The 104,517-nt window shown below is 40.1% G+C and overlaps 1 protein-coding gene across 1 annotated transcript; it reads left to right on the top strand.

Moving 5' to 3' along the window:
* Positions 1 to 878: 878 nt before the first annotated feature.
* On the top strand, positions 879 to 93,734 carry PTPRB (protein tyrosine phosphatase receptor type B). Its single transcript, XM_070755704.1, is given in 33 exon segments — positions 879 to 1,187; positions 1,869 to 2,145; positions 5,804 to 5,953; positions 5,956 to 6,078; positions 7,181 to 7,438; positions 8,464 to 8,727; positions 9,435 to 9,704; positions 12,515 to 12,775; positions 15,106 to 15,372; positions 18,233 to 18,496; positions 21,706 to 21,969; positions 25,528 to 25,791; positions 27,873 to 28,136; positions 28,863 to 29,132; positions 32,563 to 32,826; positions 34,567 to 34,830; positions 37,637 to 37,918; positions 46,418 to 46,696; positions 48,591 to 48,740; positions 48,957 to 49,200; positions 52,113 to 52,219; positions 55,736 to 55,835; positions 56,165 to 56,245; positions 56,349 to 56,366; positions 56,462 to 56,543; positions 56,698 to 56,788; positions 57,163 to 57,239; positions 58,659 to 58,793; positions 67,565 to 67,687; positions 68,346 to 68,509; positions 68,750 to 68,885; positions 71,536 to 71,656; positions 92,381 to 93,734. Coding segments are annotated over 33 exon segments (6,000 nt in total). The 5' UTR covers positions 879 to 1,124; the 3' UTR covers positions 92,404 to 93,734.
* The last annotated feature ends 10,783 nt before the right edge of the window (positions 93,735 to 104,517 follow it).

Raw genomic sequence — 104,517 nt, 5'->3', positions numbered from 1 at the left:
TATAAATACCTCTTAAATATAAAATATAAAAACCCCTATAAAACCATTTAAAATCATCACAAAGCAATTTTAAGCCCACAGTGAACACTCCTAACAGCTAAAAAACCAAGTTATTAAAAGGCAATCGCATATCCTCATTGCAGATTCATTTTCTTCCATCTGATCAACTTCCACTTTCTACTTTACCCTAAATCTCTCCAAAATCTCCACAAAATTGTGAAAGTAGTCCTAATGTTTCTCTATTATTAGTACCAATATCGTGTGTATAAACATTTATATCTTTGTATACTACCAATAGGTACTTGACAAAATAAATAAATAGTTACTGGGTCCGCCCCCCCCCCCCCGATGTGTTCAAAATGAAATGACCACAAGCCTGGGAAAGCGGGAAGGCCAAATGACAGGGCTCAAACCGAGTTGCGTGTGAATGAAACCAAGAGTTTGGAAGTTGAAACCTGGCAACTGAATTTCTTTTTTACTTTTCGGTTTGAGAGGTTTCGCCGCTTCTTCATCCAGCCTGTGAAGCCCAGAGGTTTACATTAGGACATTCCAAAGGGGAGGAGAAACGCCTGAAGGAAATCATCTCCCTTCCATCCAGGGTCAGAAATAGCCCTGGGAAAGAAGTCCCAGACGAGGGAGGGAAGGAGGAAGAAGGAAGGAAAAAGGGAGGGGGTGGAATTGCTTGCGGCGGCGAAGGAGGAGGAGGAGGAAGGGGGGGCGGTGATAGGACGGGTAGGTAAGAGCGAGGGAGAGCGCCACGGGAGCAACAGAGAGCTAGGGTGGGAAGGGGAAGTTGTTTGGGCACGGAGGAAGAGCTTTCCGCCAACGGACGGCGGAGGGAGAGCAGTTAGGCTTTTACAAGCATTGGCGAAGACCGGGGGAGAATGGCAGCTTCCATACCGCGCCTGCAATCCGCCGCGGGGTTCAGTCTTCGCCGGGCCGCCGGGAAACTTCCCTGGAGCCTCCGGAGAGCCTGCAAGAGTCAAGCTGGCCACTAGAGGGCCGCCGCGGGCTGCTGCGACTGTCGACCCCGCGGCCACCGGGGAAGCTAGCAGTCGCCGCCGCCGCCACCGGCGGCGGGGCAAAAGGAAGTTCCTCACCCTCAGCCTTGCAGATCCAAACGGATGGCAAGGCTGAGATGCGGAGCGGGAGGCTCTTGGTGGATTCTCGCGCTGGCCCTTCTCAAGGTGGGTGACTGACAGGTACTCGCGAGGGGCCGGGTCAGGGGCTCGCCAGGTAGGGCGCGCATCCCCCTCGCCTCCTCCCACTCCGGCTCTTCCCATCAGTTCTCGCTAACTCTTCCCACGACTTTGCCCTGCGCGTCAGCACACTTTCAGAGACGAATTGAAGTTTTCCGCTTGGAAACTCCTAGCACCGGAGAGCACCTTTCAAAATCTAGTGGCTGAGTAATAGCTTCAGTCATTATTGGACGAAGACCGCCGCTCCCGCAGAGTCTGAAGGGACCTTGGAAGTCTTCTATTCCACCCTCCCTCCCTGCCCACCTTCCCTTCGTCCGGAGCATCGGGTACCCTTAAAGTGATATTTTTCTTCGGGCGCCAAAATCCAGGCGGTTTAGGAAGATACAAAAGTCTTAGGTCCGGTTATATTTTACAGCTTCGGTGTTACAAGTTACTCACACCTGCCAGCATAACACCAGGAAGAAGGGACAGTTCTGTTCCATGAATTTTAGTGGTGGTGGTTTTTTCTGGATTAATTAAGGTGCAACTTCCCTCAAAAATATTTCAGAATGATTGTGTTTGAAAATACAACCACTTTAGAATTTGCCCAGTTCTCATAAGTAAGGGTAAATAAGAAACAAAGCATTTATTTCTACATGGCCTATGTTGCTTTTTTTTATTGTTCTCCAGAGTGGTCTAGCTGCTCCAGTCAAATGCACCATCAACCAGACCGAATGGAAGGTCTCCAGCCAGTCGGTTTATCTCAGATGGAACAGTTTGGAAAACCCCTGTAATTTCAGCGTAATCTGCAGTTCCAGCAAAGTTTTATCCAGGGATTGCCAGGCCGTCCAGAAGGACAATGGCTCCTATGAATGCAACTTCAATGGCTTGGAAGCTGGGACTTTGTACTCACTCAGGATTGTTTCTCTCTCTGATGGAGAAACTAGCAATATCACTCTGCAAACAGGTACAGCTTGACTGATCATTTGGGAAATACTTAGAAGATGAGGAAGGATTTCTCCTATTCTATTTTCAACCTAATGCTAATCCTGAATTTGTAGACATTATTATTTAACTTGAAATTAATGAGAAAGGTTCCTTAAACAGCATCTCTTCCTTATCTTACTCACTGATTTCAAGAGATAAAGGACATGAAACAATATGATTTGAAATCTCTAAACACAAATATCTTGTAAACTAGATGACACTTTAACTGTGTAGCCTTTATCTCTATTCTTATTTACAAATCAGCCGTTCCTAATTTCTATAGCTGTTAAATTTTAACTCTAAGCATATTTCCTTTCATTGGGGTCTCCTTTGAGAATCTTTACAATTACATTACTTTACAATTACAATTACATTTATCAGCTTTTTCGAAATTACCAGTATTGCCCCATAGATATATTTAGCTATAATTACCAGCATCTCCAACAAAAATGGTCATCCTGGAGAGGGATTATCAGATTGGGGAATGGCTGTCTAGTTATGGATTTGCACAGGAAAGGTTGATTATTACTTATTTTTACATAAGTATATCTGATTTCATCCTAACCATATGAAAATAACTTTGAAAAAATATTGCCTCCTTGCCTAAAATGCTTAATCCAAATCACTTATAAAGCTCACATAGCCATGTAAAGTAGCAAAAATGGACAAGTGATCCTGAATCTATTTTTTAAAAAATCTGCAATTATTATTTCTATTAATTTTAATATGGGCATCCAGAATTGTACAGTATTTTTATAAGAGGATTTCATATATTCCAGTATATCTATATATTATATAATCCAGTATACTGGATTAAACTCACAATGTAAGCATTAACATTGTGTATATCTATAAATGGACTGGTAACATAAATATTACACATACATCTGCACTTCTTCTTATTCTAAATTGCCAACAAGATCAATAGATCTGTCTCTATCCATAAAGAACGTAAATTCTTTATCTAATATTAGAAATTCTTTGTTCCTTTTCTGATAAAGAGAGAGGGGGGGGCAACTAGGGATAGGATGAAGAAGTAGATCATCAGCAGAAAAAAAAGTACAGTAGTAAAATATAGAAACTTTCACTATCTGAACTGTGTGTGTGTGTGTGTGTGTGTGTGTGTGTGTATGTGTGTGTGTGTGTGTAGCAAAGTTTTCATTTCCTGACTTTCCTGAAAATACTTTTATAACATGATTTATGCCTAAATTAATATTTCAATTTGCCTTTTTCAATCTAATAGTAATATTAGAAATTGTTTTAATACACCTGTATTTATAATTATGCCCCAGGACAAGAATAAAATAAAATCGTATATGAAGATTTCATATAAGCTTTATATAATAGACAATGTAACTGTGTAAATACAGTAGCATTTAGTCAACATATTTTTAATTCAAGTCAATTATCTGGAAAGATAAAGATTCTATACTAAATAACGTCTATATTATTAAAGTTTAAATGAACAAATACCAAATGCAAAATAAAAATTGAATTAAGTGTAATGTCATGAAAGCATAGGGAATTTCTTTAAAATCATTACACAAAAGTGAAAAATAAAAGTTAACATCTTATTCTTGATAGAATATGTGCAACAAATTGTAAAATGTCTTTATAGAAATATTTGATATCCATGATATATCGCTTTTGGGCGCTTGCCAGTCAAGAAGTTTGCAACAATGCAAATGGTTTTTAAGTGTTTGCTTCCAGACCAGAGTTTTAGGCCAGGCACTTCCCAAACTCATTGTTCCTTTGTTCTAGCGGATGTCCAAAGGACTGAGTGTTTTGTGTTCTGAGCTAGATAGATTAGATAAAGACTGAATTTCTGAACTTCGCCTTCTACGCACGCAATCTTTTAATTTGCTTTAGGAGTTGTATCCCACCTCTAATTTGTCACTTGCAGATCTGTTTATATTAAGAGCTAGAAGATTATTATAGTATTTTTCTTCATCTATAGCTTCCAAAATTCAAAATATTTTATTTCCTCATTCCCTTAAAGTGGTTAGTCTGCTACTTATTCGGTAACGCTCACTCCTCTTCAAAGCTGAGGATAGGTTTGGAAGAAGGTTGTTTCTTTTGATCCAACTTCTACCAAAACTGAAAAACACATCTTCCAAAAAAATGTGTATGCTCTCTATTTCCTTAATGGCTCTAGGCAATTTATAAGATACAGTCACAGCACAATAAAAAGTACAGTACAATTTATAGTGATGATGATGATGTAGTAATTGGTGTGGGAGGGTTGTATGTTTGCATATATATTTTTTCTTTGCCAGAACAATTAATCTCACCAGCCCAATTAATCTCGGAATTATGTATATATGTATGTATGTATTTGGTTTGTATCCTTCTACTTTTCCCTTACCAACAACCTTGTGAGATAGATTAAGTTGAGAGACAATGACAGGCCCAAAGTCACCCAATGAGTCCCAAGACTGAGGGTGTTCCTAATTTTCAATCTCTTGTGCTGGCTGTGGAAACAGATACCATCAAAGACAGTCTGTGGCTTGCTGTCTTGCATTACAGCAGTTCCACCATCAGCTTTAGCTACCAAGTTATGGAACAATGTATTGTTTTAGTTAAGTATAAATCTAGGAGAATTATATCCAGAAAGAGTACATAATGGAGAGAATACAGTACAAAGATGAGATCAGATTGGCAGACTAGAGAGCAAACTTGCTTTTTTATGAATTTTGCTAGCCTTTTCCAGTGAGGAGCATACACGTTTCTCCTGAAGGGTTTTAATCTGGACTGTGATGTTTCCTGAGTTCATAAGAGTTGTAAGAGATAGCTGGTGGGATTTCATATTGGAAACACTCACTCTGAATTTTGTCATTATATATTCTTAATTTGTATAGTGAGGAAGGAAGTGAATTTGAAAGAAAACACCTATTGTAGCTGTCTTTAGGTCATACTTTTTCAACTAAGGTATTTCAGAAAGCATTTAAATAAGTTTGATAAGGGTTGGTTACTAACCAAAGCAGCACCTGTACAATAGCACAGAATGTTAATTAGGCTAAGATTGTCTTGTTGCCTTTATATTATAGTCACCTCCAAAGCAACGTCTTTTTCCTCCTTTCCCCACACTGTGGTTCTTCCTTTTACTGTGCAACCTAGCTGAAGAACATGCTCAGGCATAATCCCATCCTTGTATATTATATAGATGATCCTTGATGTTGAATAATTATTGTATTGTTTGTGGCATCCTTTATTCCTATCCGTTGAAAAAGAAAGGCAGGAACAAAATTATCTTTATTTAACTTTTTAACTTAGTTTTTAGTTAAAGTATTAAATTGATTGTAAGCATTTAGATTTATATATATATAAGCAAAAAGAAATGTGTATTATAGATAAGATTTTGCAGCTTTTAAATGTTCTTAGATCGGATAATTTAGCCTTTGTCACATCTTCCTTCTTCTAGTTCCCAAACATCTCATACCTGCTAGTCTACTTTCTTTATTTGATATGTGGTTGACAACAGTTTGGATCTTGAATAACAGCTATTCATACATTTATCTTTTATATAAAAATTATTCAGAGAGTTGCTGTCCTTTGCTTTGCTAATTTGCTAATTATGGGCTTTGCTAATTTGATTTCCACCTTGTTTGCCTTGTTTTTGCTTTTTGGGAAACTCATAGATCCATTGCCCCCTGCAAGATTTGAAATTAAGAAGGACAAAGTTACAACCACCACATTACAGGTTTGGTGGAGCCCATCGTTAGGGAAAGTGGATTGGTATGAGCTACAATTACTTAATGGCATCAAAAAAGTGGAGGAGATACAAGTTCCTGGAGCATTTCTAGAAGTGATCAGATGTTTGCCAATCTCATCCCCGGCAATAAATACACCTTAACCATCAGAGCAGTTGCTGGAAATAAAAAAAGCTCATCAGTTGACATCAACGGGTCTACTGGTAAGAATGCTGGTGATAATATTATATTCAACAATATTATTTCCCTTATGTTCATAATTTCTATTCCCACAACAAAAAGAGAACAAATAACAATTTCTTACACATAAAAGAATGTTGAAATGGTTTGTGAACAGCCACAGGCATTTGTGGGGTCCATGGGATGGCAAATGAGAAGACATGTATGCTGACATCATTTTGTAAATAAGGTGACTTACTTATGTACTTGCTTCATACATCAGGATGCAAGCATATGATTTGATTTAATTTAATTTAATTTAATTTATATATTAACTTATTATAATGAAATTTATTTATAATTTATATGTTCAGGCCACTCTGTTTTGCTGAGGACATTGCAGATAATTAAAATCTACCTTTTAGCAAAAAAAAAAAAAAAAGGCATCTAGTTATTTTAGAAATAGTAGTAAAGTGAGTTTTCTCACATTATTTATAGTAATAAATATACTGTACATTCAAATGCTATTTTCTATAATTATATATAAACTGTGACCCACACTATAGCATTGGAGGTGGGATGAAACTTGTCACTTCCATCGAATTACCAGAATTTCCTGCAATTACCAGAATCCATAGTCAAATGTTGACAAGATGGCTGGAAATGAAGGGCCTCATGGTTTGAGTTTTGGTTTGGAATGCTAAATTAGAGAAATTCTATGGCAGCAATTTCTCTTCTGTCACAAACCTGCCTGAATACATATCGATGGCAAATGCAATTACAATATAAAAAGAAAGAAACTGAACTGATATTGGACAGAATAATTCAAACAATGTCCTAACTGATGTTCCTTTCCCAAATAGTATGAAATCAAGTGATGCAAAAAGTTCAAAAAGTTTAGAAAATCATAGTTAATACTACAAATGTAATTTGATTGGAACAAAAGTAAGGTTTCATTAATGAAGTTAGTATATTTCTTGATGCATATGCTTTAATCTAAAAATTTTGAATATCTCTTCAGAACATAAATGTTTCACTGAAATCTAGTTAACTTTATTAAATAAAATGTAGATTTAAAGGAATATACTTAAGGCAGATTCTTGTAATATTCTATATATAAGCTGCTCCCTTTCCTTCTTTTAACAGTTCCTTCACCAGTCAAAAATATCAAGATCTTGAGTAAGATGCAGTCATTCTATATTTCGTGGTTGCCAGGAGCTGGTCATGTGGATCAATACAGACTGGTTTTGCTGGATAAAGATATTCTAATTCAACAGATGAATCTAGAGAAAGATAATTTGTCATACAATTTTACAGGATTAATACCGGGATATCTATATAATTTGACAATTATTTCCAAGGCTCAGGGGATGGAGAACTATAATGTAAGACTAGTAAGAACTGGTAAGATTTTATAAATCTTTTCCTGAATAAAATACTTAGTTAAAGGGTAAAACAAAGCCACTTTTTTCAAAATAAAACACAGGTTTATTCATATCTGTCCTTAAAATTAACAGCAATAGAATGTGGTATTCAAGAAATGCCCAGGATTTTAATAGAAAAAAGTGGTTTATGCCTTGAACTTTTCCAAAATAAGATTTTATTCTAATTTAGAATAATATATGCTTTCACTAAGGATTGTCCCATCCATCTCAGTTAAAGAGCTCTTAGTTCTCAACAAGTATTTGTCAGTTTCATGAGACAGAGACCAGATGAGGGTAAAGAAATATAATATAGTCAGCACTTGCCATTTTTAAATGTAAAAGTAGATATCCAAGAGTATCTTGTCATTTTTCATCAATGTTACCATTTCCGGTTTAGAAACTAAACTACTCAAAAAAATCCAGATAATTTTGAGAATACTGTAGTTAAATATTTAACACTTGTATTTTGTTCAAAATTCAATTCTATATGCAATATAAATACAAAGTTTACAATATTCAAAAGTGATAATTGTAATTGGACTGTGTAAGATATTTTATGAATTGTTACATGATTCACAATGCTTTGATCAATATATATAAATCTACGTCTAATCTTAAAAACTAAACTGATGTTAAACCAATGGAGCCTATAGACTATATATTCTTTATTACTATTTAAGTATTAATAATAAAATTATTTCCAGCTCAAAATATTTTTAATATAGAACTGTAAGGATTTGTAAAGCTTACTGATTTGTAAATAGATCAATTCAAAGAAATCCACAATAGTCCATCCTCACTATGATCATGCTATTGTAAGATGGTTCAGTGGGATCCAGAAGGAAATCCTACAATTTGCAAGCAGGAACTGAAGCTACACAGGAAATCACTGAACCACCACAGAATATTATGTTGAGAAGTGAGTTTTGTGCATGCCTACAATCTGTTGCAAGTATTTGGTCTACTGTGCTTTGCAACTAATTTTTTAAACTCTTTTTTTAATAGCTCCAGCCAAAGTCTTAGGTGTGATGGTTGCTAATGATGATACTCTGGATAAACTGAAAGTGTCATGGAAGAGACCTTTAGGGAACCTTGATTTCTACAATGTCACCTTATTTCAACATGGGTCTCTTAAGGAAAGTAAAATTTTACAAGCACAAGTCACACAGATTTATTTTGACAAGCTAATTTCTGGAAGTCTGTATGAAGTGAATGTCAATGCAATCAGTGGTGAATTATCCACCAAAGTGACAGCTCATGGAAGGACAAGTATGTTTCTAATTTTTCTAAACACCTTCTAATCCAATCAGTGTTTTGATTTTGGTGTGTGTGTGCCAATTGGTCTATGGGAAGTAAATACTATGGGTTGGGTTAAGATTACAGTTATACCAGTCCTACTTACCAGTATTTCAAAAGGAAACATTAATTAGTAAACCTTGAACTAAATGTGTGTAAAAGATTGCAATATTCCTGAGATACAATATTCTTATTTGTTATCAAAACTATTGTATGTCATCTTACAGTCTTATCTCTATAATAATTTATTTACCCTTCACCATAAAAATATAATGATATTATAAGTGGGATAGAGTTAAAGGGAAAGATTGCTAAAATTAAACAATGCTTAAAAATTTTCACTATAAATCCTATGCCCAGCTATTCTTCCCTAACTACGTCCCCAGTCTAAATGGAGAACCAGAATATGGCAGGAACCAAAATATATGGCAGGAAGAATATGTATTGTAGATAGAAAAAAGGGTTACTAACTCCTTCTCAAATGGTGATTCTATATTGCCAATGTGTTGCAAATCTTGCATTATATATGCAGAGGATTTTAAGTCAAAACTTTTGTCTTTGTAAAAATTTTCAAAAGCAATTAAATGTTTAGCAGTAAGACGCTACTGAATTACTGAATGCTAATAGAATAACAAACCAATTCCCTTTTATCTGTTATCATTTTGCATTCTGCATTTCAGTTCCCCAAGAAGTTTCAGAATTGAAAGTAGAGAGCACGGGTTGGTTGAGATGTCTGAAAGTAAGTTGGCTTCCCCCCATGGGAGACTGGGATAAATACCGTATTTTACTGTTTGACCGCACTACATTACTGCTAAATACTACTCTGGAGAAAGATAAAAGAGAATACATCATCAAGGATTTAGCACTTGTTCCTGGGAGACAATATGAGGTGGTTGTTGTTGTAGAAAGTGGAGGCTTAGAGAATAAAGCCCACTGCAAAGGCAGAACAGGTGAGAAATTTGTTTGTTTGGGTTGGGTTTTTTCCTATTATAAAAGAGAAATGTTGAAAATTTAAAAAGATTTTTTTTCCTGAAATGAGATTATGGAATACAAATACTAGTTGTATTTGAAGTGACTGTGAGGTACATAAAATATTTGAGACCTATTACTTTAAGCCAATTAAAGGAAGGCAGTTGACACTAAAATAAGCAATTGCTGTCAGTAGAAAGTTAAGAACTCCAATTTTACAAAAGGAAGGGAGTAGTCTGGAAAACAAAAGATAGGAGGGTGTATAAGAAGACCAGGGTCAGAAACCCTGCCTTATCTTACACCTCGTGTTGATTGTTTTTCCTGCTACGCCCTCACTTTTAATCCTTTAGACTTTATACACATTTTGACTTTTTGACTTTTTGTAATTATAAAGTGCACATTAATATGAGCTATAGAAATGTACCATTCCTGAACAAAAGAGAATTGTTGCAGTGAAAACAGACATACAGTGATACCTCATCTTACAAACCCCTCATCATACAAACTTTTCAAGATACAAACCCGGAGTTTAAGATTTTTTTGCCTCTTCTTCCAAATTATTTTCACCTTACAAACCCAAGCCGCCGCCACTGGGATGCCATGCCTCCGGACTTCTGTTGCTAGCGAAGCGCCCATTTTTGCGCTGCTGGGATTCTCCTGAGGCTCCCCTCCATGGGAAACACCACCTCCAGACTTCCGTGTTTTTGCGATGCTGCAGGGGAATCCCAGCAGCGCAATAATGGGCACTTTGCTGGCCATGGAAGTTTGGAGGTGGGGTTTCCCAGTGAGGGGAGCTTCAGCAAAATCCCAGCATCACAAAAACAAGAAAGTCTGGAGGTGGGGTTTTGAGGACTTCAGTGTTTTTGCGATGCTGCAATTTCGCTGAGGCTCCCCTCTCTGGGAAACCCCACCTCTGGACTTCTGTTGCCAGCAAAGCACCCATTTTTGCGCTGCTAGGATTCACCTGCTGGGATTCCCCTGCAGCATCACAAAAACACGGAAGTCCGGAGGTGGTGTTTCCCATGGAGGAGAGCCTCATGGGAATCCCAGCAGTGCAAAAATGGGTGCTTTGGTTGGCAAAAGGGGTGAGTTTTGGGCTTGCACACATTATTGATTTGATTGGATTGGATTGGATTGGATTGGATTGGATTGGATTTGTATGCCGCCCCTCTCCATAGACTCGCTTTTCCATTGATTCCTGTGGGAAACATTGTTTTGTCTTACAAACTTTTCACCTTACAAACCTCGTCCCAGAACCAATTAAGTTTATAAGACGAGGTATTACTGTATTTTTATTATACCTTTTCTTTACATCTGACCACACGAAAGCTTAATTCATCATACATCTAATTGAGTCAGTCACTAATATAGATGTATCTACTTATCACTGTTTTTAATTATACTGCCACACTAAATATACTTTTTGCAGTGGGAGTACTTGAAGATTCTATGATATCCTAACTATCTTTGTATTCTTTAAGAGAGGTTCCATAACCATGTGTAAAAATATGGGAAAGACCTTGAAAGAATGGTCAGATGAGAGACAGCATAGTTTGCAAGTGGATAGGGGGTGAGGCAAGAGGTTCAGGAGACATTGCTTCCTAGTTTCTCACACTTTTAAGAGGAAAATGCAGAAGATTGTATTTTGAGGCTTGCATGATCAATGTTGGCTTCATGGCCTGAACTAGACAAAAATCACTACAGTAAAGCCAGACACACAGAATCTTGCAAGTTTGAAAATATAATCTTCTCTTCTGTCTGCTTTTCATTGCCCAAAAGGGGGGATACCATGATCCAGTTGCTGGCTATGCTCTTTCTTACTGACCTTTCTCTTGGCAGCTTATCTTTAGCCAATCTCCCAAGGTCTTTCCCACATGCTATTTCACCATGAGATCAAAGCCCTTCTCTGTGTGCATTATCTCTTTTCTATATGAATGAAAATATTCATGTTTTTGATCAAATAGTCATACCTGATTTTTTAATTGACTCTGTGGATACTCCCAGTTATAATGGCTTGGCTACTGCAACTGTATTGTTAAATCATGAATGCTGGCATTTTTCTTTTCTTTTTTTCTTTTTTCTTTTGGTTTTTTGTTTTGTTTTAAAATGGATTACTTGGTTATACATCTCCACAGCATAGCTGACTAGGTAGAGTTGCTGTAGTCATAACTGAGTCTTTTAAGAGCTAATTTACCTTCCCTTCTCTAGTATTAGTTGAATGGGGTCATTTACTTTTATTGGTGTTTCCACAACATCCTAATTATCCTTTCCCATTGATTTAGCTTTTTGTAGGATCAAAGCCACTGTGGTTTCAAGAATAAATGCTCAATTTGTTCAATAGCCTCATCAGAATAAAGACAACTCCCACAAGCTTTTTCCTCAGTTTGAAGTCTCTCATTAAATGTCAAATTCTAAATAATATAGCTCCCTGGCAGATGGAATGGAACTGTGCTCAGCACTTAAAGCATACCTCTTCTAACACTAACTCAGTAGCTTACAGACATAAACAGAGGGGGGGGGAATTAAAATAACACATTGGCCTGAAAAACTAGCGCTACAATCTGTGAAACCAGGCTCACTTAGGAAAGAAATTATTTTTACTTATGAGTAACGTCATAGCTCAGTTGGTAGACAACACACATAAATTCTTTTTCAACCATAGCATTACAACTAACTGTATCTGTAATGTGTTTCTTCACAACTTTGTCAAAGCAGCATCCCTAACTCTTTTTCAAAATGCAGCTCCTCATAAAACCTCAGTATTGTAAGGGTATTTATTTTTCTCCCACAGCTCCGCAGCCAGTTCTTCAGCTTCGTGTGAAGCATGCTAATGAATCATCTCTAACAATCATGTGGGCGACCCCTCAGTCTGACTGGGATCACTATGTAGTTTCACTGGGACACCGGTCCCTCACAATTGTTAACAGGGCTCTGGCTAAGGAAGCCAAAGAGTTCACTTACACTGATCTGTCTCCTGGACGAAAGTACACTGCTAATGTCACCACCATAAGTGGGGATTTAAGTAACTGGACTTCAATTGTGGGTCATACAGGTACCATACTATTGACATATTATTGGTTCTGGGGGGTTTTCAACCAAAAAACATTGTATGGTTTTCTTAGTCATTGCTTTTCAAACTTCATCTCTTCTATAAAACAGAAATTATGTCTACTCAGAATATAAAATGATGAAGAGCTATATTTGATCCAAAGCCATATATGGCTCATAGACCAGAACTGGGACTGGCAACTTGATGGTTAAATGAAATTGTGTTTATGCTCTTACCTCTCTGAGACCGCCTTCTGCTGCACGAATCCCAGTGGCCGATTAGAGTTGGCCTTCTCCGGGTCCCGTCGACTAAACAATGTCGTCTGGCAGGACCCAGGGGAAGAGCCTTCTCTGTGGCGGCCCTGGCCCTCTGGAATCAACTCTCTCCAGAGATTTGAACAGCCCCCACCCTCCTCGCCTTTTGTAAAATGCTGAAGACCTATCTTTGTCGCCAGGCGTGGGGATAATTATCACCTTCCCCCCCCCCTTTTTTTATTATGTTTTCGGCCTTACTATATGATGGATTAGGTTGAATGTGTATGATTGTATAGTTAGGGATTTTACTATGTTATTAATGTTTTTTTAATTGATTTAATTTCTCTACTATTGGATTTGTAATATAGTGTATTACTGTTATGTTGTGAACCATTCCGAGTCTTCGGAAAGGGGCAGCATACAAATCTAATAAACTATAACTACCGTAACTATAAATAAGGACTACCTTTATCTACCATTCTAGATGTTTGAAGGATCTCAGAAGCAGAGCAGGAGCCAAAGCACTTTCAATTTCATTCATCAGCCTAATAATAATCCACCTGGAGATAAATGTCTAGCCATCACAAGAATCAGCCCCTGATAGGTTGATGCTTTACGAATTTGTCACTTTAAGGCAATTCAGTTGGCAGTTCTCAGTACATTTTGTGGTAGTGAATCAAATATAAAATCTTACTCACTTTTTTGCCTCTAAAGGCATACCAATATGGCAACATTTCCCTAGAGAGGAATTACTTTAGAACTAGTCATTTTCTTTACCTTTTTCTGCAAATTTTCTAGCTGTTCAATATTTAGTTTCTATATCTAGTATTTCAGGGATTATAATACCTGGGATCTATACAATATTACCAGCTTGGGTTTGCACATGCAATATGTTTTTATAGCATTTGTTTGATATGTTGATATTGTCCTTGAATTTTGGCAACTGCAATATCTCTGTCCTGGACAATTTTTGCCAATAAGATATAAACACATATACGCAACATTTTGTAGTTTTGCCCAGTGCCCATCATGGTTTACACTGAACTCCAATCACTTGCCTTTACATGTTCCTCCAATGTGAAGAGGTCCTTTTGCAAATTTTCATCAACTCTTTTTTAAAAAAAAGAAAACCCCACCCTTTAATTGCTGGTTTTGTATGCAAATACAATCACCTCACTCCTCACCCATGACTTCACATTCCTTAATTATTAAATTATAAAGTTCAGTTTATTGCAACCCACAATATTTACATATTAAATTGTAATAACTATATACATATTCTTACAACTGCTTCTTTAATTAGTTTCTGCCCGTAAGCAGAACTGTCCTCTCATGCTGTGACTTTTATTTAAGAATTCTCAGTGAAAAACTTCATTAAAAGGCTTTTGAAGTAAACTGCAAGCAAACTATATTCATTGGATCATGGTATCCATGTGATTTTTTTGAAATTTTACAGGTTGGCTCGCATCAAGATGGCATTTTTATTAACATATGTAGACTCCTATAAGGAATAAAAGTGTTGTGACCAGTGCCCTTTTTAATAAATCAGTATTATTAATAAACTAAAGAGATCTGCCTATACTTGTTTTTACTTGTTGTTTGGAGTCTGGAAGGAGTTGAACGGCTTATAAATCTAATAAATTAAATTAGATTAAATTAAATTACCTGGCAAAAGTATATATATGTTCCACTCTCCAGTACTAAAATTGATTCTAAGAGCTTGGTGTTCCCAAGAGACCAGTAATTTTCAAATTTCAGAAACATTTCAACCATTTGAACATATGACCATGTACAGGTAATCCTCAACTTACAGCAGTTTGTTTGGTGATCATTCAAAGTTATAACAGCATTGAAAAAAGGTATTTTTCACACCCGTTGTAGCATTCCCCATGGTCATGTGATCAAATTAAACTTGGGTTTAATTGTGGTGGCAGGTTGAGGGCTACCTCTAATTTATTAATTTATTGATACTAACCATACTTTTAAGAACCTCTTTATGGATTTTACTTGTATAATATTGAACTTTTATGTAAACATAAACCATAATACTATTCATTAACCATAATGCTAATCTTCCAGTTCCAGCACAAGTGATGAGCTTAAATGTTGCAAACCAAGGAACAACCAACAGTCTATTCACCAACTGGATAAGGCCAAAAGGAGATGTAGATTCATACCAAGTGTTGGTCATTCATGAAAATGTTGTCATAAAAAATGACACGGTTCCCAGTGATACCCTTAAGTACCACTTCCAATCCTTAAAACCTGGAGGACTCTATTCAGTAGTTGTTACCACTGTTAGTGGAGGAATATCTTCCAGACAAGTAATTGCTGAAGGAAGAACAGGTAAGTAGGGAATGTATATATTTATTCATGAGTGACTATATTAAGATGATTAATCATGTCTGTACTTCAGAGAGAAAACTAAATCAGCAATACTTTAAAATTGTGGGTTCTGTTTAGTCAGGTGGCTTCTGACTAAATTGTCTGGGTAGAAGCTGCTTGGAAGGACTTGAGTAGGAGGCTAGCAAGTCAAACAATGTCTGGAAAAGTCTAGTGACTGGACCAGCAAATAAAAATTAACTCTGGAAAAAAGGCAATGTAAATCGATTCCATATTGCTCCATATTCGAATCCATTAAATCATCAGGAATAAATCTCAACTGGGATAGCAATAGCAATCGCATTTAGACTTATACACCGCTTCGCAGTGCTTTACAGCCCTCTCTAAGCGGTTTACAGAGTCAGCATATATTGGCCTCAACAATCTGAGTCTTTTATTTTATCCACCTCGGAAAGATGGAAGGCTGAATCAACCTTGAGCCTGGTGACATTTGATCTGCCAAACTGCTGGCAACTACCCTGCAGTACTGCACTCTAACCACTGCGCCACCGTAATAATAGTTATTAATAATAGGTCCAATAGTGGTTGTGGAGGCAGTGATGATGATAACTGAAAATGTCTTCATGTTAAAGAAAAATATTCCTCGATATATAACTTGGTGCTCAATAATCATGCTGGCTGGGGTATAGAACTGGCTAACATGTCTGGTGATGGTTGAATAATATTTGAGAGGTTGTGGTTTGCTTTAAAGGCTAAGGACTCTGAAGCATTCTTCAACTGGAGCATAGAGTGAGGTAAGAAAAAGAAATCTTTACTTTTTTCTTGGAAGATAACATGCGAGTATAATTACAGATCACTAGCCAGTTCAATGTAGCAGTTAAGGCATTGGAGTAATAACTGATATACTCTGAGTTCTCGTTCTGCTTAGGCATGAAGCCAGCTGGGCGACCTTCAGCTAGTCAATTCTCAACCCTAAGAAATGGGCGGTAGCAAATGTCTTCTGAAATTGTGTCTTAACACTTGCAAGGATTTGTCCTACCAGTCACCAGAAGTCAACACTGATTTGAAGGCAATCTCTCTCCCCCCCTGACCCCCCCCACCCCCCCTAAAAAAAATTTCAGGTCTTCTGAAAATTCACCCAACCCCACAAATTGAAACTGTTTTCTTCAAATTGACATTTTTCAGTATTTTCAAATGAAAATAATGAAATATTTGTTCATTGAACTTTATTCACATTTGTATCAGGGATCTTCAACTTAGGTGAAAAGGCACCATCATGTACACACTCTTTCCTTTTAAGAATAATGTTGCTTTGATTTTTTAAATGGAGGTTTCAGAAGAACATATAATGAACACTCACAAACATTTGACTTTTAAGAAAACTGGACAGTAGTCTGGTGAATTTCTTAAGTGATAGGTAGAATGCTTGAATTAATGCTTTTCAATTACAGAATTTATATATTATAAAAGCCTAAATTTTAGTAGAGTCAGGCATTTTGAGGATATATACTTTTATTATATGATTCAGGTAATTATTGAAAGAAACTTGAAAAACAAATGTGAAAAGAATTAAACTTCATTCTCAGATAAAACGTTCATACGTCTTTCCACTAGAGGGCAGGCAACTTCACAATTTATAAATGATGTATGTATTAATGTTTATTTCTGCAACATTTTGTGAAAGTGAGGTATTATGTTTCAGCACCTCTAAAGGTTTGGGTGATCATTTTGCTTTTTTATAGATGAACAACTGTAAATAAGATTCCTTTTATTTATTTGTGTGTGCATGTTTTAAATGAATGTTTAGTGCCTAAGCTCTTCTGAGTGTCCAAAACATTTAATTAAGTTCGTAGAATAGAGAGCTTTGTGAATGCCACAATCAACATTAAGATCATAGGGCTATTTTAGCCCCCATTCCAAGATTGTTTTAAGCTAAACTAATTTCCCCCTAATCAACTGTGTCACATATAGGGACAATGGAGGCTTAACCGTTCATTTCTACTGTATACAGTATTAGAAACAATATTTAGAGTAGAGTAAGTTATCTCTGCTTTTTTCCTCTGTTTTGTTTTTCATTTCCTTGTGGCCATATAGCAACATATAGTGGGGCAGGAGGAATAAGCAGCTCCTTTCTCTTCTCCTGGAGTAACAATGATCCCAATCAGTTCATTACATCTTTAGTTCATTTTTTTCTCCATGACATTACTTGGAGGGACAACTCTGTGGTGGACGGAGGCTATTTGACTAGAGAGAAGGGTCACCACTTTCAAAACACTTTTTGTAATTGTAATTCTGCAATCCTAATGTCCCTCCATGCAACAGATTATCCCTAAGGGAACTGATTCTCAGTAGAAAAAGAGAAAATCCCCCTGCCCAGTGACTTTGTCAGAAACCAGATGAGAAGGTTAGATAGAAATGGTGATCACGTGACTCTGGGATACTGCAACAGTCATAAATACATGCCAGTTGCCAGCTCTCAAATTTTGATCATGTGACTGTGAAGATGTTACAACACTTGTAAGTGTGAGGACTAGTTGTAGGTCACTATTTTCAATGACATTACAACTTCTAACAGTCACTAATTGAATGATTATAATTCATTATAATTATAATACCAGTAGCCTTCTATAGAAAAGGAAAGAAGAATCTCATGGAAACCTAAAAACTATCAACTAGCTTTGCATAAACATTCTCGGATCAGAGTTCCACTTCAGGACTGGGATCTAAAAATGCTTATGCAATAACACATTTTTGTCATTTTTAGGTGTCACAAAATTCTCTGTTGTTATAAATGTGGACCTTATCAGGAAACTTTCTCTGAACACCTGGTAAACTGAGAACTTTCTGTTGCTTTGATGTGCAGTTCCTTCCAGTGTAAGTGGAGTCACGGTCAACAATTCAGGGCGGAGTGATTATTTGAGTGTTTCCTGGCTGCCAGCTGCAGGGGATGTGGATAGCTACATGGTGACCCTCTCTCACGGAGGTCAGACTGTTCATGTCATCACCATTGCAAAATCCACCAGCGAGTGCTCCTTCAACACTCTCATACCGGGTCGTCTCTATGATGTGACGATAACAACCAAGAGTGGGAAATATGAAAATCAGTCTTTCTGTCAAGAGAGAACAGGTAAACAACAGCTGAGGGAAGACACTTGAATGTATTCAGCTGGATCTAACATAGATCTATTGCAAAAGCTTGTAGGTATGTTTGAGATAAACATGCATGCTCCCACACACACCCATGTAGCATCTCTCCTTGAGCTGTGTGCTATATCAGTGTTTCCCAACCTTGGCAACTTGAAGATATTTGGACTTCAACTCCCAGAATTCCCCAGCCAGCAAATGCTGGCTGGCTGGGGAATTCTGGGAGTCGAAGTCCAGATATCTTCAAGTTGCCAAGGTTGGGAAAGACTGTGCTATATAATGTCAAGAAAGGAACAAGCAACAAGCTTTGCTCTTAAGTGACTGGCAAAATATCAGTTTGAACTGTCTGCTTGGTAAATTGTTGCATTATAAGAATTTTTTGTGAAAAAAATTGTTGTTGTTTTAGAAAATTTTATTTATACATATATACAAAACACAAAAGACAAAATATGTTTAAAAACATTGGATGTTTGTGTAGTAAATCTATTTTCCATTTCTTATTGTGCTCACAACCTATTACATAGCTATTTTTAATGTATTGTTATTAACAGTTTTTATACATCGGTCTTACTTCTGTATCTATTTTTTCTTAACCCTTTATCACTATGAAATATCTTTTATTTTCCTCTTTTTTTTTTACTATATATGTATTTTCTATTACTAACTATACACTGGTTACATTTTTCCTTTTTTCCAACAGTCATAATATTCCGACTTTTCCTTGTTTTTTAATTCCCATGTTAGTTTATCCATTTCTGTGCACATTATTATTTTCTCTATTACTTCTTCCTCAGTCGGTACATTTTCATTTTTCCAATATTGTACGGATATAATTCTTGCCGCAGTTGCTATGTGTAAGATTAGATATATCTGACTTTTTTCAAATTTTTCACACATAATTCCCAGTAAAAAGAGCTCCATTTAAAAAATTATTTTCCTTTCTAAGATTTTTTCTAACCAATTTTTATTTTTTCCCCAGTAGCTGTTTGCCTTTTCGCAACGGCACCATAACTGGTAGTAAGAACCAAATTCTGTTTTGCTGTTTTGCTATTGTTAAAGACCATTAGGAATTAACAATAAATATATATTTTCATTCAGAATATACTAGGGTATATTGGATATTGGATATTGGATACTAGGGTAGATGAAAACAAAAGTGTTGTTTTTGAGTATTGCATACTATGTTATCATATTATATACACTTCAGAATACATTTAATATTTTTCTAATAAAACAATATAAAAACAGTGAATTGCACTATAGAATCAAAAGGTTTGCTGTTATAAGAGGGAATACTAGTTTCTAACAGAATAAATTCAAAAAGGCCAAAAATATAGAACCACTTATTCTCCCATTTAGATCAGTGTGATATTATGAAAGAAATGTTTGTAATTATATATTATTGTATGTTCTAATGAAAAACTAGGCTCCAATCAACAGTTTACAGAAACAGGTTCTAACCCTTAGTAAATAGAGTAAACCAGAATATCTCCGAGACCGCCTCCTGCCTCCCAGCGACCGATTAGGTCCCACAGAGTGGGCCTTCTCCGGGTCCCGTCAACTAAACAATGTCGGTTGGCGGGCCCCAGGGGAAGAGCCTTCTCTGTGGCGGCACCGGCCCTCTGGAACCAACTCCCCCCGGAGATTAGAACTGCCCCTACTCTTCCTGCCTTCCGTAAACTCCTTAAAACCCACCTTTGCCGTCAGGCATGGGGGAATTGAAACATCTCCCCCTGGGCATGTTTAATTTATATATGGTATGCTTGTGTGTATGTCTGTTAGTATATGGGGTCTTTTTAAAATCTTTAAATATTTTAAATTTGTCAGATTATTTATGATTTGTTTCCACGTGTTGTGAGCCGCCCCGAGTCTTCGGAGAGGGGCGGCATACAAATCTAAGTAATAAATAAAATAAATAAATAATAAATATTTAAGAAACCTGTAGTGTTTAAAATGTACTCCAAAACTAACTATGCATTTACTATTTGAATCAGAAGTAGTGAGTAGCTGTGTTCTGGCCAGCTAATTAGTGGTGAATTGTGTGGGTGAGGGGGAGATAAATGGGACTCAGGTGGCAAGCACTTTTGTCCTGGCCAATTGGCTGGCAGTGTTGAGGTTGTGAATAATCTCTGACCAATTGACTGGCTGTCAATTTGGAGAAAAGTGGGACTCAGCCAGCATGAACATTATGACTGCTAAACATAGGGAGCTGCAGTTAACCACCTGGTAGACATCCATGGACCATTGGTGATTCAGAGATCAGAATTTGAAAATACTGTCTCAGCAGCTGCATGAATGATTATATTAAGCAGACAAATATAGCTGGGAATCAGAAAGAGTGAAATAAAATTAAAATGCAATAATTGCTGGTTGCAATAATTTAACGAAAGCATATACAAACACACACACACAGAGGGGTGGGTTCTAACTTACCTCACCACCGGTTCGCTTTCTCCCAGGCTGCATGGGTGCACACATGTGCCAAATCCCCAGCTTCTGCATATGTGCAGAAGCAAAAAACAGCTTCTGTTCATGCCCAGAAGTCAAAACCAAGATGGCCAGCTGGTGATTGCTTCCAGTTCGGTGAGCAGGGGGAAATTCCCACTACTGGTTCTATAGTACCAGTCCGAATCAGAAGATAGTTAGTTAGTTAGTTAGTTAGTTAGTTAGTTAGTTAGTTAGTTAGTTAGTTAGTTAGTTAGTTAGTTAGTTAGTTAGCTAGCTAGCTAGCTAGTTAGATAGATGAGAGAGAGAGAGAGAGAGAGAGAGAGAGAGAGATAATTAGGCAACAACTTATTATACAACTTTTGAAACTTGACAACTTATTTTATTCATTCATACTACAGCCCTGAGAAATCAGTCATTCATATTGACAATGATAAAAGTAGGATTTTGCTCAGTTTTTACATATCCAAACAAATAATTTTGGCCTAGATAAGAAGACTCATTTGTAATGTTAGCACTCAAAATTGCTGGCCTAGAACCAGATTCTCATCATCTACTATCTACCCAGCATGAGATTGTCTATCAGATAAATTTTACCATATACTGTACAACTATAGGAAGGCCAGGATGATGGTCCTTTTCTTAGAGTTGACCTATACACATTTCTTTCTCAAATTATTTTGAGTGTGTATTGACATTTACTGTATCAGATGTAATAGCACACTGAAGTACATTTTATCTTTTCAGTTCCCTCAAAAGTCCAGGGACTCACAGTGAGCAATTCTGCAAGAAGTGACTATTTAAAGGTATCTTGGCTACATGCCACTGGAGACTATGACAGTTATGAAGTGATAATCAAGCACAACAATGATTTCATTCAAACGAAAACTATCCCCAAGGATGTCAATGAATGTGTATTCACTAACCTGATTCCAGGAAGGCTTTACAGTGTAACTGTTTGCACAAGGAGTGGAAAATATGAAACCAGTGAAAGGGCCAATGGAAGGACAGGTAAGTGAATGTTCAAAGGCGATGCAAATAAGCTATAATTTTAAATTAAAAATTTAAATATTACACACCTGAACTGAGGATCTTATCAATTGAACTATTTTCCTAGGTAAAGAAAGATCAACACCATACTGTATTTCAAGCGCCTGTCTTATCATTTGATAAGTAAACTCATGCAGTTGTACTTATATACTGGGTTGCCATCTGTTTCAAATGGTGTAGCAACTTTTGCTTGAGCAGGCTGTTGGACTAGATGACCAACAAGGTCTATTCCAACTCTCACTATGTAACACAAATCTTGTTCCCAGCTTTTAAATGTTATATTTCAATTGCTTATGTCTAAAACAAATTAAAAATTGCTTACATTCATCATAAACTTTGCTTTTGTGACCACGGCAATGAAAATTATGCATTTTTACTATAGAAACAGATGATTTTGCATCTTCTCATTTATACAGTCAGACTAAGAACACTATATGCACTGCAAATTTATACAGATTACCAAAAACTGTTCAGAAGTGTGCAGTTTTCCGAGATTTACAACTATACAGCAAATCAGTTTCATGAATCAATCCCCAAATATAGTCACCCATCATGTTTTTGTTTCCTTGATCTGTGACTTGGACGCTGTCATCTAATAAGTTCCATTGCTGGAGCTTTGATGTCAGAAGCTCAGTGTTGGACTTGGTGAGACCAAGGTCTCTGATCAGATCATTGAGGTCTTTTTGGTTAGGGTAGTATGGCTTCCGCTCCTCATCTGCATATGAAGAGAAATCGTGATCTTCAATGTCTTCCACGGTGTCTGACCTGCTGCTTTCTTTTGAAGGTGGTGTAGCTTTATCTGGAGGTGTTGGTACAGGAAGTTCAGGGCAGTGTGGTACTGGGGCAATAGATGAAGGAATGTCAGGATACGTTACAGGCGGTGCATTTTTGCCAGTGCGACGTTTGGAAGGGTCCACCATGCAGAAGTAGCAATTTGTTGAGTGATCAGTCGGTTCATGTCAAATTCTTGGGATAGCAAAATGCATGGCTCTCTTCTCTCCCCTGTACCAACCTATAAACAAACAAAATTAAATTTGGATTGAGAATTTGATTTAGGCCTATTTCACACTAATGGCTAGTGATATTTACAATATTAACACAGTTAATGTGCTATTTAAGAGAGTACCATTTATCTACTTACCTTCAAGAGTTTTCTTGCACTGCTCATGTGTGAAATGAGGAGCCCATGGTTCGTCTTGGTCACCAACAGGCATGCCGAAGTATGCTTTGTAGGCCTCACACATCTTAGCAGATGCTTACACAGAGTACTTTTTCAGTCTTGTCTTTATAAACTGGCCACATACATAGCAAAATGCGTCTGCTGGATGTATGCAACCTCTTGATGCCATCTAAATTGACTACATTGCTGTGTACTGTAAGGAAAAAGGATGTCTCTTCAAACTTGATAAAAATGGTCTTTATTCCATGCAGTATTAAAGTACAAGAGTGTACTGTACTGAGGATTCAGCAGAGCAAGATTGATCACCCGGTACCAGAGTAACACACAATATATACATTTACATTCCTAAGCTCCTCCTGTAATGGGTGTGGGGTGAAGTGTGAATACTGTCGTTATCAGAATCTGAATAGATATTGAATTCACACCTGTCTGTCTAGGTCAATTCCCCTTTGTCTGTGATGGCCATTGCCCACTTACTATACAATCCCAATCAATTAGATCCTGTCTCTCCGTCTCTCAGGAAGTGCTAGAGTGACCCTATATAACTGTAGTTATACAGCTACCTACAATTCTGTACAGTCCCAGAAAGTTCTAGATAATTCTGGACAGTTCTAGAAACTTCTTGATAGTTCTCACAATTCCAGAAGCTTCTTAACTATCTTGAAATATTGCGAATATCCTTAAAAATAGATCAATTTCAAAATATCATTGTGCTGACCACAAAAGCAAAGTTTACAGGAAATAATAACTTTTTTCTATCCATTTAAGGTACAATCAGGAAAACACACTTAACCACTGGAAACAATTTTTTTAAAAAAATTGTTACATGGTATAATAAACCTAAGTAAAGAATCTAAATAAAAACTGCTTGTCCTTTGCAATGTCTTCACTTCCAAGATAAACAGTTGTATGACATTAGCAACTAGGAGAATAGGTATTAAATTTCAGTCTCCTGAAGAAACACTATTTTGTCCAGTGAGTAATGTTCTTCATTTCAAGAATGTCAGGCTTTCCCAAGCTGCTGTATCTATCAATTCAAGGTGGCCAATAAGAGGTGGCACCATGTTTGGAAAGATTGTTCCAAATAGTTATAGAACTCTTGCTCTGGATTTAGTATGCCCAAATTAAGCATAAGATGTGTGTGCATGCATGCCTATGTACATTTATGATAAATAAGTTTGGAAAGGAAGAGGTAATATCATCTCCCGTCATACAGTATTTCCTGTAAAAATATCTCTACACATTCTTCAGAAACAAATCAAATTGTAGCATGCTAGCTATCACCAGAATAGTGCTTAACCTCATTCTCAGAAAGAATATATAGAACTTTTTAAAGGTCTTAAAAGATATGTTAAACATTTCCCCTAAATAAAGGAATCTAGGTTATATCATCTCATGTATGAATGGCATGTCAAAAAACACTATCGTGTTATAAAAGATGTATCAATTGGTTTAAGTTAGAAATATATTTCTATTATTTATTTATTACTTAGATTTGTATGCCGCCCCTCTCCGAAGACTCGGGGCGGCATACAATTAAGGTACAATGCAAGTAATTACAATTCATGCTCACTCAAAAGTGTATTTCAAATGATTGAAATTGTATGCATAGGTAGTCCTCAACTTATGATCACAATTGAGGCCTCAATTTCACTTGCTAAGTGAGAAGTTGTTAAATGTTGAGTTTTGCCTGATTTTACAACCTTTCTTGCCCCAGTTGTTAAGTGAATCACTGCAGTTAGTAACACAATTGTTAAGTGAATCTGGGTTCCCCATTGATTTAGCTTATCAGAAGGTTGCAAAAGGTGATCACATGACCCTGGGATACTGCAATCATCATAAATATGAGTCATTGCCAAATGGCAGAATTTTGATCATGTAATGGTCGCAAGTGTGAAAATTGTGATTTGTCACTTTTGTAGTGTCCTTATAACTTTAAGTGGTCACTAAACGAAGTCTAGGACTACCTGTATTGGCCCAGTTATAGGGAACAAGAATGTGTGTAGCTCTCCATAGATAAATGAATAGATTGGTGAAGAATGTCCTATGGGCTCTTTTCTGTAGCAATCACATTAATCAAAAATGGCAGTCCTCTCTTTTGCAAGAGATTTCTTCCTCTTTCAGTTTAATGCTTTTAGTTCTGTTCAGTAAAAATATTCTTAATTATCACCCAGTTGGCTAATGATAGTTGGGGGTTTTTTAGTTATAACTTCTTGGCTAATGATATTTGTGGTCTTATTCAAAAGCTAATTGAAATGAGTGAACTGCTCTTCAACACTGGTTGTTTTTGTGTCTATGGATATGTGTTACCTGACACTATCGTCTCCCTCATTCTTCAGTTCCAGAATCAGTAAAAGAGTTGACTCTTAGTGACAGAAGCACTGAAGATTTATATATTACTTGGTCCAAAGCTGATGGAGATGTTGATCAGTATGAGATCCAGCTTCTGTTCAATGACATGAAAGTTTTTCCATCTCATCACCTTGAAAATACTGTCGAATCATTCAAGTTTACATCCCTCACTCCAGGACGCCTTTACAAAATTGTTGTCATGACAATAAGTGGTGAAGCACAGCGTTCTACTTTCATAGAAGGATTGACAGGTTAGGGGGGGGGATATCAAAAGACTTCTGAACTTCCCTCTGTTGTATGGTGAATGCATGCAGTATGATCCAGTATGGATGTCAGCCAGGGATGAAATCCAGCAGGTTCTGACAGGTTCTAGAGAACTGGTAGCAGAAATTTTGAGCAGTTCGGAGAACCAGTAGTGGAAATTTTGAGTAATTCAGAGAACTGGCAAATACCACCTCTGGCTGGTCCCAGAGTTGGATAGGAATGGAGATTTTGCAGGATACTTCCCCTGCCACACCCACCAAGCTAGGCCCACAGAACTGGTAGTAAAAATCATTGGATTTCACCACTTGCCCTCCCATCCCAGTCACTCCTCACCTGGCCTAAGAAGGTAAGGGTGAAGTGGGGGATGGAGAAGCACTGATTCTCAGATGCCTCATTCTTGCTGGAGTTTCTTCTAGCCCATGTTAGTGCTGGGCATGCCTCAATCGCTTGAAGAGATTCTCCACTCTGAGACACTGGCTCAACCTGGCCACAACCGACACCGCCCATGCTAACATGAGGTTTGGTGGGCTGGGAATGAAATCCAGGAGTGAATGACAGAATGGGGGACAGGTCTGCAGCAGTGAATGACAGAACGGGGGACAGGTCTGCAGCATCCAGCCACAGCTTTAAAATTTGCACAGGGGACTTTTGCCACCTGGAGGATGCTTTTCAATGAAAGCCACTGGCAACATCAATCCACTGGAGGAGTAAAGAAGCTCAGGGCAGAGGGAAAAGGGGGCTGGCCCTGCCGAACCTCACACACGCGCCCCAGGGGTCATGCTTGGAGAAAGCTGGAGTGCCCTCTCCCTCTCTCTGTATCTCTATCTCACTCTGTGTGTGTGTGTGTGTGTGTGTGTGTTTGTATGTGTGTGTCTATGTTTCTCTCTGTATGTGTGTGTGTGTCTGTATCTCTCACTCTCACTCTGTCTATGTCTCTTCTCTCTCACTCAGAAAGCTGAAGCTGGGCCAACCCGGAGAGTTCTCCTTTGGGCACTTTGTTACTTCTTTTCTTTCTTCTTGACAACTCTTTGGAAATCCAGTCTGGCTGAGAAACAAGTGTGAGCCACGGGCGGAGGCTTCCCTTTAGGTGACCTCCCTCCTCCTTTCATCACCCTTTGGCTGCCTATGGCAGAGCCAGGTGGGGGCGCCCGAGTGATGAGACCCTCAAGTGAGCAGCTGCCTGCCCCATGGGTGCCTGTGTTGCGCTTTGGCTGAGCCCAGCCGCTGACTCTCATATCTGTAACTTTTAACTAGGCAACACTGTATCTCACAGGGCAAAACATTTTCAACTAAATTACTTCAAAGGGACTAATGTACAGAATGCGTCAAAAATCTACTCTATGACTCCCATGGAATAGAAATTTGCCAACTTTTATAAAACATTTTACGACATAAACATTATCATAAAATATTTCATGATAAAATACAAAATGTCATAAAACATTTCCTGTGGTCAATTGCTGATGTTTTACAGTGCTGTACAGTTCAACATGGGCTACTTTCAAAACAAATATATTACTGATATCTGTCCCTGAATTTTTAAGAACTTTTCTAGTACTCTAAAAGCTCTGCTTTTGTAAAAAGCATTGAGGAATCTGGCAAGGAATTATCTCAGAAACAATGATCCAACAGGTCACAGGTTTTCTAATAGAACCTAAAAATGAACGTACATTCTTATCACAGAATTGTATTTGAGGTGGCAGGATTTAAAGTTCACAGCATTGAACACAGCATCCTTCCCATCCCATTTCCATCACAACTACAAGTTTAATTTTCCAACCTATTCAGAATCCAGGTTTTGAGTTATTTATTCTTGCCATTTGTTCATAAATTTAGTTTCTGAAAATTCACATTCAAGCATCTGCAACTTTTCTCCAAGCTCTTTTGGGTTCCTGCCTACCTTTATTATAACCTCTCTTAATGTTTGTTTACAAAATTATAAAACAGACAATTATATTGTCTGGTCCAATGACTTTCCTTTCATGTTTTCTGCGATTTTGAAAATATATGCTATATTAAGGAATCATAAAGTAATTTTCTTTCCCATGTTGCCTTTTTGTCTCTTTAGTTCCAAGTGCAGTTAAAAATATTCATATTTTACCTGCCAGAATGATGAACAGCTTGAAAGTGAATTGGACCCCTGGAGGAGGAGATGTTGATTCTTATACTGTCACAATACTTCATCAGAACCGTCCCCTTGGTATCCAGACAGTTTCCAAACATGTATATGAGCACACTTTTAACAAACTAGAAGCAGGGGAGCAGTACATGGTTGTCGTACAGACCAAGAGTGGCTTTCTGCATAACAATTCAACTGCTGTTGGACGAACAAGTAAGTTCCTTCCTGAAACCATTGGGGCAAACAATTGCTAAATCTTCACAATCCCATCTTTGTCTCTCCAGTCCAGTTCTGTACATGTCTGCCCTTCTTTGACAGGCATTTTTTTCGTTCCATCCATTCAGTGACCTATGTGGTTGCTTAATGATTGTAACTGGCAGTGCCAAGATTGCAGTCATTTAGCAAGGCGGTCTTGAAGGCATTTGGCATAACAACCATTTGCTCAACGATCAAAATTCATGTCTCAACTGTGGCAGTAAGTCAAGGATTGCCTGTAACAATTGAAAATTGAGTAAAATGGACAAGATAATTAAAGAGCATTGCTTGGTCACAATAATCAACATCATAAGTGGCTTTTTAAAAATCTACATAAAGAGAATCTCATTTATATTTGAAGCTAGAAAAGAATAGGCAGAGGGAAGGTATAAATATATAAAACAGCTGTCATAAAAGTAGTTGAAATTTTAATTAATATGTCTGCTGCAGGGAGATGTTGTTTTTCTTGGTAGAGTTTTACCAGATATGACTTATCCAATTCTCTTCATTTTACATTCCATTGTTTTGTTTTCACCTCCCCTGAATAGCCATTTTGTAGCCACTCAATGGCAAACATCAATGATTGTAAATATGGTCGAATATTACCAAAAATTGAACTTGGAATTTTCAACTATATGGAAAAACTACTCATTTGTAATATTACCATTTAACAATTATTTATAGTTCCTGCTCCTGTTCAGCAATTGCATGCAGACAATGAATACAGCAGTTATTCATTGATGGTGACATGGAATGGTGCTCCTGGGGTATCCGAACATTATGACATCCTCCTGTTGACTGAGCATGGTGTCCTTCTATACAACAAATCAGAACCCGCCACTGCTAAACTACATAAATTTGAAAATTTAACACCAGGCAAAAAATATAAAATACAGATGTTCACTGTCAGCGGTGGTCTCTTCAGCAGCCGGGCAGAAACTGAAGGCCAAACAGGTACCTCAACACTTCTCCTAGGAAATAACAACTATCTACTGTTCTGTATATAGTTTTTAATTTTAAATTTCATCAGGAATAGCTGTATTGTTCTTATTGAATTGAATTATTATTATTTTAGCTAATTTCTTAGATATGGAAGCAATACATAAATAAAATATGCCCTCAAATCTGCCAGTATTTCAACTGTCCAAATAATTTCTTATATGAGAGTTCAGTTAATTTTGAGTCGTCTATAAATGCTGGTAAATATCCATAACAGGTTTATCCCTGTTTATTTTTCTTGATTATGAGAAACTTTCATATAAACTAAAGATGTGGGAATATTTAAATTAGAAGTATTTTGAATTCAAAATGTTAAATATATTCCACTACAAATGGGATTTGAATTTTTCCCAGGACATTAAACATTTATATATCAAATCCCTGGAAATTTTTCTTTAATTTGGAACATAGGTCTTTTTTCTTTTCTTTGCTTGCTTTCTTATTAATTGGGTACAGTATACTCCTTATATAGTATACTCCTTATATATCAGTCTCAATATTTAGCCCTTCCAGGAGAAAAAGTCCAGCATCATTAACGTAGCAAATAACAGTTAAATGTCCCAACTTAATTCATTTCTTATCGTATTTCTTTCTCTTTTACACACACATGCATATGCATTGGTTTGGCTTGGCTTGGTTGGTTTTTTTAAAAAAAAATAGCAGCCATTGTCTTTGCTTTATTCTTTCCTGAAGTTGGGTCTCCTATCCTTTTGCCAACTAATACAGTAATTTGAGTGTAGGTATGATAGTTATATTTTTAATTTAGTTGGAAATATGTATTAGACAACTACAGCCAACATTTCTCTTAGGGACCAATCACTTTTGTAGATGTGATATCTGTCATTGGAATGGACCCTTTTCTTCTTTACTGACAGACATTTTAACTATGACCGTATAACCATCATGTGTCAAACTTTCAATGACAAAACAAAAAAGAACTTAATTTCCCCTTAAAAAGAAAGGGTTTCAATAGTTTTAAAATTCCTGTTTCTAAATTGCCATATCAAAGCCAACCTAAAAGAGTCCTCACCACTTTAATGTTTTAACTTCACATCCATCACAATAAATGATGGAATATGCAAAATTAGGTCCATCTTATATACTGTATAAAGACTTATTATTATTATTATTTATTAGATTTGTATGCCTCTCCTCTCCAAAGACTTACACATCCACATATAAAAGACTGTAGTAGACAGACCCTGTACTCACTTTGAACACTTTTTTTAATGTTAAAGAATTTTTGAGTTCGTTATATAAAAAAATGATGTAAGCATGTATGTGTTGAAATTGTTGATATAAACCCCATTTATTTTTAATTGTGAGGTCCTTTGTGCTCTCTGACCTTGATTATTTTCTTGCAGATGTTTCATTACCCAAACTAGGTAACCTTATCAGTGCAAATATTATCTAGTTTTGGTAACCAAGCACAGAGAGCACCAAGGACTCCTCATTTCAACCATGAACCACAAATATTATCCTCTAACAGTATTTTTGATTATGCTAAGGTAGTACACTATACCAACTGTTCTTTTTAGGTTTTACAAACCACCTTGATTATGGCTCAAGAATTACCGTATTTCTCGGTGTATAAGATGCACCTTTTTCCTCCCTAAAATAGGCTGATAATTAGGGTGTGTCTTATACACTGAATGTAGCTTTTTTCCCCAGCCCTAACTAGCTGCTAACGATCTTCCCAGCTCTTACCTTGCAGGCTCTTTCATTGTGTCTCTCTGTGAAGATTGTTTTCCAAGCCCTAAGTCTTTGCAGGGTTTGTTTCATTACTTTAACTTGCTCTGAGTAAGCTTCTTTCTAGCCCTAACCAGGTGCTAACAATGTTCCCAGCTTTTACTGGCTTGCAAGCTCTTTCATTGTTAATCTCTGCCAAGAATTGATTCCAAATCCTGTCTTTGCAGGGGGAGGGGTGTTCATTGCTTTACTTGCTCCAGATATTTCTTTCCAGCCCTAACCAGGTGCTATTAATGTACCCAAGCTCTTTCATTGTTACTTTCATTGTTAAGTCTTTGCAGGGTTTGTTTCATTACTCTAACTTGCTCTGAGTAAGTTGCTTTTAGTCCTAACCAGGTGTTAACAATGTTCCAGCTTTTACCTACTTGCAAGCTCTTTCACTGTTGCTCTCTGCAAAGAAGAATGTTTTCCAAGCCTTAAGTCTTTGCATGTTTTTTTTCCCATTGCTCTACTTGCAATGTAAGGAAGATCTGAGGAAGGCTAGGCACCTGGGATCGGCTGGGGTGTGAGTTCATATGGGGGTGGCTAGCTTTCCACCTGGTTATTTTCTTTTAAAGAGAGAGAGAAAAAGAGGGGGGCAAATAACAAGTTTCTCTAGAGAAAGAAATGTGCATCTCCCATCAATTGCAGTGTAAAGGCAGAAAGACAGAATTACACTGCACTTGATGGGAGATACACATTTCTTTCTCTAGTGAAGCTGGTTATTCACCCGCCCTCTTCTCTCTCTCTCTCTCTCTCTCTCTCTCTCTCTCTCTCTCTCTCTCTCTCTCTTTCTCTCTCAAAGAAAAGAACCAAGTGGAAAGCTAGCCACCCCAGTCGAACTCACACTCCAGTCGATCCCAGGTGCGTAGCCTTCCTCAGATCTTCCTCAGCTGGGCTTGGCTTCACACTCGCAGCTGCTATGTCTTCAGAGCCTGGAGCTGTCATGCAGTTGCAGAGTGATGCCAGCTCTAAGTCCAGCTAGAGCAAAAGGGGGTGTGAATCTGAACCGTGGTGTGGGTGGGTATGGGGGGAGGAGAGAGAACCAGGAGGAGAGCTGAGTCTGGCATGACTGGTGGAAGAATTCTGGGAGTTGAAGTCCACAAGTCTTAAAGCTGCAAGTTGAAAGACCCCTAAGTTAGAGGTTAGGAGTGCAAGGGTCTTCAAATCTGGCAGGTTTAAGGCTTGTGGACTCCAACTCACATTTCTGAGCTAGCATGACTGGTGGAGGAATTCTGGGAGTTGAAGTCCAGGTGTACATGATTTTAAAAAGTATACATGGTTGTAAAAAGTATTCTTCTACACTGGTATTTTATTAAACAATATAATACTACACCATTTGGTTCAGAATGCTTTTTTCTTTGTTTTCCTCCTCTAAAATCTAGGTGCGTCTTATAAACCGGTGCGTCTTATACACCGAAAAATACGGTACTATGATGAATAGTATATAAATAAATGCACCTGGGAACTGTTTTCTAGTTTATGCATGATTATGTAAATTTTATGATTACATTTTGTTAGCTTGCAATATCGAGGAGTTGATCAGATTATAATGGCATTTATTTCCGGTTAATTTTATAAAAGGCAATACGTGGATATTTAATGTGTCGATACAGTTTTTTAAATTATTCAGAGATTGCTCTCTTCTCTATTTCAGCTCCTGCAGCTGTCACAAATCTGAAAGTTACAGAACGTACCACTGGACGCTTGTCATTCAACTGGACTACTTCTCTGGGAGAATTTGATAAATACGATATTTTTTTGTATAATCCAGACACATCTCTTCAGGACAGAAATTCAGGAAACCAGAATCTCCAAAAGTATTCCTTCCAGAATTTGGTGCAAGGAAGACTTTACAAAATTGTAATTGTTACTCACAGTGGCAAGCTTACTAAAGAAGCCTTCATTTTTGCGAGAACAGGTGAACTTTTCATGAGTTAATCTATCTACAGAAATATGGACTTTAATAGTGGGTTAGAACTGGGGAAAGCTATTTTTATATACCTGCTAGTAAAGAATATTACAGTTACTGTAGTTCTTCCTGCCTGCTTTACAACTTTACAGAGAAAGGGAAAGTTCCAATATCATAGTTAAGCTATGGTTTAGTGAGGTATAAACAAACCTAGTCTGTACTTAAGCTCCCATATTTCTTGTTTATATCTCACTATAACCTTTCTCATATTTCTTTTTACTGCCCATCTAGAACTTGTTTAGAAATTTTACACTTTATTTTTGATTAATCAAAGTTTTCTTTATCATGTATAATTAAATTGTGGTTAATTTAAACTAGCATGATCTATAAAACACCACTGAACATTAGCTTGTTGCAATAAAACATAACTTACCTTTGTCAGTCAAAATCTACAATCCAAAATTAATTAAAACAGGAACAAAACTTATGGAGACTTCTTTGTCATTAGATCATTAAAATGAGCAAAAGTCCCCAATCTTAGATTAAAATGCCTTCCTATATCACCAATTTGTGTGACAATTTATTTATTTATTTATTTATTTATTTATTTATTTATTTATTTATTACTTAGATTTGTATGCCGCCCCTCTCCGAAGACTCGGGGCGGCTCACAACATGTAAAAACAAATCATAAGCAATCAGACAAATTTAAAATATTTAAATATTTAAAAACCCCATATGCTAACAGACAATCCAGTAGGATAGTACGATTCGACTTGATGTTAAATTTTGAGCCCCTTTTAAAGCAGCCAATCAGAAGTAATAATTCTAAGGACATTGTGAATTCAAAACATGTTTATATTTAGACTTAGATTTAAAATAACTGTATTGTCGCTTTGAATGTATACTAATCAGCATACACTAAAATGAAATTTTGTTGCATACAGCTCTCAAAGGTTCACCACCCCCATATATAGTATACAAACATGACACAATAAATAAATAAAAAAAATACAAAATTATGCATATACCCACATATATTATATGACACAGAAATAACACAGTCTAGTCCAGATATATACATGTACATGACAAGAAAAACAAATCTTGCAAGTGGACTAGACAAATGGCATAGAGAAGAAAGCTGTTACAAAATCTGGTAGTCATGCTAGAAATACTTTGAAACCTTCTTCCAGAGGAGAGCAACAGAAAGAGACCATAAAGTGGGTATGTGGGATCTCTTAACAATGCTTTGAGCTCTAAGCACATAGTACTTATAAGCAGCATCCTGAATAAAGGGAAGTGAGTGTCCTATAATCTTCCTTACCACTCTCTAAATGGACCTTATCTGAGATACTGCTGCCACCAAACCAAAGAGTGATGCAGTTTGTTAAAATGCTCTCAATTGTATGTCTGTAAAAGTAGACAGGACAAAAGGAGAAGGATGTGCTTTCCTCATCCAATACATGAAATGCATGTGCTGGTTTGCATGCTTCACTAAGGATAACATATAGAGAAACCAGTTCAGATTGTTAGTTATCTGCAACCCCAGATATTTAATACTGTTGACCATTTCTACAGCTGTATCCTTGAGTGCAGTATGACTATGCCAGCTATTTCTAAAATCTAGAGTGATGTCCTTTGTTTTATTAACATTTAGAACCAGATTACTTTTATTTATTTGATATACAGAAGTACAAATTAGTGGCTGGTATAAATGTTGAACATTCTCTATTGTCTTCTGTTTAGACCCAGCTCCAGTTGGCAATCTCAAAGGATGCAATAGGAATATGACTAGCAGCCTATGGTTTACTTGGAATCCAGCACCAGGAGATGTTGATTATTATGAATTACATCTTTATAACACAAATGGCACACAGAAGGAAGCACAGCGTGGAAAAGATCTGACAGAATGGCATTTCCAGGATTTAGTTCCTGGTAGAAAATATACTCTTGTCGTGGTTACCTATAGTGGTGAGCTTTTTAATTCAGCTAATACAGAGGGACGAACAGGTAAATAACAACCCTGTCTTTCTTTTATGTTATTGGAGACATATAATTAAATTTGGCATGTAGTCTTTGTTCCTTAATGTCTGTACCATGAAAATGTTTTGTAAATGCTTTATAATTCAATTTGTAAGTGCTTTATAATCCATCTTTTTCCTCAGAAGAATTTTTATTGCATTCAGTGGACTTTCCTCCAAATAAATAATGCATGGATTGCCAGATCATAGGTACAGCTTTGAACAAGCATATATGATTTTAAAACAAATTAATACAAGTTTCATTGATGCTTTCACAGTGATCCGTGTCTGATTCAAATGGATAAGAAACTAAAAGATAGCTCTAATAAAATGCATATAATTCCTTTCATCAGTATAATCAAAGATTTGTATAATATGCAATTCCACACAAAAGTTAAAAGAATTGGAAATCGGCATACTAAGAATCCTGTTTGTTTGTTTGTTTGTTTGTTTGTTTGTTTGTTTGTGTCAAGTACGTATTGGTAATATACATAACATTGTTTATATCTATAAGATGGAATCTATGTATAAGTTTGTTTTTAGTCGTCTTTTGAGTTCCACATGGAATTTACTGGAGCGTATGCATTGTAATAGAGATAGATTCGTCTAAAACTAAGTTTTCTGTGATTGGCATTCTTCTGGCAATGGAGTTTACAGTGTAGATAAATTTCCATTTGCTGGTACTGGTACTGATAAAAGGGAACATTAGAACAGGGACAGTAGGCATGCTAGTGCACTTATGCGTGCCCCTTACTGACCTCTTAGGAATTGGGTGAGCTCAACAGTGGACAGTCTAAAGGTAAAGTTTGGTGATGAAACCACAGAGTCAGGTAGTAAGTTCCAGGCATTAACCACTCTGTTGCTAAAGTCGTATTTTCTGTAGTAAAATTTGGGGCGGTTCACTTTGAGTTTGCATCTGTTGTGTGCTCGTATATTGTTATGGTTGAAGCTGAAGTAGTTGTTGACAGGAAGGACATTGTAGCAGATAATTTTATGAGCTATGCTTAGGTCATGCCAAAAGTGATGTAGTTCTAAGCTTTCTAAGTCTTGACATAGTTCTAAGCTTTCTAAGGATTTCAAGTCTGGTTGTGTAAGGTATTCTGTTGTAAATAGAGGAGTGGAGGGCTCTTCTCATAAAGTATCTCTGGACACTTTCTAACTTATATATGTCCAATATGTGGTGTGGGTTCCAGATAGATGAGCTGTATTCAAGGATTGGTCTGGCAAATGTTTTGTATGCTCTGGTTAGTAGTGAGATATTGCCAGAGAAAAAGCTACATAAGATTAGGCTAACAACTCTTGATGTCTTTTTGGTCATGTTGTTGCAGTGGCCTCTGGCACTTAGGTCATTTGATATGAGTATTCCAAGTTCTTTGACAGAGTGAGGGTCGTCTGCAAGGTCTTGTCTATTCAGCTTGTTTATTCAGCTTGTATCGAGGGGCCATCAAGCCATCGTTATTCTTATGCTCAGTGCCATCTCTGGAAACTTTGATGATTTCTTTGGGGGTAATGGTTTGTGTATGAGGCTGCTGATAATATTGCATACTATGTTGATTCATCATTTTCTTCTAGTCTAAATAGGATTGCATTATGACGTTTTTGCTTGTGCTTGATGGTGTCTTTGACTATAATGGAGATGTCGATGGTTGAGTTGGTAGGTATTTGTGATAGTTGTTGAGGTAGTATTTGTAGTGGTGGTTGTTGAGTGGTGCTAGGTATTTGGTTTGTTACATTTGTATTTTTCGGTCCTTGGATTTTTGTTCCCCCAAAGATGTAAAACATGGTCCTAAGTATGTCAATAGTTGTGGTTCTAGGCATGCCAGTAGTCATGATTCTAATTTTGTTTCAATGGTTTTCTATGATTGTTTGTTGAGTCTTTGTGGTTGCTTCAAAGGTATGGATCCTCTCAGACATAGCAATGAAGTTGTCTAGTTTTGGTGAGCAGAATAGGTATATATAGAAAAATGAAGGAGTTTCTTGGAGAAAGTTGGCTACCTGCTTGGTCATTTTTTGGCAGGAATGGTGGGCAGATTTGGTACATATGTGGCATTTCTTGGAAGCATCATATTTGTTGATGGCAACATGGCATTTATAGTATGTGCTGAGATCCTATGGGTTGCTGCTGCTTTCCATGTCTTTTGTCTGTGGGGTTTTGGAGTTTTTGCCTGGAATGGTCGCTGATTAGTTTAGATTAGATATTCAACACAGTAAGTTCAGTCCAATAGGTATGTAACAATAATTACAATGAGACAGTTTTAAGAAGGTTTAAAATGGTCAGTGTGTGGCTCTGGCTGCTAATTAATTAATAATTTATCAATTAATTAATTCAAATTATTTAATAATTAGTAAACAACAAACTAATTAATGGACTAGCTGGTGATTTAAGACTTTTCCGGGTTAGTAATTGAGATTAAAAAACAAAATACTAATATTTAGGTAAAATTGAAAGTGAAATAGATAAAATTTGATCACATGTTTCAACTTTGAGCCAAACTATACCTCAATAACTGTTGGAAGCATATTTTGTAAAGAGGTTCAGGATACTATCAGCCTATTTTTCCCTGATAACTATAAAGAATCATGTCAAATTTGATGTGCGAGGAAGAAAAGGGAGTTGAAGTCCGCAAGTCTTAAAGTAGCCAAGTTTGGAGACCCCTGTTCTAGAATTATATCCTTAAGTGTACTACCTACTCAAGTGAAATATGAGCCACTCTGAGGCTTCGGAGTGGGGTGGCATACAAATCTAATAAGTAATAATAAAAATGATTGTGTTTTTCTGTTTTTTTTATCTTAAGTGCCAATTCCTCCCAGTACTGTGTCATTTGCTGATGTGACCAACACCTCTTTATCTATCGCATGGCTGGGCCCTCCTGATTGGACAGACTATGATGATTTTGAGTTGCAGTGGATCCCAAAAGATGCCCTCACAGTCTTCAATCCTTACATTAGCAGCAAATCAAAAGACCGCATCTTGAATGGCCTCCACCCAGGAAGACTCTATCAGTTCAGTATCAAGACAGTTAGTGGTCCAGTTCGGAAGACCTACAGTAAACCCCTTCTTGGAACTGTGAGGACAAGTAAGAAGTGGCAAGATCTTTTTTTGAATTGAATCATGACACTGTTAAGACAGCTTGATAGATTCAATGATTACTTTATATAAAAAAGCAACATAAACCATTGTTGCAGATTCAAAACTTTTTGGTAATGGCATCTCCATGTTGCTGATTTGCGTTGGATGGGGAATAATAGTCGAACACAAGAACTGGATAAAAAACGGGTCACTTTATTGACTTACAGAAAGAGACCTGCAGAGGAAACTAAATGGGGCGGAAGACCTGACACAATATACCTGGGTAACTAATGGGCGTAACTCCTTGCTTGGTAAGGGTGAAGCATGACACGCCTTTACCCAAACATAAAACCATGCACCATGTGTGGGAGGCCCCACCCCCATGACCCAGAAGCGGAAATGACGTGGATGAGCCCCAAGCATTCCTCCCTCCCACCGCTCCGTCCGATGTGGAAGCATGAGTTGTGTGACGAAGGAACCCATCATCTTTCAAAAGATGCCCAAGGAAGAACACACAGTTGTTACTGACATCCTTTTCCACCCCGTTTCTGCCAAATAGTGACCAATACTAAAATAAATTCAAATCAACCTATTTACAAAGGGATACCCCTAACCCCTTAAAACCTCACACACAACCAGGGTGGAGAAGGGGAAAAAACAATCTGACATGAGCTTCCAAGATTGAAAAAAATTCCTTCTCAGCTCCCATGGGCAACCTCTCGAAAGACATCCTGGATATAGTGGAAGGTGGGTGGGTGATCGATTGGGAGGTGAGCAGGGACCAAAAAGGAGGGAGGGTGAGAAGAGAAGGTCCTGAAATAGGCCTGCTGACCATGCCCCCCTCCAATGACATCCCCTGCAAACCAATTGCACTCGGGGAATTCCCTTGCCTCCCGAGGAGCAATCAGCTGGGAGGCAGCAGAGACTCCCCTCCCAATCAGGTGGGAATGTCGGGCTGGCAGCGTTTTCTCTGCCAGCCCTCACCTGACATTTGGTGTGCTGCCAACAGCATGTAGGAGTGTTCGCGCTGTGCACAAGCACGCCCAACTGGGAGGCGGTGTCCTTGCCCCTCCCCGCCATCGCAAATGTCCACTGGGCGATGAATTCGCCCGGCCTCTCAATTCCTGGATTTAAATTTTTCTTCTTGCATCATTACCCACAGCTAGAAGGACTAATGAAAAAATTACCTGTGATATTTACCTTCTTTCCCAAGATCTTGTTCTTTCTTGTAAATATTTCACTTCTCTTCTGGCCAGTCTCATTTCCTCTTATCCTTTACAGTAATTTTCTCCTCCTGAATCAATTTTCCAGTGATCATTTTTCCAGCTGGCCAAAGGAAGACGACAGCATCCAGCTCCTGTTCTTGTTCTCCCCTTGTTGTATTTGTTTTTAATGGCAAAGGAAAAAGCGTCTGAAAAAAAAACAATCCTGGGAACTGGGCAAGGTGGGAGTTCCCACCAGTGGGAAACTTCCCCTTCTCTTAGTAGCAGTAACTCTTCAGAACTCAGGTTCCCAACCCCCACACAAGGCATCCATCAATGTGTTAAATCACCAAGACCCTTTGGAGTAAAGATTTAAAATACATCAATATGGCATATAAGGCATTGTAAATCTCAACTGAGTGCAAACTAAGTCTTAGGATGTTTAATGTACATTTCCTATAAACTTCTAATGTTTAAGGTTATCATAACCTATAAATACTGCAATTTAAAGAATTTATTTAAATTATGGTTACATCTGGAAAATTTAGCAACAATTAGTTAATAATTTAGAATTTGCTATTCCTCCAGTGTTAAAATTGCGGCAACTCCATTTTCTCTAATAGCACGATTGAAATTTTTTTCCCGTCCCCTAGGCTTATAGAATAGCACCGGCAGACTTACCCGCCGGTGCCTTTTGCAGGAGGGTCGGGACGACACCGGACACATGGCCGCCGCCATCTTGGATCTCGGCTGAAGTCTCGCGAGATCGCGAGGCTTCGGCCGAGAGTCAGGCCAGGGTGGCCTGATTGCTGACGTGGCCGGGCGGGGCTTGCCAGCCCTATAAAAGGACGTGCAGGCCCGGGTTTGGCCTGTTCGCCCGGACCACGTCAGCAGAGCAGACACATGGCTGTCTGCTCTTGGAGCCTCTTTCGGCGGCCGCGTGGGCGGCCGCCGCTTTTGGAAGCCTCGTCGGAGGCTTCAGGAGGCTGCAGCTCGTTGGAGCAGCTGGGCGAAAGCCCCATCCGCCTATTATCCCGTTCAGTAAGAGGCGGCCGCGGGTTGCGGCCGCCATTTTGGAAGCCTCACCGGAGGCTCGTGGAGCGGTCTGGGGGGCTTCGGGTCCGGCGGGAAGGCCGGGTTTCGTTTCGGCCCTCTATTTTGTCCGGGGGGTGATCCTTCTGGTCACCCCCTCGGGAACGTGGGGGATCGGGCGGTGGGATCGCGTGGCGCCCCCCCCCCCCGGGTTCGTGACCCCGGTACAGGGGGCAGTTAGGCCCTTGGCGGAAGCTCCCTGCTGCTGCGCTGCCTGTGTGGGCAGAGGCCATTTGCTGCCCTCTTGTCATTACTGTGTAAAAAATAAGAACGAAATAACACATAAATAATAATAATAATAAAACTGATAATATTGGTAGTTATGGTTAACGCGATTAATATATTTGTATATATATATTATGAGCAGACAATTATTTAAATATTTTGGTAGCCCAGCTGGTAGCGGTACCTAGGGGGGTGATGCGGCCCTCTGCCAGGGCTAACTAGGAAGGGGCCCCCGGGAGGGGTCCTGCTGGGGAAGGGGGTTGGTGCCACCCGGTCCCAGTGTCTTGGAGTTTTTCGGGGGGGGCACCTGTAACCAGGTTTGGCCCCCCGCCGGCTCCTACTGCGGGGGCACAGGCCCCTGGGGCAGCTTTTCTGCTAGGGCCTGGTGTGTCGGGGGCGGGGGGTTGGACCCTGCCAACACAGGCTGTAGTGCCTCCGCCCCTTTTGACGGCTTACCCATCGGGGCCTGGGGTATTGGGTATGGGGGCCACCACAGTGTGGGACCCGTTCCCCGCATGTCATGGGTTTGCTGCAAAGGGGATGGTTTTCGCCCCTTTTGTACATACAGCCATGCGTGTGGGGAGGCGGGGGTTCCCATGCCGCTTCGGTGAGACCCTGCCCCTAAATGGGGATGGTTAGGATGGGAAAGGGTACAGGGAACAACCCCCACCTACTGGGGGAAAAGGGGCCCAGCCCATCTAATTTAAAAACACTTGAGGGTTGGTTGAGGGACTACCACCCTCGCTCGAGAGCGACTGCTCTCTTGCTAGGTTTCTTGAAGGGATTCAGGATCCCTTACATGGGGGTTAGGCAAGCCTTCATGTCCAACAACCTCAGGTCGGTTGTGGGACATGAAGACATTGTTCGGTCCAAGTAGCGAAGGCGGTGGCCGAGGGGAGGGTCCTGGGGCCCTTCCCAGAGCTGCCCTTCCCGAATTTGGGGTGTCCCCGTTGGGGGTGGTCCCCGAAAGACGGGTGGTGAATTAGGTTGATTCACCACCTGTCTTTTCCTAAAGGGGAGTCAGTGCATGATTTCGTTCCTGGCGAACTTTGTTCAGTCCGGCATGCATCCTGGATGCGACCGTGGCCATGGTAAGGGAGTGTGGGATTGGAGCCCTTGCGGATAAATGCGACATTAAGTCAGCATCCCGGCTCCTCTCCATACACCCAGATGGCTTCGAGCTGTTGGGCTTCCATTTCGAAGGTGGTTTTTATGGGACAGGGTTTTACCCATGGGTTGCTCTGTCTCCTGCTCTCTTTTGGAGAGCTTTAGCACCTTCCTGGAGTGGGCGCTCAGGAGGCGCAGTGGTCTGGGCTCAGTCGTTCACTGCCTTGATGATTTCTTGATGGCGGGGCCTGCGCGTTCGGAGCAATGCTTTGCTCTAATGCGGGACTTCGAAGCCCTTTGTGCTCAGTCAGGGGTGCCTTTCGCCTCTGAGGAGACCAAAGGCCCCGCCACCAAGATTACCTTCCTTGGTATTGAATTGGACTCAGAGGAGCAATCTTTTAGACTGCCCCTGGACAGGTTGATTAAAATCAGGGGTAAGCTCGATGCGGTTCTGGGCTGCATGATGGTCACTCTTCGGCAGCTCCAGGAACCAGCTGGGATACTTAATTTTGCCTGCCGGGTTATTGTGCCAGGCAGGGCCTTTTCTAGGAGGTTATACGCTGCGATGAACGGCCTCCGTTGCCCCATTATCGTACCCGCTTATGCGCAAGGGTCAGGGCTGACCTCTGCGTGTGGCGGGAGTTTTTAGACCAATTTACTGGGCTGTCTTTTTGGAGGCACGAGCTTCTTTTGGAAGCTGTGTTGCAGCTCTGCTCCGATGCCGCGGGGACTTGTGGTTTTGGGGGTAGTGTTCAGTGACCAGTGGTGCTGGTCGGTTCGGCCTCCGGAATGGAGTGCCTCTTCATTGGTTAAGGATTTGACTTTTTGGAGTTCTTCCCCTTGATGGTGGCCCTAGCGCCTTGGGGTGAGAAGTTTAGGGACAAGCCTGTGCATTTTTTGGTGTGACAACCTAGCGGTTGTCCATGTTGTGAACGCCCTGTCCTCTAAGAGTGACAGTGTCATGCGGCTTGTCCGCCATTTTGTGCACAGGTCCTTGTCCCTAAACACATTGTTTTTTGGCTAGGCATGTCCCCGGGTTGGATAACGGGGTCACTGACGCCTTGTCCCGGGGTCAGTTGTCCTGGTTTCGGACCCTGGCCCGTGGGCACGTGCGTCACCAGAGGCTTTTCCCGACCACCTTTGGAGCCTGTGTGGGCTCCTGGGCAGTGGAGAGTAGTGGCCTGCTGGCTACGGCCCTCTCAGTGGTGCCTGGCACTCTGGGGGGCTTAGCAGCAGGCAGGTGAAGAGTTCGGGGATTTCAGGCAGGATATGGGTTACCCCTATAACTGGCCTGCCCCAGTTGTGTACCCGGCCATCTTTGTGTCCTGTTTAGGCAGTGCGGCCTTTCAGTTAGGACTTTGAGGTCCAGGTTGGCCGGCCTCGCCTTTTGTCTAAAGCGGGGGTGGGTTTATTGATTTGTGGTGACTTCTGCATTGTGATGATACGGGAAGGCTGGGCCAGGGCCTTATCGCAGGCTGCCAGGTCATTCCGTGCCTTCCTTTTCATTGCCTTCATTAGGTGGGTTCTAGTGTATAGGGTTTGGCCAGGCCAAGTATGGATCCCGCCGATTAGGGAACCTCGTTCCGTAGCGGCACTGCCACTAGTGCGGTAACGGCGTTCTCGATACGGAGGATTCGTGGACGTCGACCGCTGGTGGTCAGCGGCCTGTTTTAGGGTATGAACGGCCGGTTGAGGGTCCGGGGTAAGATCTTAGGCCAGGCTCCCCTTTGGTCCCCTTCTATTCAACCCCGCCAGGACGCGACCGGCGGTGTTGCTTTGGGTCATGGAGCGCCCGCTGACCACTCAGCAACCAGGTACCGCCGGGGGGGACCCTGCCGTCGTGGCGGCTGGGTCATTGTTGTCTGGCTGGGGAGAAGGGGTGTGCGGTGGAACGGGTGTTTATACCACTATGGCTGGGAGGGCGGCATCCCATTGCTGCGCCCAGGTGGTCCTAGGAGGGCAGCATACCAGTGCTGCGCCCAGGTGGTCCTGGGAAGGCGGCATCCCATTGCTGCGCCCAGGTGGTCCTGGGAGGGCGGCATCCCATTGCTGCGCCCAGTTGGTCCTGGGAGGGCGGCATCCCATTGCTGCGCCCAGTTGGTCCTGGGAGGGCGGCATCCCATTGCGGCTCCCAGATGGTCCTGGGAGGGCGGCATCCCATTGCTGCGCCCAGGTGGTGCTGGTAGGGCGGCATCCCATTGCTGCGCCCAGTTGGTCCTGGGAGGGCGGCATCCCATTGCTGTGCCCAGGTGGTCCTGGGAGGGTGGCATCCCATTGCTGCGCCCAGTTGGTCCTGGGAGGGCGGCATCCCATTGCTGTGCCCAGGTGGTCCTGGGAGGGTGGCATCCCATTGCTGCGCCCAGTTGGTGCTGGGAGGGCGGCATCCCGTTGCTGCGCCCAGAGGTGTGCTGGGAGGGCGGCATCCCATTGCTGCGTCCAGTTGGTGCTGGGAGGGCGGCATCCCATTGCTGCGCCCAGTTGGTGCTGGGAGGGCGGCATCCCATTGCTGCGCCCAGATGTGTGCTGGGAGGGCGGCATCCCATTGCTGCGCCCAGTTGGTGCTGGGGGCGGCATCCTATTGCTGCGCCCAGATGTGTGCTGGGAGGGCGGCATCCCATTGCTGCGCCCAGTGGGTGCTGGGAGGGCGGCATTCCATTGCTGCGCCCAGGTGGTACTGGGAGGGCGGCATCCCATTTGCTGCGCCCAGGTGAGGGTCTTGCACCTCGGTGGCAAGGACCGGTGTTGGCCTGGGGTTATACTTTAGATCTGCCAGGCTCGCGAAGCCTGCGGTGGCTTCGCACGGTGGGGCCCACCGCGCAAGTGGTGTGGTCTAGATCCTCCTGAGGATCACTTGGTGGGACGCCATTTCCCTTAGGGCCCTTCACCGGGTTAGACATGGAGTTATTAAGGCCCTGGGTATGGTAGTCGGAGAGTTAGGTAGGGTGGTAGTGGCCCATCCCCTCATCACCATAGTTCAGCCGTGGCTTTACCTGGCTGCTGGTCTTCCTCTGTCAGAATAGAGGAACGCCATTTTTCTTACAGGACCTGCAGTGGTCTCTGCGTGAGCTGGCACAGTTAGAGGGGGGAGTCGGGGGGCCAAGATAGAGATCTGACCCCTGCTCCGTGGCAGGTTAGGAGCGGAAAACTGGGTGGTGGTTTAGCAACTGCGTGTTCTCCATTGGGCATCTTTGGGGATGATTGACAGGTTCTCTCCAAGCTTGTGGTGGAAGCGACCTGAGCAGTTGGGGGGAACCTGTCTTTGGGTCCCGCACCTTTAAGTCCCCTGTTAGGGGTTAGCCGGCGGGACCCCCCTCATGCAAGTGCATGGCAGGGTCTCAGGTGAGGGCATGGCCCTTCACCTGGATCAGCATGGAGCTACGCCCATAAGTTGCCCCGGAAGTTTTTCTGACGTCATTTTCCGCCCCAGAAGCAATTGTTTGACCCTGCGGGTCCTTGTTAGGGTTATAGTTAATTTATGCTAATTTATTGAATAAATTATGCAAATTTAATTAATAAAAATGACCCAGGGTCTCAGGTGAGGGAGGGACCCCTCACCTGGACTAGCATGGAGCTACGCCGATATGTTGCCCAGGAAGTTTATGTGACGTCATTTTCCGCCCCGGAAGCAATTGTTTGACCCTGCAGGTCCATTGTTTGGGTCATATTTAGATATTTTAATTTATGCTAATTTAGCTGAATAAATTATGCTAATTTTGTTTTTAATAAAAATGACCCAGTTTAAATCCAGCTCTTGTGTCCGTGTCATTACTCCATCTCTTCTGCAATAGCACCGGCAGACTTACCCGCCGGTGCCTTTTGCAGGAGGGTCGGGACGACACCGGACACATGGCCGCCGCCATCTTGGATCTCGGCTGAAGTCTCGCGAGATCGCGAGGCTTCAGCCGAGAGTCAGGCCAGGGTGGCCTGATTGCTGACGTGGCCGGGCGGGGCTTGCCAGCCCTATAAAAGGGCGTGCAGGCCCGGGTTTGGCCTGTTCGCCCGGACCACGTCAGCAGAGCAGACACCCGCCCGCCCTTCCTATTTTGCAGTGTGCTATTATGTGTCGCCCTAGGGGGCCGAATGGGAATTTTTTGCGGCCCGGCCTTTTAGCCGGGCCGTTTTTTCGCCCATTCCACACTGGGGAGAAGGATAAGCGGTTAGGGGGTGCTTGCACCTTTTTAGTCTAATTGGCTTACCTTTGGTCATTTGGGTAGGCAGGTTAGGGGCGGAAAACTGGGTGGTGGTTTAGCAACTGCGTGTTCTCCGTTGGGCATCTTTGGGGATGATTGACAGGTTCTCTCCAAGCTTGTGGTGGAATCGACCTGAGCAGTTGGGGGGAACCTGTCTTTGGGTCCCGCACCTTTAAGTCCCCTGTTAGGGGCCCCTCACCTGGACTAGCATGGAGCTACGCCCATATGTTGCCCAGGAAGTTTATGTGACGTCATTTTCCGCCCCAGAAGCAATTGTTTGACCCTGCAGGTCCATTGTTTGGGTCATATTTAGATATGTTAATTTATGCTAATTTAGCTGAATAAATTATGCTAATTTTGTTTTTAATAAAAATGACCCAGTTTAAATCCAGCTCTTGTGTCCATGTCATTACTCCGTCTCTTCTGCAATTTATACATGGTATGCTTGTTTGTATGATTGGTCTCTTAAATTGGGGGTTTTTAGATTATTTTTAATATTAGATTTGTTTATATTGTCTTCTTTATTGTTGTTAGCCGCCCCGAGTCTTCGGAGAGGGGTGGCATACAAATCTAATAAATAAATAAATAAATGATACCCTAATACAATAAATCTCTTTGATAAAACCAGTACTTGATGTAAGTACAAATATAAATGCATAATCTTAATTTTGTTTCTTCTTCTTTTCAAAGGGCCAGAGAAAATACAAAATTTACATTGTCGGCCACAGAACTCGACTGCCATTGCATGCTCCTGGATCCCTCCAGACTCTGACTTTGATGGATACAGCATTGAGTGCAAGAAAATGGACACAGAGGAGATAGAATTCTCTAGGATCATAGAGAAAGAAAGATCTGTATACAACATCATGACCCTTGTTCCCCACACAAAATACTCAGTGTCTATCAAAGTGCAATCAGCTGACATGACCAGTGAGATGGTAACAGACAACAGCATCACTATGATAGATCGTAAGTCACTTCTGAAGGCACACACAAAACTTAATGAAGGAGAAAATATAACAGGGGTGGGGCAGGAAGACTCCAATGTGTGATAAACAACTTGAAATGAATGCCCAAATGTATTATTTTGCTGTCTTAGATCCATTTTTCTGATTTTTCTGATTTTTAAAGGAAATATTTAAGAAATTTTCTAGATAAGAACCGGGTCATCAAGATGTTTTGGCCTCTACTTAAGAACCATTTTCTACTTAAGAACCCGAGCCTGGAAAAATTTCTCAGGAAATTTGAGAGCGTCCCGAAGGCCCGGCCATCTCTGGCTTTTCTGGGCTGCCAGAGGAGCCTTTTAGTGGCACTTAAGGAGGCTTTGTCAGCCCAGAACGAACGGATCATTTTCCTTTCTCTGGGCACATGGAGAGGGAATAAACCACTTCACTGTGGTGACTCCCTCGCACTGCTTCCCATACACCCAGCACAAGATTGCCTCCCGGGTCGTCTGGGCACGGAAAGGTAAAAGGGGCACTCACCTCATCTTCTTCCTTTGGCAGCGACTGTCCTCTTCCTCTTCTTCCTCCCACCCAAATTCTGAGTTTTTATTTCTTTCCTAATGGGTTTGCATGCATTATTTGCTGTTACATTGATTCCTATGGGAAAAATTGCTTCTACTGTATTTCCTATTGTTACTTTTAAAACAACTAATCTCATATGTTTTGGAGCAAATAAGTATCATAATGGCCAAGTATAAGCCATTACCTTATTTTTCAGAATATAAGATGCTCCGAAGTATAAATGCAGCTAGCTTTTGGTGACGAAAACAAGAAAAAAAAATCCCTCTGCCAGCAATTTGCCTCCTTGCAGCAAACAGTTAACAGCCTGTTTCAGTTTCAGCACATCCTGATTAGCACAAGCAGCTGATTGTCGGTTGGGTCATCCTCCCGATGATCAGCTGTTTTAGGCTGCAGAAATTGCCATAGCCTATTGCCATGTCCACACACCCCATTTTCAGCCTCTTTTAGGGGGGAAGTGCATCTTATATTTTGAAAAATATGGTACAGTAGTCCCTCACCTATCGCTGGTGTTACGTTCCAGACCTGGCCACGATAGGTGAAATCCACGATGGGGAATTTATCGACTGATAGTACTTATTTAAGTATTTATATTGTAATTGTTTGGTAAGTTTTCATTGTTTTAAGTGTTTATAAACCCTTCCCACACAGTATTTATTTTAGATACAGTATTTAAATACAGTATTTACAATTTTAGATTTTTATTTTTTTTTAAAAACCTGCCGATCGAGTTCCTCAGAAACCCGCAATGAAGTGAAGCCGCAGTAGGTGAAGCGCGGTATAGCGAGGGACTACTGTACATTTATTTTAGAGGGAGAACTTGTGAGATGGAAGATACTGCCACAATTAATTGACTTTTTGTAGGTCAAGTCTGTATTTGAGCTAGGAATATTAAAGATTTCATTTGGTTCTCATTTTGAAGTGTGCTGGTTCTTCATCCCTTCAGCTAATATACAAACTGGACTGCAATTATCCTAACTATACTTCCTCCAGTTTGCAATGAAGTTCTCAACTTGAAATATGTATGGTATATTTTGCTAAATATATTTCATTATAATGAAAAGCTTTTCTAAACATAAATGATTCATAGATACATTTTTTTTAGGATAAAAGGTATTTAGCAATAGTTATTTTTATGAAAAATTGCATTCAAGACACATATATATATATACTGTATATACAGATGCAATTTAACATAAAAACAAACGAATGGGGGTAATAGGCTAAACACATTAGTTTATGAAATGGAAACTTAGAAAATTCATTTGGTTAATTTCCATTTATAATTTTGTCACAATACAGTTGATGGCATTTGTAACACCACTCTCATTCTCATTAAGGCCCTCCTCAACCAGCTGCATATATTCGAGTGAATAAAAAGGATGCAATTATTACCAAATCCACTATCCACTTCACCTTCAATTGCAGCTGGTTCAGTGATACCAATGGAGCTGTGAAGTACTTTACAGTAGTTGTGAGAGAGACTGATGGTATGTTTTCATAGAAAATAGCCTGCATTAATATGCTTCCTTTGACACCGTTTTCTACCACTGATTGGCAAAATATTATTATGACTACATGAGTGACTAAAATCTAAGCTATTATTTAAATTCCAAAGCAAAATCCCAGAGTTATTCTTTAGAAGTCATAATACATAATATTTAGCCTCTTTCATTCTGTCTCTCCCAACCCCCATTCTTTTCTAGGCAATGAAAGAATGAAGCCAGAAGAGCTTCACCCTTTACCCTCTTACTTGGAATATAAACACAACAATTCCATCCAGATCTATCAAACAGATTACTTTTTAAGTAAATGTTCTGAAAGCCCAGAGACCATTTCAAAGAGCTTTGATATTAAGCTTGGAGCAGAAATGGAAAATCTGGGAGGAAAGTGTGATGCAAATCAGCAGAAATATTGTGATGGACCATTAAAGCCCAGGACTGCCTATAGGTGAGAATCCTTGTAGGAATTAGGTCACAAAATTCAGTGTTGCTTTATCTGCATTACGCTTTCTAGACATAATTTCAACACTGTAAATAAACAGAATCGCTTGCACCACATGATATTATTTTTATAATAGCTTTTCCTAGGTCTGTCACATGTATAATGCTAAATCAATGCTATATCATGTCGGAGAATTTTGCAGTTATTAAACAAAGAAATAGTGTGAACTAGGAAAGTAATTAAACACCATCAACAAAATAATAGTGTTCAGAATAACTAAATGTCATATTAATTCATTAGTAATCCCCCATATGTTCAGTGAAGTTAAGAAAACCTTTTAGTAATTGAGAATAGATTTATATATGCAAGGTCTTCAGGAGTTCAGACTTAGTTCTGCACAAGAGCAGTGTACTAAAAATAACTGAGTGCTTAATTAAATGTGTACAGTATATGAAAGCCTTGGGTGATAATATTTTGCACTTGGCCTTAGAGATGATCAATCTGGATCAATATAAAGCCACTCTTAGAATTCTAATTATATAATTTATAACTAAAAAATAGAAATGGTTAGTGTTTTTATCCACCTAAACCCCTATCCTAGACTCAGGCATAAAGGCATTGTACAGTACATTAAGTGGTGTTGGTCATTTTAATTTAAGATGTAAGTATGTTTTATTAAGAAACACAATGATGTTTTATGTCCTAATGCTTGACTGACTGTGGGTATCAAATAAAAGGCTATTAACTCGGGTCTGTTTAACATTATGATGCTTTGTAAAATCTGATACACTTTGCTGTGCCAACAAACAAGAAATTAGGGCAAGTGTGCCAGTTCCTTTGCCAATATAATATTAATCCATATTGAGTATTTTAGAAACAGAAGGCAGCAAGAATTATTCTCTCATTCCCCCTTGCTCTCTCTCTCTCTGTGCGTGTTTGTGTGGGTGTGTACATATGTATGTATCTGTGTTTATACAGTATATGTATTTATGTATGTATGCATGTATGTGTTTGTGTGTGTATTATATTTTCACTAATAGTGAAAATAATTATAAAAAATAAGAAAACTGTTGAATAAAATATTTAATTAAATGCTATTTTGTTATATGTTAATTACTCTCATAATTGTAAATTGATGAATATATTTCCATTCTACAGATCTTTATATAACAGAATAAATGTTTCTGTTATATAAAGAAATTCAAAAGTCTTTTGACCTTCCATTCTGCATATCCTGCAAAATGCGATGTACCGGTGCCTCGAGGCTGTTGGGGTCTGGATGGGTGTCAACAGAATCAAACTCAATCCTGATAAGATGGAGTGGCTGTGGCTTTTGCCTCCCTGGGACAATTCCATCTGTCCATCCATCACCCTGGGGGAGGGAATCATTGACCCCCCTCAGAGAAGGTCCGCAACTTGGGCGTCCTCCTCGATCCACAGCTCACAATAGAGAAATATCTTTCAGCTGTGGTGAGGGTGGCGTTTGCCCAGGTTCGCCTGGTGCACCAGTTGCGGCCCTATTTGGACCGGGAGTCACTGCTTACAGTCACTCATGCCCTCATCACCTTGAGGCTCAACTACTGTAACGCTCTCTACATGGGGCTACCTTTGAAAAGTGTTAGGAAACTTCAGATCGTGCAGAATGCAGCTGCGAGAGCAATCATGGGCTTCCCTAAGTATGCCCATGTTACACCAACCCTCCGCAGTCTGCATTGGTTGCCGATCAGTTTCCAGTCACAATTCAAAGTGTTGGTTATGACCTATAAAGCCCTTCATGGCATCGGACCAGAATATCTCCGGGACTGCCTTCTGCCGCATGAATCCCAGTGACCGTCGACTAAACAGTGTCGTCTGGCGGGGAAGAGCCTTCTCTGTGGTGGCCCCAACCCTCTGGAACCAACTCCCCGCTGAGATCAGAATTGCCCCCATCCTACTCACCTTTTGTAAGCTCCTTAAATCCCACCTCTGTCGTCAGGCATGGGGGAATTGAGATATTCCTTCCCCCCAGGCCTATACAATTTATGCATGGTATGTTTGTGTGTATGTTTGGTTTTTAATAAGGGTTTTTAGCTATTTTAAATATTCGATTTGCCATACGCTGTTTTATTATTGTTGTTAGCCGCCCCGAGTTTACGGAGAGGGGCAGCATACAAATCTAATAAATAAACAAACAAACAAAAAACACACAAACAAATAAATAAATAAATATAAACAAATAAACAAACAAATAAACAAACAAACAAGGAATATTCTTGGAACTGTACAAAGAAACAGCAAAAGATTCTAATTATGAATAATTTTTTTTTTTAAATGCACTAACTGAAATTGAAAGCAACCTAAAGTCTTCTTTATAAATGAACAAATGCTGAGTTTGGGTGCTACAATAAGCAAAACACTTGATAAAAAACTTGAAGTAGAGACAGAAAGCAATATGGGTTGAGTTGATTTCCATATCCATATCCTTAAAAGTTAGGGATGGAAATGAGTTAGAGATAGATGGATGGATGGATGGATGGATGGATGGATGGATGGATGGATAGGTAGATAGGTAGATAGGTAGAATAGATAGATAGATAGATAGATAGATAGATAGATAGATAGATAGATAGATAGATAGATAGATAGATAGATAGATAGATGGGGAGAGAGAGAGAGAGAGAGAGACTCTTAAAATTCCTGTAATTTTCAGTACATGCTAGGGTAGGAAAACTATGGGCCTCCAAATGTTGTTCACTACAACTTCTAGTAATGGCTATTCTAAATAGGAGATGTGGCCAACACTAATAACCTTCCTTCTTCTATTCTAATACAGTCATATTTTCTATGATATCATTTGCACCTCTATCAATTAGTGCTGTGATTGTAAAGTATAACTACCTGGGAGTTTCAGTACTAAAACTTTTTATTTTTCTTTCCAGAATCAGCATCCGGGCTTTTACCCAACTTTTTAGAGAAGATCTTAAGGAAGTCCAAAAGCCCTTGTTCACAGATACATATTTTTCTTTGCCAATTGTGACTGAGTCAGGTTGGTTTTCTCCCTATCTTTCAATTTCTGACTATCAATGAAAATGATATAATAAATTTAGTAATCTTATCACTATATTTTGTAATTATTATTGTCTAGAAGAGCAATGGTGGATTGTACTTACTTTGGCTGCTGGTTTGGGAATGGAAGTCTCTGGGCATTCGCACATGTTTTGCGCATGCACAACATTTCTGTACATATGCAGAGCATTTTTATGATGTCTGGTGGGTGGGCGGAGCCTCCCGCCATCACTGCTAAAGGTTCGCCTGTAACCAGTAGCAACCCACAACTGTAGAGGAAGTAGTGGTTAGATCCTCCTTAAGGACCACTTTTGATTCCTTGAGGGATGATTATAGGCTTCATTTGGTTGAGAAAATTAGACCGAAGACAGTGGATTTTGAGATGAGATTAGCTATTCCAAAGCATTAGTAGTTTGATATTGACTTTCCTGAATCATTTTTAGAGACAGCATTCCATAAAGTCACCTTCTGACCATTGGATATATTCTGTTTGCCAGAAGAAGCAATTGAACTTATGTTTAATGGTTGACAAGCATTGTAAGATGTGGAGTTGAAAGTTCAGATAGAGTTTTAACATCTATAGCCTTTACAGAATAGAATATATTTGAGATTCAGTTCCGCTCCCAACTGAGATGCATTTGTCATTTAGAATGAATCTCAATATTTTAATCTATATTCAGTCCATAAGTTCAAAATTTCCTACTTATTGTCATTAGAAAAAAGGAGGGATAGTTTGGTATATGTGTCCAGCTCCAATTAGATAATTTTTCCAAAATTTGTACATAGGTTATTGAAATTATATGAGCAATTGGATAGAGCTTTTAAAGACCTGTAAGGCCAACTAAAAATCCTGTGCATATACACATTACTATCTGACAGATGTCTTACAAGAATACAATGATTGAAGATATCAAAAGTCACTGTAACATCAACAGAACTAACACATGAAGTAATGAGGAAGGAAAATGCTTCTGAATGTGCCTTACCAATTTAAGAATTGTAATTTTTAATCTAAAAGATAGCAAAAATAGTGTTGTATAGAAAATACTGTTGAGAATATGATAATTTTGTACATTTACCGGTAATTGAACATTTCAGAACAAAATAATACAATAAAATATTGCTTTGTTAATTGTTCTTATGTACATGTATAATGGGAAATTGATAAAATAGTTATTTTATTATTTATATATAGGTATGTGAACTATTGTGCCTTAGAAAAATGGTAAACAAAACCTTGTTCAAAAAATAAAAGTAATAACACTTAGGCTTATATATCACTACTCAGTGCTTTTACAGCCCTCTCTAAGCGATTTATAGAATCAGCATAATGCCCCAAACAATCTAGATCCTCATTTTAATGATCTTGAAAGTAGGGGCGGGTTCTACTTATCTTCTCTGCCAGTTCGCATGGCAACAGAAGTGCACATTTTGCATGCATATGCATCCCTTCCAAAAAATGACCCTCTGTGCAGGGCTGCAGAAGGGTTTTTTGGCAATCCACGGTGACCGGAGGACCAGTTTGGGAGCGTGGAATTGCCAGTCATCACTGTAGGTTTGGCGAGTGGCAGGAAATTTCCACTACCGGTTCTATAGAACCATTCCGAACTGGCAGCTTGGAAGGATGTAAGGATGAGTCAACCTTGAGCCTGGTGAGATTTGATCTGCCAGACTGCAGGTAGTCAACAGCTGGAAGTATGCTGCAGTACTACATCTCCGGGACCGCCTTCTGCCGCACGAATCCCAGCAACTGGTTAGGTTGTCTGGCGGGACCCAGGGGAGGAGCCTTCCCTGTAGCATCCCCGACCCTCTGGAATCAGCTCCACCTGGAGTTTAGGATTGCCCCCACCCTCCTTGCCTTTCTCAAACTCTTTAAAACCCACCTCTGCCGTCCGTTTCCGCTTTATGTATGATTTGTCTGGGATGTATGACTGTATCACTGGTTTTTTAATCATTGGATGTGTACTGTGTTTTGTTGTTGTGAGCCGCTCCGAGTCTTCAGAGAGGGGCAGCATACAAATCTAATAAATAGTAATAATAATAATTCTAACCCCTGCACCATTGTGACTCTTTTAATGTTCTTTAAAAACTTGTATTTAGTAGATTGTATAAATTAAGTGAAATGAAATTACTCTTACAGATAGTCTTGCTTAACGATCATTCAAACTTACAATAGACTTCAAAAAATCCATTTATAACTTATCCTCAGAGTTACAAGACTGCATCACCAGAGTCACATGAGTGCATTTAAACCACTTAGCAACCAGTTTGCATTTACAATTGATTATAAACACATGGCCATAACTTACAATTTTTTGTCATTTTCTGGCAGGGAAAAAAACCCCTGCCCATTGATTATGATTGATTTGCTTAATGGCCATATGACTCATGTAACAACCATAGGACTTGCTGAACAGCCACAGCCATTCACTTAATGGCCATCATAAAACATAGAAGTAACATAGAAACATAGAAGTCTGACGGCAGAAAAAGACCTCATGGTCCATCTAGTCTGCCCTTATACTATTTTCTGTATTTTATCTTAGGATGGATATATGTTTATCCCAGGCATGTTTAAATTCAGTTACTGTGGATTTATCTACCACGTCTGCTGGAAGTTTGTTCCAAGGATCTACTACTCTTTCAGTAAAATAATATTTTCTCATGTTGCAACTAACTTCAGATTGTGTCCCCTTGTTCTTGTGTTCACTTTCCTATTAAAAACACTTCCCTCCTGGACCTTATTTAACCCTTTAATATATTTAAATGTTTCGATCATGTCCCCCCTTTTCCTTCTGTCCTCCAGACTATACAGATTGAGTTCATCAAGTCTTTCCTGATATGTTTTATGTTTAAGACCTTCCACCATTCTTGTAGCCCATCTTTGGACCCGTTCAATTTTGTCAATATCTTTTTGTAGGTGAGGTCTCCAGAACTGAACACAGTATTCCAAATGTGGTCTCACCAGCATTCTATATAGCGGGATCATAATCTCCCTCTTCCTGCTTGTTATACCTCTAGCTATGCAGCCACGCATCCTACTTGCTTTCCCTACCGCCTGACTGCACTGTTCACCCATTTTGAGACTGTCAGAAATCACTACCCCTAAATCCTTTTCTTTTGAAGTATTTGCTAACACAGAACTGCCAATACAATACTCAGATTGAGGATTCCTTTTCCCCAAGTGCATTATTTTACATTTGGAAACATTAAACTGCAGTTTCCATTGCTTTGACCATTTATCTAGTAAAGCTAAATAATTTACCATATTACAGACGCCTCCAGGAATATCAACCCTATTGCACAGTAAAAATATTTGAAAAATGGAATGATGACCCATTTAACAATGGTAACAATTTATCATCCAAATTCCATGCTCACAAGTCAAATGTAAATGCATGTAGACCGATTGTTGTTGTTCATTACATCATATGACAAAGGATTACGAACAGATTCTATACCTTATTTCCCTTTTTATCTCATACAATTATTTCAGAGTCTTCATTTGGAGTTGTAGAAGGCATGAGCACTGGTTTATTCTTAATAATTATGGTTATGGCTATCACTGGATTGCTTGTTTGCAGACGAAAAATAAAGTGAGTTGAGATTTATATTTCATTCTTTCCCATGTCAAAGGGAGTTTTACTTTCCCAATTGTTGTGCAATAATTCCCAAATGCGACATGTTTTTAAATCAGGATAGATGAATAGATATTCACTTAATGATTTGGTGGCATAAGTCAGAGCTGGTTCTATGGTGTGAAAATGAGATGAATCATTTGCAAGGCTGCAATGAAACAGAGGGTTGCAATTTTGGAAAGTTCCATTTGTTTTCATTGTTTTTGCAACATATATTATGAAAGAATATCCTGGTCAAACAAAATAATATTGTTTCTTCTAATCCTGATCAAATTTTTGTATTGCAGAAGTGGCCATGAAAGAGCAACAGCAAAACTAAGCATTCGTAAGGATAGGCCTTCAGTTCATTTGAACTTGGGACAAAAAGGGTAAGGTTTATTACTTTGCAATTTTGCCTACCATATGGATGGTATCTTTACTTAAGCACCAGCTGACCTGTTGCTGTTGTTTTCTTTCCTAAACATCTTAAAGGAACCGGAAAATGTCCAGGTAAGAACCAATATCAAATCACTTAAGGTAAGACTGTCATTGATTATTTGTTTCATAGTTTGCTAACAGATTTTTCTTCTCTTTGAATACTTTAGCCTAATAAAAGTAAATCAGTTTGAAATGCACTTCACCAAACTTCAGGCAGATTCAAATTACCTTCTATCTAAAGAATATGAGGTAAGGATCATGGGGAGTGAAAAAAATATTCGCAACCATGTTTATTCCCATTTAGCCTTGGCTAGCAAATATTGTATTATAAAAGGGACTTATGAATGCACATCATTTATTTATTCAATTTATATATAATCTCCTTTATTTTGGCTTTCTATAGGATCTAAAGGATGTGGGTCGCAACCAATCATGTGACATAGCACTTTTACCAGAGAACCGAGGGAAGAATCGATATAATAATATATTACCTTGTAAGTTATAAGGTTGAATGTCAGCCTTTTTTTTTCTATTTGTGTATTTTTTCAGCAAGAACAAGTGACATCTTACCATTCAAATTCAGTTAAAAATAATATTTTATTTTTTATATTTAAAAAAATTATGTAGATCATTTAAAATCTCACGTAGAAGGTATGATTTCACTTTTACTTAATATAATCTAGACATGGTTTTTAATGTGTCTAGATAAAGGGCATTAATGTTGATTGGAAAAATAATAAATATTTATTTCTATTTATGTGACTCATGTAAGTAAAGTAAATACGGTAACTATATATAATGGTTCATATTTTTATTATATGAACCATTATATATAGTTTATTTTTATTATAATATATCCTTCTTATAGATGACACAACAAGAGTGAAACTTTCAAATGTAGATGATGACCCATGTTCTGACTATATCAATGCAAGCTACATCCCAGTAAGTGATCCATATTTCCTTTATATGAACTATTTAAAAATATATACTTTTTTCATCCAAAGAGAAGTTCTTATAACCCTCAACTCTTCCTGCCCATGTCTCCTAATCAATCAAATTCTTAATACTGTGTCAAACTAATTTCCATAAAACTGAAATTCTATTATCACTAAAGGGCACATACTGAACATGTTTTTAAACAGCATTAGAATCAGCAAATGATAATTTTTCAGATGTAGCTACTTTTAATCTTTAGAAGTAGATACAGCAGATTATTACAGATAGCACCAATGTTTGAAGATATATTTCATTCAGAAAACATATAGATGCTATTAAATAAAAGAAAATGGCAATGCCATGGTGTTTTTTGCTGTAAAGAAAAACAAATCATCATATGAGTAATATTATATAGATTCTATAATCTGTAATTAGCTTAGTGTTGAATACCATATTTTTCAGAATATAAGACGTACCGGAGTATACTTTTGGGGGAGGAAAATGGGGGGGGGGGAATCTACCTACCAGGAATTCATCTGGCTAGTGTCCTTAGTCTGTTCAGCTTCAGCACATTATTTTATCCCCTGGTTAGGACTGAATAAGCCTTTTTCAGAGGGAGTAGGAATGAAAACAAGCCTGCAAAGACTTAGGGCTGGAAAAATTGCTTCGGAGGGAGTAGGGATTTTTTAAAAATGCAGCAAGCCAGGAGGGATTATTAACACCACGTTAGGGCTGAAAAAGCTTTTTTCAGAGGGAATAGGAATGAAAACAAGCCTGCAAAGACTTAGGGCTGGAAAAAACTTTCAGAGGGAATAGGAAGCCAGGAAAATCATAAGCATCTAGTTAGGGCTGGGGGGGGGGAGCTTTGAAAAAGCCACATTCGAAGTATAAGATGCACCCAAATTTTCAGCCTCTTTTAGGGAGGAAAAAGGTGTGTCTTATACTCCAAAAAGTACATTACGTGTTGGAAGTAATGGTGGGAATTAGAGTATGTAAATGTACTCTAATTGTATCAGAAGGTACCACCTTTAAAATGATATATACAAAACAGAAGCAATTTAGGAATCCATGAAATTGGAAGGAGAGAAATGTAATCTAGCTGAAAGAAACATGTTCCTCTGGAAAATAGAATCGTCTTTGTTCATAATTTTCGTCAGGTTTTGACAGGTCAGGTTATTTTGGTTTTTGTGTGTTATTTTTATGATTGATCCTGATTAGTAATAAGATAAAGTTGCTTCTTTGAGACAAAGTAATCTTGATAGTTCTTTTAACTGCATGGATATTCCTCTTCTTATGTGATGACTACATGGATCTTCCCTCTTCTTATGTGAAGTATGAACACTGTGCTTTTAAACCAAGAATAGAGAAAGTTATCTCTGGTTACTATGGCACTATCTGAACTAATCATAGCCTTTTAATCAACAGGGCAATAATTTCCGTAGGGAATACATTGCAACTCAAGGACCTTTGCCTGGCACAAAGGATGATTTCTGGAAAATGGCATGGGAACAGAATGTTCATAATGTTGTTATGGTAACGCAGTGTGTTGAGAAGGGGCGGGTGAGTGGTTTTTTTACTTGTTAATTACTTCACAAAAAGATTATATCAGCTAGCACTGATAAAATGCCAATGATAGCATCCATGACAGAACTTGTTGCATATTACAGAGGCTTTACAATTTATGCAAAAAAAGACACAGATAAGAAATCCAGTTAGCTGTTTGCTTGGGATCATTATTTATAGCCTTTTCACAAGCTTTTAGACTATCAGCCAAAAGTGATGAAGGCATGCTCCATGTGAGAAGAAGGGAAAGCTTGATAGAGGGGTCCTAGTATTCAGTGGTATCAAATATTCATATGCCACTAATGCACAGAATCCTTATTTCCATAAAATTCTACATATACACAATGGATAACATATATTGCATGAGTGAATTTTCTCACAGAAACATCCATCTATGGATGAGTCAAAGAAATGGTTTGCATTTTGCATTTTTTTAACCCAGATGTATTGGTGTTGGAGTGTTTGGAAGATCCAATAAAAACCAGGCAGCTGTGGACAGTTAATTGTGCTCACTTCTCCTTTTTTGTAGACAATTCTAGTCTTTACAAATAAAAGGAGCAAATCTGAATCTAAGCTATAATTATGCAGAGTTGTTACCTACTCACAAAAATATTGACAAAAAATGAAGCTTTGTGAAGATTTGTCTATTTATTTACTTCAGTTTTTAAATGGCTTTTCACTCATATAGTTATTAGGTGGTATTCAAGAATATGTTCATTTTTATTAGGCAAATTCCATGTTGACATAAAGAATTAATTCAATTAAAATGTGCAGTTTTATCTTTATTAGAAGAAGTTGTAGAACAGATTATATTCTCAAATGATAAACATAAGCAAGCAAAAGGATCTTTTAAATTTAAGTTATTTAAAATGATATAGATAAACTCTAGTACTTTCTATTGATTTCAGAAAAGACCAGGGAAGAATGATGTTTCTTGCTGTATCAATTTTACTTATGGCTAATATATTTTATCCTAACTGATGCTTTTTGGTATTGTCAAAGCCAGCCTACATGAATCATATATGATAGCAATAAAAAAATAATAGAACATGAACTGTCCTAGGTACAGAAATTATTACATTTTTAACTATAGTAGTCAGAGCTGATAAAGGACATAATGATCCAGAAGCTTCCAAACATCAAAAAACAAGAGCTGATTAAAACACTTCCAGGCTATACATCCACTCTTTCATTTAGAACGAGCTGTACAGATACAGAACCAGGGGTGGGCTGCTGCCCAGATGGGGGGGAACACAGTGGGGTAGCGAAAATGGACCTCCACCCCAGAGCACCCAATTTATACTGGAAGATGTTGAAAGAAAATGCAGAGTGTCCTGCATAAGCCACACCCACAAAATGTTGGTAGCCATTCACTGTACTGAACCTACCTATCATAAGATCCCCACCTGACTAGAATGATGGTTTCTTGACCTAATTCAACATCTGCACCACTTCCTCTTACCCAAATAAGGATAAATACAGCTGAGTGTTACTAATATATTAATGTTCTTGGTTTATCACATTGCCTCTTTTTATTTTATTTTTTTTTATTTTTTTATTTTTTTTTAAAATTTTTTTTATTAATTTTCATAAAAACAAACAAATACATACAAACAATAAACATAAAGTGGGGGTGTATTTCCCCCGCTTCTTATGAAAGTATACATTCAAATGTAGAAAAAGAATACATAATTTCGATGTAGATGTAGTATAACATAATTACCAAAAAATACCTTTAGTATAATCCTAATTACTATAATAAAATAATGTCAAACCATCAATCCAAACAATTAAGCTAATTTCAGCTATTATACATCAAAGATCTTAGTATGTTGCTTATACTTGTACATACACTACTATATCATAATCATCAAAAAATACTTTTGAACTAGTATTAATATTGTTATCACCTAGGTAAAAACAAACACAAAAAAAACCAACTAAAAATCAATCTATATGTCTTATTTTTTCTTATCTATCCATTTATAAACATTGTTCCATGTTTCATAAAATTTAGTATCCTCTTGATCGTTTAATCTTCTTGTCATCATATCCATTTCAGCGCAATCTAATATTTTGGCTATAACCTCTTCTTCCTTGGGGATTTCCTCCCCTTTCCAATTTTGCGCATATATTATTCTAGCCGCGGTTAATATGTGTATAATTAAATAAAGAATTTCTTTCTTATAGGTCTGATTTGTAACACCTAGTAAGTAAAATTCCGGGGTATTATCTATATCTTGCTTTATTATTTCTTTTAATATTTTTTCAATCATCTTCCAATATGTTTTTGCTTTACCACATGTCCACCATTGATGATAATAAGTTCCTATATCCTTCTTACATTTCCAGCATATTGGGGATGTTTTGGGAAACATTTTTGCTATCCTATTTGGTGGGAGATGCCATCTATAAAACATTTTAATTTGATTTTCTTTTAATGAAACTGATTTAGTCATTTTCCAATTATTAATCCACACTTTCTCCCATGTATCTATATCTATTTCCTTACCAATATTTCTACACCATCTTATCATAGTATCTTTTAAAGTCAACTCTATATTTTTATAAGCGATAAGTAATTTATATATTTTCCCTATCGTTTTTGTTGAATTAGTGGTTATTAAAGTAGTTAAAGGATTCTTGCTTTTATTAAAAATGTAAAGAGTTTTATCCTTCTGATATCTAGATCGGATCTGGGCGTAGTGCCACCAGTCTATTATTATCCCTTCTTCTTGTAATTCAATTCTAGATTTAAGCTTCATCTGATCATTTAATAATTCTTTATATCTATGAGTTATTTTCTTGTCCTTTATAGACTTTGGATGTGTTATTGCTTCTAAAGGAGCTAGCCATTCTGGGATACTTAAAAAATGATTTTTCTTTATGTCTTTCCATACTTCTAATAAGTATTTCCTTAATGTATGCCTTTTAAAATATGAATGGTTTTTGTCCTTATCATACCATAAAAATGCATGCCATCCAAGCATTAAATCGTGTCCTTCTAGGTTAAGTGTTCTTTTGTTATCTAAGATTATCCAATCTCTGAGCCATGTTAATGCGGCGGCCTGATAGTATAGTTTCCAATTTGGAAGGCCAAATCCTCCTCTTTCTTTAATATCTTCTAAGCAATTCATTTTTATCCTTGCTTTTTTCCCTTGCCATATAAATTTTTTAACTAGGTTTGTTAAAGTTTTTTAAAAAATTCCCCCTGGGTTTATTGGTATTACCTGAAAAAGGAATAAAACCTTGGGTAAAATATTCATCTTAATTGTTGCAATTCTTCCTAAAAAAGATATTTTCAAATTATTCCACATTGCTAAATCTTTTTTAATTTCTGCTAGTAATTTTATATAATTATCATTTTTTAATGTTATTGTTTTCGCTGTTAAATTTATTCCTAAGTATTTTACTTTTTTTACAGTCTTTATTCCAGAAATACTTTCTAATTTAGTTTCTTGTGTTTTATTCATATTTTTGGTCAAGAAATGTGTTTTGCTTTTATTTATCTTTAAACCTGCTACGTTTCCGTATTGTTCAATGGTTTGTAGTAAAGTAGGAACTGTTGTTTTCGGTTCTTCAATTATGAACATTAGATCATCTGCAAAGGCCTGGAGTTTATAGGTTTCATTTCCTACGGTTAAACCTTTTATTTTAGGGTCCGCTCTTATTTTAATTAATAAAGTTTCAAGAGTCATAATAAATAACAATGGTGATATAGGACATCCTTGGCGAACTCCCTTGTTTATATCAAGTGTTGGTAATTGACTGTTATTCAATATTATATTCGTTGTTTGCTTTGAATATATGGTATCTATTAGGTTAACAAATTTTGGGCCAAATCTCATTTTATTTAATTGCATTTTTATAAATATCCAATTAACGTTGTCGAAGGCCTTTTGAGCATCTAGAAACATTAAAGATGCCATCTTGTCTGAGTGTTGTTCATAGTACTCTAATATATTTATTACAGTTCTAAGATTATTTTTAATTTGTCTCCCTGGAAGAAACCCATTTTGGTCTTGGTGTATTATTCCATTTATAACTCTTTTGAGTCTCTCTGCATAAATGGCAATAAAAATCTTATAGTCTACATTTAATAATGATATAGGCCTATAGTTTTTAATTTTTTCTGGTTCTGTACCCTGTTTATGTATTAAAGTTGTCAGTGATTCTGACCAAGATTTGGGGATTTTTCCCTCAAGTCTACATGAATTAAAGGTTTCTAACATGTGATTTCTTATTGTTTCATTGTCTATCTTGTACCATTCTGCAGGTATGGCATCTGGGCCTGTGGCCTTATTACTTTTCTGTTTTTTAATTGTTGTTAGAAGTTCCTCCATTGTTAATGGTCCATCCATGGTGGCCTGTTGGTCTTCTGTTATTTGTGGTAAATTTGAAGCTTTTAAATAGTTAAAAACTTCATCTTCAATAACATGATCTTTAGCATATAACTCTTTATAAAAATTATATACAATGTCTGCCTTACCTTCTGTATCATATTTTATTATACCGTCTTTGTCTTCTAATTTTTGGATTAATTTTGATTGACTCTGTTTTCTAAGTTTATACGCTAACCATCTGCCGGGTTTATTTGCATGTTCAAAATATTGTTGCTTTGCTCTTTTGATCTTTTCAGTTAGTTGGTTTTGTTCTATAACTCTAATTTTATGTTTAATTACATTTATTTCTGTCTTTAAATCTCTGTTCTTTATCACATTGCCTCTTATAGATCCTTTCAAAAAATAAAAAAAGTTTGTTTGGTGACTGAAATTACAATGGCACTGAAAAAAGAGAGTTATGGCCAGGGGTGAAATGCTTCCGGTTCGCTCATGCCTGTAAGTGCCAAAGGAACACATCATAAATCCAGTGAGCTGTTTGGCTTGGGATAATCATGCCTGTCAGTGATTGGAGAGCTGGTCGCAAAGGGAGTCTGAGGCTCCGCCCACCCACCTGGACACTGCCATTTGGATTATTTTACTCTCTGCACATGCCCAGAACGCTTTGCACAAGCAAACCCTCACGCTGCCTTTGCAACCAGCTCTCTAATGACTGACAGGCATGAGCGAACCAGAAGCATTTCACAGGCATGAGCGAACCAGAAGCATTTTTCACACTTACAAATATCACAGCAATTTCATGGTCATCTGATTACATTTCAAATGCTTAGCAACTGACTCATATTGCAGTGTCCTGGCGTCATGTGATTCACTTTTCTGACCTTTATGGCAAGCAAAGTCAATGGGGAAGCCAGATTCCAAAGTCATTCATTTGATAACTGGCAAGAAAGGTTGTAAAATGGGACAAACATGGTCTTGCTTAGCAATTTTGGGCTCAATTGTAGTCGTTCGCCAAGGGCTACCTGTAAACTGATAGTTGTACATAGCATATAGGATCAAATCATTGTGCAAAAGCCATTGCAAAGAGCAAAGCAGACCATTCTGAAACAAAGAGAGCCTGTCTTGCTTCTTACTGATTGTATTTAAATACAGAAAAATATTGATTTAGATTTCCCCCCACCTTTATAGTATTATTTTCATAAATAATTTAAATTGGTGAACATACCCAATATTCCTTCTTCCTATTTTCCCCACAACAACCCTGCAAAGTGATTTGGGCTGAGATGTGTAAAGTCATTCAGCAAAGTCACTCAAAGTTTCCTGGTTTCTAGTCTGGTACACACACACACATATGTTTTTGCTGTATTGGAAAATTAAGGGAGACTAGGATAGATCTATTTCAGCCTTGTTCTGGCCTCATCAGCTAGCCATATGTATATACCATCCAATATTACAGAAATCATATACAGTGGTCCCTCGACTTGCGCGTTCTCGATTAGCGCGAAACGCTGCAACGCGGTTTTTCAAAAAATATTATTTAAAAAATAAAATATTAAAATATTATTTAAAAAAAAAATTTTTTTTTAAAAAAAATTTTTTTTAAAAAAAATTTTTTTTTTATTCTGTTCCCTGAATGGAGACCGCCGGCCGCTCAATCGGGCCGGCAGGGAACAGAATGGAGCCTTCCGCGGCGGGGCTGGTAAGGGGGGGAGCCGAGGGGGGAGCCGAGCCCAGCCCCGTGGCATTCGCTTTCCTCCCTGCCCCGGAAGCTCTCCGAGGTTGCGAAGGAGCCCACAATCAGTCTCGGCTGCGGGTGGGAGGAAGGCGAATCCCCCGTGGGCTCCGTTACATTTTCCGCTGCCAGCCAGGCCATGCTGGCGGCAGCGGAACAATCGCTGGGTGGAAGGCGTGCTCGGCTCTGCCGCTCCAGCCGCTTTCGGCCGAGCCTCCCCGGCCAAGCAGCCAGGGAAGTCGAGCCAGGCGTGGCGGCGGCCTGCGCCGATGTTCCCCGCTGCGACGGAAGGCAGTCGCTTGGCTAGGGAGGCTCGGCCGAAAGCGTCTGGAGCGGCAGAGCCGAGCATGCCTTCCACCCAGGGAGTCCTGCCCTTTCATTCCCGCCGACCACAGGGGCGAGGGGTGGGGATGAAGGGGCAGGACTTCCCGGGCGGAAGGCGTGCTCGGCTCTGCCGCTCCAGCCGCTTTTGGCCGAGCCTCCCTAGCCAAGCGACTGCCTTCCGTCGCAGCGGGGAACATCGGCGCAGGCCGCCGCCACGCCTGGCTCGACTTCCCTGGCTGCTCGGCCGAAAGGGGCTGGAGCGGCAGAGCCGAGCATGCCTTCCGCCCGGGAAGTCCTGCCCCTTCATCCCCACCCCTCGCCCCTGTGGCCGGCTCATCCAGGGGGGCGTGTGTGGACTGGCAAGCGGCAAGCGGGAAGACCAAGGGACATTCAGTTCCTTCAGCCGCCCAACACCTGATCCGCTCCGCAGCGCGGCAGCAGCGAGGAGCCGAAGATGGGGTTTCCCCTTTGCCTTTACCCCATCTTCGGCTCCTCGCTGCTTCCGCGCTGCAGAGCAGATCAGCTGTTGGGTGGCTGAAGGAACCTCCCCTTGGTCTTCCCCGCCGCCCACACGCAAACTCCACCATCTGCGCATGTGCGGCCATGAAAAAAATGGCGCACATGCGCAGATGGTGGTTTTACTTCCGCATCCAATATAACGCGGAAATCGGTTAGCGCGGGAGGTCTTGGAACGTAACCCCCGCGCTAACCGAGAGATCACTGTATACAAAACACATTTCTTGTCATTTAATTAAAAGTTCCCTTCTTTTTACCGCCCCAGTCTATTTTTTCCATCATTCTCTCTCAAACTCCCCTCTATCTTTCATCAACTCCTCCATCTATATACTTGCACCTTCACTTCTCCTCTACCTCTCTCTCCTTCTCTTCCTCCCTTTCTACTTCCACTTTCACCTTCTTAAACCTTTCCCTTCTCAAATTTGCAGACTGGTATTGTATAATTCCCTTAACTGTTCCCCCAAAAGAAAAAAGAAAAGAGACTTTTTTTTACTGTTATTATTATTTATGACTTTTTAAATCTTCAGTAATCTTTTAAACTACAGACGGTATATAAACGCTAAGAAAAAAAAGAACACCATCTCCAATACAAAAGTTCTAATTTTGTCATCTGGCTTCACACCCGAATTAGTCCAACCACTGAGTTCTCTTAATTAATTATTATAACTTATTTTTCCATTATTATTGGCTATCTCTAATAATATCCTTTTTAGGCCTATTGGTCTGGCGAAGGTTTTGTATGCTCTGGTTAGTAGTGTATGATTACCAGAGCAGAAACTATGTATGATTAGGTTAACAACTCTTGGAGCCTTTTTGGTGATGTTGTTCAGTGAGCTTTGTTTATTTTTTATTTATTTTATTTTTTATTTATTCATTTGTCTAATACACAAATACATATCGAAGAGAATAGACATGAAGTAATATATATAAAGATAATATGTAAAAATAGAGGAGAAGATATATGAAAGGAAGAAAATATATAAGATATATGAGATAAAGGAAAGACAATTGGACAGGGGACGAAAGGCACACTAGTGCACTTATGTACGCCCCTTACTTTGGCTTTGGCACTTAGGTCATTTGATATGAGTATTCCAAGGTCTTTCATGGAGTCAGGGTTGTCTGTAAGGTCTTGTTTATTCAGCTTGTATTTGGTGTTCTGATTTTTTTGCCAATGTGTAGGACAGAGCATTTTTGGTTGAGATTTGGAGTTGGCAGATGTTTGACCATTCAGACACAGAGTCAAGGTCTTTTTTGAGAGTAGCTGTATTATCAGTTGTTGAAAAGTTGAAGAGTTGAAAATTTTAAATCATCGGTGAAGAGAATGCAGTTGTTTGTAATGTGATCGGAAAGGTCATTTATATAGAGTTTGAAGAGTGTTAGTCCAAGTACGCTGCCTTGGGGTACACCACTCTTAACTGGAATAGGATTAGATATGGCACACCCTATTTTGACAACTTGTTGTCTGTTTGATAGGAATGCAGTTATACATCTATGGAGGGACCCTAAGATGCCGTAGGATTTGAGTTTTAGAAGAAGTTTGTCATGAACCCCTGAGTCGAAGGTTTTACGGAAGTCAATGTAAATTGCATCTATTGATTTGCTCTGATCGAGATGTATAGTCCATAAGTTTTTGCAGTGAAAGAGTTGCAGGTTGCAAGACAATTTTTTTCTGAAATCAAATTGATTGAGAGTTGTTATTAAAAATGAGAAGGACATACAATTGCTTTGAGAGGATGTTTTGCTCTAACCTCCTACAAAGTGGAGCATCCCTTTGAAGAATGGCACAGCTATTCAGCTATATAATGATAAATTTAGCTTTGTAATTTTAAAAACATTTTTTTCCAAATTTCTAGGTAAAATGTGATCATTATTGGCCATTTGACCAGGACTCTTTATATTATGGTGATTTAATAGTCCAAATGCTATCTGAATCAGTCCTCCCAGAATGGACAATAAGAGAGTTCAAGATTTCCAGTGTAAGTATTTCCAACTATTTAATGAAATATTTCAAAGAAGATACACTATTTCATTTTATTGTTAAATATGAAGGAGATACTATATTAAGGATGCAGCTCCATGTCTATTTAAGATAACACTTTTAACTCCCAATATGTAGTCTACATAGATTTATGAAGCAATATGGTATGAAGTGGTCCATTTTTCCACAGTTTTTTCTTCCAACTCTGACTAGTTTCCTAAAGATGTCCACTTAATCAAACCACCTGGTCTAAACTTGCTTAACCAGCCAGACAGCTATATCCATTAATCTAAAAAATAGATCTCCAATAAATCCATCTGAGTTTCCTTTTAAGAAGAATACTGAATGTTGCTCTGCTGATCTTTTCTTACATACAATTCAATGATGTAAATTGATATTTGTGAATTGAAAAATTATTACAGTATCTTATATTGGAGTGATAACATGGATATTTCAAGAAATCAACCTGTCACTTATTTCTCAGCCTGTCAGCTTTATTATGCAGTAGAAATAATTGAACATTTTCATTTCATTTTATGCCAGTAAAGCAGCCATCTATACCAGTAAAGTTTTCTCCAAAACTTAGCACATATTCATCTCTTCTGTAGTGTCTGTTTCCCAGGCTAATTATTATATTTATTTTATTGACTTAATAGGAAGAACAGCTGGATTCCTCTAGACTTGTTCGTCAATTCCACTACACTGTATGGCCAGACCATGGTGTACCAGAAACCACCCAGTCGCTCATTCAGTTTGTGAGAACTGTAAGAGATTATATCAATCGGACCCCTCAGGCTGGGCCAACAGTAGTTCACTGCAGGTATGAGCTGCACAACAGTATTTTCAAAAATACACAGATACCTTCATTTTAAAAAGTGATTTTACTTCCTTCCAAAGGGGAACAGTAAACCTTGACTAATTAAATTTCATTCCTGAAATTGAAAAAATAAAAAGGAATATCAATCCCAGTTTAGCTTGAACTAATTACCCATAAGACATTGGCAAAAAAAGACAATGGAGACATAATCTGAAGTGGCATTGTTCTTGTTTTCTCTTTCAGTGCCGGTGTTGGTCGAACAGGAACTTTCATTGCACTCGATCGACTTCTTCAACAGTTGGACTCAAAGGATTCTGTGGATATTTATGGGGCAGTGTATGATCTTAGGCTTCACAGGGTTCACATGGTTCAAACAGAGGTAAGCTTTAAATCAGTGGTGAAATCCAATTTTGTTTGCCACAGTTGTAGTGGGCATGGTATGACTTAGTGGGAGTGGTTTAGTGGGCATGGCAGGGGAAGGATACTGCAAAATCTCCATTCCCACCCCACTCCTGGGGGAACATATTTAAAAATCTCATTCTCACCCTACTCTGGGGCCAAAATACTCAAAATTTCCACTACTGGTTTTTCAGAACCTGTCAGAACCTGCTAGATTTCATCCATGCTTTAAATATATAATGATAATGTAGTACTGTATTATCAAAATAGTTAAAGATCTCCAGCTAACTATAACATTGAAATCTATAGAAGAAAACCAGTGTCTTCCTCTCGATCCTTAAGTCTCCACTTCTTTCCTACCATCATCTCACTATCTATCTTGTCCTAAATGTTTTGACCTAAGTTCTCCCCAGTCTTCTATTTCATGACTCCTCTTGTTCTGTTATCTTAGGCTTCTGGTTCTGTCATACTTTCTTTACCCTTCTATCATCAGCTCTGCTCCCAGGCGTTTGTCCACTCAACCTCTTCACAGCTAATCATAATGCTTCTTGATTTCCCATCAACAGTATACTTTTATTAATGCATATATTTATTGCATTTAAATTCTATCTTTCTGGACCACTACCTACCAAGAACAACTTACAGTATAATGTGCACAATTTTAGATACTCTAGTATGGGACTTTCCAACCTTCACCTTCTCCCATTCTTCCTCGAATCTACATTGCCTCTGCTCTTTTTAAAAAAAATTTACCTGGTGCCTCTTTCACCTGTTAGCCTTACAAATTTCTTGTTTTTTCCTAACAGAGGCAACACATACTTGCCTTGTCAAATATATTTCCTCCATTCTCTTTGGGATCCTGCCTCTCTCCCAGTTTTCATGCATCAACAAATGCTTTTTACAATTTTGTGCTGCTAACTTTGAAGTTGTAATTGCCAAAAACTGGCCATACAATTTCCCACAATTCTGAGGGTTAATATATGGCTTTACAAAAAATAGGCAGTGATATAGGGGCAAAACAATCGAGGAGTAGAAAAAAATAAATCGGATCCCATCTCTAATGGAAAATTCTGCCCTTTATTTTCACCATCAGCTTAGAAAATATTATTGTGAATGCCTGGATTTCAAACCTACACAACTTGGAACTTTATAATCAACCATGATATTGATGAGATGAGAGTTTATATAATGATGGCAATAATTTTCATGTTCTTCTATGCCACCAGCCTCACTTAGACCTATGATTTACAATTGCCTCTATCTTCACTTTCTTACAGATATGAATGTTTAATTATTTAACTTTTCAACTCTGAGAAGAAACTAATTGCCTAATTAACTATTAAGGAACATGGTACCAATCTCATGCAAAATGCAGCACTTTATAATAGGTGGAAGGATGCTAAAACCATTTTCACCAATTCTGACATAAAACCAAATTCACTATGATAATAATTTATAGACCTTCTAGAAATAAGCTGGATTCTTTTTCCACTGGACGAAATAGGGTTATTGTTTCGGGGTGTTGGTCTTAGAAAAAGAGAGAGAATGTTTTCAAAGATGACATTCACGATGCTTTGAATATGAATGTTCAAAAAAAATCAGATAAATGTGTTCAAGTAGGATATCAAATAGGTAAGAAGCTCATAGATGTGAGCTTATTTCTTTAAAGATGGGAGATCAAAATTCCACTTTAATGTGCTTGCTTGCTTGCTTGCTTATTTATTTATTTATTTATTCATTCATCCATCCATCCATCCATCCATCCATCCATCCATTCATTCATTCATTTATGAAGTCTTGCCATAACTCATATTTACATTTAAAAGATGAGATCAGTATACTTGGCAAGTTATGCATGATTGGAAAACAAACAAGAAGGGCAGATTGTTGTTTTTATGTGAGAAAAGTGCAGAAAACCTATTCATATGATGGTACATTATTAGTTGGATTCTAAAATAAATTATTCTGTTGTGTCACCCTGGAACCCTAGAATAGAATCTTCTATTAGTATAACTTATTCTTAATTAGTATATTAATGGACAGGGAATAGTAATAATTTAGGTTTTGATTAACTGGTTAAACTACATTGAGAATTAAGCATTAAATGTGTTGGGACTAGAAAAATAATGTATTACTATCAAAGTGGAATAAGGAAATACAACTAGGGCTTTCTACATTTCTGAAGCAAGCAGCCAGATTGTGTTTTCTCCAATTTACTATGTTTTAAGGGGGAGCACAATGGCTCTGCAGTTAAAGATGCTAAACTTGTCAGCTAGATAGCTGACAGCCTGGATTCAAGACTTGAGCGCCTGTGCAATAGGATGAGCTCCCATTACTTGGGCCAGCTCCTGCCCAATTAGCAGTAAGCATGCAAATGCAAGTAGATTAATAGGAAGCACTTTGGTGGAAAGGTAACAGTGTTCCTTGTGCCTTTAACATAAAGCTCTGCTGATCACATGACTATGGAAATTGTCTTCAGACAATGCTGGCTCCCTCAGCCAAGAAATGGAGAGGAGTGCTGTGCCCTAGACTCATACATGTTTTATATGTGTTGGAGATGAACCTGCTAACAGATAAAAGCTTTATAAGGGGAAAGGTCTATTTTTAATATGTATTTGTCTTCATTGTAGTGTCAATATGTATATTTACATCAATGTGTGAGAGATGTCTTAAGAGCAAGAAAGCTACGCAGTGAGCAAGAAAATCCCTTGTTCCCAATATATGAAAATGTGAATCCAGAGTATCCCAGAGGTAAGAATGAATTTAATGACCTTTACAAATAGCCACAGTATTATGCTTAATAAATAATTTCCATCAATATTTTGTTTTAGTTATTCCATTCCTTTGTCTCTTTTCTTCCTGGTATCACTACTATATTATTGAACAGATAACACCACATTTATGTTTGTATAAAAGTTTAACAACAATTTTCACTGCAACAGTAAAATCAATTAAAACCAGTAACAGTGAAGAGGTTGGTTAAAATATGTGTTGATACTATTTTCTTAAATACTGACTAAGTAGATCCATAAGCCTGGATAGATCTGAGAGTTTGCTCACTGTAAATTACTGGCATGTTCATTTGTCATGGACACGTTCAATTGCCATAGACTGAGGAAGAAAGCAGGATGGTCATGTCCATTGGTCCTCACTCTGTCACCTCTTTCTTCATTTGGTTCTTTGGATCTACTGCTTTAAGAAAATATTTGCTCTGCTCAAGTTGTCCTTCAATACAGTGTCATTGAAACTGGTGTATATTTATGATCCATTTTTTTCACTGAATTGGGTATCAATATAATTTAGTGGATGAATTTTATATAACTCTAGTGCTAGGCTTCTTAGGTACTGTTTTTAATGCAGTGATATTCCACATCTTACAAGTCCTCCTTTTGCAGCAGAGGCGGAGTAACGACGCAGACACAAAGAGCTGGATTTAAAAATGGGTCATTTTTATTAATTAAATTTGCATAATTTATTCAATAAATTAGCATAAATTAACTATAACCCTAACAAGGACCCGCAGGGTCAAACAATTGCTTCTGGGGTGGAAAATGACGTCAGAAAAACTTTCGGGGCAACTTATGGGCGTAGCTCCATGCTGATCCAGGTGAAGGGCCATGCCCTCACCTGAATCTCTGCCATGCACCTGCATGTGGGAGGTCCCACCATCTAACCCCTACAAGGGGAAGGAAATGGGCGGGACCCAAAGACAGGTTCCCCCCAATTGCTCAGGTCATTAACACCATGAGCCTTTGGAGAGAACCTGTCAATCATCCCCAAAGATGCCCAACGGAGAACACACCACCCAGTTTTCCGCCCCTAACCTGCCACGGAGAGGGGGTCAGATCTCTATCTTGGCCCCCCGACTCCCCCCTCTAACTGCACCAGCTCGCGCAGTGACCGCTGCAGGTCCTGTAAAAAGATGGTGTTCCCCCGATCTGACAGGTGAACACCGTCAGCCCGGTAAAGCCACGGCTGATCTATGGTGATGTGGGGATGGGCAACCACTACCCCACCCAACTCTCTGACCAGCCTACCCATAGCCTTATTCACTCTCCTCCTGACTTTGTGAATGGCCCTAGGGGAAATGGCATCCCTCCAAACGATCCTCGGGAGGATCTCAGACCAGACCACTTGCGTGGTTGGCCAAACAGTGCAAAGAATACGCAAGTCTTTGTGAGCCTGGCAAATCAGAGCCAGACCCCCAAGCATACACAGGTCATTGCCACCGAGGTGCAAGACCAACCACCTGGGTGCGGCCATGCCGTGCCGCCCACCCAGGAGTAGTGGAAGCAGCCCCTCCCACCGCAGGCCTCTTCTCCCCATCCAGATGATGTTGACCCATCGGCCCAAGGACAGCTGGGTCCCCACGGCGGTTCTTTCTGCAGAGCGGCCAGCCCAAAAGACCATACTGTGGCCGCACAGACAACGCCGTCGGTCTCGCCCTGGCAGGACTATCTAGAAGAGTGCAGAGAAAGGTTACCTAGCGTGAAATCCTGCCCTACTACCTCAGCTGGCCGTACATAACCCAAATAGGCCGCTGACCGCCAGCAGCCAATCTCCCGGATCCTATGACCCGGAAAACCAGACACTGCTGCGCTAGTTGCAGCGCCGATACGGAATGAATGCATTCCATAGCCGGCGGGGTCGATGCCAATCCAGATTAGAGCCCTAGTCACTAAAGCCCAAAATTGAGAGCGGGTCAGCGGGGTCCCATCCTGGTATTTAAAAAGGTACCCTTGCCCCGTCCCCCTGAGACTGCAGAAATTAGAAAGGGCTGCCACCGGGCACACAGACTGATCGGTGGCGGCCGTCAACTCTATCCTGACACCCCTACGTAACTGGTCAGTCTTAGATTGTCTCACCAATAGGGAGACACCCCTTTCACTAAACTGCAGTTTGGAAAACTGAAAAGCCCGGAGAGACCTGTCAGCCTGAGAGGAGGCTAAAGCCTCACTGACTCGAAGGGCCCCAAAAAACATGACACTGGCCGCCGCCTGAAAGAGGCGGGCCTCGTACAGAGAGGCACACAGGCTGTTCCAAGCTTGATTAATAAGGGACAGCTGCTGTACAGTTAACGCCTGTCTACTGTCCGATGGGGGCGCAGAACGCTCCCTAACCCAACCTTCTAGCATCTTCCGAATGCGGAAGTCACATGAAAAATCAGGAAAGCCACTGGCCTTGGACAGAAAGGCCAGGCCTGCTAACCTGGACCTAATGGTTCTAATTGCAAAGCCGCGCTGCCGAAGCAGCACGCAGAACTCCATGATGTGATCTATTGGGAAGGGCCAAATGTGAGGGTAACCCCTGGCTTGCCTGAAGTCCCAAAACTCCTTACCTGAGTTCTGATATGCCCTCAAGGTGCTTGGTGCCACTGAGAGGGCCATGGCCCTGTCTGCTTCCATCCTCCACTGTTCGTGAGCCCACCCAGGCTCCACAGGTGGTCGGGGAAGACTTCCGGTGACGCATGAGCCCAGGGAGCCAGCGTCCGAAACCTGGACAACTGATCATGGGACAAGGCATCAGCGAGCCCGTTATATAGCCCGGGGACATGCCGAGCCAGAAACAGGGCATTTAGAGACAACGACCTGTGCACAAAATGGCGGACAAGCCGCATGACCCTGTCGCTTTTAGATGACAGGGCATTCACAACGTGGACCACTGCCAAGTTGTCACACCAGAAGTACACAGTTTTTATTTTTTTATTTATTATTTGGATTTGTATGCCGCCCCTCTCCGAAGACTAGGGGCGGCTCACAGCAAGTAGTACAAATCATAAATAATCCAATCACTTAAAATATTTAAAGCTTTAAAAAAACCCATATACTAACAGACACACACACAAGCATACCATGTATAAATTAAACATGCCTAGGGGAAGATGATTCAATTCCCCCATGCCTGACGGCAAAGGTGGGTTTTGAGGAGCTTACGGAAGGCAGGAAGAGTAGGGGCAGTTCTAATCTCCGGGGGGAGTTGGTTCCAGAGAGCTGGTGCCGCCACAGAGAAGGCTCTTCCCCTGGGGCCCGCCAACCAACATTGTTTAGTTGACGGGACCCGGAGAAGGCCCACTCTGTGGGACCTAATCGGTCGCTGGGATTCGTGCGGCAGGAGGCAGTCTCGGAGATATTCTGGCCCAATGCCATGAAGGGCTTTATAGGTCATAACCAACACTTTGAATTGTGACCGGAAATTGATCGGCAGCCAATGCAGACTGCGGAGTGATGGTGAAACATGGGCATACCTAGGTAAGCCCATGACTGCTCTCGCAGCTGTGTTCTGCACGATCTGAAGTTTCCGAACACTTTTCAAAGGTAGCCCCATGTAGAGAGCATTACAGTAGTTGAACCTCGAGGTGATGAGGGCATGAGTGACCGTGAGCAATGAGCCCCGGTCCAGATAGGGCCGCAACTGGTGCACCAGGCAAACCTGGGCAAACGCCCCCCTCGCCACAGCTGAGAGATGGTTTTCTAATGTGAGCTGTGGATCAAGGAGGACGCCCAAGTTGCGAACCCTCTCTGAGGGGGTCAATAATTCCCCCCCCAGGTTAATGGACGGACAGATGGGATTGTCCTTGGGAGGCAAAACCCACAGCCACTCCGTCTTATCCGGGTTGAGTTTGAGTCTGTTGACACCCGTCCAGGCCCCAACAGCCTCCAGGCACTGGCACATCACTTCCACCGCTTCGTTGACTGGGCATGGGGTGGAGATGTAAAGTTGGGTATCATCAGCATATTGATGATATCTCACCCCATGTCCTTGGATGATCTCACCCAGCGGTTTCATGTAGATGTTAAATAGCAGGGGGGGAGGACCGACCCCTGAGGCATCCCACAAGGGAGAGACTTCGGAGCCAACCTCTGACCCCCCACTAACACCGACTGCGACCGGCCAGAGAGGTAGGAGGAGAACCACTGGAGAACAGTGCCTCCCACTCCCAACCCACCCAGCCGGTGCAGAAGGATACCATGGTCGATGGTATCGAAAGCCGCTGAGAGGTCGAGGAGCACCAGGACAGAGGATAAACCCCTGTCAGGGGCCCGCCAGAGATCATCCATCAACGCGACCAAAGCGGTTTCCGTGCTGTAGCCGGGCCTGAAACCCGACTGCTGGGGACCTAGATAATCGGGTTCTTCCAAGGACCTCTGGAGCTGGAGTGCCACCACCTTCTCAACAACCTTCCCCATAAAGGGAAGGTTGGAGACTGGACGATAGTTATTAAGTACGGCTGGGTCCAGGGAAGGCTTCTTGAGGAGGGGGCGCATGAGCGCTTCTTTATAAAGTGTTGGAAAAACTCCCCTCCCCAAGGAAGCATTGGTAATCTCCTGGGCCCAGCTCCGTGTCACCTCCCTGCTGGCCGAAACCAACCAGGAGGGACACGGATCCAGTAAGCAGGTGGCGGAACTCACAGCTCCAATGGCCTTGTCCACTTCATCAGGTGTCAACAGATCAAACTCTTCCCAGACAGGTGGACAAGTACGTGCCCCAGTCACCTCGACTGACTCGTTGTCAGCCGACTCTGTTTTACAATTGGAGTCGAGGTCGGCCCGGATCTGAGCGACTTTATCAGCGAAAAACGTGTTAAAGTCCTCGGCACTACTCTGCAAGGGCTCCCCAACTCCCCCCCTGGTTAAGAAGGGAGCGGGTTACCCTAAACAGAGCGGCCGGGCGGGATTCCGTTGATGCAATCAAGGCGGCATGGTACGTGCATCTTGCCGCCTTGAGCGCCACTTTGTAGGTCTTAATAAAAGCTCTTACAAGTGTTCGATCAGACCTACTCTTCCTCCATCGCTTCTCTAGACGTCTCTTTTGGCATTTCAACTCCCGGAGCTCCTCGTTGAACCATGGGGCTCTACGGGGTCTAGTGCCACGGAGAGGTCGCAAAGGCGCAATCTGGTCAAGAGCCTCCGCAGCAGCCCTGTTCCAGGCCTCCGCAAGAGACTCCGCCGAACTGTGGATGAGTGCCTCTGGAATAACCCCAAGCGCCGTCTGAAAGCCCTCTGGGTCCATCAGGCGTCTGGGGCGGAACATCTTCATTGGTTCCGCCTCCCTGCAGGGAAGGATTGGAGCCAGGAAGTCAAGCCGTAGTAGAAAATGGTCTGACCATGACAAAGGCAATGCTTCTAAGCCCCTTAGTCTCAGACCATTTCTCAATTGCTCGGAAAGGAATACCATGTCAAGTGCATGCCCTCCCTCGTGAGTCGGACCCTGTACTACTTGAGTCAGGTCCATGGCTGTCATGGTGGCCATGAACTCCTGTGCCAACCCAGAGGTTTCACCGAGTGACGGCAGGTTGAAGTCCCCCAGGACAATGAGTCCGGGGAACTCCACCGCCAACCCGGCTACCTCCTCGAGTAGCACAGGCAGGGCTTTTGACACGCAGCTGGGAGGCAGGTACGTGAGAAATAAGCCCACCTGAACCCCTAAGTCCAACTTCAACAAGAGAGACTCGCAACCCGCAATTTCCGGAGCAATGAGTCTACACAGGCAAAGGCTCTCCCAGGCTATAATAGCCACTCGTCCCCCCCCTTCCCTGGGGTCGAGGTTGATGCCATATCTGAAACCCAGCTGGGCAGATTTCAGAGAGAGGAACACCTCCAGCCAGGTTTCAGTAATACATGCCAGGTCGGCCTCCTCATCCAGGATCAGATCCCGGATGAGGAGAGTTTTATTTACCACCGACCTGGCATTAAGCAGCAGCAACCTGAGCCCAGGGCCAGAGTTACACTCATTACCAGTGCCCAAGATTGGGCTCACAGAGCCAGAACAAGGGACCGTTATTAAGCAACGATCCCTCGTTCCCCTGGAACGGCTAACTCTGTGGTCCCCTGGAACGGCTAACTCTGTGCCTCTCCCCAGCAACACAGGGATATTCCGACCCTCTGCCACCCCAGAGATCGGTGCCCCTTCCTATCCTGTCTCCCAAGCATCAGGTGGGCCAAATCTATCATTCACACTACTATCAATCAACTCATCCATACCATAACCCCACCCACCCCCACCAAACCAATCATACCAATCATTCCATTCATATCCACAAGTATATTTACCCCAGTCATCCATTACTTAGAACCCCAATTATATTAAAAAGCAATTAAATTAGTAGCAGTATAAAAATAGCAATTAATAGCGATATTAATATTAAAAACACCATTAAAACTGAATAAAAATAACAATAACAATACAGAAAATACAAATATAGGTAATAGTGAATAATTCAATTCATTTAGGAAATCCGGTCAGCAGCAACTAATAAAAGTGCTAAAGTTCTCAAAGTGCCAAGTTTCCCAAAGTGCCAAGTTTTTCAAAGTGCCAAGTTTTTCAAAGTGGCACGTTTCTCAAAAGTGCCAAGTTTCTCAAAGTGCCAAGTTCTCAGGGGCAGAGGTTATTCAAAAGTCAAGGATCATTCAGCATCTCTCTCCCCCCCCCAGACTAGGGAGGGGGGCGTCCATGTCTGTAAAACTCTCCCACCACCAGACCTTGATCTACCAGTCTCCTCCCTTGGTCTCCTTTCAGTCTCCTCTCTCCTATCGCAATGGTCGGTCCTCCGTCCGCCAGGTCTTCTCCAGCGCCGAGCGCACCCACCGCACAGCTGCTCGGCGTCCCGGTCTGCCTGGCTGGTCGCATTGCCCTCAAGAGCGTCCTCCTCCAACACAGTCCAACTCGTTCGGCTCACCCGACTCACCGGCTTGTTCATTCGCAAAACTCACCCCAAACTCCTTCACTCGTCCCCCCAGCCTCAATCTCGGCGTGGGAACATTCCCGGAGCGAGAGAGAAACTCAGGAAGAGAACTCGGAGGCGGGGCAGTTCGCTCGCTCCACAGCGGCCGCCATCTTCCGAGCCCCAGCTGATCGGGGCTCTCAGCTCTCAGCTCTCCCATGGCAAAACCAAGGAGAGGACGCTGCACAGGAACCGGACACCGAGACAAGGGACTTTCGGCTCACTGAACATGCACACTGGCCTTCAAACTAATTCAAAATTACCTATATTATTGATGTTATCACCGTAGTCCAGCGGAGCAGCGGCATCCCTCCTTCCTTCCCGCTGCTCTGCCGGAACCGGAAAAGAAAAACCGCCAGTAGCCCCCTCCGGTCCTCAGCTGGGCTGGACTCCTCGGGTGATGCCCAGGTCACGGCGGCTCTCACCCGCCCCCACGCTGAGCGTCTCAGATGTTCCTCGGCATTTCTGGCGTCTTAGGGGATCTTAAGTAGCCGCCAGCAGCCCCCTCCGGTCCTCAGCTGGGCTGGACTCCTCGGGTGATGCCCAGGTCGCAGCGGCTCTCACCCGCCCCCACGCTGAGCGTCTCAGATGTTCCTCAGATGGTTTTGTCTCTAAATTGCTCTCCCCACAGCTCTACGGCTACTATCAGTGGGAAGAGCTCCAGAAAGGTCAAATCCTTGACCAGGGGAGAGGCTCTCCATTCCAGAGGCCACATGGAATGGCACCACTGGTCGCCTAAGATAACCCCGAACCCGCAGGTCCCTGCAGCGTCTGAACATAACTGCAACTCAGCTTCCAAAAGAAGCTCGTGCCTCCAGAAGGAATGACCATTAAAGTGGGCCAAAAAGACCCGCCATAAGCGCAGGTCATTCTTGACCCCAGCGCTCAAGCAGGTATGATGATGAAGCAAATGTAGCCCCTTCATCGCAGTGTAAACCCTCCTGGAAAAGGCCCTGCTGGGAGCCACCACCCAGCAGGCAAAGTTAAGAAGCCCGGCGAGTTCCTGAAGCTGATGAAGGGTCACCTTCCGGCTATCTAACACTACGTCAAGCTTGCTCTGAAACTTGAGCAGCTTGTCCAGGGGCAATCTACAAGATTGCTCTTCCGAGTCCAATTCAATAACCAGAAAAGTAATCCTGGTGGTGGGACCCTTGGTCTTCTCGGGCCAAAGGGACCCCCAAATGAGCACAAAGGGCTTCAAAGGCTGACATCAGAGCAAAACATTGCTCTGAATGTGCGGGCCCCACCAACAGGAAGTCATCGAGGTAATGAATGACCGAACCCAGACCAGAGCGCCTCCTGAGCGCCCACTCCAAGAAGGTGCTGAAGGTCTCAAACAGGGAGCAAGATATGGAGCAGCCCATTGGCAACGCTCTGTCCACGTAAAAGCCACCTTCGAAGTGAAAGCCCAGGAGCTCAAAATCGTCTGGGTGTATGGGGAGGAGCCGGAATGCCGACTTAATGTCGCATTTACCCATAAGGGCTCCCACCCCACACTTCCTAACCATGGCCACCGCCGCGTCAAAGGACGCATAGCTTACTGAGCAAAGCTCATCAGGAATCCTGATCCTGGATGAGGAGGCCGACCTGGCATGTGCTACTGAAACCTGGCTGGGCCCAGAGGGAGGAGTTCCTCTCTCTGAAATTTGCCCAGCCAGGTTTCAGATATGGCATCAGCCTCGACCCCAGGGAAGGGGGGGAGGAGTGGCTATTATAGCCAGGGACAGCCTTGGCTTGCGTAGACATGTTGCTCCAGAGATTGCGGGTTGCGAGTCCCTCCTGGTGAAGTTGGACTTAGGGGTTCAGGTGGGCTTGTTTCTCATGAACCTGCCTCCCAGCTGCATGTCACAAGCCCTGCCTGTGCTACTTGAGGAGGTAGCCGGGTTGGCGGTGGGGTTCCCCAGACTTATTGTCTTGCGGGACTTTAACCTGCCATCGCTCGGCGAAACCTCTGGACTGGCACAGGAGTTCATGGCCACCATGACAGCCATGGACCTGACCCAAGTAGTACAGGGTCCAATTCATGAGGGGGGGCACGCACCCGACATGGTATTCCTCTCTGAGCAACTGAGTAATGGTCTGAGACTAAGGGGCTTAGAAGTGTTGCCTTTGTCATGGTCGGACCATTTTCTACTGCGGCTTGACTTCCTGGCTCCAATCCTTCCCCGCAGGGAGGCAGAACCGATTAAGCTGTTCCGCCCCAGACGCCTGATGGACCCAGAGGGCTTTCAGAAGGCGCTTGGGGTTATTCCAGATACACTCGTACACAGTTCGGCAGAGTCTCTGGCTGAGGCCTGGAACAAGGCTGCAGCGGAGGCTCTTGACTGGATTGCGCCGTTGCGACCTCTCCGCGGCACTAGACCCCTTAGAGCTCCATGGTTCAACGAGGAGCTCCGGGAGTTGAAACACCAGAAGAGACGTCTAGAGAAGCGATGGAGGAGGAGTAAGTCCGAATCCGATCGAACACTTGTAAGAGCACATGTTAAGACTTACAAAGTGGCGCTCAAGGCGGCAAGATGCACGTATCATGCCGCCTTGATTGCATCAGCAGAATCCCGCCCGGCCGCTCTGTTTAGGGTGACCCACTCCCTTCTTAATCAGGGTGGCGTTGGGGAGCCCTTGCAGAGTAGTGCCAAGGATTTTAACATGTTTTTCGCTGATAAAATCGCTCGGATACGAGCGGACCTCGATTCCAATTGGAATACAGAGTCGACTGACAACGAGTCAGTCGAAGTGACTGGGGCACGTACTTGTCCACCTGTCTGGGAAGAGTTTGATCTGGTGACACCTGATGAAGTGGACAAGGCCATTGGAGCTGTGAGTTCCGCCACCTGTTTACTGGATCCGTGTCCCTCCTGGCTGGTTTCGGCCAGCAGGGAGGTGACACGGAGCTGGGTCCAGGAGATTGTCAACGCTTCTTTGGGGAGGGGGTCATTCCTGGATCCCTACAAGGAGGTACTTGTGCGCCCCCTCCTCAAGAAGCCTTCCCTGGACCCAGCCATTCTCAACAACTATCGACCAGTCTCCAACCTTCCCTTTATGGGGAAGGTTGTTGAGAAGGTGGTGGTGCTCCAGCTCCAGCGGTCCTTGGAAGAAGCCGATTATCTAGGTCCTCAACAGTCAGGATTCAGGCCCGGCTACAGCACGAAAACTGCTTTGGTCACGATGATGGATGATCTCTGGCGGGCCCGGGACAGGGGTTTATCCTCTGTCCTGGTGCTTCTTGACCTCTCAGCGGCTTTCGATACCATCGACCATGGTATCCTTCTGCGCTGGATTGAGGGGTTGGGAGTGGGAGGCACTGTTCTTCAGTGGTTTTCCTCCTACCTCTCTGGTCGGTCGCAGTCGGTGTTAGTGGGGGGTCAGAGGTCGACATCTAGGTTACTCTCTTGTGGTGTGCCTCAGGGGTCAGTCCTCTCCCCCCCACTATTTAATATCTACATGAAACCACTGGGTGAGATCATCCAAGAGCATGGGGTGAGGTATCATCAATATGCAGATGATACCCAGCTTTACATCTCCACCCCTTGTCCAGTCAGTGAAGCAGTGGAAGTGATGTGCCGGTGCCTGGAGGCTATTGGAGTCTGGATGGGTGTCAACAGACTCAAACTCAACCCAGATATGACAGAGTGGCTGTGGGTTTTGCCTCCCAAGGACAATTCCATCTGTCCGTCCATCACCCTGGGGGGGGATCACTAACCCCCTCAGAGAGGGTTCGCAACTTGGGGCGTCCTCCTCGATCCACAGCTCACATTAGAGAAACATCTTTCAGCTGTGGCGAGGTGGGCGTTTGCCCAGGTTCGCCTGGTGCCCCAGTTGCGGCCCTATTTGGACCGGGAGTCACTGCTCACAGTCACTCATGCCCTCATCACCTCGAGGCTCGACTACTGTAATGCTCTCTACATGGGGCTACCTTTCAAAAGTGTTCAGAAACTTCAGATCATGCAGAATGCAGCTGCGAGAGCAATCATGGGCTTTCCTAAATATGCCCATTTCACACCAACACTCCGCAGTCTGCATTGGTTGCCGATCAGTTTCCGGTCACAATTCAAAGTGTTGGTTATGACCTATAAAGCTCTTCATGGCACCGGACCAGAATATCTCCGGGACCGCCTTCTGCCGCACGAATCCCAGCGACCAGTTAGGTCCCACAGAGTTGGCCTTCTCCGGGCCCCATCAACTAAACAATGTCGTTTGGCGGGACCCAGGGGAAGAGCCTTCTCTGTGGCGGCCCCAACCCTTTGGAACCAACTCCCCCCAGATATCAGAGTTGCCCCCACCCTCCTAGCCTTTTGTAAGCTCCTTAAAACCCACCTCTGTCATCAGGCATGGGGGAATTGACATTTTCCCTCCCCCTAGGCTTATAAAAATTATGTATGGTATGCTAGTATGTATGGTTGGTTTCTAAATTGGGGTTTTTTAAATTAACTTAAATATTAGATTTGTTTACATTGTATTATTATTGCTGTGAGCCGCCTCGAGTCTGCAGAGAGGGGCGGCATACAAATCTGATTAATTAAAAAATAATAATAATAAGTCATTCACTGATTCTCACTTCAGGAAGGACAAGTGGTGAATCAACCTAAATTCACCACTGGCCTTCTTGGGAACCACCCCCAAAGGGGAGACCCAAAGAGCTGGCAAGGGCGGTACCCTAGTACCCTGCCCTCGGCCACCTCTTTCTGAATTTTAGCCCTAACAATGTCTTCATGCCCCACAACCGATCTAAGGTTGTCGGACATGAAGGCTTTCCTAAGCCCAACATATGGGATCCTGAAAGCCTCGGTAAAACCCTGTAAGAGAGCAGCCGCCCTCCTACGAGGGTGATACTCCCTCAACAACTCTTCCAGCACTCCCAGCTTAACTGGGCTGGGCCCCTTTTCCCCCAGCAGGCGGGGGCCATTTAGCCGGCCCTGCCCTATCCTTCCTATCCTTGCCCCCTTTGGGCTTGGTGCAAGCACTGGTGGCGTGGGAGCCCCCACAATTCCCACACGCGTTTCTGAATCTGCATAAGGGATGAAAACACGCCCCTTTGGCTGCAAATTCATGGCACGGAGGGGCAGCTCTAGATGCACCTCCCCCAACTGCCCGGGCCGCAGGCGACAACACCAGCTCGTCCTCCATATAGTGACCGCTGTCTGTGCGGTTGCCACCCCCGGCCCGGGACATGTGGGTTGCATTAAACCACAAGTCAGGGACCACCACATCCCAAGGGAGTGTGCATTCAAATGCCACTCGCATCCTAAAGGCTTCATTGTATTGGCACCACACCGTGCCCTTGTACTCAAAATGAGCATGGGCAATCAAGTCAATGTACTTAAGCATAGAGGCAGCCCGAACGGGCTCCCTCTGAATCATCACTGAAGCATAGGTCAGGTATGCATACAGCCATGAGCTGAAGCACCTGCTAACCCTGACCTTCTTGGGCTTATCTACCTTAGCCTCATCCTCTTTCTCCTTCTTAGGAACTTCTCTATTGAGGAGAGAGAAAAGGTCTACATACTCCCCCTTCCAAATACGTTCCCTAACAGTGGGATGAAGGTGAAAACCCAAAGGCATGGAGGGTAACCCCCACGGAATGGCAGCTGCTCTAACAGCAGCCAAAGGGTCTAAGACAATGGGAACCCCTACAGTCGCCTCCCCCGACCCTGTCGAGGGCACTGAAGCCGTTAAAGGGGCTTGGGCCACCGCAGTAGCCATGGGGGAAGCCCAAATCTGACTACAGGTGATGGCTGAATTACCCCCTGAGTTGACCCCACTCCCAAAACCCGGTGGCATAAAGGCCTGTCCGGTCAGAGGGAGGGGCAGTGGAAGTGTTGGGTGTGGTGCAATCTCACCTGCCCCCAAAGGGGTAGAAGCCATCCAAGAGGACCCAGCTCCTAATGAGCTGGGTGTCGCTGTCATCTGCCCGGTCTGGGCCGCTGGTTCACCTGGTGGCCTGCCAAGCGCTGCTGGAGCTGAGGCCTGTATACTGATCTCCAGCGTGCATCTAAATCATCCAGCCTCTCTTTTTTTTTAAATATATTTTTAAATTGATTTTTAACAATTTAAAATCACACAACATAAAACAGTGCGTAGTGAATTGTGAGTTGTGCCCACCACCCCGACATACACACATTCCCCACCACCAAATTGGGGGTATTTCTTGTATAATCCACTTAACCCAAGAGCAATATATCTGTTTACATATTATAGAGTGATTCCAGTTTATTTCTTGTAGCTTGGTCTCGGATTCTGCTCGTCATATATCGTCTTACCTTGTCCCACCGTCCCATCAGCTGTCCCAACTCAGTTTCATTATCCAAATTTATCCTTTTTTCCATAATTTCAAATTGAATATGGTCCACCATGTACCTATACCAATTTTGCATTGTCCATTTTGTCGCATCCTTCCAACCCAAAACTATTACTGCCTGAGCGCTTTCTATTGCTGCTTTTTTTATTTCTCTAAATTCTCCCATCGCATTACTTTTTACTAGTACTGCCATTTCCTTAGTGATTGTCCATTGTATATTTAACATTCTATTGATATCCTCTTTCACTTTTTGCCAAAATTCCTGCACTATCGGGCATTCCCAAAACATATGCATAAACACTCCTTTATCTTGACAACCATGCCAACAATCCCCCCTGACATTCTGCTGAAAATGTGCAAATTGAACGGGAGTGAAATACCACTTATGTAATATTTTCCTTCTTATTTCCCTAATTCTTGTATTTTTAATTTTCCTTATATCTTCTACTATATTTTCCATTTCTTGTACCTCTACTAATATCTCATTTTGCCACCATTTTGTCAATCCATCAATCGTATCCCCATCTGACTGCACTAGCAGTTAGTTGCTTGCGCCTTTATCCCCTCACTTTTTTCTCTTATTATTTTCTCTAACCCTGTCTCCTCCCGCCATAATACTTCTTTATTCTCCCTTTCATTTAGATATTTACATATTGCATTTATTTGTAGCCACCTTCCCTTACCTAACTACCATTCTATACGATTTCTACTTGGCCTGCCATCCTTCTCGTATAACTGTTCTATCTTAGTTATCCCTCTTCCCTTCAACTCTCCTATAACCCTATTTAAGTTAATTTCGTTTTCTCTATTTATTACATAAAGCGATGACAGTTTAGATTTATATAATCCTATTTTCCCTTGCCATTTTTTCCAAATTTCCATAGTCCCTTTCATTGGGCCTATTAATTTACCTATATCACTCCTATTCCACTTCCTAAAAATTAATTCTCTATTGTTCATCCCGTTTATCTGTTTTTTCCAATTTCGCCCATTATTTTCACTTAATTGCAACTCCATTAACCTTTCCATTTGAAAAGCTTCCTATACAGCTCCAAACATGGAACTCCCCATCCCCCCTCTTTTTCATTCGCAATTAACCACTTTTTTCTTATTCTTGGTCTCTTATCTTCTTCAATCCAATAATTTAATTTTTTGTCCCACTCTTTAACCTTACATACCGATAGGCCCCCCCGACAGCACCTGAAATAGGTACATCATCTTGGGAGCTTTCATCATTTTTAAAGCTCTTATTTTAGAGAGTCTCCTTAGCTTTTTATCTTTCCAGCTCCTCATCTGTTTCAACATTTTCCTCCATATTAATCTATAATTAATCTCTTTCATTTCACTGGGTTTTTCAATAACCAAATTCCCCAAATATTTTATTTTTTTTAAGTCCTAATTTCAACCCTGATTCTTTCCTAATTTCTATCTGTTCTCTCGGATCTATATTTAAACACATAATCTCTGATTTTTCCATATTAACCGACAGTCCCAATTCCTGCTTAAACTCTTGTAAATATTTATTATACCTTTAATCATCTCCATCGGGGTCTGGGTCAATATAATTGCATCATCTGCAAATAAATTTATTTTCATTTCTAATTCCCCTATTCTATATCCTGCCCAAGTGTTATCTTGTCTTATCTTATTAGCTAAGGTCTCTATTGCTATTACGAATAATTTTGGAGACAAAGGGCATCCCTGCTTGGTGCCGTTTAATATTTTAATACTCTGCGTTCTTTGTCCATTCACTCTTATATATGCTTCATTTCCTTTATAAATCTCTTTTATAGTTTCACAAAATTTTTCCCCCCATATTTAATTTGTTACATAATTTATATAAATAACTATGGTTAACTTTATCGAACGCTTTATAAACATCTAATTTCAAAATTCCCAATTTCCTTTTAGTAGCGGTAGCATGGTGCATCACATTCATTACATTTCTAATTGGTTCACTTATTTTCCTTCCCTTCACGAATCCATATTGATCCTCTTCAATTATTTTTGGTAAAATATTTTCTAATCTATTTGCCAGTATTTTCATAAATATTTTATAATCCTGATTTTGCCAAACTGATCGGACGGTAAGACCCAGGCTCTCTTAAATCTCGACCCATCTTCGGAATGGTAACAATTTCTGAAAGCTTCCATGTCTGCGGGATATCACGATTTGACAATATATTATTAAACAATTTCCCCAAATGCGGCAACAAAACATTCACATAAGTTTTATAGAATTCCCCTGTAAACCCATCTGGGCCCGGTGCTTTGACTTGTTTTAACCCTTTAATCACTCTAGCAATTTCATCTTGTGTAATTTCTGCATTCAAAATTTGTTTATCTTCTTCACTTACTATTTTCCCAACCTTGAGGACTCCTATCTTCACTTGCTCCTCTTTATACAAATCTTCATAATATTTCCTCATTATCTCCTCTAACTGGTCATTACCATATCTAACCACTCCACTGGTGTCCCTCAATGCTAAAATACATGATTTTTCTTTCCTCTTGTTCAGATATCTCGCCATTTGCTGCATTGATCTTGTCCCCCAGCTCTGTATTTTTTGTCGCATCGCCATTCTCATCTTATTCCATTTAATCTCATCATACACCATCAACTGTTTCTTTTTCAATTTCAACAAACTATTCCAATCTCTACTTTTCGTTAATCTTAACTGCTCTTGTATCAAATCTATTTCCCTTATCTTCCTTTCCCTCTCTCTACCCCACCTCTTCCTAATATCTGCTTCCATACATATACATTGTCCCCTCATGAAGGCCTTACATGCATCCCATACAATTGATTGTTTAATACCACCCACATCATTAATTCTAAAATATTCTGATAACTCTGTTTGCAATTTCTCTTTATCTTGTTCCCTAGCAGTTACAACTGCATTATATCTCCAAATTTTTTGATTTTGTTCCTGACCTATTTCCAATTCTGCCATTAGTGGGGCATGATCTGATATCCATATACTTTTAATGTCTACTTTTTTAACTTGTATATTGCCTCCCCTATTCATTAATATGTAGTCTATGCAGCTAAATGTGTGATGTCTTGCTGAATAATATGTAGCTCTGTTTAAAATATCTGCATGTAGATCCACCATATTAAGTCTATTTAAATGTAACATCCTGCTATTTGCAGTCCCATTTGTTAATTGCATATTAAAATCTCCTGCCAAAAAAGTTGAGCCCTCCTTAAAGTTGTCTAACTTCTTCTTAGTATTTATTATAAATTGTTTTGTTTTCACATTCGGGGCATAAATTGCTGCTAATGTCAGCTTCTTTTGATTTATTTTCCCTTTAACAAATATCCACCTTCCTTCTCTATCTTTCTGAATTCCCACCTCTTCAAAATTAACCCTCTGATGAATCAGAATTGCTGTGCCTCGACTATTTTGTGTTCCTCTCGACTCAAACACCCATTTCCAATTTCTATCATTAATCAAGTTATCCCTTCCTCCCCTTCTTTTATGTGTTTCTGTCAAAATCATAATATCCACCTTGTATTGCTTAGCCATCCTTAATATCCTAAAACGTTTCAAATCCGATCCCAAACCATTCACATTTAAAACGATTATCTTACACTCTGTCATAATATACCAAAATCACCCTTTTCCCTTCTTGTTTTGCCCTTGGTTTACATTTTTCCCCTTTCCTTACCCCTATTACCCCCCCCCCACGTGCCTCCCCCTGTGCTCCCCCCACTGAGAGGGGAGAAGACAAGAAAAAACCTTGCCCATACATGAGGCACATTATCTGGATTGCGTTCCCACTCAACTAGCTCCTCTTTCAGCCCTTTTTAATTTTATTAAAGAGAAAAATTTCTCCCCCCCTCCTTTCTCCTTTAAATAATTCCTTCTTTAATTTCTTCTTTAATTTTAAATTCTTAAACCACCTTTTTCTCCCCCTTAGACTTCCCCCACTGAATGGCAGATATACAGGAATCCCAAGGCATCTCCAAGAAAATAATAATAATAACAACAATAATAGTAATAGTAATAGTAATAATTCTTTTCCTTTTCCTTCCCCCCCCCCCCCACAACAAGACAAGGGACCAAACACCATCACTTTCTGGCTCTCTTCTCACGCAGAGCCCGTGTTCTTCTCTGCTCCTTTCTGATGGCCTCCACCTGCCCGCTTAATTCCTTCAGCTGCTCTTCCCTTCGTCTTTCCTCCTCATCTGGGGTACTCCGACCGTCAAAAGCCTCTTCTCCTTCATATGCTAGTGCTCCAGTTTCATCAAACTTAATCCCCAGTTGATCCAATAAAGCCTTTCCCTCCTCCAATGAACGTGCTCTGTACATTTGTCCTGGAACACCAAGATGGCCACTGGGTAGCCCCAGCTAAATCTGGTTCCACTTTGATATAGCCGGCTTGCAATTGGTTTCAACACAGCTCTCGCTCTCAGGGTTTCCCAGGAAAGATCCCTCAGAACCCTTATCTCATTTCCGTCTTGTTTAAGGCTCGTAGAAGTCTTCAAAGTTTTATAAATCATCTCTGCTTTTTTTTCACTGAGGAAAGCGATGATCACATCTCTCTGTCTGCCGTCTCTTCTGGGGGCTGCCCAGTGAACACGCAACAGCTCCTCCACGCTGACATGCACGCCTGTCTGTTTATTTAACCAAGCACAGACAGCTTCTGTTAACTTAAAATCAGAGGCCGAATCCATTCTGAACCCTCATAAACGCAAATTCCTCCTTCTCTGTCTGTCCTCCAAATTTGCGATTCTATCATTTATTTGTCTTATTTTTCCATCGTAATCCATCACTTGTTTCTCAACTTCCAGTATCTTTCCAGCAGAAGAATCTCCCTCCTTTTTAATTTGTTTAACTTCTAAGTCCAGCTGTTCCATTTTTGTCTCAACTTTATTAAATCTCTGTTCAAATCCACTACAAATATCCAGCAGTTTATCCAGTTTTTTTTCAATGTTAGCCAGGCTGGAGACGTCTTCTTTTTTCCCTCCCTCCGCCATTTTAAGATTTATTGTACTCACTTATCACTTCCTTGTTATAGCGAAAGCACCTCCGTCTTTGCTTGAAATCGTAAATCTTCAAATTCTCTTTGATGCCGGCAGATTCCTGTTTCTCCTATTTTTTTCTAACGAAGATTTATAGTCTTTTTAAGGGGGAGAAAACTCTTTACATTTTATATTTATTCGGAGCCAGAGGTGAAATGCCTAGAAACCCATCGGCGCGTGCGCAATCAATCATCCAGCCTCTCGATGATCCTGGACCAGGAATGAGCAGGTATATTAGAATCAGGTGTAGGAGGACCCCTCATCCTGCCCGCTCTACTGACCCCAGATTGAGCATCTGCTTGAATCAGCCGGGCCCTAGCAGAGGGTCTCAAGGCCCTCCTAGGCCGACCCCGTCTCTGTAGGTGATGGTAGAGGCTTCTGCCTTTTGGGAGTCATTGAGACAGGATGGCTCAGAAAGGGAGCAAATAAAAAAACCCTTGCTGCTTGGGAATTGCTCAAAGGAAATCCTTCCTGGAGATCTAATAAGGCCAAGCAGCCTTCTCCCAAAAAGGGGAAGCCCACCCCTCGAGCCCGGGGCCTGTGAATAACAGGCCCTAACCAGGCCTACTAGGCCTCAACACACACACCCCCAATGACAGTCAAAAACAGCCAAAATGAGGAGAAAAGGAGGAGAAAAGACCCCCCAAGGGAAAGGCTCCCGTCCGGGAAGAAGACCCCCTTTAAACTAAAGGGATCCATGGCTTTCCACCCACACGACACCAAACCGGGCCTCCAAACATTGCAGCCTAAAATGGCTGATGCCACGAGGCAGATCGTAAGATGGCTGCCGCAGGAAAGCAAACCCCGGCTGGGTGTTCGCTTCATCATCACGGGGCGAAAAGGAGGCCCTGAAGCCTGTCTAGCCCTTTTATAGGACTGACAGGCTCCGCCCCCGACGACGTCATCGGCTAGGCCGAAGCTTCCGGAAGCTGGCTGAGATCTCGCGAAATCTCGCGAGATCTCGGCCTTCCCAAGATGGCGGCTACGCCGAAGGGCCGTGTCTCTCTGGCCCTGCAGCAAATCCGGGCCGGGGAGTGAAGCACCGGCCAGGCATTCTGGAATTTATGTTGTACAAGCAAAATCTGACACATTTACTTATACAAACAAATCATCTTAACAAAAAACAGTGATTTGCTATTCTCTCTTTTCACACTTAAAATTTTGCTCCTGTGGGAAGGCATACACAAAAGAATTAAAATTCTTTCATTTTACACATTACAGGAAGGACCTAAATAATAATCAGCCCTGTTGAGTATTCACAATCTGTTTGATTAACAACCTGTACATCATCCAGGAACTTCTATTATGTTAGCCTTGTTAAATTATACTGAGTTGGATCGAAGAGATTAATGAACTTTACAGAGAAAGAAACACCTGTAAATTTTGTAATACTTTGTGTTACAAAGTATTTTGTAATACTTTGTATTTATGTATAATATACATTATACATAAATACACAGACATGTTTAACTTCTATAATTTTTCATTCTTTTTGTGATTTAATTTAAAGCTGTTGAAAATTCTCTGTTACAATTACAAATCTCTATATTGTAATACAATTCCTAGCAAATCTGGAAAAAAAAATCCCTTTTGCTGAATTCCTGCTTTTCTTATAGTTGGGGGGGGTTAAGTTTTGGCTATTATTCTAAGATAAAGTTACATTTTATAGTTCTATATTGTTTATGGTCTCTACCAATTTTTTCGGAGTATAAGACGCACCTAGATTTTAGAGGAGGAAAACAAGGGAAAAAATATTCTGAAAAATATTCTGAAATTGTGTAGTAATTAAGTTTTATTATTTAATAAAATACCAGTGTAGCAGAATTGTTTTTACAACCATGTACTGTTTACTTTTTACAACCATGTACTTCAGACTTGACAGCTTTAAGACTCCCAGAATTCCTCCTCCAGTCATGCTAGATGGGGTAATTGGAAGGCAAAAGCACCCCTGTTTTGGGGGGAAATGGCCCATTTTTGCCACCACCCCCCCTTTTTTTTTTTTTGCAAAAACAGGGCATGCAGAGGGTTTGGGCAGCCTTCAGAGGGCTCCTAGGGAGTGGGTCAAGGCAAAAATGCCCTTGTTTTTGAAAAAAATGTCCCTCTTTTTGCAAAAAACAGGGATGTTTTTGCCTTTCATCACCAAAATGGAATGCAGAGGTGGGACTTTAAGAGACCAAAAATGGTTTTATTTGGTATATAAGATGCACCAACATTTCCACCTTCATTTGGGGGCCAAAAAAAGTATGTCTTATACGCCGAAAAATATGTGTGTCCTATACTCCAAAAAATACGGTATATTATTTATGGTGTCATATTATTTATATTTTACTCCATACAATCACTAATGTACTTTCATAAGAATGTATTCACTGGGTTACATTGAAAATCATTACCTGTACTTTTCTAATTACAGTTTTCTTTTGGTTTCAGATGCTGTTTATTCAAGGCACTAAAGCTCAAACAGATTCCTGCTTTTTTGCAGTTCTATCTGTTAGGTTTTTTTAAATTAAGTTTTTTAAATATTTTATGCACTATAAGTGCCAGACGTATTTGAAGCTGTGTATAATTTATTAGTCTGGTGATATTTTAAAATACATAATTTAAATATAATAGATATTGTTGTAGATAAATATTTTTTGATATGTAAATACGTTTTATCTATATTGTTTATATTATTCTTCAGATAATACTATTTTTCTATGTTAAAGTTATTTTAATGAAATATTCCTTATAAACTATCTTATGCTGAAAATGTATAAAGACATGTGATCCCCCCCCAAAAAATGATCCTTGAAATCTAACATATGGTTTGTATCTTATTCTAGCCATCTTTGTACACATGTAAAATACAGACTGCATATCCCAAGCTCTCCAACAAAGTCGGGTTTCCTAGACTTTTGAAAAAAATGGGTTTTGCCTTAATAAACCTATTGAGAGCCCACAGAGTTACAGAAATAAGTATACTATTTTCTTCATGGCACAATGTAAGGTAGCTATCTCAAACCACAGAAGTCAAGGGGAGTAGAATCAATATAGCTGTTTCTGCAATTCGAGTATCCCTCTACTTTCAAAACTGTTGTGCATGTCACAGAATCGCCTTTGAAGAGCTTGGCAGAGAACGAAGGAGGGTGGGAGGGAGAAAGTAAGGAAACAAGGAAGGCCTAAACTCAGACTGAAAAGCAACATTGCCCCTGATACAGCCAGAGTCATTGCCCATCTAGCTGAATTTTGGAAATGGAGAAAAGAGTGAAATCGGCTATATGTCTTATGTTGTTGCAAATGTCAGATTAAAACATAACCAAAAGCTTTCAGTTAACTTTCAATTTAAGTGCTATGGTAGAACAAACTTTTTTTCAAGCATAAAGCATAAAATACATTTTGCATAAAATCTTACAAACTCTCTGTGAAAAATTTTTTGGGACAATTTGGTCATTATACAAAATCAAATCCTAATCTGATGAAAGACTCTCTAATATTGAAAGAGAGGGTTTCTTCAGCTTAAGGAAAATGTAAGTAATATTATTCATCACCTCTAAATATTTTGACAGCACTTTTGTAGGTAGAAAAAAATTAACAATAGCCATTTTATGATTTTAAAAACAAACCCTGGGTTTACTTGCATGAATGGTTTATTCACATTTTTCTTCTATGATCTGACATTTCTGAACAATATTCAAAATTTCTGATTAATTTTATTTCTTTGCTTGACTCATTTGTATGCCATTTTTCCAGTAAGATGTCTGAGCTTCACATTTATAGTAAAAAAAAACAACAAGAGAAAAAACAGATTTAAATAACAACACTATAGCAATAGAAAAAGTACCTCTACCTAAAAACACCTCTACTTAAGAACTTTTCTAGATAAGAACCGGGTGTTCAAGATTTTTTTGCCTCTTCTTAAGAATCATTTAAGAACCCGAGCCCAGAAAAATTTTCCAGGAAATTTGAGAGCAGCATGAAGGCCTGGCCAGTTTCCTGCCATTTTCCCTTTAATCCCAGCAATCTCGGGCTTTTCTGGGCTGCCAGAGGAGCCTTTTGGTGGTGCTTAAGGAGGCTTTGGCAGTCCAAAGCGAACAAAGCATTTTCCTTTCTCTGGGTGATTGGACAGGGAATAAACCTCTGCCAGCACCCAGAGAAAAGAAATGCTCCCTTCACTCTAAGCTACTCAGAGCGAATGAAGCATTTTCCTTTCCCTGGGCACTTGGAGAGGGAATAAACCACTTCACTTCCCTCGCGCTGCCTCTCATACACCTGGTGCAAGGTTTCCTCCTGGAGCGTCTGGACGCAGAAAGGCAAAAACCTTAAAGTTTTGGATTTTTTTGATTCCCCTCACCTCACCTTCTTCCTTCAGCAGCGACTGTCCTCCTCCTCTTCTTCTTCCTCCTCCTCCCAGTCAAATTCCAAGCTTTTATTTCTTTCTTAATGGGTTTGCACACAATATTTGCTTTTACATTGATTCCTATGGGAAAAATTGCTTCTACTTACAAACGTTTCTACTTAAGAACCAGGTCACAGAACGAATTAAGTTCTTAAGTAGAGGTACCATTGTATAAATAAATATAACTAAGATAAGCAGGAAATAAAAAGTGATGTCACTGTAAATGCAATGTAGACTAAACTTTTATGTATTTATGTAGAAAATAGTCTCACCAAGTTACTTTCTGATAGGTAAATAAATAAATGATTGGTGAACAAAACCTTCAGATCAAATAATAGAAGGAAAGTTGCAAAGTTACCTTAAGGATATTTTATAACAAATTAGATAAAGTGATTAAAGATGCTGAGCTTGACAGCCCAGGTTCGTGACCCAAGTGCCACACAGCAGGGTGAACTACTTCCAATCTACAGTAGCAGTTCAAAAGCAAGCAAGTGGAACTAAATTTATAGGTACCTCTTTGGTGGGAAGTTAACAGCATTCTATATCCTTCAGCTATAGTCATGTTGGCTACATGTCCACAGAAGTATCTTCAGACAAAATTGGCTCCCTGAGCTAAGAAATGGAGATGAGTATTGCTCCATAGAATCAGATACAACTGGAGAGGGGAAATCTTTATCTTTATTACAACAAAAATATATATTTCCTTGATGATTACTATCTTATCTGACTGTCTTACAATCTAGGTAATTTAAGGAAAATGAGAATATTATGTATCTCCACCATACAATGAAATTTAATTATTTTCATGAAATTCCAAATATGTTAGAGTTGATTACTGAAGTGTTCTTCTGATGCTTTCATAATAAATTCTGTTTCAAGAGGAAAACATTTCCCCATAACAATACATATTGTATGAAAAAATTGATTAGGTGAAAGATTACAATTATCAACCTCAAGCAGTTATTATACTTCACAGGTTTTCAAACAGTTTTTCTAGTGTTCTACTTAGTATTCCAAATAATAGTAAAATTGCATAATGATGTCCTCAAATTATTTAGCTGGAATATGGAACAGTTGAATAGAAGAACTGAATGGGTCTTTGAATGGAAAATGCTAAAAACTGAATAGGTTTCTGTTAGGGCCAAAATATATATTTTATATCAGCTGGGCGATATAAAAAATATATCAATTTATATTATCTACTAATAAGCAAAAAATCCTACCAAAAGTTAAATTTAGAATAAGTGTCTATCATGGGAGAAGAAGGAATTCAGAAGCAGCACGATCCCTTGTCGCCAAGGAGACAGATGGAGCAGACGCGGTTTCATTTTTAGTATTTTGCAGACCAGGTGCATTGTCATAACAAAATGCAGTGAGTAGCTGAAAGAAAACTCCCACAATACATCTGTAAAATGTGAACCAAATTTAAGTGAATTTACACTACAGAATTTACTCTTCAGAACTCTACATAGTGAATGCTTCCACCATGTTCTAATAGTTCTCAAATGCTTCAGTCCCTGTATGAACCTGCTTTTAATTCATAGCTTACTTGAATAAGAGTATTTATTCTTTCATCATTTATTACACTCGGACATCCTTGATATAGGATGTGTGTATTATAATTGTGAATGATGGGCTGTATAATATAATTCCTCCTCTCAGTCTGCAAGTAATATGCCTACGAGATCATTTAGCCAGAGTGTGGCATTTAGTAGAGGAAAGTGAAGCCTGGAGAATGTGTTCTCTAGAATATGTAGTCTCAGTATGACTTTCAAAATGTAAAATTCTACATGGTAGAGTACATTTATGCACATTTTATATGACTGCATATTCAACATAGATGAAAAATATGAGTGCTTGAGAGCAGAAAAAAACTTGCATAGCTGTCTCTTCCCTTCCCAAAATAACAAAGACTTTAACCTCAAGAGGAGAGATAAAATTTACAACAATGATAGCTGGACAGCAAAACAAAAAGAGAAAAAGCCTGACAATATTTACCAATAATACAATGGCAGATTACCATAATTTTCGATGTATAAGGCGCACCGTCTTCCCCCCTAAAAGAGGTGATAATTAGGGTGCATCTTATACTCTGAATGTAGCTTCCCTATCCCCCTAGCCCAACTAGCTGCTAACGATCTTCCCAGCTCTTACCTTGCAGGCTCTTTCATTGTTTCTCTCTGTGAAGAATGTTTTCCAAACCCTAAGTCTTTGCAGGGGTTTTTTCACTTGCTCCGAGTAAATTTCTTTCCAGCTCTATCCGGGTGCTAAAAATGTTCCCAGCTCTTACAGCTTGTAAGCTCTTTCATTGTTACTCTCTACCAATAATTTTTTTCCAAACCCTGTCTTTGATTTTTTTTCCATTCTCTATTTTCTCCAGATGTTTCTTTCCAACCCTAACCAGGTGCTAACAATGTTCCCAGCTCTTATAGCCTGCAAGCTCTTTCATTGTTACTCTCTGAAAATAAGTATGTTTTCAAAACCCTAAATCTTTGCAGGGTTTTTTCCATTGCTCTACTTGCTCCATTTGTTTCTTTCCAGGTCCTAATAATGTTCCCAGCTCTTACTTGCAAGCTCTTTCATTGTTACTCTTTCTAAATAAGTTTTTGTAAAGCTCTAACCAGGGGATAAAATAATGTGCTGAAGCTGACCAGACTAAGGATGCTAAGCAGATTATTTTCCCTATTTTCCTCCCTCAAAACTTTGGTGCATTTTATACTCCGAAAAATATGGTAGTACATGTGGCTTTGAAAAAAATATAAATAGTACTGTATAAATTATATCCTATACTTTTATGTTATCTACTGTAATAATATAATTATTTCTGTTAGCCAGCAATATACAATATGATGTGAGGGCAAGCATTCTGTATTGTACATTCATGTTACAAACTCTATCAGAGATTACAAAAGGCAATCATCATTTCTAATTTCTCTCCTTTGTATATGCAGTCCACAAATAAGACTACATCAGCCTCTGGCTTCCAACATTTCAGCATTATGTCCTTTTGATTTCATTAAAACAGAATACCTAGCTCACGGTTGAACTGTGGAGTGTTTGGTACTCTCTGGTTTTAGTTGTTTGCTTGAAGATGTTTCATTATCCAACTAATATCATCTATGCTGGTAAGTGTGCAGCTTGTCCCTGTATATATAAAGATATTTGTGATTGCATAAATCACAACTATATCACTGATGTAGTAAATCACAGTTATATTTGTGATTGCATAAATATGAACATCTTCAAGTATGAGAGTTGCTGCTAGACAAGATGGACAGCACATAAATCTAATAAATAAGCAACATTCCACTTAATACAATACAGATGAATGAAAAGATTTGGAATGCTTTTGTATGTAAAAAATATCATTAGAAGTAAATGTAGGTAGAGTGCAGTACTGCAGGCCACTAAAGCTGACTGTAGATCTGCAGGTCAGCGGTTCAAATCTCATTACCGGCTCAAGGTTGACTCAGTCTTCCATCCTTCCGAGGTGGGTAAAATGAGGACCCGGATTTTGGGGGCAATATTGCTGGCTCTGTTAAAAAGTGCTATTGCTAAGATGTTGTAAGCCACCCTAAGTCTAAGGAGAAGGGCAGCATTAAAAAAATGAATAAAATAATTCCATACATCAGCAGCATTCCAGGAGTAATAGGTAAAAGAATAAGAGAGTAAAATTATGTAAATGTTACATAAAAATCCAGCATCCTATTATGCTGTGCAAATATCCAACTGAGTATGTAGAACACTATGCAAAGATTAGTGAACATTGCTTTACAACTACTAAAATAGGATTTTTATAATCGTTTAATAACGCATTTCACAAAAAATAGACATTTAACAAGTCCACAGCTTTGTGAGGGAAAATAATTTAGTCCAACAGCTTCTCCAATTTTAAAAAAAATATAGATACAGTCTGAAGAAACTACTGCCACACACCAAGCTATGCATATGTCCCAAAATATAAAACTAATTTGGCAAGCTTTATTTAGCAATCCAAAACTTCGTTAAGCTATACTTAATCAGTAAATACCATATTGCTATTTATAAAGAAAATTGGTACAGGATTAAAAACTACAAAATGAATAATCAGTATGATTTAGGATGCCTAATCCAATATTTATTAGCCTTTCATTCAGAGAAAGGAAACTCTTTACAAGAATCACTTCTGTTATACAGAAAATATAAAGAGAGAAAATAATCTTTTACAAGTAACACAACAAAAACAGCAATGACATATTTGAATATAACCCAGTCCTGCAAAAAAATAAAATAATGGCTAATAAATACATTCTGTCTATAAAGGATTTTTTAAAAAAATATTGAGTATTTTTAAATATATTATTAACATCTTCCACTAATCAGTGAGTTTTAATAATAGTTGTTACTGTGATTGACATGTATAAAAATGTTAAATACATGTGTATGCTTGTGAGACAGCGTGTTTGCGTGTGCGTTTCTGAGTCTGCAACTATAAACTTTTAATTGTGTGAGGTTTTTAAATTTTGTTCAATGCAACTATAAAGTCCATTATAGCTTTAAAGAATCAATTCAATTTTAATTTGCTATGCAAATCCATAAAGGTTCCATAAATTACAACTGGTATAAAAGCAAAATTTGAAACTCTCAGACAGCAAGAAATTATACAGGACAATTTGAACTGTTTGTAAATCTATTTATTGTAGTCACTTTTGTGCTGATTAAAAGATTTTTGGGGCAGCCCTGATTAAGGTATTTCATTGTTTTATCATTAAAAAAATAGTTATGGAAGCAATTAGAGATAATACTGCACTATTATTTGCTCTGAAGACAATTCTACAGCGTATAAATCATGGTTTCCAAGGAGATAATGCCCACAGTGGCCACTCATTTCAATATCTGAGATATTAAGAATGCCTTTACATAGCATGGGTTTAACCAAGTAAGAACCACTTAATGCTGTCAAAAAATAATTTAGCACTTTAGTAACAGTGTATAGATTTTCCTTGAAAAGCAGCACCTCAGGTATTAAAAAATGGTATGTATTGTATTAAGATACTAAAACAGAAACAATAACACATTAGGCTATGGGTTTTGTGCAATTCTATCAACTTTACATTCCTTGAGATCAAACCCATTAAGAGTAATACGATTTGTTAAGAGGAACTTCATTATCAGTATATGTACTGTATAGGATATTCCTTTCAGGCCTACAATAGGAAGAGAGTTTTTTTCTATTGTGGTGTTTGCTCTTTGGAACTTAACCCCCTAGAGATTGGATTACACCCAAGGCTGGTAGCCCTTAAAACAACTTTGAGAATCTGGTTATTTCATCAGACATGAGATTCAGAATACAGTGGGTACCTCTACTTAAGAATTTAATTCATTCCATGACCAGGTTCTTAAGTAGAAACATTCTTAAATAGAAGCAATTTCTCCCATAGGAATCAATGTAAAAGCAAATAATGTGTGCAAACCCATTAGGAAAAAGTTAAAGCTTGGAATTTGGGTAGGAGGAGGAGGAGGAGGAAGAGGAGGAGGACAGTCGCTGCCAAAGGAAGAAAGTGAGGTGAGGGGAATCCAAAAAATCCAAAACTTTAAGGCTTAAAAAAAAAAAAAGAGGGACTCTGAGGTGGCGAGGAGGAGCACACGCCTCCCATACACCTGGGGCAAGGCTGCCTCCCATATACTGGCTGCTGCTACTGCTGCTACCTGCTGCCTCTTCCTTCCCATGATGAAGGGCTCCCTTCTCTTCTCACTCGCTCACTTTGTAGCCAGCACCTTTCCTTCGCTGTGGTGACTCCTCAGCTGCCCAGAGCGAAGGGAACATTTCTTTTCTCTGAGTGCTGGCAGAGGTTTATTCCCTGTCCAACCACCCAGAGAAAGGAAAATGCTTTGTTCGCTCTAGACAGCCAAAGCCTCCTTAAGCACCACCAAAAGGCTCCTCTGGCAGCCTGAGATGACCAGGATTAAAGGGGGAATGGCAGGAAACTGGCCGGACCTTCATGCCGCTTTCAAATATCCTGGGATTTTTTTCCGGACTCGGGTTCTTAAGTAGAAAATGGTTCTTAAGAAGAGGCAAAAAAATCTTGAACACCCGGTTCTTATCTAGAAAAGTTCTTAAGTAGAGGCATTCTTAAGTAGAGGTACTACTGTATATGGGATGTATATAGGATAGTTGTGTTGATAGTTTTTATGTTATGTTACTATGCTGATTTATTTTATTTTATTTTAGTATATATATATATATATATATATATATATATATATATATATATATATTTCCTCTACACCTTACAGAAATACAAATTCACATACCTTCAAATTAGAATACAATACAATATAGTATCAATTACCAAATTCTTAATCAAAATTCTTAATTATATATCTGTTTTGGTTTGGTATACATCATTTATCTTGTGCTACCTCCTTTTCTAATTTTGTCAGCCGGATTTCAAAGATTGTTTTCTCTTCTCATTTGGGTTCAAAATGTTATTAACTATCAAAATTTCTCTTGGCTATTTGCTTTTTTCTACTAAAACAATAGCAATACAGGGGGGTGGGAGGTTATTATTAAGAATTTAAATTATATTATCTTCTTTCTGTCCTTAAACATTATATCATTCATTTTACAAATATATCATTTCTAATTTAGCAAATCATAATTATATTGTAACATATTTTTCTATTTATTTTTCACTGAAAGTATCTTCCATTATCAATCCCAGTACAATAATAATTTTCCCTAATCTATGTTTTTCATTGTCGTTCCCAGTGTAATAATCTTCCCTAATCTATAATTTCCACTGTCAAACCCAATGTAATAATCTTCCCTAGTGTATATATCACTGTAATTCCCAGTGTAATAATCTTCTCTAATCTATTTGATTTCACTGCCATTCACAGTGTGATAATCTTCCCTAATCTATATATTTCCCCTAATCTATGTATCTTCCCTATTCCATATATCTTCCACTGTTGAACTCAGTGTGATAATCTTCCTTAATCTAATTTCACTGTCATTCCCAATAATACTCTTCCTTACTCTATATAACTTTCACTACCATGCCCAATATAATAATAATCCCTAATCTGATTTTCACAAATCATCTCAGTGTAATAATCTTTCATCTATTTGTTTTCACGATATTTCTGAAAATAATAATCTTCCCTAATCGATTCAGTTGAAATCCCAGATACTTCCATATATATATATATTAATCATAATCAGTACTATTTATTTTTCCCATATGAATCTTCCTTTAATAATCATAGCCTTATTATATCCCTTTTCCCTTTCCCCCTGTTTTTCTTTACCACTATAATTATAATAATCTTATAGTTCAGATAATCAATAAGTTCAAAATTCTCTCTACAAATCTGTTTAAGTTATAAATTTATAGTTATAACTTAATTATAACTATAATTATAATAATAATAATAATTATTATTATTAATTAGATTTGTATGCCACCCCTCTCCGCAGACTCGGGCGGAGTCTGTGGTGTCGGCTCGTCTTTGTCGGGTTAGGTACAGCAGCCTAGCTGATTTTCCATTGCTGTCAATGCGACACAAACTGGTTCAACTGGTGGGGTATGCCGACCCCAAACCACACCTCCAGCAGCATCCCCAGCATCATCTCCCTTCAGGGAGGTTCTGTCTTGGTTCCATGGGAACCAAAGCCCCCCAGGCCATGGGGATTCAGAGTTTTCCCCATGGACAAGGGGAAACTCCATGCCACCAGCACCATTGACTCTGCCCCTCTCCTGATTTTTTTATTTTTATTTATTTGTTTTGTCAAGTACATATTGGTGGTAGACAAAGATATAATATTTATATGCATGATACTAGTAAAAGAGAAACATTAGGACAGGGGTCGGAAGGCACTCTGGTGCACTTATGCATGCCCCTTAGAAATTGGGAGAGGTCAACAGTGAATAGTCTGAGGAAAAAGTTTTGGGGGTTAGGTGATGATACTACAGAGTCTGGTAGTGAGTTCCATGCATCAACTACTTGGTTACTAAAGTCATATTTCCTGCAGTCGAGTTTAGAGTGGTTTACTTTAAGTTTGCATCTACTGTGTGTTCATGTGTTGTTGTGGTTGAAGCTGAAGCAGTCATTGACAGGAAGGACATTGTAGGACCCTTCTATAGTATCTACTTTCATTAATAGCCATAGTAATGAAATAAAGTCTAAAATGCGATGACGGCATAAGAAAATATGTTTTACCTAGGCAGGGGTGGTGCATGATGATTCAGATGAAATTCACAAAGATTATATTGCCACATTCTCTCAGAGAATCAGAATGATAAAGAAGGCTAATATTCAAATTCAAATCTGAACTATTCATCTAATATAAGCCCATATTGACCTCTTAAAATAATGTTTCAGATGTTCTTTTCCTTATTTTGGATCAAGCTGAATATAGGATGATACATATATTGGAACAAAACTAAAATCCTTAAAAGACCACATTTTTGCAAACATTTTTAATTTCATAACAAGAATTAATATATGTGGTTTTGATACTCCGACCATTCATATTCAGCACAAAGCGTGAAGGAGCACTGGTAAATAAATTGTCTTTAAGAGCTATTATTTCTCAGGGGCTGGTATGGAAGCAGTTCTTGCTTAATATTTTGCAAATAACCAGAATCACTGCAGAAAATGAACATTTAAATGCTGTCCCCTCCGAAGAAGAAAGAAAAAAACAAGCTAATTTGCTAGATGTGGTCTTTTAACAGCAATTGCTCACGAATAACAAAAGCAATAACTTTTTAATATCTAAAAACAAGTAAAAGAAAATAAATTGTGAGGATGGTGACTATGGATATCCTGAATTGTTTCCAGCTGTAATAGTTTACATGTGAATCTTTTCACAGTGGAATTTATTTTTAAAACAACCTTTTCATTTTCAGTTCTATTCATCCCAGTCTGGAAAATACTTTGCCAACCAGACATTATAAATATAGCAGGAAGTGTGATGCGGATTGTGAACAATATATTTTCACATGTCTGGTTTACTTTTTATTGAAATAAAAATGGCTAATTGAAGTTCTATTGGAAATTAAAATGATGATGATGATAATGCTGGTTGGCTTCTGGACGCAATTCAAAGTGTTGGCAGTAACCTTACATGGCATCAGGCCAGATTAATTGCAGGACCAACTTCTGCCATATGAGTCCCAATGACTGGTTAGGTCCCACAAAGTCGCCCTTCTCCCAGTCCCGTCAACTAGACAATGTCGCTTGGTTGGGCCTAGGGGAAGAGCCTTCTCTGGGGGGGAGGGCAGCCCTCTGGAATCAGTTCTCCCCTGGAGATTCATACCCCACCCTCCTCGCCTTCCGCAAAAGTCTTAAGACTCACCTGTGTCACCAGGTTTGAAGTGATTAGACTCTAGCCCCCTGCCCCGTGAATGTCACATATAGTTGCTGTCTGAGGGAGACTGTTTTTTTAATAAAATTGGGGATTTTAGATTAGTATATTTCATTTTAAATTAATTGGGTTTAGGTTTCTGTATTGTATTGTTTTCTTTTATATTTTGTAAGCTGCCCCGAGGACTTGGAGAGGGGCAGCATATAAATCCAATTATTCTTTCTCAGGTTTTGTACTGAGTCAGGAGAGGCTAGCCTTTAGACTCTGGGGTAGGCAAAATGAACTATCCACAATGAAGGGCTGTTTGCTCTCAGGACATATAGTTGTTATTCCTTCCACTTTATGAAACCACATCCTGTCTACCTGGGTATAATGAGAATGAAACCTCTCGCCTGGAGCTTTGTATGGTGCCCAAACCTAGATTGGGACATTATTGAATGGGTGTCTGGGTGTCAGACATGTTAATAAATAAGAGCAAACCCACCTAAAGCAAGCCCCTCCAAATGGGACACACCAAGAGGGCCTTGGTCTCAGCTTCACATAGACCTGGCTGGCCCAGTGCAGAGTCAAATGTTCTTTGTGGGAGTGGATGCTTACTTTAAGAGGGTAGAGGTGAAGCTCTTCCACCTCTGATGCAGTCATCAAGATATTGCAGACTTTGTTATCCCAGACTTTGTTATCCCAGTATCCCAGACAGTGAAGGGCTACCAACATTTTTACTAGCACACTGTGGCCGTGGCTTCTGCAGGACGCCCTACATTTTCTTTCAACATCTTTCAATGCAAATTGGGTGCTCTGGGGTGAGCTCCATTTTCCCTACCCCACTGCGTTCCCCCC

This window comes from Erythrolamprus reginae, chromosome 6 (assembly GCF_031021105.1).
Source record: "Erythrolamprus reginae isolate rEryReg1 chromosome 6, rEryReg1.hap1, whole genome shotgun sequence".
NCBI classification, from domain to species: Eukaryota; Metazoa; Chordata; class Lepidosauria; order Squamata; family Dipsadidae; genus Erythrolamprus; species Erythrolamprus reginae.
This window is presented reverse-complemented; position numbering and strand designations above follow the sequence as displayed.